This window comes from Schistocerca gregaria, chromosome 11, assembly GCF_023897955.1.
Source record: "Schistocerca gregaria isolate iqSchGreg1 chromosome 11, iqSchGreg1.2, whole genome shotgun sequence".
NCBI lineage: Eukaryota > Metazoa > Arthropoda > Insecta > Orthoptera > Acrididae > Schistocerca > Schistocerca gregaria.
This window is the reverse complement of record NC_064930.1, coordinates 63594054-63738232: the sequence shown is the minus strand read 5'-3', so window position 1 is coordinate 63738232 and position 144179 is coordinate 63594054. Positions and strand designations below refer to the sequence as shown.

The 144179-nt window shown below is 41.2% G+C and overlaps 2 protein-coding genes and 1 non-coding gene across 3 annotated transcripts; 2 read left to right on the top strand and 1 right to left on the bottom strand.

Moving 5' to 3' along the window:
* Positions 1-29976: 29976 nt before the first annotated feature.
* Positions 29977-98610, bottom strand: LOC126295467 (uncharacterized). The gene is made up of 7 exons (XM_049988003.1): positions 98503-98610; positions 92101-92291; positions 79603-79751; positions 65740-65903; positions 54157-54437; positions 45558-45690; positions 29977-30133 (listed from the first exon to the last, which is right to left on the bottom strand). Exons 1-7 carry the CDS (start codon positions 98608-98610, stop codon positions 30083-30085), a joined length of 1077 nt encoding a protein of 358 aa, XP_049843960.1. The 3' UTR covers positions 29977-30082.
* On the top strand, positions 98574-133344 carry LOC126295468 (dephospho-CoA kinase). Its single transcript, XM_049988004.1, has 5 exons — positions 98574-99130; positions 99271-99474; positions 100928-101015; positions 117713-117872; positions 132679-133344. The coding sequence occupies exons 1-5, from the start codon at positions 99019-99021 to the stop codon at positions 132871-132873; spliced, it is 759 nt and encodes a 252-aa protein (XP_049843961.1). The 5' UTR covers positions 98574-99018; the 3' UTR covers positions 132874-133344.
* Positions 116627-116701, top strand: Trnal-caa (transfer RNA leucine (anticodon CAA)). Its single transcript has one exon. It is a non-coding gene; the product is annotated as a tRNA-Leu (tRNA).
* Positions 133345-144179: the final 10835 nt, after the last annotated feature.

Genomic DNA, 144179 nt, shown 5'->3' with positions numbered 1-144179 from the left:
ACAGCGAGCACCACTACTGCCAGCTAACTAAAAGATTCAAACTACGGAAGTCACTAACTACTGATAGGCACAGTTAGCAAATGAAAGATTTTAATAGAGAACAAACAATGTATTTACCTTTATAGTCATAATATATATATATATATATATATATATATATATATATATATATATATATATATATATCAGTTCATGACACCAATTCTTACAAAACTCCGCCATCTCTCTCCCCACATCCACCACTGCTCGCGGCTCACCTCCAACTGCGCAACGCTACGCGCCGCTAACAGCCAACTGCCCAACACTACAATGGCAGACATGAAAGGGAAGCAGTGGTTGGGAAGGGAGTGAAACAGGTTTGTAGCCTATCCCCGATGCTATTCAATCTGTATATTGAGCAAGCAGGGAAACAAAAGAAAAGTTTGGAGTAAGTATTAAATTCCATGGAGAAGAAATAAAAACTTTGAGGTTCGCCGATGACATTGTAATTCTGTCAGAGACAGCAAAGGACTTGGAAGAACAGTTGAACGGAATGTACAGTGTCTTGAAAGGAGGATATAAGATGAACATCAATAAAATCAAAACGAGGATAATGGAATATAGTCGAATTAAGTCGGGTGATGCTGAGGGAATTAGATTAGGAAATGAGACACTTAAAGTAGTAAATGAGTTTTGCTATTTGGGGAGCAAAATAACTGATGATGGTCGAAGTAGAGAGGATATAAAATGTAGACGGGCAATGGCAAGGAAAGTGTTTCTGGAGAGAAATTTGTTAACATTGAGTATAGACTTAAGTGTCAGGAAGTCGTTTCTGAAAGTATTTGTATGGAGTGTAGTCATGTATGGAAGTGAAATGTGGACGATAAATAGCTTAGGCAAGAAGAGAATAGAAGCTTTCGAAATGTGGTGCTACAGAAGAATGTTGAAGATTAGGTGGGTTGAATACATAACTAATGAGCAGGTGTTGAGTAGAATTGGGGAGAAGAGGAGTTTGTGGCACAACTTGACTAGAAGAAGGGATCGGTTGCTAGTACATGTTCTGAGGCATCAAGGGATCACCAATTTAGTATTGGAGGGCAATGTGGAGGGTAAAAATCGTAGAGGGAGACCAAGAGATGAATACAGTAAGCAGATTCAGAAGGACGTAGGTTTCAGTAGGTACTGGGAGATGAAGAGGCTTTCACAGGATAGAGTAGCATGGAGAGCTGCATCAAACCAGTCTCAGGAACTGGAATTCGGGAAAAAAGCTCTTTGATCACCCATTTTCACCAAAACTGCTGTAACCATCATGTACTCAGAAACGAAATGAGAAGTTAACTCTAATATCACAATGTGACTAATGACCTACATGATGTCTCAGAACCAATACTTCAGTGTGTTTGAGGGTCAGATGCAATATTGCTTACTGATAAGCTACCGGACAACTTCAGATACACTGTTGAAGTTCATCAACGATATGTGTAGTTGGTTGACAAAATTAGGATATCTACATCTAGATCTGTACTCTGCCAACCACTGTGAGATGCTTGACAGAGGGTATGTGCCGTTGCACCAGTTATTCGGATTTCTCCGTGTTCTATTCACCTATGGAGTGCAGGAAGAATGAGTGTTTGAATGCCTCTGTGTGTACAGTAATCTTACCCTCGCGATTCCCATTGGTACGATAAGCAGGGGGTTGTAGTATACTCCTACAGTCATAATTTAAAGCCGGTTCTCGAAACGTTGTAAGCACTAGGGGCAGTTCGCATCTTCCAATTGAGTTCCTTCAGTATCTTTGCGACTATCCTGGTCAAAAAAAACTGTGACCATCGATGCTGCCCTTCTTTGGTACAAGTCCCACACATTTGAGCAATATGCTAGGATCGGTCTACAAATGGTTTGTAAGCAGTCTCATTTGTAGACCGACTGTAATTCCTCAGTATTCTTCCAATAAACCAAAGTCAATTACCTGCTTTACTTGCAACTGAACCTATGTGATCATTCCACTTCATATCCCTTCAAAGCGTTACAATTATTTGCGTTGTTGTTGTTGTTGTTGTGGTCTTCAGTCCTGAGACTGGTTTGATGCAGCTCTCCATGCTACTCTATCTAATGCAAGCTTCTTCATCTCCCAGTACCTACTGCAACCTACAGCCTTCTGAATCTGCTTAGTGTATTCATCTCTCGGTCTCCCTCTACGATTTTTACCCTCCACATTGCCCTCCAATCCTAAATTGGTGATCCCTTGATGCCTCAAAACATGTCCTACCAACCGATCCCTTCTTCTGGTCAAGTTGTGCCACAAACTTCTCTTCTCCACAATCCCATTCAATACCTCCTCATTAGTTATGTGATCTAGCCATATAATCTTCAGCATTCTTCTGTAGCACCACATTTCGAAAGCTTCTATTCTCTTCTTGTCCAAACTATTTATTGTCCATGTTTCACTTCCATACATGTCTACACTCCATACAAATACTTTCAGAAACTACTTCCTGACACTAAAATCTATAGTCGATGTTAACAAATTTTCTCTTCTTCAGAAAAGCTTTCCTTGCCATTGCCAGTCTACATTTTATATCCTCTCTACTTCGACCATCATCAGTTATTTTGCTCCCCAAATAGCAAAACTCATTTACTACTTTAAGTGTCTCATTTCCTAATCTAATTCCCTCAGCATCACCCGACTTAATTCGACTACATTCCATTATGCTCTTTTCGCTTTTGTTGATGTTCATCTTATACCCTCATTTCAAGACACTGTACATTCCATTCAACTGCTCTTCCAAGTCCTTTGCTGTCTCTGACAGAATTACGATGTCATCGGCGAACCTCAAAGTTTTGATTTCTTCTCCATGGATTTTAATACCTACTCCGAATTTTTCTTTTGTTTCCTTCACTGCTTGCTCAATATACAGATTGAATAACATCGGGGAGAGGCTACAACCCTGTCTTACTCCCTTCCCAACCACTGCTTCCCTTTCACGTCCCTCGACTCTTATAACTGCCATCTGGTTTCTGTACAAATGGTAAATAGCCTTTCGCTCCCTGTATTTTACCTCTGCTACCTTCAGAACTTGAAAGAAAGTATTCCAATCAACATTGTCAAAAGCTTTCTCTAAGTCTACAAATGCTACAAACGTAGGTTTGCCCTTCCTCAATCTAGCTTCTAAGATAAGTCGTAGGGTCAGTATTGCCCCACGTGTTCCAACATTTCTATGGAATTCAAACTGATCTTCCCCGAGGTCGACTTCTACCAGTTTTTCCATTCGTCTGTAAAGAAATCGAGTTATTATTTTGCAGCCGTGGCTTATTAAACTGATAGTTCCGTAATTTTCACATCTGTCAACACCTGCTTTCTTTGGGATTGGAATTATTATATTCTTCTTGAAGTCTGAGGGTATTTCGCCTGTCTCATACATCTTGCTCACCAGATGGTAGAGTTTTGTCAGGACTGGCTCTCCCAAGGCCGTCAGTAGTTCCAATGGAATGTTGTCTAGTCCGGGGGCCTTGTTTCGACTCAGGTCTTTCAGTGCTTTGTCAAACTGAACACGCAGTATCGTATCTCCCATTTCGTCTTCATCTACATCCTCTTCCATTTCGATAATATTGTCATCAAGTACATCGTCCATGTATAGACCCTCTGTATACTCCTTCCACCTTTCTGCTTTCCCCTCTTTGCTTAGAACTGGGTTTCCATTGGAGCTCTTGATATTCATACAAGTGGCTCTCTTTTCTCCAAACGTATCTTTAATTTTCCTGTAGACTGTATCTATCTTACCCCTATGAGATAAGCCTCTATATCCTTACATTTGCCCTCTAGCCATGCCTGCTTAGCCATTTTGCACTTCCTGTCGATCTCATTTTTGAGACGTTTGTATTCCTTTTTGCCTGCTTCATTTACTGCATTTTTATATTTTCTCCTTTCATCAATTAAATTCAATATTTCTTCTGTTACCCAAGGAGTTCTACTAGCCCTCGTCTTTTTTCCTACTTGGTCCTCTGCTGCCTTCACTACTTCATTCCTCAGGGCTACCCACTCGTCTTCTACTGTATTTCTTTCCCCCATTCCTGTCAATTGTTCCCTTGTGCTGTCCCTGAAACTTTGTACAACCTCTGGTTTAGTCAGTATAGCCAGGTCCCATCTCCTTAAATTCACACATTTTTGCAGTTTCTTCAGTTTTAATCTACAGTTCATAACCAATAGATTGTGGTCAGAGTCCACATCTGCCCCTGGAAGTGTCTTACAATTTAAAACCTGGTTTCTAAATCTCTTCCTTACCATTATATAGTCTATCTGATACCTTTTAGTGTCTACAAGATTCTTCCATGTATACAACCTTCTTTTATGATTATTGAACCAAGTGTGAGCTATGATTAAGTTATGCTGTGTGCAAAATTCGACCAGACGGCTTCCTCCTTCTCTCCCTTTTCCTACTCTCGAATTCCAGTCACCCATGACTATTAAATTTTCGTCTCCCTTCAGTACCTGAATAATTTCTTTTATCTCGTCATACATTTCTTAAATTCCTTCGTCATCTGCAGAGCTAGTTGGCATATAAACTTGTACTACTGTAGTAGGCATGGGCTCCGTGTCTACCTTGGCCACTATAATACGTTCACTATGCTGTTTGTAGTAGCTTACCTGTACTCCTAGTTTTTTTTATTCATTATTAAACTGACTCCTGCATTACCCCTATTTGATTTTGTGTTTATAACCCTGTATCCCCCTGACCAGAAGTCTTGTACCTCCTGCCACCGAACTTCACTAATTCCCACTATATCTAACTTTAACCTATCCATTTCCCTTTTTAAATTTTCTAACCTACCTGCCCAATTAAGGGATTGGACATTCCACGCTCCGATCCGTAGAATGCCAGTTTTCTTTCTCCTGATAACGACATCCTCTTGAGTAGCCCCCGCCCGGAGATCTGAATGGGGACTATTTTACCTCCAGAATATTTTACCCAAGAGGACGCCATCATCATTTAACCATACAGTAAAGCTGCATGCCCTCGGGAAAAATTACGGCTGTAGTTTCCCCTTGCTTTCAGCCGTTCGCAGTACCACAACAGCAAGGCCGTTTTCGTTAGTGTTACAAGGGCAGTTCAGTCAATTATCCAGACTATTGCCCCTGCAACTACTGAAAAGGCTGCTGCCCCTCTTCAGGAACCACACGTTTGTCTGGCCTCTCAACAGTTACTCCTCCTCCTCCTGTCAGTTTTACCATTTATGAAACGTAATGAGAGGTCTTTTTTCCACAAGTTGCCAGATTCATACTTCCAAAAGATAATAAAGACATCAATATCTTCCAGAATTGCAGTGAAAATACCTGTTAAGAATATAATGAGCGGCTCCTTTAATTCGTCTGAAAGAAGGGCTACCTCACGTATCGAATCATCACAAAAGTCAAGACAAGGCCTCTGTCGCCCCCGATTCAGCGTGTACACGTCATAATGACTTCACACAGGGCCCTGCCAAAGTGAACTTAATGTCTTCAAAAAAATGGTTCAAATGGCTCTGAGCACTATGGGACTCAACTGCTGTGGTCATCAGTCCCCTAGAACTTAGAACTGCTTAAATCTAACTAACCTAAGGACATCACACACATCCATGCCCGAGGCTGGATTCGAACCTGCGACCGTAGCATTAATGTCTTCCTCCGCCAATACGGTGCTTTAACACTGGCAATATTTTACGGCAGTTTGTGGGTGTAATAGTGTTTCTGTCAACATAGTTGCTATGTGACTGCAAATCAGACCAATATTGCGGTACGGCTGGACAGTATTGCTGATGTAGCTGGCTGTAGCAAGTGTTCTTCGCCATGATTTGAAAATATTCGTATAGCCGGACCATGTCTATCTCTGTCCTTATCTGTCAATACAGTATGGCTCTCCCTCTCACATTTGCCTCCTCTAACCAACAGTGCTGCAGTTCCATGATTGAATTTGTAGTGTCTGAGCGGAAACAAAATTGTTTTGTTTCTATTCGAAAGTTCTGTACGAACACAAAGACAGCAATACGTAAGTGGACAACAGAAAGACCTATTATGATACATTTATGACCAGAACTAATAATGGATGTAGAAAACAATGAATACTAAAATCTGCAGCAGTGAGGCATACTTTATTATTTGTATTCTTTGCGAGTTTTTTCACATCCGTTTCAGTGTTCATAGCAGCGCCTTCCAAGCTGCCACTATTCTGGTGAACGAAAGAAAAGTATTAACATTAAAAATTGGATTAAAATTGCGTTGATGGTATCCTTGAGTCCTACAAAAGCGTGTCATGCTTCTGGTACCGGTACAAAGAGGCTTGATGATGAACAGCGCATAGTAAAGAGGTAAACACAGTAAATCTCTCTATGAATCGCTGGCAGCTAAAGACCCAAAGGTAATGCCAATCGGGTTGTAACTGGTATACATTCAGCCCGTTTACATAGGGCTCCAAAACCGGATTTCGTAAACCGATCTACCAATACCGTTTCTGGGTGGGTATGTAAACACTTCAAAATCGATTCTGGCAATCCGCTTCTAGTTACCGGTTATCCAATGCCGCAATCGATTTTCGCTTCCAAAGCAACCAGTTTTGAAACTTGCTTGTGTTTTCAAGTTACGTCTTATTTTCAGAAGATTTGGTTATTGTCGACATACTGTGCAGTGAAGGAGAAGCATATTATATTATTCTGAGGATGAAGCTGTCCACCTGTAATATTAAAAACAGAAATGATTATGTTGACTGAATAAGAAACTCGATCAGCTGTTTTGCAGATATCGTATTTAATTGGGCTGGAAAATCCTCTTTAAACTTTAACATGAAAACACGACAGTGAAAAACGATTTCCGATTTTTGGTTTTCGTCTTTCGGAAGATGTGTAGAATGTAAGCGTAGTGATTGTCTCATGTCTGTATTGGCTTAACCAATTCTCGAACCTAATGTTTATACAAGATATTCCAATTTGTGTTTCGATATTCTGGAAAAGGTAATCTTTGTATCCACCATCAGCTCATGAGTTAAATTTTCTGAAGCATTCCGATTACGGTATTTAATACAAGGTAGCATACACAAAGCCCCTCATTTCCACTAGCCCTTTCGTCCATTTTGTGACTATAATGTGGGACGTGTAAACGATTCTGGCCCAGTAGTGTTTTGCCACTAATATTTCCAGGCCACAGTTGGCGGCAATGTTGCCGACATTTGACTTCAATTCGTATGGCAAGCATTGTTGCGGGTAAACATTTCCTAGCTATATCGACGGCCAATAATGCAATTTATCCTGCCTGTGTAAATATAGAGAGGAAAATACTGTCTCATCTAAACAGTTCCAAAAACTTTCATACATTTTAATAGAATGTGTATGAAGATATAGAAACGTTATGATTACGTCGTATCAGCAGTAGCGAGGGGGGGGGGGGGGGGGATCAACTATTCTGCCACCAAGTAATATGGGATTTTTGCTTTTAACTGAAGCATCTTGCTTCTAACTGAAGCATCTTACATTGAAGTGCCAAAGGAATTGGTATAGGCAATATCTTCAAATACAGAGATACGTAAACAGGCAGAAAATAGCACTGCGGTCGGCAACGCCTATATAAGACAAAAAGTGTCTGGCGCTGTTGCAAGATCGGTTGCGGCTGCTACAATGGCAGGTTATCAAGATTTAAGTGAGATAGGTGTTATAGTCGGCACACAGCCGATGGGATGCAGCATCTTCGACGTAGCGATGAAGTGGCAATTTTACCATATGACCATTTCACGAGTGTACCATGAATATCAGGAATCTGGTAATTCATCAAATCTCTCACATCACTGCAGCCGGAAGAAGATCCTGCAAGAATGGGACCTACGACGGCTGAAGAGAATCGTTCAGCTTGACAGACGTGTGACCCTTTCGCAAACTGCTGCAGATGTCAGTGGTGAACCATCAATAAATGTCAGCGTGCAAACCATTCAGTGAAACATATGGGCTTTCGGAGCCAAAGCAACCCTGATGACAGCACGACACAAAGCTTTACGCCTCGCCTGGGCTCATCAAAACCGATATTAGACTGTTGATGACTGGAAACTTGTTGCCTAGTCTGACGGGCCTTGTTTAAAATTGTATCGATGGGATGGACCTGTACGGGTATGGAGAGAACCCCATGACTCAAGGACCCTGTTCAAGATGGTGGAGGCTCTTTAATGGTGTGAGGTATGTGCAGTTGGAGTGATATGGGAGCCCTGATACGTTTAGACACGACTCTGACAGGTGATATGTACGTAAGCATCGTATCTGGTTGCCTACAGCCATTCATGTCCTTTGTGCATTCCAAACGCTTGGGCAATTCCAGCAGGACCATGCGATGCCCTACACATCTATAATTGCCATAGAATGGCTCCAAGAACTCTATTTTCAGTTAAAACACTTCCGCTGGCCACCAAACTCGACAGACATGAACATTATTGAGCATATATGGAATGCCTTGCAACGTGCTGATAAAGGAGTCCTCCACCCTCTGGTTATCTTACGGATTTGTGGACATCCATGCAGGATACATGGTGAGTTTATGTCACACAGTGTTCCAGCACTCCTCATGCTTGCAGGAGGTCCTACACGATATTAGGCAGGTGTGCCAGTTCCTTTGGCTCTTCAGTGTATCTGACGTAAATGGCCATAACTTTTCACTGCACTGGCTTATAAACTAATGCTTATTATACCCCTCCAAAATAACTAGCTCGCCCCCCTCCCCATTTCAAACTCTGAGGGGGTGAGATACGGTTTCTGCCGCCCCCCCCCCCTCCCAAAAAAGAAATTCACTTGGAGTTTTATTTGATCTCTAGACAGAGCCAGTGAATAAACTATGCTGCCGTCAAGAAATCTGGGATCAGTATTTTTCTTGGCAGCTATTTTTGCTTTTTACTGAAGCGTCTTATAGAATATATACATACTCCCTTCTCCCAATTTTTCAGTCTGTGACTCATAATGCGCGTCAAAACCTGTATGCATATGTAACTACACTCCTGGAAATGGAAAAAAGAACACATTGACACCGGTGTGTCAGACCCACCATACTTGCTCTGGACACTGCGAGAGGGCTGTACAAGCAATGATCACACGCACGGCACAGCGGACACACCAGGAACCGCGGTGTTGGCCGTCGAATGGCGCTAGCTGCGCAGCATTTGTGCACCGCCGCCGTCAGTGTCAGCCAGTTTGCCGTGGCATACGGAGCTCCATCGCAGTCTTTAACACTGGTAGCGTGCCGCGACAGCGTGGACGTGAACCGTATGTGCAGTTGACGGACTTTGAGCGAGGGCGTATAGTGGGCATGCGGGAGGCCGGGTGGACGTACCGCCGAATTGCTCAACACGTGGGGCGTGAGGTCTCCACAGTACATCGATGTTGTCGCCAGTGGTCGGCGGGAGGTGCACATGCCCGTCGACCTGGGACCGGACCGTAGCGACGCACGGATGCACGCCAATACCGTAGGATCCTACGCAGTGCCGTAGGGGACCGCACCGCCACTTCCCAGCAAATTAGGGACACTGTTGCTCCTGGGGTATTGGCGAGGACCATTCGCAACCGTCTCCATGAAGCTGGGCTACGGTCCCGCACACCGTTAGGCCGTCTTCCGCTCACGCCCCAATATCGTGCAGCCCGCCTCCAGTGGTGTCGCGACAGGCGTGAATGGAGGGACGAATGTAGACGTGTCGTCTTCAGCGATGAGAGTCGCTTCTGCCTTGGTGCCAATGATGGTCGTATGCGTGTTTGGCGCCGTGCAGGTGAGCGCCACAATCAGGACTGCATACGACCGAGGCACACAGGGCCAACACCCGGCATCATGGTGTGGGGAGCGATCTCCTACACTGGCCGTACACCTCTGGTGATCGTCGAGGGGACACTGAATAGTGCACGGTACATCCAAACCGTCATCCAACCCATCGTTCTACCATTCCTAGAGCGGCAAGGGAACTTGCTGTTCAAACAGGATAATGCACGTCCGCATGTATCCCGTGCCACCCAACGTGCTCTAGAAGGTGTAAGTCAACTACCCTGGCCAGCAAGATCTCCGGATCAGTCCCCCACTGAGCATGTTTGGGACTGGATGAAGCGTCGTCTCACGCGGTCTGCACGTCCAGCACGAATGCTGGTCCAACTGGGGCGCCAGGTGGAAATGGCATGGCAAGCCGTTCCACAGGACTACATCCAGCATCTCTACGATCATCTCCATGGGAGAATAGCAGCCTGCATTGCTGCGAAAGGTGGATATACACTGTACTAGTGCCGACATTGTGCATGCTCTGTTACCTGTGTCTATGTGCCTGTGTTTCTGTCAGTGTGATCATGTGATGTATCTGACCCCAGGAATGTGTCAATAAAGTTTCCCCTTCCTGGGACAATGAATTCACGGTGTTCTTATTTCAATTTCCAGGAGTGTAATTCTGCATAGCACTTTCGAACATTAGTTGACAGTATCGGGCCCTCATGGCCGGCTATGTTGTAAAGGCGAACTACAGACTGGACAGTGCGCTGAGTTAGGGGGAGGGGTTCCAGACTTTAGGTCGAAATCGTGACTGTAAAAAATTGGTTTTGCTGTCATTTTACGCACTTAACAGTTATCCTCTACACCTGTGTAATAATATACTGTTCAAAACAAGCGCCACCACCCTCATTACTGTTCAGTTACCCTTCAATCTAAGTCCATACATGTTTGCAGATCTGCAAAACGTTTTTTAGATCCCGAATGTGACGAGAGGCAGTATTCTAACATGCCCCTTTTCCTTATCTTCCCGACCTCCATGCTTTCACGCCATAGCTACAGCACAATGCATTGTTGCTCTGGTAACGAAGATGTACAGTGTGGCCAGAGATTTTTCTCAAGTTTTCTATATGGAGAGAAAAATAGACACACATTTCATTTGCAGTTCTGAGCTGATATGAATGAACCAATTTGGTGAAAGGTGTGTAATTATTTTATGTTACTTATTTTTCACAAATCTCCTAGCTCAATACAGCTTGTTCTCAGTCATACATTGAAGAATGTTAATATAACTACATTCATGCTCATAAATTAAGGATAATTGCAGAATGTGGTGCCACACAACGTGGCACTACACAAAACTGGCGCTAATAGCATAGGCATATAGGGAACACACACAACACAGATCTGTAAGTCCACAGTATTGGTGAGAAGTTGAGAGAACTGTTCCGAAGCACATGTACTACAAAACGCCACTGTTTACTGTGCATGCACCCCAACATCAATGTGGGATGTACACAGGCTGCACAATGGGTTGGCATACTGTGAATTGTGTGGTCGAGCAGCTGCTGGGATATAGCCTCCCATTATTGCACCTGCGCCTGTCAGAGCTCCTGAAGTGTCGTAGGGGTTTGAAGACGTGCAGCAATACGTCGACCGAGAGCATCCCAGACGTGCTCGATGGGGTTCAGGTCTGGAGAACAGGCAGGCCACTGCATTCGCCTGATATCTTCTGATTCGAGGTACTCCTCCACAGTGGCAGCTCGGTGCGGCCGTGCGTTATCATCCATCAGGAGGAAGGTGGGACCCATTGCACCCCTGAAAAGTCAGACATACTGGTGCCCCGGTACACCTGACCTGTTACAGTTCCTCTATCAAAGACATGAAGGGCTGTACGTATACCAATCATAATCCCACCCCACACCATCAAACCACGACCTCCATACAGGTCCCTTTCAAGGACATTAATGGGATGGAGTCTGGTTCCTGGTTCATGCCATATGAAAATCCGGCGAGAATCACTGCTCTGACTATACCTGGACTCGTCCGTGAACATAACCTGGCACCACTGTTCCAGTGACCATGTACTCTGTTCTTGAGGCGAGGCTTTACGGTCTCTCCTGTGACCAGGGGTCAGTGGAATGCACCTTGCAGGTCTCCGGGCAATTAAACCGTGTCTGTTCCGTCGTATGTAGACTGTGTGTCTGGAGACAACTGTTCCAGTGGCTGCGGTAAGGTCCCGAGCGAGGCTGCCTGCAGTACTCCGTGGCCGTCTGCGGGCACTGATGGTGAGATAACGGTCTTCTTGTGGTGTTGTACACTGTGGATGTCCCTTACTGTAGCCCCTGGACACGTTTCCTGTCTGCTGGAGTCGTTGCCATAATCTGGAGATCACACATTGCGGCACACGGAGGGCCCGTGCTACGACCTGCTGTGTCTGACCAGCCTCCAGTCGCTCTAGTATTCTACCCCTCACAACGTCATCAATGTGTGTCCTTTGAGCCATTTTCAACACACAGTCACCATGAGCAGGTCTGAAAACGTCTGCACACTTACTCTCCGCACCGTACTCTGACAAGCATCAACACACCTCTGCGTATGTGGACTGCTGCCAGCGCCACCGTGCGACGACCACAGGTCAAATTCACCGCATGGTCATACACCGAGGTGATTTAAATCCGCAAACCGCCCACCAGAGCGTTCGTTCACCATATATTAGCATTATCCTTAATTTATGAGCATGAGTGTATATTCCCACACTTGTCAGTAACACTTTTATGGGCAGAGTGGGGGAAGGGAGGGCGTACCTGAAATTGTTTCCAAAATGATGGCAGTTATTTCAGAATACAGTTGAAATGCTTTTGAGTTAAAGGACGCACCAAATCTCAATGGTAAAGCGACAAAACAGTGTCTGGATCTACACTGAAATACTCAGAACTCGATTGAGGTCAGCGCCAAGGATTGAAACAGAAAAAGGGGAAGAAATGTTGCAGGAATAATTAACAACGATCGCTGAATAAGCGTTCCTTACCACTACAACAAAGTAAGTAGAGATTCAGTAAACAAAGGTGTCGATAATCACTACCTAACAATATAACTCGTCAGAAAGCCACAAACAACGAACATATAACACCATACCAAGAACTGAGATGGATTAATTCTTGTAAGCTGCAAGAAAACTAGTATTTGGACGCATGCGTTGAGCTACGTGTTTTGCAAGAAAATCCGTCCATAACCTATCGCAGCTTGTCTTGAAATTAGGCATCATGACAATGTACTCAGATCATCCTTTCATTCCATAGCAAGAGAAAGTCCACTGCTGTTGGAGGATCAGAAAAGAGAGACGTATGTTTCAAAACATTAGTGTATAGCAAGTTGCTATAAAGTTCATAGTTCATGACATGCACAACATTCACATTGCAGTGTCAAAATTTTAATTAATTTGAGTAGCTACAAATATTCCCCGTTTATGTCTCATAGGCATACATAAGACATTCATGATCTGAGACACGTTGCTTTGTTTAAGGGCCACATTTTTCGTAGACAAATCGGCGATAGTAGTCAAGCAATGCACTCAATCAGTCGTGCCAGTTATTGCTTACACTGTGTGATCAAAAGTATCTGGACACCTGGGTGAAAATGACGCACAACTTCGTGGCGCCATCCATCAGTAATGCTGGAATTCGGTATGGTGTTGGCCCACCCTTAGCCTTGATGACAGCTTCCACTCTTTGCAGGCATATGTTGAATCAGGTGCTGGAAGGTTTCTTGGGGAGAGGGACCCCATTCCTAACAGAGTGCTGCACTGAGGAGAGGTATCGATGTCGGTCCGTAAGGCCTGGCATGAAGTCGGCTTTCCAAAACATCCCAAACGTGTTGTATAGGATTCAGGTCAGGACTCTGTGCAGGCCAGTCCATTACAGGGATGTTATTGTCGTGTAACCACTCCGTCACAGGCCGTGCATTATGAACAGGTGTTTGATCGTGTTGAAAGACGCAGTCAACATCCCCGAATTGCTCTTCAACAGCGGCAAGCAAGACGGTGCTTAAAACATCAATGCAGGCCTGTGTTGTGATAGTGCCAAGCAAAACAACTAGGAGTGCAAGCACCATCCATAAAAATCACGACCACACCATAACACCGCTGCCTCCAAATTTTACTGTGGCACTACACACGCTGGCACATGACATTCGCTGGCCTTTTGCCATACCTACACCCTGCCATCGGATCGCCACATTGTGTACCGCGATTCGTCACTCCACACAAAGTTTTTCCTCTGTTCAGTCGTCTAATGTTTACTCTTCTTACACCAAGCGAGGCGTCGTTCGGCATTTACCGGCGTGATGTGTGACTTACGAACAGCCGCTTGATCATGAAATCCGTCTTCCCACCTCTCGCCTAACTGTCATAGTACTAGCAGTGAATCCTGATGCAGTTTGGAATTCGTGTGTGATGGTCTGGATAGATGTCTGCCTATTACACATTATTACCCTGTTCCAGCTGTCGGCAGTCTCTGTCAGTCAACAGATGAGGTCGGTCTGTACGCTTTTGTCTTTTGTGCTGTACGTGTCCCTTCACGTTTCCACTTCACTATCACATTGGAAACAGTGGACCTAGGGATATTTAGGAGTGTTGAAGTCTCGTGTACAGACGTATGACACAAGTGACACCCAATCACCTGGTTACATTCAAAGTCCGTGAGTTCCGCAGAATGCCCCATTCTGCTCTCTCACGATGTCTAATGACTACTGAGGTCGCTGATATGCAGTACCTGGCAGTAGGTGGCAGCACAATGCACCTAACATGAAAAACGTATGTTTTTTTAGGGTGTCCGGATTCTTTTGATCACATAGTGTACATAATGTCTTTCATGCTAGAAGCAGCCCCCAGTTCACTAAAGCATTATCGATAATTTTATCCTGAAGTCTAGTACGCACTACGCACTGATTTATTATTCACATTCATTATCGCAGTTCGTCATCTCTGGCTCCCAGATGTGGTAATGTTGTTGCGGGTTGTTTGTGAAAAACTCTTTTCCTGCCATGTAACTCAAAAGAACCGAAGCGGAAACCGGATTTTTAGGCATATGGATCACTGTTTTACACTGAAGATCCAAAGAAACTGGTACACCTACCTAAAATCGTATAGGTCCTCTGTGAGTACGCAGAAGTGCTGCAACATGATGTGACACGGACTCGACTCATGTCTGAAGTAGTGCTGGAGGGAATCCTGCAGTCCTGTCCATAAATCCGTAAGAGTATGATTGGTTGGAGATCTCCTCCGGACAACACGTTGCAAGGCATTCCAGATATGCGCAACACGTTCATGTCTGCAGAGTTTGGTGACCAGCAGAAGTGTTTAAACTCAGAAGAGTGTTCCTGGACCCATTTTGTAGCAATTCTGGACGTGTGGGGTGTCGCATTGTCGTGCTGGAATTGCCGAAGTCTGTCAGTATGCACAATGGACATGAATGTCGGCATTGAAGGGCCCAGGCGAGACGTAAAGCCTTGTGTCATGCAGGCATCAAAGGTACACGAGTGGGCTGTCGGCCCCGAAAGCTGATTTCGATGATGTTTCATTGATTGGTTCGCATGCTGACACTTGTCAATGGCCCAGCATAGAAATCTGCAGCAACTTGCAGAAGTGTTGTGCTTCTGTCATGTCGAACGATTCTCTTCAGTTGCCGTTGGTCCCATTCTTGCAGGATTTTTTCCGGACGCAGGGATCTCGGAGATTTGATGTTTTACCGGATTCCTGATATTCACGGCACATGCGTGAAATGGTCATATGGGAAAATCGCCGCTTCATCGCTACCTTGGAGATACTGAGTCCCATCGCTCATGCACCGACTATAACACCATGTTCAAACTCACTTAAATCTTGATAACCTGCATTGTAGCAGCAGTAACCGATCTAACAACTGCACAAGGCACTTGTCTTATATAAGCATTGCTGACTGCAGTGCCATATTCTGTCTGTTAACAAATCTCTGTATTTGAATATGCATGTCTATACCAGTTTCTTTGATGCTTCATTGTATATAAATGAGGCAAAGCTACAATCTTTTCTGAAATTAGTTTGTTTGGAAAAAGTTTTCCTATTTGCACACAGAAATTAAGAAAATACTGTTTCGGGATTTGCATTTTTTTTTTTTTTTTTTTTTTTTTTGCTGTGCAACATTTCCCATGTGAGTTCATAAAAAAAGTTTGATATACAGGGTGTCTCATTTATCTTGACTACCCTAAATAATGGTTTGTGCAGATGCAAACCAGCATGATTGCCTTCATTGTAGCTTTGTTTTTTACAAAGATATGAACAGTGGTATGACTTTTTTTTTTAAATGGAAGCCTGTATTTTTTACTCAGTAATTCATTTCCTCTACTAAGACCTATTCAAAAATGTATCACAGTGTACCACTCACTGAAACATAATGTTATTAATTACGTAACACAACATTGACTTTGAGCATGGCATCACAAACTTGTCCACTTGCTGGACTTGTCAGAAACAAATGAAAACCAAGTAAAAACACAACACAAAATTCACTTTGACACTCCTGTACCATTGCCCAGGAGCAAAGCATTCAAAGGTGCTCAAAGTTGTCACCCTGGACACGTATACACTGGAGAAATCATTCTATGAAAGAATTATTTACTGCTTCCAGTGTTGCCTGCTGAAGAGAATTACACGCAAGCACGATACATTCCTGCACGTCCTCTGGAGTTGTTGGAGTATTGCTACAGACAATGTGATTTAATTCATCCCCAAATAAAAAAGTCCAGAGGATTTAAATCGGGAGACCTATCAGACCAAGTAACTGTTCCTCCTTGACCGATTCACCTGGCAGGATACCTTCGGTTCAGAACACAACATGCACGCAAGGCATTACGTGCTGGACATCCATCGTGTTGATGCCGCATAAACATTCTGGTTCTTAGTGCCACTTCAACCAGAAGAGGAGGAAGAATTCATCTGAGGAAGTTGGGATACACTGCGCCATTTAGTCTACCATTGATGAAATAAGGGCCAATAATTGTAGTACCAAGCATCCCCCACCCGACTTTAACTCTCCATTGACGCTGATATCTGACCTGTCTAAGCCATCGTGGGTTGTCGCTGGACCAATAATGGATGTTCCTTGTATTTACCTGTCCTTTGTTTGAGAAGGAACATTCATCGGTAAATAGAACACTGGAGAAGAAGTTTGGTTTGGTGAGGATTTATTGCTGTGCCCACTAACAGAACTTCAAACACTTCTGGAAATTGTTCCCATGCAACTCTTGGTGTAGGTGTGCATGATAAAGATGGAACCGGTGCCATGTAAGAATATAATGTACACTGGTCTTAGAAATGCCAATCTCGTGTTCAAGCTGTCATGGGCTCACATGTGGATTCATAGCAACAGAAGCGAGAACAGTAACTTCAGTAGCTTTGTCTGTGCGAGTACGACGACGATTGCGTTGTCGTCGGTTGAAACTTCCCGTTTTCTGATGCGTTGAGGAAACATCCATCAGGAACTGGGTTCCTGTCGGGATATCGCTCTCTGTACAGTTACGCCGCATTTCGCCTACCTTCAACAACAACAACAATAAAAAAACGTATGTCGACGCAGGTTGTATGAAGGACAGCTTTTACTGTATGCCTACTCTCCACAACAGTATTTAAAAGGACTAAAATACTGTACTAAATGTACCTGTACATAAGAAAACTGTATCTTACATTTCCCATAGATGAGTAGCATTTCTACCTTCTCTTTGTTAGTGTGCATTCTACTCACGCACTCAATGGTCATACGGGAAAACCCCCACTATATCATTACTTCTGAGATGCTGTGTCCCATTGCTCGTGCGCTGACTATAACACTACATTCAAACTCACTTAAATATTGATAACCTGCTTGTAGCAGCAGGAACTGATCTAACAACTGCGACATACGCTTGTTGGCTTATATAGGCATTGCTGGCCACAGCCCCGTATTCTACCTGCTTATATATCTCGCTATTTGGATACACATTCTTATACCAGTTTCTTTGGCACTTCAGTGCAGTACGGTCCTACATTCTTCATGTAACACAGATTCTTGAAACGTTTGTGAATATGCTTTCCGTCTTTAAGCTCCTGCCATTCCTATCTTTTTAGCATCTCTATGAGTCTCTCCCATGACTTAAACAAATGTGCAACCATTTGCCCTACCCATGTTTGCATATGTTCAACATACCCAGTTAGTCCTATTTGCAATGGGCATTACTGTAGGGTTGGGTGCATCAGTGTTTTGTAAGCAATCTTCTCTGTAGAGTTATTATTGCATTTTCCTAGCATCCTATCAATGAACCAAAGACCGCCTACCACCACACAGAATGACAATGTTGATGGTTCTGTGGAAGAGTGTTTTAATGCCGATCAGACATTGGCTGTGTGTACTAACACCTACTGGCCTTTCCTCACCATACTTATCATGTGTTCAATTTTGATTGTTTTTGGCTTCTTAATCTGTATTTTACTGCTTGCCTTGTTTTCATGACATACTGTGACGACTGCATGAGAACTTTCATCTTTTTGTTGTAAATTTCTCCCATTTCTCTACATGAAAACAAAAAAAAAATTATAATACCTTGACAAAGAAAATCCTACACTACACATAAATTAAAAGAGATATAGATAACAATATAAGGCTTTTTTAAAGAATTTTTTTAAAAGAATAAAAATACAACCCTTTTTCTCATCTGGATCTAAAGTGGCTGTGTTTACATAGGCATCATTGAGGAGTATCAGCGAATGGAGTGGCCTGCCTGTTCTCCAGACCTAAACCCCATTTAGCACATCTGGGATGCTCTTGGTCGATGTATCACTGCACATATTCAAAACCCTATGACACTTCAGGAGCTCCGACAGGCACTGGTGCAAGAATGGGCGGCTATACCCCAGCAGCTGCTCGACCACCTGATCCAGAGTACGCCAACCCGTTGTGCGGCCTGTGTATGCGTGCATGGTGATCATATCCCATATTTATGTTGGGTAAATGGGCATAAAACAGTGGTGTTTTGTAGCACACGTTACGGGACAGTTTTCTCAACGTATCACCAATTCAGTGGACTTACAGATCTGTGTTGTTTGTGTTCCCTATGTGCCTATGCTATTAGTGCCAGTTTTTTGTAGTGCCACGTTGTGTGGCACCACATTCTGCAATTATCCTTAATTTATGAGCATGAGTGTATATGGTAACAGGAGGAACAAATCAATATTTGACAGTGGAAGAAGGGATGGGAATGATTACAAATGCTGAGAAGTGTAAATATCTATGAGTAAACATGTCAATGTTGTTGAAGTGGTTTATATTATCCTGACAATACCTTTTACTTGTTGTTCTTAAAGACATGTTGTTAATAATACAATCTTTCATTGTTAAGCTTAATGTTTGAGCAGGATGGCCACTAAAAACTGCAGTGAAAATTTTTAGTGACGTGTTGAGTAAACTTTTCTTGGGTAGAAATTGATCTAAAGCTGTTTCACAAGTTTCTGTTACTCGAGTAGCAGCACTTACTTCAGCCAACAAATTGTGAGATGTTGCAAGGTTCAAAATGGCCTCTCTGCTTTTACTATTTGTGAGGAAATCAATATTGAAGTTGCCGCAGATTATCAACTCAGAATCCATTTTATTTACTTTATTTAGCAATGACTCCATTTTGTCTAAGAAAAGTTCAAAATTTCCAGATGGTGATCGGTAAACTGTAGCAATAACGAGGTTCAACTGAATAATTTTTATTGCTGCCATTTGTTCTAGTTAAGTCAGGTTCGGTAGTAAAATTTATATTTTCCTCTATGTCAATTGCCAGCTCTCCCTGCTTGCTGTTTTTCCTGAGGTAGTAGGAAGAGACAAAATGAATTTTATTTTCATATTCTGAATTAATCCTGGGTTACGACTGTTCAGAAAAGCATAACACTGACATATCTTTTAGTTCACCCCTGAACAGTATGTTAATTTCATTGATATTATTAGGGATTGCATATCATAGTAACATATTTTTGGATCAGTTGTATTGATGACTTTGTAATTGGGAGTCATATTTACGGTACCACCTACCTTTAGTTTAAATGAGGATCACCAGCTGTGTTGTGTTTTCATTCTTATTTCTTGCTGAGATGTGATACATCAATTAGTATGGATTTTGTCATGGAGAATTTGAATCTACCTTTCAAAATGTTCTAGCATGCAAGGTTTTTTTTTTTTTTAGGATTTTTTGTTTATTTTCCGTATTTCACTGTTTTGTATTGTTTTGTTTGGATGTATAATTTCTTAATTTTTTGTTTTTGGTACAGGAGTGCTAGAAATCTTCAGATTGTCACTAAGTGACACACTTGAAAGATTTTTAACTGTACTCGCCTGATGGCAAGATAATCCGCACTGCAAAAGAGACTTTATGATCTGGTATGTGTTGGAATACCCATGGTGCAATTCTTATCACACTTACCATGGCGCGGCAATGTATTACAAGTTTCTGTTACCTCATGTGTGATATATTGGAATGTTTAAAACTTACTCTTAGTAAAAATGGCTACTGGCAAACGTTTTCGTTGTCCAAATCATCCCGACAACTATTGTTATGTGTATGGGAAAGTCAACCCAAAATCTCGAAGAAAACCAATCACAGATTAAAAGAAAGCCAATCATTGGTTTAGTTAAAAAGGCAAATAAACTGTAGTTTGACTGTGATGTTGGTGATCAAGATAAAAATTTTGCACCTCATACTGCCTGCATAACTTGTACAATTGCTGTAACTGAATGGCTGAAATGAAAATGCCGAGCCATGGCATTTGCTGTTTCAATGGTGTACTCTGAGCACAACAACAATTTTTCAGACAATTACTTCTAGCTCACAAATACTACAGTACATTCATGCAAAACTAGACATAGAACGTGTCTCCACAGGTTTACAGGGTGTCTGTGGGGCAGAACCAAGAACCATTATACAGTCAAAGAGTGGCCTATGAGAAAATCTTATGTATCTGGAAAGAAAAATGTGAAAAACACTCCACTGGTTGAGCCGAATAAAATCATTTTGCCTCCTGTTTATGTAAAATTGAGCCTTATGAAAAACTTTGTAAAAGGTATGAATGAAGGAGGTTGGGCCTCCAGTCATTTCAAAGAAAATTAACCGTAATTGAGAGAAGAAAAGCTGAAAGAATGTTTCTTTGTGGGACCACAAATAAGAAAATTGATGAATGATGCCAAAGTCACAAATCAGGAGACAGGAATTAATGACATTGGTTGTGAACGAGTATTGATTTAAATCAATGGAAAAAGTTGAAAATTTGTGCTGCACCAGGATTGAAACCCTGGCCTCCTGCTTGCCAGGCAGATGCTCTGACTACTAAGGCACACGGACACAGTGGTCATTGCAAATGCAAGGAACACCCGTGCACACAACCCCCCCACCTCCCCCCATCAGATACAAAAATTCCCAACTTACTCACACGCTACTAATGAAATGTCCCTTGCCCACTATCCTCAATACTGGATCAAAATGGCATCCATTCGTTTGGACATGTCAGAAACAAAAACACACACACACAAAATCAAGGCAATACAGCCAATGATATCTTTAGTGCAGGTGCACACCAGCCTTAGGAGAATTAGCGAAATGCCATGAGGAATAAGAATAATGGGCAATGGGCACTATATTAGTAACGTCTGCATATGCCTGTCAGAAGGCCTGCTAGGGTAGTCTGTGCAGTTACAATAACCACTGTGGGTGGGCATCTGCCCAGTAACCAGGATATGCTAGTTCGATTCCTGGTACGGTACAAATTTTCAACTTTCAGCATTGGTTGTTCTTTTGTCTCTTGATTCATAGTGGCTGCATGGTAAGAATGGCGTCTGTTTTTTCGGATATGTCTGAAAGAACAGACACCACATATATACACGGTGTACATTTTAATTGAAGACATTGAAACATCCCAAAAACTACACATTGAATCATAAGAAGGTATATTTCCAATTTGTTCGTCTTGGAGGGTGACATCCAATGATACCACACTGAAACCCCCACCCCAACCCGCATGTGGGTGGCGGAGAGTGGGACAGTGGAGTTAGAGGGGGGGGGGGGGGGGGGTGGAGGGGTTGCAGAGGAGCTCCGGGGGGGGGGTGATGTGGGGGGGAGGGGGGGGGGGAGTGATTGGCAACTTTGCTTGGGTTGTTTTGGGGTAGGAGACCAGAAAGCGAGGTCATCGTTCTGCGAAGGAAGTAGGCCGCCCCCTTTCAAAGGAACCATCCCGGCATTTGCCTGGAGTGATTTAGGGAAATCAGGGACAACTTCGAGATCTTCAATAGGAACTCCTGTTTTTTACTGCAGATTACAAATCTAAGGCAAAATCAAGAAACGTTTTGTCTGAAGCATTTTCTTCATTTCACCACAGATGGCGTCGTAATCGGAGGAATAGAAATGGGTACACTTTTGTTAATGGCCCTTGAATATCCAATGGCACGTGGGAGCCCACCTCCAGGGTACGACAAGCCAGCATCTCAGAACTTCTAATTGGAAACCCCATTCGCGACGTTGTGTTCCTCTGACATGTTGAAAAGGGGACTACTCGACATGCCACTGTGGCCATGGTTCAAGGTGCGTGCTACTCTACTTTTTCAATTAGATTAAGTGTCCAAATGTAGTACCGCCAACTTCAATACACTTAGTGATTCACTTTTCAAATGACCGTACACAAGACAGAAGCATATCTGGAGGAATGTCAGAACAGTCATTTCTGATGTAGTCAACCATGTCTTCATGGCCTGTTGGCACTTGCTGGTAATTATTATCTTTTAAATTTCCCCCCCCCCCCCCCCCCCCAGAAAGAAATCCACCGACGTCAAATACAGTGACCTAGTGGGCCAATTAATAGGGCCACCTCCGCCAACCCACCGACTAATGTAACCACGTCCTGTGCTTGAACTGCATAATGCACTGGGCAACCATCATGCTGAAACCATATACATTGTCGAATGCCCAGGGCAACATCCTGCAGTAGCACCCGTTGCTCCTGTTCCAGAAATGCTCAATGTTTGCATCCATTCAATGAGCCTTTGAATGAATGAAAACTTTTGGAGACAGTCTGCAGGGGGAAACCTCATGGGAAAGGGTGGGAAATGAGGTCATCACAAAGAAAATCGATGTCACAAATCTGATTATTGATTTTGTGGAAGAGAACAACTCATATGGTACGGAGATAGGAAAAAGGGTGTCAGACGACTGACTGACATGAGGGATCATTGATGGGAATCACCAGGGACCATTGGACACATGCACATTAATTAGAAGAATAACTATTCCAGAAAATTTGTGAACAGATAGGCACAAATGGAGAATAAACCAATTTTATGTATAATCTTGAGTGACCAGAAAATATAAACACAATAGTGGAGAGGGGAAAAAAATCACATCATCAAAAAATAAGTAATGTAGAGTAATGAAATTTGGAGAATACATTTGCCTAGGTAACACATTTAAGTGATCAACATCTACATCTACTACATCTACATGACTACTCTGCAATTCACATTTAAGTGCTTGGCAGAGGGTTCATCGAACCACAATCATACTATCTCTCTACTATTCCACTCCCGAACAGCGAGCGGGAAAAACGAACACCTAAACCTTTCTGTTCGAGCTCTGATTTCTCTTATTTTATTTTGATGATCATTCCTACCTATGTAGGTTGGGCTCAACAAAATATTTTCGCATTCGGAAGAGAAAGTTGGTGACTGAAATTTCGTAAAAAGCTCTCGCCGCGACGAAAAACGTCTATGCTGTAATGACTTCCATCCCAACTCGTGTATCATATCTGCCACACTCTCTCCTCTATAACGCGATAATACAAAACGAGCTGCCCTTCTTTGCACCCTCTCGATGTCCTCCGTCAATCCCACCTGGTAAGGATCCCACACCGCGCAGCAATATTCTAACAGAGGACGAACGAGTGTAGTGTAAGCTGTCTCTTTAGTGGACTTGTTGCATCTTCTAAGTGTCCTGCCAATGAAACGCAACCTTTGGCTCGCCTTCCCGACAATATTATCTATGTGGTCCTTCCAACTGAAGTTGTTCGTAATTTTAACACCCAGGTACTTAGTTGAATTGACAGCCTTGAGAATTGTACTATTTATCGAGTAATCGAATTCCAACGGATTTCTTTTGGAACTCATGTGGATCATCTCACACTTTTCGTTATTTAGCGTCAACTGCCACCTGACACACCATACAGCAATCTTTTCTAAATCGCTTTGCAGCTGATACTGGTCTTCGGATGACCTTACTAGACGGTAAATTACAGCATCATCTGCGAACAACCTAAGAGAACTGCTCAGATTGTCACCCAGGTCATTTATATAGATCAGGAACAGTAGAGGTCCCAGGACGCTTCCCTGGGGAACACCTGATATCACTTCAGTTTTACTCGATGATTTGCCGTCTATTACTACGAACTGCGACCTTCCTGACAGGAAATCACGAATCCAGTCACACAACTGAGACGATACCCCATAGCTCCGCAGCTTGATTAGAAGTCGCTTGTGAGGAACGGTGTCAAAAGCTTTCGGGAAATCTAGAAATACGGAATCAACTTGAGATCCCCTGTGGATAGCGGCCATTACTTCGTGCAAATAAAGAGCTAGCTGCGTTGCACAAGAGCGATGTTTTCTGAGGCCATGCTGATTACGTGTCAATAGATCGTTCCCTATGAGGTGATTCATAATGTTTGAATACAGTATATGCTCCAAAACCCTGCTGCAAACCGACGTCAATGATACAGGTCTGTAGTTCGATGGATTACTCCTACTACTCTTCTTAAACACTGGTGCGACCTGCGCAATTTTCCAATCTGTAGGTACAGATCTATCGGTGAGCGAGCGGTTGTATATGAGTGCTAAGTAGGGAGCTATAGTATCAGCGTAATCTGAAAGGAACCTAATCGGTATACAATCTGGACCCGAAGACTTGCCCGTATCAAGCGATTTGAGTTGCTTCGCAACCCCTAAGGTATCTACTTCTAAGAAACTCATGCTAGCAGATGTTCGTGTTTCAAATTCTGGAATATTCCATTCGTCTTCCCTGGTGAAGGAATTTCGGAAAACTGCGTTCAATAACTCCGCTTTAGCGGCACAGTCGTCGATAACAGTACCATCGGCACTGTGCAGCGAAGGTATTGACTGCGTCTTGCCGCTTGTGTACTTTACATACGACCAGAATTTCTTCGGATTTTCTACCAAATTTCGAGACAATGTTTCGTTGTGAAGATCACAGGTTAGTGTAAGTGCAACATAAGCCATTGCAAATGTGAAATGCTGGTACATTAATAACCAGTGTAACTGTCAGAATGTTGAATGCAAGCATGTAAATGTACATGCATTGTGTTGTGTTGTACAGATGCTGGATGTCATTTGTGGGATTGTGTTCCATGTCTGTTGCACTTGGTTGGTCAATACAAGGAAGTTTAATGCTGGTTGTGGATCATGGGGTTGTTGTCCAACCACGTCCCACATGTTCTTGATTGGAGACAGATCTGGCGACTGAGAAGAACATGTTGAGTTACAACAGTGGTATGTGGTAGAGTGTTATCCTGTTGGAAACATCCCTGGAATGCTGCTCATGAATGGCACCACAAGAGGGTGAGTCACCAGATTGATGCGGTATAACCGAGGGAGTGCTCCTACTGCCATACGAAATCCCATCCCAGACCATAAACTCAGGTGTAGGTCCAGTGCGTCTAGTACACAGTTAGTTGGCCTCCTCCTAACTGACAAACTGCCATCAATGCCTCTGAGGCAGAACCAGCTTTCATGAGAAAACACAACAAACTTCCACCCTGCCCTGCAAAGAGCTATTTATTGACACCACTGAAGCCACAAATGGTGGTCGTTTGGGGTCAGTAGAGTGCACAATAAGGGCATCTGGCTTGTAACAGTCATTGAAGTAACCAATTTGTAACAGTGTGTTGTGCCACAGTGGTGCCAACTGCCGCTAAAATTGCTGCTGCTGATGCAGTACAATATGCCACAGCCATATGCCGAACACAACTGTCTTCACTCTGGGTAGTGCCATGGCGCTGTCCAGAGCTCAATCTTCTTGTGACCATATATTCTCGTGGTCATCGCTGCCAGCAATTGTGAATGCTGGCTACATTCCTGCCGAGTCTTTCCACAGTTTTATAGAAGCAACCTCCAGCTTCTCGTAGTCCAATTACACAACCTCGTCCAAACTCAATGAGGTGTTGATAATGGCGTCGTGACATCTCTTTCCTCCTCCTTCACTCGCCGGGAGGAGACGCGACTCGTAACGATGTTCGTCCCAGTCGGTATAACGTGGAACAGCACCTGGAACCCTCATAAGAACACAACTCCTCACGTGGTTTAGAAATACTCTGTTATCTGTCTGCAACGGTCTTCTCAGCTTGTGCGAACTGGTAAGCTGCAATTGTTGATTTTTATTTTTAGGTCCGGTTAGTTCCATGATGAAATAAAATCTTGATTCTTGATTTCATCATTACGGTCATTTTTCACATCGTACCTAGCGAGGATGAAATTTTGCTGTCCACTATTCTGTTGCTACGTCAAATTATTAACAACGGTCCGACGTAACTCCAGAGAAAACTTATGTTGGAGTAAATGTTTTTTTAACATGCCGTAATGCTGGTTTAAACTAATCACTTTTCACTGTCCATTATTCATGTACTCACTCAGTCTCTTAAAATGTTTAAAGAGTCAGTCAACTTGCATTAATACACATTGTATTGTCTGTTCAATGAGTTAGGCAACACATAAGATTTATCTTTTGACTCAGATTTTATTGTTCTTTCTGTAATTAATTGTTTGTCCCTACAACAAATGCACACAATTATATCATTCAAGATCAACTTCTGTTCAATTCAGTAATCGTGACACTGACGCAACTTTTGACTAATTGGTGTACTTGTCTTTCTTCGTTTTATTGTGTCCTACTCAAGACTATGAATTGTTTTTCTGTCGTTGATCCATTGCTCTCAAGGTTTTTAACTGTTCACCAGTATGAAGCCTAAGTCTGATAAACCAATATAACTCAACTGCAGTCTAACACTCGTCTTACTACACGGTCGCATTGAGAACGGTAAAGATTAACTTTCATGTCGAATGACTTCAGTCTCTACCTCACAAATTATTGAACTTCCAAAACTGAAACAATCTGATAGTGTTTGCGTCCAGACAACTATCGCAAAAGTACTCAGTGACTCAAGAGCAACTAACTAACTGGACATTTCCATATCTGAGTTGCATTGTAGTGACATTGAAATTCCTTTTTTAAGCGGCTACAACCCTCTTCCATGCTAAATGTTATCTTTGACGGAATTACTTTCTCGGATGGAACCTTCCTTCACATGATTTTGAATTTATTCTAGAGATGTTTGATAAAGAATCTATGATAATCCTTTCCTTTTATCTCCCCTTTTTGTATGCTATTCTCAGTATTTGAATGATACAAGTATTAATCAAAATATTACCAGTGTACATTTTATCGTCAATAGTTGCCGTCACTGTGAAGATGACTCACTTCCCTACACAGTTTAAGTTTCCACAAAGTCTGTTAATTGCAGTTTTCTGTCCTTGGGGCATTACAGTGTTTTCGTTGACTTAAAGCATTCTTTCCTAACATAAAGTCGCCACGTCCAGTCTCCAAGGTAACTAATGCTCACAACTATTACAGCATGTATTTAAAGAAAACCAGATTTGCATGCTCCTACTGAGACACTACTGTAGTCCGAACCTGGTTTGTGCAGGTTGAGAAAAAGACGAGTACTGGACGTTTGCCAGTTCCGAGCGACAGTTGCGGTCCGTGTGTGCGTGTGCTTTGTGCTTAATGTAAGTATGTATCCTGCAAATTATGTCTCTCACTTGCATGTGTAGGATTTGTTAGTTACTACCACCACTATCAACGGCAACTCGCAATAAATGAAATAAGAAAGAACTAAATAAGTCTCTGCGATCGCATTTTATGCTCATATTGGGTACAACACTCACAGCAGAGTGCTCAGAACACTACTGAACGCTCATTGCCTGTCGCAGAATGTGTGACGTGGGTGTGCAGAACGAGTCTCCACTCAACCGCCGTCATTGGTGACTCCAATTATAGTGCCACCCTTATGTGACTGGTGCAAAATCGGAATAGACATCATCTTTCAGATGCAGAAACATGCCTACCAACTTTTCATTTATGTGCACACCCTTTCTTGGTTCTGTGATTTTTATCCTTCAGTGTATGTTGTAAAATTGAGAGAAATAATTATTTAAACAGTGCAAGTCAGCACCACTATAAAGAAAAGTACTTTCTCTGTCACCATTTCCAGCATTCAGGACTGGACTGAGTGAACTGATAATATGTCAAATTTCAGCTTAGTGTGAAAATGTCACTTGACATGATGTGGCTTTTGTTAACATACAATGTGAATATGCCTTTATTCTTCAGCACAGCATATTGCGTGATAAACATTTGTGTCTGCCAAATGGAAAGCGATGTGGGTTGGTATTCTGATCTGGTACAAGCTATTAAGTTTTGCATAATAGTCATGAGTCATCAAGTGTGTGTGTTGATGGAACACGTATGTTGTTGTTGTTGTTGTTGTGGTGGTGGTGGTGGTGGTGGTCTTCAGTCCTGAGACAGGTTTGAAGCAGCTCTCCATGCTACTCTATCCTGTGCAAGCTTCTTCATCTCCCAGTACCTACTGCAACCTACATCCTTCTGAAGCTGCTTAGTGTATTCATCTCTTGGTCTCCCTCTACGATTTTTACCCTCCACACTGCCCTCCAATACTAAATTGGTGATCCGTTGATGCCTCAGAGCATGTCCTACCAACCGATCCCTTCTTCTGGTCAAGTTGTGCCACAAACTTCTCTTCTCCCCAATCCTATTCAATACTTCCTCATTAGTTATGTGATCTACCCATCTAATCTTCAGCATTCTTCTGTAGCACCATATATCAAAAGCTTCTATTCTCTTCTTGTCCAAACTATTTATCGTCCATGTTTCACTTCCATACAAATACTTTCAGAAACAACTTCCTGACACTTAAATCTATACTCGATGTTACCAAATTTCTCTTCTTCAGAAACGCTTTCCTTGCCATTGCCAGTCTACATTTTATATCCTCTCTACTTCGACCATCATCAGTCATTTTGCTTCCCAAAATAGCAAAACTCCTTTACTACTTTAAGTGTCTCATTTCCTAATCCAATTCCCTCAGCATCACCCAACATAATTCAACTACATTCCATTATCCTCGTTTTGCTTTTGTTGATGTTCATCTTATACCCTCCTTTCAAGACACTGTCCATTCTGTTCAACTGCTCTTCCAAGTCCTTTGCTGTCTGACAGAATTACAATGTCATCGGCGAACCTCAAAGTTTCTATTTCTTCTCCATGGAATTTAATACCTACTCTGAATTTTTCTTTTGTTCCCTTAACTGCTTGCTCAATATACAGATTGAATAACATCGAGGAGAGGCTACAACTCTCTCTCACTCCCTTCCCAACCACTGCTTCCCTTTCGTGCTCCTCAACTCTTATAACTGCCGTCTGGTTTCTGTACAAATTATAAATAGCGTTTCGCTCCCTGTATATTACCCCTGCCACCTTCAGAATATGAAAGAGAGTATTCCAGTCAACATTGTCAAAAGCTTACTCCATGTCTACAAATGCTAGAAACGTAGGTTTGCCTTTCTTTAACCTAGCTTCTAAGATAAGCCGTAGGGTCAGTATTGCCTCACGTGTTCCAATATTTCTACAGAATCCAAACTGATCTTCCCCGATGTCGGCTTCTATCATTTTTTCCATTCATCTATACAGAATCTGCGTTAGTAATTTGCAGCCGGGAGTTATTAAACTGATAGTTCAGTAATTTTCACATTTGCCAACAACTGCTTTCTTTGGGATTGGAATTATCATATTCTTCTTGAAGTCTGAGGGTATTTCGCCTGTCTGATACATCTTGCTCACCAGATTGTAGAGTTTCGTCAGCACTGGCTCTTCCATGTATATCTCATAATAAAGCTGATGAAGTCCAGCATTCAGTTGCACACCTGAGCAATTTTCTCGAAAAACTGCATTACATATGATAACTATGCTAGATCTGGTTTACATGTGACAGAAGGGCTAGTCACAACCAAGTCCAATTTCCCGTCATTGCAACCAAAGCACACTAAATGACAAACACAGGCAACACAACAATCCAAAATAAAGAACAATGATGAAGCTTCACATTTCCTTTTCTTCTTTTCTTAGAAATGTATGTATAAAATATACAGTGTCACCTTAATCTGGTATTTTTCTTATTATACTCAGGTACAATTTCTGTTAGCACACCTCTTTCTCATTGAGAACTGTTGGCACGTCTGGGGCATCCACCTGCAACAAAAGAAACAGACATTATCAGCAAAGTGTTTTAAAAAAATGAAGAATATAAATGCTCTTGGCCCAATTCTGAAAACCCCACCACAGAGGGTCTTACAGGTTGGCAAATGAGTCAAGTGATACAGGTTGTTCCAAAAATGATATTTACAGATTTAATCACGTAAATTTTAGAAACGGAGATATGTAGAAAGGTGCAGGTTGCAGTAAGATGTTAACACATACTTAAGTTCCCAGAATGATATGTTCACTCTGCAGCAGAGTGTGCACTGATACGAAACTTCCTGGCAGATTAAAACTGTGTGCCGGACTGAGACTCTACATGGGACCTTTGTCTTTCGCGGGCAAGTGCTCTACCATCTGAGCTACCGAAGCATGACTCGTGCCCCGTCCTCACAGCTTCACTTCCTACCTTCCAAATGTCAAAGAAGCTCTCTTGCGAAACTTGCAGAAGCTGCGAGGATGGGGCATGAGTCGTGCTTGGGTAGCACAGTTGGTAGAGCACTTGCCCATGAAAGGCAAAGGTCCTGAATTCGAGGCTTCGCCAGACACACAGTTTTAATCTGCAAGGAAGTTTCAAACTTAAGTTTTCTCTCTCTCCAGTAGATAGTGTGTGGAATGGCTAACAGAGGCCCAATGTGACACACAGATCCAGTGGAATTTTTGTACACTTTGCAGAAGCACACCATCATCACATCTATCAGGCAGAGATAAACAAGGTTTAAGGAATCTGAAAGTGTCATGAAGAGGATGAGTTCTGGGCATCTGAGCACCAGTTGCAAAGATGCGGAATGGGTGCGACATACATTTATCAGCAGCCCGATGTAACACCTACAACACCTCTCGGTGTTAATAAACCGAAATAGCTTCCAAATTAGCTCCCATGCCCTCGAAATATAAATTCAGAAAAGTCCCAAGCCCCTACACAAGTAGTAATTTACGAAATAGAAACAAGAGACAAATAGAGGGAAATCTATTGTAGAAAAATAATAGAAGAAGAAAAGAATTTTAATCATAAATTTTGGAAGCATGGGAGGGGGGCAGGGGGGGGGGGGGGACGATAGAAATGGTTAAATTATTAGTTATTCTTATATATGAGAAAATCAATATTATAGTCACAGAATGTAGGTCTTGAACACCAAAGATAGCGTTTAGTGAAGTATAAATAGACATACAATCCGATTATGATACTCCAGTCTCTATCCTCTAGTATGTTCGAAGTCAATTAGGAAGTACAGCTTTAGGAAGCAACAATAGTAGCTTTATTAAATCAGGGTGGAAGAATAAATTGCGACGAGATTGTTTTTTGGGAAGCACTAATTTCAATATTAGAGGAACGGGGAGGTGATCAATAATCTCTCTGACTTTAACGTCACTTCGTGTGAAGATTTAAATATTTTACGGAATTAACAATTTTTGAACAGATTCGCACTCTGTATTGTGATAGTGGAAAAGCTTTACTTTACGCGATTAGTAATCATAGTCTGTGACAGTTTATGGAAATTAAACGGGAACAATCTTTTTATCAAAAGTGATAGAACATTGTTTAGTATCTCTGATATTGATGGGATTCCAGATAATGAAATGAAATGTCATGTGACTAGGGCCTTCCGTCAGGTAGACCGTTCGCCTGGTGCAAGTCTTTTGATTTGACGCCACTTCGGCGACTTGCGCTTTGATGGGGATGAAATGATGATGATTAGGACAACACAACACCCAGTCCCTGAGTGGAGAAAATCTCCAACCCAGCCGGGAATCAAACCCGGGCCCTTTGGATTGACAGTCTGTCGCGCTGACCACTCAGCTACTGGGGCGGACATTCCAGATTAGATACTTATTCAAAGAACCCCTCTGAATGTGATCATGTGAATGAACTGATTTGTTAATAATTATTGTTAAATAAAATAACATGTTAATTTGAAACTGACTATTCGTCTGGAACTTTACTTTGATTTAGGTTCATAAATAATTAGGTTACGAGATTTTCACCAAGAATAAACTGCAGACTAGTAACTGAGACAAGTGAACGAGAATCTATTGAAAACACTAGTATTAATTTACTTATGGTTTTTTCCTTCAGAACTGGGCAGACAATACGCGTAGTGACTCACTGGGGTTAATTTAAGAACTAGCCGGGATAAAACAAAACCCCTCAACACCAGTCACTGTATAGATAAATTGACATTCCTACTTTCATGCAAGATACGGAAGTCGGGATAGAAAAATGGGTCACTACACCAACCAAATCACGCCTCAACAGTTGCAGTTACCACCAACCACAGGGCATAGGGTGCTGTATCAAAGACTGAAACTTCACTGCATACAAGGTTCGGGTGTTGCACGCATTTCAACCTGACAGAAGGCCAAAGTGGAAAGAAGTTAAAATTGCAATTTTGAGTCCATCATTGATGACCTGGCCTGTCTGACAAAGGTGATGCTTCCCACATCTTCATTTACATAGATACTCTGCAGGCCACTGTATGGCACATGGCAGTGGGTCCCTTGTACCATTACTTTTCATTTCCTCTCCTGTTCAACTTGCAAATAGAGCAAGGCAAAAACCAGTACCTATATGTCTCTGAACAAGCCCTATCTCTCCGACTTTATCTTCGTGGTTCTCACATGAAATGTATGCTGGCAGCAGTAGAATCATTCCACTGTCAGTCTCAAATGATAGTTCTCTAAATTTTCTCAGTAGTATTCCTCAAAAAGAACTTCACCTTGCTTCCACTGATTTCCATTTGAATTCCTGTAGCATCTCCATAATACTTGTGTGATGCTTCAACCAACCGGTAACAAATCTAGCAGCCCACCTATGAATTGCTTCGATGTCTTCCTTTAATCCGCCCTTGTACAGATCCCAAACAAACGAGCAGTACCTAGGAATAGGTCGTACTAGCATCGTATGTGCAGTCTCCTTTACATATGCACCACACTTTCCCAGAATTCTCCCAATAAACCAAAGTCGACCATTCACTTTCCCCACCACAATCCTCACATGCTCTTTTCGTTTCTTATTGCTTTGCAGTATTACGCCTAGATATTTAATCGACATGAGCGTGTCACGCAGCACACTACTAATGCTGTATTCAAACAGTTTGGGTTTGCTTTTCCTACTCACATGCATTAATTTACATTTTTCTACATTTCGTGTTAGCTACCTCTCATCACATCAACAAGAAATTGTGTCAGAAATGTTCTCGGACAAAGTTTGCTTTCATATGTTCGAGAAGGTAAATTGACACAATGTGAGGATCTGGGGATCTGAGAACCTACACTTCAATACAGGAAGTATGTGTTACAGTCCAAAGATGAACGAATGGTGGGGTCTCCTTCGCCACCGTGTGGTCAGACATTTTTCTTTGCAGAGGTGTCAATAAACTCTAACTGCACATGTTGGAACAGTTTGCATTTCCATGGGTTGACGAACTGCAAGCTGACATCACACTGCAGCATGTTGCCGCCTGGATCGTTTGAAAGGGTCTGGCCGACAAGTTTAACATTACTTGGTTGAAAGAGAAGAACTAGTTTTTTGGCCCATAAAGTCTCCAGATGTAACCCTTTTACACTTTTTTTTTCTTTGGGTTTGTAAAGGATGCTGTCTACCAGATTGGTTGGGGAGCTAGAGGAACTGCGTGCTAGCATCAGAGCAGCAATTGCACACGTTAATAAGGACGTGCTAGGTTGGACATGAGAGGAACTGGAATATTGCTTGGAGAGCCTGCATGCTAAAGATGGCACACACACTGAACTCCATTAAATGGCTACTACAACTTTCAAGTGTCTGAATATAATACTGCAAAAAGCACCTTTCTGCCTGTCCCTGTTTCCCAAATATATATGATCAAAGTTGAATAGATCATTTTGGAACACCCTGTACGTTAATAGGTAGAAGCAATACCTAATTGCTATAAACAGTGTAATTTAAAAATAAGGATCCACTTAATTTTTATTCCATATATTGAGGTGACAAAAGTCATGGGATAGCAATATGCACATATACAGGGTGTTACAAAAAGGTATGGCCAAACTTTCAGGAAACATTCCTCACACACAAAGAAATAAAACATGTTATGTGGACATGTGTCCGGAAACGCTTACTTTCCATGTTAGAGCTCATTTTATTACTTATCTTCAAATCACATTAATCATGCAATGGAAACACACAGCAACAGAACGTACCAGCGTGACTTCAAACACTTTGTTACAGGAGATGTTCAAAATGTCCTCCATTAGCGAGGATACACGCATCCATCCTCTGTCGCATGGAATCCATGATGCACTGATGCAGCCCTGGAGAATGGCGTATTGTATCACAGCCGTCCACAATACGAGCACGAAGAGTCTCTACATTTGGTACCGGGGTTGCGTAGACAAGAGCTTTCAAATGCCCCCATAAATGAAAGTCGAGAGGGTTGAGGTCAGGAGAGCGTGGAGGCCATGGAAATGGTCCGCCTCTACTAATGCGTCGGTCACCGAATCTGTTGTTGAGAAGCGTACGAACACTTCGACTGAAATGTGCAGGAGCTCCATCGTGCATGAACCACATGTTGTGTCGTACTTGTAAAGGCACATGTTCTAGCAGCACAGGTAGAGTATCCCGTATGAAATCATGATAACGTGCTCCATTGAGCGTAGCTGGAAGAACGTGGGGACCAATCGAGACATCACCAACAATGCCTGCCCAAAGGTTCACAGAAAATCTGTGTTGACGACGTGATTGCACAACTGCGTGCGGATTCTCGTCAGCACACATGTTGACTGTGGAAATTTACAATTTGATCACGTCAGAATGAAGCCTCATCCGTAAAGAGAACATTTGCACTGAAATGAGGATTGACACATTGTCGGATGAGCCATTCGCAGAAGTGTACCCGTGGAGGCCAATTAGCTGCTGATAGTGCCTGCACACGCTGTACACGGTACGGAAACAACTGGTTCTCCCGTAGCACTCTCCATACAGTGACGTGGTCAACGTTACCTTGTACGGCAGCAACTTCTCTGACGCTGACATTAGGGTTATCGTCAACTGCACGAAGAATTGCCTCATCCATTGCAGGTGTCCTCGTCGTTCTATGTCTTCCCCAGTCGCGAGTCATAGGCTGGAATGTTCCGTGCTCCCTAAGACGCCGATCAATTGCTTCGAACGTCTTCCTGTCGGGACACCTTCGTTCTGGAAATCTGTCTCGATACAAATGTACTGCGCCACGGCTATTGCCCCGTGCTAATCCATACATCAAATGGGCATCTGCCAACTCCGCATTTGTAAACATTGCACTGACTGCAAAACCAAGTTAGTGATGAACACTAACCTGTTGATGCTACGTACTGATGTGCTTGATGCTAGTACTGTAGAGCAATGAGTCGCATGTCAACACAAGCACCAAAGTCAACATTACCTTCCTTCAATTGGGCCAACTGGCGGTAAATCGGGGAAGTACAGCACATACTGATGAAACTAAAATGAGCTCTAACATGGAAATTAAGCGTTTCCGGACACATGTCGACATTTCTTTTTTTTATTTGTGTGTGAGGAATGTTTCCTGAAAGTTTGGCCTTACCTTTTTGTAACACTCCGTAGAAATGGCGGTAGTATTACACATAAAAGGTATAAAAGGGCAGTGCATTACCTCTCACCACGGACAACGCTGTGGCCGACAGTCTCCACTTAATAACTGAGAGCAGTGTCATTTTCATAGAGTTGTCAGTGCTAACAGATAAGCAGTACTGTGTGAATTTACTACTGACATAAATGTGAGGCATACGACGAACACATCCATTAGAACAGCAAAGCTAAATTTGGCGTTAATGGACTATGAGTTGCTGCATTATACTCAACAAAAGGAGGTCCGAAATGATATTAGGAGGTATCTACATCTACATCTACATCTACATCCATACTCCGCAACCCACCTGACGGTTTGTGGCGGAGGGTACCCTGAGTACCTATATCGGTTCTCCCTTCTATTCCAGTCTCGCATTGTTCGCGGAAAGAAGGATTGTCGGTACGCTTCTGTGTGGGCTCTAATCGCTCTGATTTTATTCTCAAGGTCTCTTCGTGAGATATACATAGGAGGGAGCAATAAATATACTGCTTGACTCTTTGGTGAAGGTATGTTCTCGAAACTTCAACAAAAGCCCGTACCAAGCTACTGGCCGCCTCTCCTGCACAGTCTTCCACTGGAGTTTATCAATCATCTCCGTAACGCTTTCGCGATTACTAAATGATCCTGTAATGAAGCGCGCTGCTCTCCGTTGGATCTACTCTATCTATTCTATCAACCCTATCTGGTACGGATCCCACACTGCTGAGCAGTATTCGAGCAGTGGGCGAACAAGCGTACTGTAACCTACTTCCTTTGTTTTCGGATTGCATTTCCTTAGGATTCTTCCAATGAATCTCAGTCTGGCATCTGCTTTAACAACGATCAACTTTATATGATCATTCCATTTTAAATCACTCCTAATGCTTACTCCCAGATAATTTACAGAATTAACTGCTTCCAGTGGCTGACCTGTTATATTGTAGCTAAATCATAAGGGATCTATCTTTCTATGTATTCACAGCACATTACACTTGTCTACATTGAGATTCAATTGCCATTCCCTGCACCATGCGTCAATTCGTTGCACATCCTCCTGCATTTCAGTACAATTTTCCCTTGTTACAACCTCTTGATATATTACATCATAATCTGCAAAAAGCCTCAGTGAACTTCCGATGTTATCCACAAGGTCATTTATATATACTGTGAAGAGCAACGGTCCTATGACACTCCCCTGCGGCACACCTGGAATCACTTTTACTTTGTAAGACTTCTCTCCATTGAGAATGACATGCTGCGTTCTGTTATCTACGAACTCTTTAATTCAATCACACAATTGGTCTGATAGACCATAAACTCACACTTTGCTCATTAAACGACTGTGGGGAACTGTATCGAACGCTTTGCGGAAGTCAAGAAACACGGCATCTACCTGTGAACCCGTGTCTATGGCCCTCTGAGTCTCGTGGACGAATAGCGCGAGCTGGGTTTCTCACGATTGTCTTTTTCGAAACCCATGCTGATTCCTACAGAGTAGATTTCTAGTCTCCAGAAGAGTCATTATACTCAAACATAATACGTGTTCCAAAATTCTACAACTGATCAACGTTAGAGATATGGGTCTATAGTTCTGCTCGACGTCCCTTCTTGAAAACGGGGATGACCTGTGTCCTTTTCCAATCCTTTGGAACGCTACGATCTCCTAGAGACCTACGGTACACCGCTGGAAGAAGGGGGCAAGTTCCTTCGCGTACTCTGTGTAAAATCGAACTGGTATCCCATCAGGACCAGCGGCCTTTCCTCTTTTGAGCTATTTTAATATTTTCTCTATCCCTCGGTCGTCTATTTCGATATCTACTATTTTGTCATCTTTGTGACAATCTAGACAAGGAACTACAGTGCAGTCTTCCTCTGTGAAACAGCTTTGGAAAAAGACATTTAGTATTTCGGCCTTTAGTCTGTCATCCTCTGTTTCAGTACCATTTTGGTCACAGAGTGTCTGGACATTTTGTTTTGATCCACCTACCGCTTTGACATAAGACCAAAAGCTCTTAGGTTTTTTGTGCCAAGTCAGTACATAGAACTTTACTGTCGAATTCATTGAAAGCCTCTCGCATAGCCCTCCTCATACATTTCTCTTCGCGTAATTTTTGTTTGTCTGCAAGGCTTTGGCTATGTTTATGTTTGCTGTGAAGTTCCCTTTGCTTCTGGAGCAGTTTTCTAACTCGGCTGTTGTACCACAGTGGCTCTTTTCCATCTCTTACGATCTTGCTTGGCACATACTCATCTAACGCATATTGTACGATGGTTTTGAACTTTGTCCACTGATCCTCAACACTATCTGTTCTTGAGACAAAACTTTTGTGTTGAGCCGTCAGGTACTCTGTAATCTGCTTTTTGTCACTTTTGCTAAACAGAAAAATCTTCCTACCTTTTTTAATATTTCTGTTTACAGCTGAAATCATCGATGGCGTAACCGCTTTATGATCGTCGATTCCCTGTTCTGCGTTAACTGTTTCAAATAGTTCGCGCCTGTTTGTCACCAGAAGGTCTAATATGTTATCGACACGAGTCGGTTCTCTGTTTAACTGCTCAAGGTAGTTTTCAGATAGAGCATCCCATGACTTTTGTCATCTGAGTGTAAATTGGATAGGCCTACAAATAGTTTACACACCATTAGGACAAAGATTTCAATTACTGCTGCTAGAATGCTGTTAATTGTGTAAATGACTACCAGAATTTCACACTGACAGCCAGTTGATACCAGATATGAATTTTGTTTCCGATTTGCGACTGAGTGAAGAGGTAAGAAAAGCAGACACTCATGGTTTCAGCAAATTCAGAAAAATGGATGTCTCTGCAAAGGATGAATCACTAGATGATCACTTGTCAGATGAGGACGTTGGATGAAAACGTTACAGGCGCCATCCAAGTAACTCGATTGACAGAGATAATAGGCAACTGTCTAGTGGGTTCCGGGATGCTGTTTGCCATATCAGCCCTGCTGCTTACAACTTTGTAGGCTCTTGTGGGATATGATGAAAATATAATGAATTTTGTGGCTACGCAGCAAGAAAGACAGAGGGTGAAAGTGGCTCATGTGCTCGATTTTTAGAAATGAAACAATGTTTCATCCTGGTGGAAAGGTGAATGGACACAATTTTCACAATGTCTTTGAAGTCCCTGTGAACCATTGCAACATGAGAGTGAAATAAGGTAAATATTTTCTTTTCAAACACAGTTAAAAAAATTTATATCCATTATATGTGGAATAATTGCAAAATATTTATTTTTTATGTTTCATGTTGAGTACTGGAGCAACATGGCCGTTTATACTTGGTCTGAAGCGGACCATCACTCTACCAATTAGAGCGATATATTTAGCCAACAGACAGGAATCGTGAGTAGTTACTGCCATTCTGTTCACATTTCCTGCAACCATTATTACTGTAATTGTAATTTAAAAATAAATGTAAAAATTATGCAAATTTATCTCTTGTAAAAGTTCAGTCTTCACACTGCATCCAGTAGAAAAAGGCAGTCCATCTGGTGACTTACGGAAGACTATGTAACACTGATTTTGACAGCAACACATCTGTTTATTGTGAACATATATTGGTGTAAAGGTAAAAAATAAAGATTTTATTGGTGGAGAGTAGAAATAAACTATGAAGCCTGAGGAATTCAGTTTGAGAGATTTAACCTGTTTTTTGGAAGCCTGAAAAGATTGATGAATGAAATGAAGCGTTTTGTACAGTTATGAAAAATGAAGGAGTACGAGATAATATATTTCTGTACTGCTGATATAGAGAGATCTAATGTATACAAGGATTAAAAGCATTCGAAATATTAAAAGGTTGGTTAAAGGGAAGTCAGAAGTGCTAGACAAGTACTGAATACATAAAAAAAAAGTATGGAAAATGATTTGACAGGAGTTTTATAGTACCTCCAAGTGTAGAGTAAAGGAAAAATTAATCTCTGGTTGAAACGAAACAATCTGGTACTATTAACTTACACTGCTAAGCAAATTGTACTAATATCTGGATACTAAAAACAAATTTCCTTGTCGTAATCAGGGGCTACGAGAGATAATAAATACAGTACAGCTACATATTTACATATGTAGGTACACCATATATTATGATCGCAGTACGTAAGTATGTGGTCCCATAACATGAGGCGTATCACTGCATCACATTGCATGCCTTATTGTAAAATGGAGTCTGTTGTTCATTACTTTTTGGGGACGGAACTGTTAGTGTAATTATATACCTGGACATGTTGGAATAATGGCCTTTTTTTTGCAACTTACCAAAGACTCCCAGAACTTTATTTTACAGCAGAATCCAGCTCCACTCCATTGGCACCGTGATGTCTAGAGCATTTCTGAATCAATCCCTCCCTTAACAAAGAATATGTTGCATGGGATAAGAAGCTCTGGGCCTTACATTCTAGCCTTCTAGATTTCCCAATCGTACACATGTGACTTTTTCTTGTGATGCATCGTAAAACAGGTACCCTATTTACTTGAATCTAAGCCGCACTCGAATCTATGTCGCACCTGAAAATGAGACTCGAAATCAAGTAAAAAACAAATTTTTCCTGAATCTAAGCCGCACCTGAAATTTGAGACTCGAAATTCAAGGGGAGAGTAAAGTTTTAGGCCACACCTCCAAATCGAAACAAAGTTCGTCCATTGTAATACGAGACACAATTCAGGTCAAATGAATGACGATACAGCTACAGTAGTTTGGTTCGAGTCGTAAGCTTAGCAGTTAAGCTTTACCAGGTAGCCATTGCTATGCGTCAGGTGCTCCGTCCGTATTTATACGGGTACCCTTCCTTTCTCACGTGCTTTGCCTGGTTTGCATTAATTGTTTATTTTTCTTTCATCTTATAAGCACCGTTCTCTTCGTTATAGGTGTTTACGCCACTCTAAGCTGAAAATGCATTACTGTACTGTGTCATGCACTGTTTGTTGCATTCAGATAATGAGTGTTTATGGCCTGTCGCCGCTCGCAGCATGGCTTGCTTTTGTGCGTGCTACCGCTGCTGGGGAAAAAGAGAGAGAGAGGAATCATCTCATTAGTGAAACAATGGCAAAAGACTGCTATTTGTTGTTACTTACACTGCTACTTTCTTTGATAATGATCAACAAGAACCAAATAATATACTGTGCATGATAGAAGTTCTGAACGAGAGTTAGAGAAAATTCTTCTCACCAGTAGGAAAAAATTCAGAACGTAGAGTTGGCCATATTGACAAACATCCCAATCAGTCTTGCCAGTCGGGATTTTCGTAGTACATTGGAATGCTGCTACATTCGAAGATGAACAATACGGAATTTGTATTTACTTCGTTGGATAATGTAACAAAATGCAGTGGTCAAAACTCGGGGCAGAGAAAAAAAGCTCGTCTTCCACTTTTTTTTTTATTTATTTACTGATGCTGAGGTTTTGGTGCCAGTATTTACCTTTGTGCCTGGAAAGCATGCCTGTGTAGCACTACATATATTCGACGGCAGAATTTAGTTGTGGCGGCACCTACCAACATTTTTCAGAACTTCCGCTTACTTTGCACTCAATTCTAAGCTGCAGGCGGTTTTTTGGATTACAAAAAACCCGGAAAAAAAGTGCGGCTTACATTAGTGTAAATACGGTAGTCGATCTAGCCCAATATTCTTTTTATCGATATGTATTAACAGGGAAAGTAAAACACGAAGAATAAGTAGTAATCCAGTAGACTCAGTGGCACTGCGTGCTCAGCACCAGCAGTCGTTGTGGTCCAGCGTTGGACTGTTGCTGCTGAAGTACTGGCTATTCACTGGATTTTACTGCCAGTGTTAATACATACCGACAAAACAAATGTCGCACTAGAGCAACACGGACCACTATGTAAAATTTACCTTTAAAAGTCATTTGTTTGTAATGGGCAATGAACTGGCACATTCTGTCAACATTGGGCATCATATAAAAGGCACGATGAGCACTATCTCTTTGAGCTGACTCCACCTACACAATGCAAAAATGCAAATAAATACCTCACTGGGTACTGTGACAGCTGATGGCCAATCTCATATGGAAGAATGTTACATTGCAATGATTGACAATGTTTAATCTCTATCTGGATGGCTTTTTGTGCTGATCTGTAACTGCAGATGAAAACCAGTATCTGCCATTACACTACACTCTGAGGTGACAAAAGTCACGGGATACCACCTACTACTCTATCAGACCTCCTTTTACTCAGTGTAGTTCAGCAACTCGGCGTGGTATGGACACAAGTCATTGAGTTTGCCTTGAAGAAATATTGAGCCATGGCGCCTCTATAGCCATTCATGATTGCGAAAGTGCCACAGGTGCAGCACTTTGTGTACAAACTGACCTCTTGGTTGAAACTTCCTGGCAGATTAAAACTGTGTGCCAGACCGAGACTTGAACTCGGGACCTTTACCTTTCGCGGGCAAGTGCTCTACCATCTGAGCTACCCAAGCACGATTCATGCCCCATCCTCACAGCTTTACTTCTGCCAGTACCTCATCTCCTATCTTCCAAACTTTACAGAAGCTCTACTGCGAACCTTGCACAACTAGCACTTCTGGAAAAAAAAAAAAAAAGGAGGGGGCGTGAGTTGTGCTTGGGTAGCTCAGTTGGTAGAGAACTTGCCCGCGAAAGGCAAATGTCCCGTGTTCGAGTCTCGGCCCGGCACACAGTTGTAATCTGCCAGGAAGTTTCATATCAGCACACACTCCGCTGCAGAGTGAAAATCTCATTCTGGAAACATCCCCCAGACTGCGCAATATCCTTTCTTTACTGAGTGCCAGTTCAGCAAGGCTCGCAGGAGAGCTTCTGTAAAGTTTGGAAGGCAGGAGACGAGATACCCGCAGAAGTAAAGCTGTGAGGACGGGGCGTGAGTCGTGCTTGGGTAGCTCAGTTGGTAGAGCACTTGCCCGCGAAAGGCAAAGGTCCCGAGTTCAAGTCTCGGTCCGGCACACAGTTTTAATCTGCCAGGAAGTTTCATATCAGCACACACTCCGTTTCAGAGTGAAAATCTCATTCTGACCTCTTGGTTATGTCCCATAAATTTTCAATGGGGTTCATGTCAGGCTGTCTGGGTGGCCGGATCATTCACGCCAGCTGTCCAGAATGTTCTTCAAACCAATCATGAAGAATTGTGGCCTTTTTACATGGTACACTGTCATTCATGAAAATTCCATTGCTGTTTGAGAACATGAAGTCTATGAATGACTGCAAATGGTCTCGAAGTGGCTGAACTTAACAGTTTACTGTCAATGATCAGTTCAGTTGGATCAGAGGTCCCAGTCCGTTCCGTGTAAACACAAGCCACACCATTATGGAGCCACCACCAACTTGCACTGCGCCTTGTGACAACTTAGGTCCATGCCTTCATGGTGCCTCTGGCACAATCAAACCTTCCCATTAGCTCTTCCTTTTGGTGTCACCGCCACGCAGGATTAGCCGAATGGTCTAAGGCGCTGCAGTCATGGACTGTGCGGCCGGTCCCTGCAGAGGTTCGAGTCCTCCCTCGGGCATGTGTGTGTGTGTTTGTCCTTAGGATAATTTACGTTAAGTAGAGTGTAAGCTTAGGGACTGATGACCTTAGCAGTTAAGTCCAGTAAGATTTCACACATATTTGAACATTTTTTTGGGGTCATCAGTCTTCTGAATGGTTTGATGCGGCCCACCACGAATTCCTCTCCTGTGCCAACCTCTTTATCTGAGAGTAGCACCTGCAACCTATGTCCTCAATTATTTGCAGGATGTATTCCAATCTCATCTCCCTCTACAGTTTTTGCCCTAAACAGCTCCCTCTAGCACCACAGAAGTCATTCCCTCATGTCTTAACAGAAGATGTCCTATCATCCTGTCCTTTCAGCTCTTACCAACTGAAATTTAGACTCCTCTGACAAAGCCAAAGTTTTCCAGTCATCTAGGGTCGAATTGATACGATCGTGACTCTAGGAGAGGCAGTGCGGGCAATGTCGCACTGTTGGCAAATGCACTCGCGTCGGTCATCTGCTGTCGTAGTCCACTAATGCCAAATTTTGCCACACAGTCCTAACAGATACATGTGTTGTACATTCCACATTATTTCTGCAGTTATTGCACACAGTGCTGCTTGTCTGCTAGCACTGACAACTCTATGCAAACTTTGCTGCACTCGGTCGTTAAGTGAAGGCCGTTGGCCACTGCATTGTCTGCGATGAGAGGTAATGGGTGACATTTTGTGGTTTCGGCACGCTCCTGATGACGTGGACCTCAGAATATGAAATAGAATGTCCCATATGTCCAGCTCCAAATACCATGCCGTGTTCCGTGAGTTAATTCCTGCTGCGCAATCATAATCGCATCAGAAACCTTTTCACAAGAATCACCTGAGTACTGCCCTTTTATTTATTTTTTTTATGTCATAATACTGCCGTCAGTATATGTACTTACTGCTATCACATGGCTTTTGTCACTTCAGTGAAGAGTTGTTTCTGCAGCTGAAACAGTGAGATAAAGCCATTGAAAGTGTGCTGAATAAACTAACTGGTTAGAAAATGAAGATTCTTAATTGTCATAATTCATCTGCAGGTATTACTATAAAAACTGGTGCCATATATGCTTTACTAGACACATTGGTAAAAAATCTGCAAAAAATAAACGAAGTGATAATTGCCGTTGATTAATTTTTTCAGAGTCTGACAAAGCATTTTTCCAGAGGAATTACAATGGAAACTTGCTAGATTACATCTATAGTCAGGAATGAAGACCGTGTACAGAAATTAAGTATACGAGTTTAATCTTTTCATAGTTTCATTTCCTTCAACTTTCTCCTCTACTTCTCTGTACAGTGGAACCTCTGGCCTACATAGCTAGTGTTTGCTTTTAGTTTAGTTTTCATGTGTAAACAAGAAACTGTGCTTGCTGGCTACAGTACAGCACAAGCAAGACGGTGGCTGCACAATGTGTCCTGTGCAGACAGATGGAGTGCTGTGAATTTTAGAGGGCAGGAGGTGAGTTACTAGCGGAAGTGAAGCTGTGAGGGTGGGTCAAGAGTTGTACTCAAACAGATCAGACGGTACAGTACTTGCCCTGTTTTAATCTGCCAGGAAGTTTTGTGTCAGCACAAACTCTGCTGCAGGGTCAAACGTGCCCTGTTTTAATCTGCCAGGAAGATTTGTGTCAGCCCAAACTCTGCTGCAGGGTCAAAATTCATTCTGGAAGTGGAGAAAACTTTGCTATGTTGCCAGTGGGCCCTCTGTTTCTACCACACCCTGTTGCCTACCACAGAGAATGGAAATGCTGGGGTAAATGTCACACTGGGCCATCGTTTCTGCTTCTGACTCTACTAGAAACATTTATGTGCTTGGAAAATGTAATATGTAATACATGTAATGTTTGCTTTATGCCCCTCAAAATCAACAGTACAGTGGGTGAGTACCCTAACTATGCCTGAATTAACACAACAATTGATGCTAAATTCTCTACATGCACTCTGAAGAGCAAAGTGCACGACAGACACAGCTGTGGCAGACTGACACAATTGACTACAGTGGTCACATTGTGCTCCGGTTCCTTCCACTGTGCATCACCACACCGTCTGCATCTTTATGTACACAGCACTAAAAATTAATGATGCAGCAACATATATAACTAATTTTTTACAATACATCTGATTCACAAACAATTCAATACATTTAGTCAATGTGCCACTGTACAAGGTAGCTTTTGTGAACTCTGTAGCCCATTTGGTACACTACAAGACTGTTTTGTAATCTGTAAAACTATAAAAAAAAAATGGTAACTGCAGTAACAACTGCCATTAACTACTATTTCACAAGCTTCAAAAAAGGTCAGATTTCTACTCACGGCTTTGATTTTCTTGCAAACTAGCGATGCAGATGCTTCCGCAGCAGTCTGGCTCTGTTCCTCAGCGGCACGCTTCAGTGGCGGTGCTGTGACAGCCTGGTCCGCATCATCTCCACACTGTGGGCTGTTGTGTCTGCGAGTGAAAAAAAAAAAAAAAAGGGTAACGTATCGACATCAGTGTTGGGAAAGAACTAGATTAGGCACTTCGTGTTACTACTGCCACCACTATAAACTCAAATTTAACTCCAAATTTAACCACGATTGGGTGGGAGGCTGTGGCTGTACTCAAATTTGGAAACTAAAATGTCAGCTCAACCGTGCTAGCAAAAGTATAAATTCAGTGCATTTCGAGGGAACAAGCCCTCATCGTCAGAAATACCTACACATAAGAATCTTCACTGCTGTGCAATACATTTACAAATGCTTCATTTATGCAAAGTCCACACTGAAGAGTCACTGTAAAAAAGGTAAAACACACAGAAGGCAATCAAATTTTGTGGATGCTCCCCTCGTAACAATCTCTTATTTCAACATAGGCTATCAGAATCTTTACTTTAGGAAAAATAAATCAGGGTACGCTGAGCATGAATTTCAGTAGTTACCCAGAGTCAGAAATTCATGTGGACGGCCATTCCACTACCACGAACACATGCAGCACGATTCGACACCTCACATATGAGATCAAAGTCGTCAAACATCCCCTACAGATATGACCCAGAGATGACAAATGCTTTACTTTTAAAACACTCTGAATTAGTGCTTTTGCAATGTTTGTGGTAGAGCCTACATTTTAGCTTTCAAATCTTACACTCACGCTGATCCAAAGCAATATATAACAGTCACCTACCCACCATTATGTACTTAGCAAAATTGCAATCTTAAAATTAACATCTGTGCTCTGTGAACCCCTCACTGCCTAGCAGTCTACACACAACATATACCAGAAAACTGCTGTGTTCTTCCTGCATGAATCTTTCTCTCTAGTGAAAAAACTGTATGTATTGACTTTTTAAGTTTACTGGGCTATGTTGTCAATTTCAAAAACGTTTTATAATCCAAAATATAAGAAAAAATGGGTTTGAGACATTTATGGAAATCTAAAATCTACACACATAAGGCGCAATAGCTAGCATTTCATTGCTTTTTCTACTAATAATTTACTGCACAACGGAACTGGTTTACTCATTCTGTCCAATTGGAAGAGATCTATATCAATACTCCTTCACACAAGCAGTATGCACCATTCACATACAAATTAACTTCTCACACTAGATGAAGGATCTATCTGCTACGGCATTATGGAAATTTGCATCGCTGTTGAACTCCTCACAGAGGTCAGTGCCCAACACTGCTTCATTTGTTTGTCAATAAGGACTGCGACTGTTTCAAAATGTTCCAAACTGCATGAGTAAAGGAGTACTTATGTACGCTGATGGAAAAAAATCACAACACCAAGAAATAATTCGTGTACAGTAATGAAATTTTGTGAATAAATTAGTCCGGGTAACATAATTAAGTGATTAACATTGCACGTTTACAGGTTAATGTAAGAGCAAGAAAAGCCATTACAAATGTGAAATGCTGGTACATTAATACCAGTGTAACTGCCAGAATTTTAAATGCAAGCATGCATGCATTGCGTTGTACAGGTGCCAGATGTCAGTTTGTAAGACGGAGTTTATAATGAATCCCCCCCCCATATATAGTAGAAAGAAACTTCCACATGGGAAAAATATATTAAATACAAAGATTCCAAGACTTACCAAGCGGGAAAGCGCCAGCAGACAGGCACAATAAATAAAACACACACACACAGAATTTCTAGTTTTCGCAACCGATGGTTGCTTCTTCAGGAAAGAGGGAAGGAGAGGGAAAGATGAAAGGATGTGGGTTTTAAGGGAGAGGGTAAGGAGTCATTCCAATCCCGGGAGCGGAAAGACTTACCTTAGGGGGAAAAAAGGACAGGTGTACACTCGCACGCACACACACATATCCATCCGCACATACACAGACACAAGCAGGCATTTGAAGCAAAATTTGGCCTTTACAAATGTCTGCTTGTGTCTGTGTATGTGCGGATGGATGTATGTGTGTGTGTGTGTGTGTGTGTGTGTGAGCGCGCGCGAGAGAGAGAGTGTACACCTGTCCTTTTTTCCCCGCTAAGGTAAGTCTTTCCACTCCCGGGATTGGAATGACTCCTTACCCTCTCCCTTAAAACCCACATCATTTCGTCTTCCCCTCTCCTTCCCTCTTTCCTGACGAAGCAACCGCCAGTTGCGAAAGCTCGAATTTTGTGTGTATGTTTGTGTTTGTTTGTGTGTCTATCAACGTGCCAGCGCTTTTGTTCGGTAAGTCACATCATCTTTGTTTTTAGATATATTTTTCCCACGTGGAATGTTTCCCTCTATAAAGAATCTTACACATGGGAAAAATATATTAAAAACAAAGATTCAAAGACTTACCAAGAGGGAAAGCGCCGGCAGACAGGCACAATGAACAAAACACACACACAGAATTACTAGCTTTCGCAACCGATGGTTGCTTCTTCAGGAAAGAGGGAAGGAGAGGCAAAGATGAAAGGATGTGGGTTTTAAGGGAGAGGGTAAGGAGTCATTCCAATCCCGGGAGGGGAAAGACTTCCCTTAGGGAGGAAAAAAGGACAGGATATACACTAGCACACACACACATATCCATCCGCACATACACAGACACATTATATATATATATATATATATATATATATATATATATATACACACACACACACACACACACACACACACACACACACACACACACACCAGGATTAATCTCGAATCTTGTATGGGTGAACATTATCTCAGCTGTTTCACTACAAGAATTACATATGATTTTGTATACGATGTGTTATGTTTCAGGCTGAAATACGTAACAAGAAATTAATTTGTTACACTCTGTATTTACAGTTAAAATTACTCTTCTTTTAAAACTATTTGAAATTGCAAAATTTCTGGCAGACTTAAAATTCATATTATTAGTTGTACAATTTAACTCTAATTATTAAACTTATTTCTGGATTTATTTATAAAATAATGATATAATTAGGAGGAGATTCTTCTTTGGTAAAGAAAGTTTGTAAACTCTTTTGCTTTGTAAACTCTTTGAAATAATGTGAGTACTGCTGTACTGCAGAATGTAAATAGTAGTGGTGGGCATGCCTCTGATGCCAGTAGACATTTCTAAGTTTGTCAACAACAATGCATTTTTTTTAATGCGGAAAATCTAAAAATGGTGTAATGTTGAAAGATGTGACAAAGAATAATACAGTTAAATCTTCATCAGCTATTTAGTCATCAAGAACCTATAAAATCGAAGTTTCAGCTGCAAGAATGTACCCCCAGACAAGACTTTGAGCCATCTACAACAATGAGATAATAAAGATAAGTAAAAAGTTATTCTTTTGTCTATCTTACACCTCTCGAAGCTTTCAAAGTTTGTGCAAAGACAAAGAATTTTAATAGTGATGTGTGGGAGGGTAAGGTTATAAGTTCCATACCTGTTGCATTTGGTAGATTAATAAAGGGGTGGTTAATGCCGGTTGTGGATGATACTGAAGTTGCCGCTCGATGATGTCCTACACATGCTTGCTGATTTAGCAGGCCAAGGCAACATTCTGTAGAGCATGTTAGGTTACAACAGTGCTATGTGGGCACGTGTTATCCTGTTGGTAAACACCCCCAGGAATGCTGTTTATGAAAGGCAACAACTGATCGAATTACCAGATTGATGAACAAATTTGCAGTCAGTATCGCATGGGAGAATCACAAGAGTGCTCCCGCTGTCATATGAAATCATACCACATACCATAACCCCAGATGTAGGTCCAGTGTTTCTAGCACACATACAGGTTGATTGCAGGTCCTCAACTGGTCTCCTCCTAACCAACACACGCCATCTCTGGCACCGAGGCAGAAACAGTTTTCATCGGAAAACACTACAGCCCTCTATCCTGCCCTCCAAAGAGCTTTCGCTTTGCACCATTGAAGTTGTACCAGGCGTACTGGTATGAAATGAGCGTTTTTTTGTGAAAATGAAACACTAATTTTGAACTGAAAAGTAAAAACATTTCATTCAAAGTACTGACCATTGCTTTCTATTCATTTTGACAAACTTTCTGGCAATTTGTGGACACCACACCAATAGAAATGTTCGTCTTTTGAAGCAAACCAATCAGACATCCAATTTTCGACTTCTTTGTAGGAAACGAAGTGTTCCTCAGGCAATGCTGTCCCATTGATGAAAACAAATTGTATTTGGAAGGGGCCAAGTCTAGTGAATACAGCGGGTGGGGTAGCAGCTCCCAGCCAAGTGTTTCGATTGTATCCTGGACCAGTTTTGCTTTGTGTGCAGGTGCATTGTCGTGTAAAAAAATTACTTTGCCATGTCTTCTGGCCCATTCTGGTCTTTTTTCGATCAATGCATAGTTCAAATTGATCATTTGTTGTCTGTAGCGATTATTATTCACAGTTTCACCGGGTTTTAGAAGCTCTTGATACACCACACCTTTCTGATCCCACCAAACACAGAGCATTGTCTTCTTGCCGAATCGATCTGGTTTTGCAGTCGATGTTGATGGTTGTCCCGGATTAACACACGATTTTTCCCGTTTATGATTCTTAAAAAAAAAAAAAAAATTTTTCATCGCCAGTAACAATTCGACGTAAAATTGATTTTCTTTCATATCTTTGAAGCAAAATTTGACAAATGGTTTTTCGGTTTTCCATCTGTCTTTCGAAATTCATGTGGCATCCATTTTCCACACTGTTAGATCTTTCTCATAGCTTTCAAACAGTCAGAAATTGTTTGTTGTGCAACATTTAGCTTTGCTGCCATTTGCTTCTGACTCAAAGTATCATCTTCATCCACTATTGTTTGCAATTTGGCGTCTTCGAACTTTTTTGGCGGTCTTCCACGTTCTTCATTTCTTACATCAAGATCATTATTTCTGAACCATTGAAACCATCTTTTGCACGTTGCTTCTGATAGAGCACGATCACCATAAGCCTTGACAAGCATTCGACGCGACTCTGAAGCACTTTTTTTTTCAAATGAAAACAGACAATTAATGCTTTCTGCAAATCATCACTTTCTGGTAAAAAATTCGACATTGTTAACACGATGAAAACATATGATGATGTTTGTTCCATGACTTGATGTATAGTAAATATCTTTCACAGATGTCATACCAACCAAACACACACACACACACACACACAAACACACACACACACACAAACACACACACACACATAAAAAAAAAAAAAAAAAAAAAATTGAGGCTCGTTCACAACAAATGTTCATTATTGACACATTTGTATCTTAATGCTCATTTCATACTGGTACACGTGGTAAATGGCAGTGGTTTGGGGTCACTGGAATGCACGCTACAGGGCATCGTCTCAGAGCTGTGCTTGAAGTAACTGATTTGTAACAGTTCATTGTGTGTCACTGTGGTGCCAAGCACTGCTTAAATTGCTGCAGCAGACATAGTACGATGCACCACAGCCACACACCAAACACAATGGCCTTCCCCCTCAGCAGTGCCACATAGCCATCTAGCCTGGTCTTTTCGCAACCCTCAACGTGTCCGATCTCAATGGTAACTAACACTCACGACCATTACATCACGTATTCAAAGTGAACCTGATTTGCCTCATCAGAGTAGCATTAGTGAAGTATCTCTTATGTGACTGGCGTGAAATCTGAACAGGTGTGATCTTTCAAACATAGAAAGATGTCTACCAAGTTTCATTTATATCGCACAACTCCTTATTGGTGTTGGATCTTTTTTTCCTATCAGTATAGATCGTATGCAATGGACAGCATGAGTAGCAACAACACTGAACTGCTAGATGTTGTATCTTACATGCATGGTGTACCAGAAATGTGTCACATTTTTAATTACATTTTTGGAAATACAACTTTTTTTTCAATACTGTTTTATAATATGCTCTAGCAACCTCAAAAGCCAATACACATCTTTTTTTGACAAAAACAAAAAAAATTCATGAGGACAGAATATAACATTACCTTGTTTACCTGTGCTCATATGTCTCTGGTAGCTGTGCCTCTGTAGAATCTGGCTGAAAAGTGATTGTCTAAAGTAGGCTATTTCAAATGATGCTGTCTACAGAAGGTTTATAGTCCAAAACACTAACTGCACTTTGATCTTAAATAACCTACTATTTACGGCTAGATCGAGTCCCATTTATTATAGTTTATGCACAGATAAAGGTAGGCCACATAGTACATTGAGGTCCTATAATGACAATGATGATTTACAAATCTTTAACATAATGCAGCGCGTCAGCAACCGTGAAACGTACAGAAAATAAACAATTTTTTCAGCCTTCAGTTGCAAGGTAATTTTTACTCGTTTACTTAGGTTTCTATTCCAGTAATGGAATCTTCTACAGAACAAAAAGTTAAATTATTTTGAGAGCCAGAAAATCATCTGGCTGGCGTAGCTCCGTCTACGTTCGCCTTAATGGTTTTAATTTTGACAGACATAATCTTATGATCATGCGTCTTTATTGTTTTAATTTTTAATCTGTGACATGGCCAGTGTTTGGCTCTCAAAATAATTTAATTTTTTGTTCTGAAGAAGATTCTATTACTGGAATCAAAACCTAGATAAACGAGTAAAAATTACCTTGCAACTGAAGGCTGAAAAAATTGTTTATTTTCTGTACAATGATGATTGTTCGAGTGCAGTAACGTAAAACTGAAGCAACAAAGTTTACATGTGGCAAACTTTCTTTTAACATACTGACTTATTAATCTCCACTACATACATCACATCTCTGAAATTGAATCCCTTGTGCTCCAGCACCTGGAACAGCTTTCTGTAAGTTATCCAACTTGCTGGCACCCTACTGCCACCTCAGGGCACCACTCTCCAATCCCTATCCTACCCACAGTGTTCTTCCTTGTCCATGCCTCATAACACCTAAACCCTGACTGACCTTTTCAACTTGTAATACCATGTCCCACCCCCCCCCCCCCCTCCCCCCCAAAAAAAAAAAAACCTCCCTACAAACACTCCACCAAAATTCAGAGCCAAAACATTCCTGTAACACTGTTGTTAGCCTTTCCACCAAAACCCTCTGCTCCACAGAAGTTTCAGTCCTATCCGAAGGCCTCACCTTTACCCCTACATCCAAATTTAACCATGCTGGACTTGTCAAAGACCTATTCTCCTCCTCTCGATCCTTGCAGTGGAAACACTTCTTTGCTGAAAATCCCTCCAACCAAAGCCAAGTTAAGTCCAACACTAAACTCTGCCTCTCCCAGTTCATACCAACTTCCACCTCTGAGCCCGCTCCCCGCTTCCACCTAACCACATTCTGGCCAACTTCCAGAAATTCCTTACCTCCAACTTAAACTCACCATCCTTCCCCAGATCCCTCCCTCAGAACACCAACCTTTCGGCAACAGAAAGAATAACCATACACAACCTCAAAACTAATCCTGACTTAATCATCCAACCTGTAGACAAAAGTTCAACAACTGTTGTTATGAATCTCAGTGATTACCTGCTGGAAGGCCTCCACCAATTATGTGACTCCTCCACCTATAAACTCCAATCATAAAGTCCAGCACAGCCTCAAATCCCACTTAAAGTGTTAGAGTGCTTCCCAGAACCTCTCCTCTGAAACCATTTCCACCCTCACCGCTATGACTCCACAGCCCACCTCTCCTACATGCTCCCCAAAATCCACAAACCCAACAAATGTGGACATCCCACTGCCCCTGCAACTACTGAAAAGGCTGCTGCCCCTCTTCGGGAACCACACGTTTGTCTGGCCTCTCAACAGGTACCTCTCCGTTGTGGTTGCACCTACGGTACGGCTATCTGTATCGCTGAGGCACGCAAGCCTCCCCACCAATGGCAAGGTCCATGGTGTGGCTACAACGTCCAAAACATTTCCGCTGTGCATGGGCTGTCGAACTAGTTGCTCGAGACGGATTTTGGAAAACATGTTTACAAGTATTTTACAAGACTGCCTGTCCATACCACCCGCAAAGAATCTATAGACACCCTAGTCTATATTCGGTGCGTTAAAGTCACCTCCAACTAATATTGCACGGTCTGGGTATTTCCATGCCTTCTCTGCATTATACAGGGTGTGTTAGAATTAATGACACCTGAAAGCACACAATACCAGAAGCAAGAAAGTCCTGCAAAATGCACACCCTAAGAGCCACGAGCCCCTCCGCAACCCGTAATAAATCTCCTCCACTGCCTTCCACTGGCAGTAATGACTCGAGGCACTGTTGACATGCCAATCACATCTGCCACTATCATACATCACTCCTCATACTGCCTAGTAGATAGCAGAGGGCCAGTCAAAACAGACAAAGGTCTAACTTGTGAGTGGTGTTCAATGAAAAGTTTGAACCTGAATGGCCAGGTGGGAATCTCAACCACTGTTTTCCAAATTCTGGATCTAGTGTCTCACCACCGCCTTTGTCACTTCAATCTGTCTATAAGCTGCAGGCATTACATGTGGGCATAATAAAGTGTGTATATGGAGTACAACCTAAAGAGGACACTTACCCGTCTTTGTGTTCATCCTTTTTCTGGCTTTTCTTGAATACCACCCTCTTCACGCCTACTTGCCGAGGCACGAATTTGGCCTCGTACTTCCGAGAGGTCGGTACTGACAACGGGGCACCCGGTGTCTGCGAATGCTGAAGTGATGGAGGCACGGGACCAGATGTAGGTGGATTCCTTGTAGCGGGTGCAGCACGGAGGACACCAGGGTGTGATGCAACTATCCGCCTCTCCCGGACCCCCGCACGTATCCATTCCTCATCCGGTAACTGTGGGCCGAAGGGCTGCAATTGCATAAAGAATTTTGTCACATCATATATCCATCCAGTCTGGCATGTGAACCTACATTTAACAGAAAAAACAGCTTTACCAAAGAATGGGACCAAAACAATACAGGTAGAGATGCTTTACATATAGCACCAATGCAAAAATAAAAACTTTTTAAATGCTGAATTCTTGGCACAATCAATAGATATTTTACAAAAATAACAGGTTTCAACAAAAATCGGGAATACTGGTTGTGATAAGAAGCAGCAGCAACCTTAAATTTTACACGTATATAGCTATGAGGTCAACGTACATACACAACATCTGCTAATGATGGTTACGCCTATGAAATATCTGATGATGGCATCAAGGAATTAACATTTTCAAAATTTTATGTCAGTCATGGTTTCTGTCTGCTGTAACATGGTAGACCAAGACACACTATAGTGAAGTGACTAATACTGTAGTTAACCCTTTAACAGCTGTGGATGAGTTAATCTGACATGCCCCCCAGCTGCTGAAGATGTGTCTAAATGGAGTCCCTGGGCTTTCCTGACATACTATTGATGTGTTTATGAATCAGCTTCCACCAACCTCTCACTGCTCCGGACAAGTTACTTCCATATCTCAATGAACAAAAAAGTTTTGAGTATTTGCCATAAAACATATGCCCCTCTTTGTTGTTATCATTTACAAAAAAAATGCAGTTCAGTACCTCGAACAATTTATGAAATATGACGACTGTTATGACAACCCTACTTGTGATGTACAGGATCCGACACGGGCAATTGGGCTCTGCCATCCATCAGATATAAAAGTCAATAAATAGATAACGAAATGAGATATCATTCCCCTCTCAATTTTAAATAAAATTTCGACACCTTATCTACATTTCATACACTGCAATGTATAGCTAAACTCAACCATACCCAAAATTTATGCAATGTGTTTTTACCTCTGCAAACACTTTAAAATTTCAAGCAAAATTTTACTTAATTTGATGCAGCACAGTAACTATGATGGATAACAAAAATAAATTCAGTCTTTTATCATAGGAAGGTATCAGACTGTAAGGTGCCCAAAAAATCAAATTTTTTCACCAAATAGTTTTCTTACAATTGAATGATAAGTATTTCACAGTGACTGGAATGGTGTCTCTCAGCACAGACACCAGCATCTGGATGGCAGTACAGCTATAGCAAAAGCCACACTCAGAGCACAAGGCAGAGAGCACATCTATAGCAGCAAAAGAGTTAATAGACAACCTGATCCACACTTTATTTTGTTTACAAATATGGAAGTTTATTTTTTTTTTTTTTTGTCCACTCACACGTTAGTTGCTGTTAAAATGTTAGCGATGACTGCAAGTTATATAATGTTTTATCAGATAAGTAAAATTTCATAACAAAAGGCACGTAAATGTACTATTTACTGTTTTACATGTAACTTGTGATGATGTCTCATACACCAATGAAAACTACATATATTATGATGCAACACAAATCCATAAACATTATGAAAATGTGTGTGTATGCTTTCCACATCTCCTACTAAACCACTTGACCAATTTCAATCAAATTTGGTACACACATATCGCCTCCTAACGGGTAACAATTGCTGTGAGGGTAAGCACCTACCTATCACAGTTAAGTAGCCATTACATCATAAACAATGAGAAGTGAGAAAAACTGCTACGGCAGGCATGAAATTTAAATTTATTACTTCTGTGCTACTACCTCATTTGCAACACACATTTCATACAATATCCACATATGTGGCTGAATGTACCTACACAAAAACATTATCGTATGACACATATTTCAAGAGATACGATGTCATAAACACTAAGGTGCATGAAAAAATGCTACATCATACCTGAAGTTTTAATATGAGGGTCATTCTGACAGTAAATGCCTCCCATTTTTTTGTCGTGACTTTGGATGTTCGCACAAGATGTTGTTGGTGTAGTGCTAATGCTTGAACCTTCCTCTTTCATTTGCAGATGGTTCTGTTGTTTTGTGGCAGTTGGCGTCAGCAAAGGGGTATTCCAAAATGGAGTCTGATATGGGTGCGCGTATAGAAGAGCAATGTGTGATTGAATTTCTCACTGCTGAAGAAATTGCACCGACTGAAATCAAACGACGTTGCTAAAGGTGTACGGAGACAATAGACACGGACAATGTGAGGTCATGGGTACGGCATTTTCAGGATGATGAAAAGGCCGACCGCAGAGCTGCCATCCCTCGCAGTGAAGAGCATCTTGATCAACTCATTCCTGCTGATTGGCGGATAACGAGGCAAAGTGATGTGCACAGTCTTCTTGGTGTGGTTCTTTTGGATGTCCTGGAGCCTGGAGAAGTTGTCAATTCAGCATGCTGCAAGATGACACTGACTAAGCTGAAAGTGCAAATTTCCATGGTAAGGCCAGAGAAGAAGACCAACTTTCACCTGCAGCACGATAACGCCAGCCCCCACACCAGTTTCGTGACCACGCAACTCATTGCAAAATTCAGGTGGATTGTCTTACCACATTTACCCTACAGTCCTGATTCAGTGCCTTCAGACTTCCACCTCTTTGGTCCTCTGAAAGATGGACTACATGGTGAATATTTTCACTGCTCGGATGCTGTTGTCAAAGCTGAAGGAAGTGGTTAGCCTCAGCTGGTTCCAATTTTACAAGCGCATCGTACAGGCTCTGGTTCATCGTTGGCAAAATTGCGTAACGAATGCTGGTTACCGTGTGAAAAAATGACAGTCTGTAGCTGAAATATTGCTCTATTTAGCTGTGCTGTTGTGTGACTTTATATCCCCTGTAGTTTTTATGAATGAAAGTAAGAGGCATTACTTTTGGAACGCACCTTGTACATTTGTTATTTACTAATAAGACACTACTACAGTTAGGACAACTTTAGGAAATCCCTGATACCTGGTGTCGCTTTTGACAGCTTTCAACTGCAAAGTTCGAATGGGTGTAGGTGGAAACAATTGACGTCTATAAAGCTACGAAGAGGCATTGTCATAGAGAAGTTTATAAAATGGGATTGAAATCCCAAAGAGCAGCTGTACTTACACATCTGTAAGTTCTATGTATTCCTTTGTATGACAGTTTCACAATTTCCAGTTGTTTTCACGAATACATAGAAATGAAATTTTTTCGATATTACACTTTAAACACAGTGTTCGTTTTGTTTCCATTTCGAATAGAAAACTGGCAAAATAAATATCCATGCAAGGCCGGCTTTTCAAGCAAGTATCACTATAAATGAGCAAACAACAATTATTTCGTGTGCCGGACCGAGACTCGAAATCGGAACCTTTGCCTTTCGTGCTTGGGTAGCTCAGCTGGTAGAGCAGTGGCCCGCGAAAGGCAAAGGTCCCGAGTTCGAGTCTCGGTCCGGCACACAGTTTTAATCTGCCAGGAAGTTTCATATCAGCGCACACTGCGCTGTAGAGTTAAAATTTCATTCTAGAATAATTATTTCATTAATTAAGATGTAATGTTGGATTATTATTAAAGTCATGTATATTTTGAAATGAACTGTAAATTTTATACTTTATGTTATTCTGGCTAATCAATTTATGTCTTCATATCATTATCTTCACCACATTGTTACTGATCTGAAGTTAAACTTATCACTTTCTCAAAATTGTAAGTTTCATGATATACATGCAAATTTTGATTACTGTGAATGTGTAAATACTAGGGTGTCTGAACATCTTTCGGAGACGATTTTTTATCTGCATTCAGTCAATTTTAGTGTCAGTTAACGGTGTATGGTGAAAAGTTGTTTTGATGCAGTGTTAAAATGCATATAACCAGTCTCTCTTATTTGTTAAGGAGTGTGAATGAGATATGTACATGAATACATGGTTCCTTCTATCTGCAATGAAGTACTGGTGACCTTGATGACAAAGGAATCACAACTTAACCCATTAGCGCCCGAACTGTGTTTTTGCTTGGAAAAGCAGCATTTAAAATGAAAAAGAAATATTTACTTTTTTAGTTTTATTATAATCTACTGTGCTATATGTGTACCGCTAAGCACTGTTGAGAGCAGAACATATGTTTACATGAAACGGTTACAAATTTTGTATTAAAAGAAACAAATTTCATATGAGTACAAATTAAAAATAATAAACAAAAAACAACAAATTACTTGGTATGATGAGAAGCAAAAAAATTCAACACACAGTCCCAAGTGCCACATTACATTTCTTGTGCCGAGTACATGCTTTCAGTCTTATAAGTACAGCCTTGCAGGTTATTCCAAGACACCATCTTCTTTTGAACTCCCGCATTTTCACAATCAGGTGCTTCATTCCACCACACCAGAAATTGTCTTTAATAGTACTGGAGTTCAGGGTTCCTCCATGTCCTTTTGGTGGCACAGAATACTTCCTGTATACCTGCAGTTTTTCTCTTTTGAAAATTTATATGATAAATAAAATAGAAAGAAACTTCCACATGGGAAAAATATATTAAAAACAAAGATTCCAAGACTTCCCAAGCGGGAAAGTGCCGGTAGACAGGCACAATAAAATAACACACACACAAAATTACGAGCTTTCGGAACCCACGGTTGCTTCGTCAGGAAAGAGGGAAGGAGAAGGAAAGATGAAAGGATGTGTGTTTTAAGGGAGAGGGTAAGGAGCCATTCCAATCCCGGGAGCAGAAAGACTTACCTTAGGGGAAAAAAAGGATAGGTATATACTCGCACGCACGCACGCACACACGCACACACACACACACACACACACACACACACACACACACACACACACACACACACACACATATACAGACACAAACAGAATAATTATATTAGAGCAATTTGTATGCTCACACAATACTAATCGACACCAGTAAAGCTGTAGCTCAATGCATCACTCCCTCAAAGCAAAATACTATTTCTTTAGATTTCTAAAATTCATGAACCTGTTCTCCTTTACTGTGATGTGGTACATTTCTGAAATTTAATCGCTGTGTGTTATGCTTACGTTACTGGCCTTAGTCACATAGCCTGAGCTACAATCTCTGATGTTATATGAGAGTTCATAATGTTGATTTTGATTATGTTAATAATGATGATGATAATAACAATAATAATAATATCAATAATAATCAAAGTGCTAAAATTATAAGTCACTTTTCTTATTGATGAAAGAATCCATTTTTTAGATTTCACAATCTGAATTGAAAATTTGCCTGCTGAAGAAAGTAATTGAATTTCGAGTTGAAGAGTGTTCAAAATAAGTGTTGCTGCGCATTATTGCATTGAAAGGCCCCATATTCTACAATTAGGTTTGCTCAATGCTTGAACAGGTATCACAAGAGTGATGTTCTTTCAAGTTGAGCAGTTCGATTAGCAAATATTACTGCGAAAGAGAAGTTTGCTTGTCTGTTAATACCCTACCATACAGAACAACATGAAAGCTGTTGTCAGTGATTTATTTTGTGAACCTGTACTCACCTGAGATAAATGCTAGAAGGTTCTATTTTATTTAATGAACGTAATTTCAAAACTAAAGGTCCAATTTTGACAGTTGACCATAATTTTCCGTGGCTACAAATGATTACAATTGCTAAATGAATCTATGATCAAATAGCTTCCCCCCCCCCCCTCCCCATCCTTAGGTGGGCCAATCAGGACCAACAGCCCACTGTGTCATCCTCTGACATACGGTGTCATGCAGACGTGATATGGAGTCAGTTTTATAGACCTGGAGCCACTGTTCCTCATTCAAGTAGCTCTTTAATTGCTATTGTGAGGCTGAGTAGACCCCATTTTTAAGTCCTCTCACCAAGAAAAAAAATATCCTTGGCAGTACTGGGAATCGAACCCGGGCCTTCCACATGTGGTAGCCGGCCACACCAATGACTCAGCTATGAAGGCGGACCATGTTCAAATAGCACTTTCTAATTTATATTCTTCTGTATAAAATAACAGGAAAACTGATCTAGAAAATATAAAGAAAGAAGAAAGAAAAATAATTAGAAAAATTTTGGGACCAAGATGGACCGAGAATGGATATAGATTACAGAAAACATCAAAAATTGAAGAATATTCTAACATAGAGATAGACATGAGGAAAAGACGCCTTAAATTCTATGGCCACATAATGAGACTTCCTGAACACAGATTAACAAAAAGAATTGTAAAATATGTAGATTCTCTTGTTAATGGAGGAGAATGGATCCAAAAAGTTAAAAAAGATTTGGAATTAGCAAAAATTACTAAAGAAGAAATAGCTGCAAGGAACAATTTTAGAATAAAAGTTGAAAAGTGGGAGGTTAAACCAGAGACAAAAGCACCGAGAACCGGAACAAAATGGAGCGAAGAAAGAAGAACACAATTTTCACAAACAATGAAAAACTGGTGGGCAAATAAAAAGAACCAGAAGACCAAGAAGAACGGAAAGTGAACCAGCTTTACTTAGCGTCTTCCACATGGGAGCTTTACGACTAATAATAATAATAATAATGTACTTTGAAGACAAAACCTGTGGTCCATTTGTTTAAATGCATTAGATACACAATCATGGTCATAAACCCCACAAAAGCCAACTTATATTAATAGGAGTGTTATAAGTTATGCATAAATCTTTTTTCATTCTTCAAATATAAATTACCACCATGAAATTTATTGTTTCCTGTGCATTTAGGCTGAAGCATACATAAAACAAAAAATTCAGTACTTATAATGTTATTATGTGATCATTGCAATCACTGGGGTACGATTGGGCAAAGAGAATTGTAAAAGTTTGCACTGGTATGACTCCTTAACAATGACTTTGGGACTCTCTGCATTCAAGTGCACACCGCTGGAAGAGAAGGAAGGAATTTTGGCCACTAGATGCATCAGCAGCAGGTTTGAGCCATGGGGTGGGCTCGTAAATGGCAGGCAGTAACCGTACGAATTTGCAAGGTGCAACTTCACAGTGTGCAAGTTTCTCACAAGTGAGACACTCGCAGGTTGTAGTGGACAGAGAACAAAATTCAGACAACACTTTACGCCACTGCACAATATTAATGAGCTGCTGCAAACTTCGCTCATGGAGCATTTCTGCACTACTGTCGTTGCCGACCAGTCTCTGCACGAGATTACAATGTTTGACGATGCCGACATCATGAGACAGAGTGATCAGTAATTTAAACTGAAAATACCAGTGACTTTTGAAAACAGTATTTTACCGACTATATAGTGTTACGCACAAGTGTTAATTGTGTGTGGTACACTACATTACTGACACTATTACCTGGAATAGGTTCTAAATTCCAGGATTCTTGTTTGCGTGATAAAGCATACAAGGAATGTGTGACAAAATTTAATTGAATTATATCAAATATTGTTCCTTTGGAAAGTTCATGGGAAAATGTAAATTAACTAATAGCCAGTCTGCACAGTTAACAACACTTCTTTTATTTGAAAATAATTATTTTAATTAATTTAATTTTAGTGCCAGCACAACACAAGTTAAATACTGAAAGAAATCTGAACTTCCATAGCTGGGAATTTACTTTGCTGCACCAATTAATTCACCAAAAATAAATCTGCATTGGTAAGTGTTATAAAGTGCTGTGACGCCTATGTAGTAAGGTCATTTTAATGTTATAGTAATTACAATGTCCACAGCTTGTGGTCTCGGGGTAATGTTCTTGCTTCCCAAGCACGGAGTCCTGGATTTGATAACCAGTGGGTTCACAGATGTTCACCTGCCCTGAGATGACTGGGTTTTGTGCTGTCTTCATCATCACAATTCATCTCCATTACAGTCGGAGGAAGGCAACGGCAAACCATCTCCATTACAACCTTGCTTAGTACGGTGGTGTGGGGTCTCCCGCATTGTTCCCCTATAATCTGTCAAGAAGCACGAGACTTCATTTCCAGTAATTACATTTCACACTGTATTGCATTGTATTAAGAATGTTCTGACAAAATTATTGAGATTAGTGATTCACCCATCCTAAATTCACTAATTGTAGAGCATACTTGCATTTACCTAATTGAGATGTATGTTCATACACCACTGCTGTAATCAATCAGTTTTACAGTGAAGATTCTCCAACTGGACTGGCAACAGTATTATTTCCAAATTATTCAAGTTAATTTCAAGCAACTTAATTATTTAGCCAGTGAAAATATTTATTTGTGTGATAGGTCAATACCAACTTAAATCCTTTTATTCATTATTAATGGCATCCCAAAAACATTGCTGTACTTGAGTGAGTTGCTACTGCCATTTTGATTTGGCAGTATTCAGAAGCGACAGCCTTGCTTCTGAGATCCTTAGGTATGCTACCACACCATCAAGTGACTTAACTGATGGGTGTCGGGCTTTATAGCTGTTTATATTGCAGTATCTCCAAAAGCTAATGCGCAATAAAACAGACAGCAAAAAACATTGTATGACAAATGAGTACTTCAAATGATATTTGGCATCTGTAGATTAAGGGGGAGCAGGATATAATGTCCCATCAACAATGGTGTCATTAAGAGACCACATGTTTGGAAGGAGTACACGAGAAGAATTCAGTCCTGTCCTCTTGTAAGAAACCACCGCACCATTTTCCTTTAGTTACATAAGTCAAACCATGGAAGCCTTAAATCTGGCCAGCCATACATACACTGCAGACCATTACAGCTGCAATAATTAAGTATACATTACAAAAGAAAATTTGTAATTGTGCCTGTAGTTAACATGATGTACCTGCACAGTTACCATGGAAAATGGGTTGACGTCAGACATAGTATGCGTGTACTGATGTAATTCGTATTATACACATTCAGAGGATAGTCAACTGATAGATTGGGCAGTCAATAAACTATGATTAGAGAATAATTATTGTAAAAAGAATTTCAGGGAATCTGATGTCCCTGTTTCAGAAGTTTTAAATAATTCATACTGAAATCAGTTAAAATGCTGTTCTAAATATATTGAACTAACAATCTGCCCTGACTTTGCAAAAGTAGGCATTAACAAGGAAAAATCCCATCACACCTCCCTCAGATTTAGTGATAAAATGGCCCAGTGAAGAGCCTATCAAAAACTGAACACAGATCAAGCATGGTACCTTGAAGAAGGTGTACTGAACAATGAAAAAAATAGAAAAAGTGAATGGTCCAAAATCATTTTCAGCTAAATACCTAGGAATTACAATTCAAACAACATCAATTGGAAGGAACACAAAGAAAATGTTGTGGGGAAGGCCAACTGAAAACCGTATTTTATTGCCAGGACACTTAGAAAATGTAACATCTACTAAAGGGACTCCCTACACTATGCTTGTCCGTCCTCTTTAAGAATACTGTGTGTGGTTTCAGTTGCTTGAGACTGCAGTCGTGTGTGTGTGTGTGTGTGTGTGTGTGTGTGTGTGTGTGTGTGTAAGTGTCTAAGTCTATTGTTGTTGAAGGCCTTAACGGCCGAAAGCTTTACTTATTGGTGACAGTCTTTTTGTTGTGTCTATCTGAAACTCAGCATCTCTGCTATATAGTGGGTAGCAACTTTCCTTTTCACAATACTGTTACAGTCCATGTTGGATTTTCCACTGTTTGATAACTGATTTGAAACATTACCTTATTTTCTACCTACAACTACCAGAAGGACCTCTGGATCTATGAGAAAAATTCTTCAAAACTATGAGAAAGATGATAATATTAGGAAAAGTGCATAAGCTCAGATATGTGGTGTTTCATCGAGCCCCTCAGCCACCTGTTGCCAATGAATTAATAAATGCTGATAAGAGTACAAGAAAACCTCAGCGCATTTGAAACTTCCTAGCAGAAACAACTGTGTTCCGGACCAGGACTTGAACCTGCAACTTTCCTTCCAGCACTGCTACTCTTGCAAGGTTGCAGGAGAACTTCTGTGAAGTTTGGAATGTAGGAGATAGGGTACTGGCAGAAGTAAAGCTGTGAGAGTGGGTTGTGAGTCGTGCTCAGATAGCTCAGTAGGTAGAGCACTTGCCCATAAAAGGAAAAGGCTCCAGGTTTGAGATCTGATCCGGCAAACAGTTTTAGTCCAGCAGAAGTTTCAAATTCATGCACACACTATTGGTTACTGAAAATTCACTTGCAGTGAACTACTTTTTCTGAGTAACTGTTCTGATGGAAAATCACATGGTGTACCACAAGATAAAGACTTTTATCTTCATTTTCACAACTCTGTGCCTGCCATTAAAGGAGGAAAAATTGCACAAAGGAAAATCAGGGGTGGAATAGCAATAACATGAAAAGATTGCTACTCAACACACAGAGGAGCCATTCAATCACTGACAGGCTCAATGAAGAACACTGTTAAACATTTGAGCTTTTGAACAAGAAAGTCCTTCTTACAGAATAAAAAACAGACACACATTCACACAAGCACACACCACACACACGTGGTCACTGTCTCCAGGCCCTGGAGACCGACTGCAGTGTATGACTTGTGAATGTGTGTGCTTTTTCTTCTTTGGAAGAAGGACTTTTCTGTCTGAAAGCTTCAATCTATAACAGTTTTCTTCATTTTGAGCCTGTCTGCGACTCAACATGTCCTCTGTGTCATTAAAGGAAACCTTTTTCAGAAGGTCTTGGGATCCTGTTGTGCCTGGAACTTCACACTAGTTGGCCTTACTCCACAATGAGCAAGAGAAAAAAAAAAAATCAATGATAACAGCACCTTTGCATATTGAAGGACCCATGCACCTACCTTTTTTTTTTTTTTTTTTTTTTTTTTTTTTCCAGCCACAGCAACATCTGGCAGCAGTACCTGTGCTCCTGACAGTGTGGCATGTGACATCTCAATAGGAGGAGGAGGTACTCTCGAAACCTTTTTTTTCTCCCTAAGATCTGTTTTTTGAAACAACTTAGGTGTATGCATCTGGGAGATGTCTTAGGCTGCTACCAATATTTTGACAGGTGAACCCCCTGTCATTTTCAAGGCACAAACACAATGAGAGAGCACTGTGGGAAGACATTTAAACCCTTGGCAAGTGGGGCTATGCTGAGCACGAACTACAACACAGACTGCACACTGTTAAAGAGACTGTCTGCCTTCTATCATGAACGAAAGAGTCCAGAAAATGCTGTAATACAAGTACAATTTTGTGATCCAGACAATAAAAGGATCTGTCAGGATCACACAATAAACCAACAGGATACTTTTTCTCAATTAGCTGTGATAGCATATCCATTCTTGGGGAATTGTATCACTTTCTCTGCAAGGAAATCTTTACGAAAATGAAACCAGGAGGCAGTTAAACATGTTCTACTCATTTAAATGATTTAGTATTATGTTTTACATTACTTTCTGAAACATCTTTGAAGAGACGGTTTTTACCTGAATTATTGCTTGCGATGGCACAATAGGATTTGGTACGAGAGTGCGTGGATCACAGGTGTAGGCTGCACCGGCCCACACGCAGGGCACCTGAGGAGTATGGACATTTAATGTTTTGCTCGCAGCAGCCGGGTCATTATGTGTGTCTGTCTGCTGTGCCGAACCTGCAATTTGAAAGCAACAACCGATAACACACTTGAGGGTTCTTCAATACTTAAAAAAACATTAAAGCATGGCAACACTGTGTGGACTTTGGCACAACAACAAAGTGTTTGAAATAACTTTTGCATCACCTGCGTATCTAAAAATATGTGTAGGCTTACAAGATTTTCAGTCTACTGCCGTTGTCGTCGTCGTCTTCAATCCTGAGGCTGGTTAGATGCAGCTCTCCATGCTAATCTATCCTGTGCAAGCTCCTTCATCTCCCAGTACCTACTGCAGCCTACATCCTTCTGAATTGGCTCAGTGTTTTCATCTCTTGGCCATCCTCTATGATTTTTACCCTCCACGCTGCCCTCCAATATTAAATTGGGAATCCCTTGATGCCTCAGAACATGTCCTACCAACTGACTGATTCTCCCCAAATACCTCTTCTCCCCAATTCTGTTCACTACCTCCTCATTAGTTATGTGATATACCCACCTAATATTCAGCATTCTTCTGTAACACCACATTTCAAAAGCTTCTATTCTCTTCTTATCTAAACTATTTATTGTACATGTTTCACTTCCATACATGGTTATGCTCCATGTAAACACCTTCAGAAAAGATTTCCTGAAACTTAAATCTAAACTCGATGTTAACAAATTTCTCTTCTTCAGAAACGCTTTCCTTGCCATTGCCAGTCTACATTTTATATCCTCTCTACTTCGACCATCATCAGTTTTTTTGCTCCCCAAATAGCAAAACTCATTTACTACTTTAAGTGTCTCATTTCCTAATCTAATTCCCTCAGCATCGCCCGACTTAATTTGACAATATTCCATTATCCTCGTTTTGCTTTTGTTGATGTTCATCTTATATCCTCCTTTCAAGACACTGTCCATTCCGTTCAACTGCTATTCCGCGGCCTTTGCTGTCTCTGACATAATTACAATGTCATCGGCAAACCTCAAAGTTTTTATTTCTTGTCCATGGATTTTAATACCTACTCCCAGTTTTTCTTTTGTTTCCTTCACTGATTGCTCAATATACAGATTGAATGACATTGGGGAGAGACGACAACCCTGTCTCACTCCCTTCCCAACCACTGCTTCCCTTTCATGGCCAGTAAATGCAAGAGCACATCTAAAAGAGGTAACACATTAATACGTTTATTTAAACTATGTATGAATAATAACTGAGCTACACATAACTTATGTATATCGTAGGTTCTCGTGTGGGGCTGAGTTATGTGCAAATGACGGCTTCCCCCCCCCCCCCCCCCCCCCCCTCACTCCACATCTAGTTCTGTAGGACAAAACTGAGGAGCAAATTTCCAATGTCGTGGAATAAATGAAACAGTAAGTTTACTGTTACCAGTCACTGTTTATTTGTTTCCACGACGCGTTTCGAAGGTTTAAACCTCCATCATCAGGTGGATATACATCAGTTAATATGGCATTTGTGTGTTTGTGTTGTGTTACGATTTCTTTGGAGGAAGTTGTGACACTGTCTAGTGGAGAAAATAAAACAGTATTTCAGAACTAGGTCTGTTTTGACAAAAATTGGACTTGAAAAAAATTGTACATTTGATGGCAAGTCCTAGATACAAGTCCAATTTTTGTCAAAACAGACCTAGTTCTGAAATATAGTTTTGTTTTCTCCACTAGACAGTGTCACAACTTCCTCCAAAGAAATCGTAACACAACACAAACACACAAATGCCATATTAACTGATGTATATCCACCTGATGATGGAGGTTTAAACCTTCGAAACGCGTCGTGGAAACAAATAAACAGTGACTGGTAACAGCAAACTTATTGTTTCATTTAATGTCAATAACAGTCACGGTAAAGCCTAACCTAAAAATGTTCGCATTTAAAGTTGAAAAAAGATGCCTAGCATTCTAAATCTTTTGATTAATGCACCAAGTACCTCACAGAGAAAAGAGAATATGGCATTTTCAGTTGTTAAACCACTTCTAAAACCGAACTGTACATTTGATGGCAATTTATGAGAAATAAAATGATCAATTATCCTTACACACACACCCTTTTCAATAACTTAAGCAAACACTGGTGGCATATAAATAGGTCTACAATTGTCTACATTATCCATTTCTCCCGTTTTATAAAGTGGTTTCACAACTGAGTACTGTAATCATTCAGGAAACTGACCATTCCTGAAAGGAAAAATTACAAATAAGGCTAAATACAGGGCTAACGGGTGCAGCACAGTACTTTAATATTCTGCTAGGCACTCCATCATATCTATGAGGGTCCTTAGTCTTCAGTGATTTAAATGTCGACTCAATCTCCCCTTTGTCAGTATCACAAAGGAGTATTTCATACATCAGTGTCGGAAAGGCATTTAGTGAGAGAGTTATATGATACCCTGAAAAAATTAAGTTTTTATTTAATTCATCAGCAATGCTCAGAAAATGATGGTTAAATAATGTACATATACCTGACTTAACAGTAACAGAAATATTTTTACTACGTACTGACTTTATATTGTCACCCTTGTGCTGCTAACCGGACACTTCCTTCACAACCGACCATATGGTTTTAATCTTAACCTGTGAATTAGCTATTCTATTTGTGTACCGCATACTCTTTGTCTTCTTAATAACATTTTTCAGCACTTTACAATATTGTTTGTAGTGGGCTACTGTAAGCTGATTGTGACTTCTTCCAACATTTTGATATAATTCCCGCTTTGTTCTACATGATATCCTTATCCCACTAGTTAGCCACCCAGGCTGTCCATTACTGCTATTACCCCATTTAGAATGTTCTAATGGAGAGCTATTTTCAAAGAGCATGAGAACTGTGTTAAGGTAAGCATTATATTTGTCGCCTATGTTATCGGCACTATAAACGTCCTGTCACTACTGTTCTTTAATGAGTTTTAAAAAAACCCTATTGCTGTTGGAGTAGCTTTTCTACATAGTTTGTAATTATATGTGTTATTTCCTTGAGTACAGAAACCTTTTAGTGTTAAAACTTGTACATCATGGTCTGAAAGGCCATTCACCATTTTACTAACAGAATGCCCATCTAGTAATGAAAAAGAATAAAAATATTGTCTATGGCTGTGCTACTGCTCCCCTGCACCCTGGTTGGAAAAAACACAATCTGCATTAGATCATATGAATTTAGGAGATCTTCCAACATCTTTTTTCTTGCACAATCATATACAAAATTAATACTGACGTCACCACATATAGCCCACCCGGCTAGCCATGGGGTCTAACTCACTGCTTCCCCAGAGGGAAGGCATTCCTACCCCGGGCATGAATCCGCCTGGCAAAATAGTGTCAAGATCCGGTGTGCCGGCCAGCCTGCGGACGGTTTTTAAGGCTGTTTTCCATCTGCCTCTGTGAATGTGGGCTGTTTCCCCTTGTTCTGCCTCAGTTACACGATGTCGATGATTGCTGCGCAAACACTGTGTCCATGTACATGAACACCATAATTACTCTATCACACAAACATTTGGGGTTACACTCATCTGGGGGGGGGGGGGGGGGCAACTGGGGCCGAACCGCACAATAGCCCTGGGTTTGGTGTGGGGTGGGTGGACTGCTGGAGCCTGTTGTGGGGTTGTGAACCACTGAGGTCTACAGCGGGAACAAAGCCTCTGCGTCGTTTGTAGGTCCCCAGTTCAATTGTACATGCATACATATGTACATACATACATATATTAAAAACAAAGATTCCATGACTTACCAAGCGCGAAAGTGCTGGTAGATAGGCACAATAAAAAAATACACACACAAAATTTCGAGCTTTCGCAACCCACGGTTGCTTTGTCAGGAAAGAGGGAAGGGGAGGTAAAGATGAAAGGATGTGGGTTTTAAGGGAGAGGGTAAGGAGTCATTCCAATCCCGGGAGCAGAAAGACTTACTTTAGGGGGAAAAAAGGATAGGTATACACTCGTGCGCACACACACACATATCCATCCACACATATACAGACACAAGCAGACGTTTGTGTGTGTGTGTGTGTGTGTGTGTGTGTGTGTGTGTGTGTGTGTGTGTGTGTGTGTGAGAGAGAGAGAGAGAGAGAGAGAGAGAGAGAGAGAGAGATATGTGTGGATGGATATATGTGTGTGTGTGCGAGAGTGTATACCTATCCTTTTTTCCCCCTAAGGTAAGTCTTTCCGCTCCCGCGATTGGAATGATTCCTTACCCTCTCCCTTAAAACCCACATCCTTTCATCTTTACCTCCCCTTCCCTCTTTCCTGACGAAGCAACCGTGGGTTGCGAAAGCTCGAAATTTTGTGTATTTTTTTATTGTGCCTATCTACCGGCGCTTTTCCGCTTGGTAAGTCATGGAATCTTTGTTTTTAACATATTTTTCCCATGTGGAATGTTTCTTTCTATTTTATACATACATACATACATACATACATACATAGGTACATATGCACATACATACATACACCACATATAACTAACTTTTAGTACTTCCTATAAAGTGAACCAAGAACCCTCTGAGGCTTGAGTAGAAATGCTCTGAAGTCAGATTCAGGGGACCTATACAAAACAAAAATTAGAAGTACAGCTTGATTTGTCCTTGATTGTAACAAATAGTCTTGAATTCTAATTCACATGCAAAAGTCTATGAATACTAATAATACTTAGTAACACTGAGCTGCTCCAATATCATATTCCTCGTTGCAATCTACTACACCAATGTTTATAAGTCTGTAGATGCACTCGATCTGTGGAGTGAACTCTGAATTGTGGTTGCTTAAAGGGATGTACTGAAGAATCAGAACTACTTGCAGAGAGGCGACATCACTTTAGTGTCCTCTGGTGAATTGTACGAGACACACACCTCGTCGGAGATACCGAGTGATGGAATGATGGTCTCACCCACTGATCAGTCCAGAACAAAAGCAGGGCTATTGTACATATAGGGATATGACGAGACACTGAGCACTTCATACAGCACGCAACAAGCAACTGCCGGTGGGCCAGCCAACCTTAAATCTGTGCGAGTGGTGCTGACCACGTGGCATACGTACTCCGTCTCTTGAGGCCAAGAGTGGCGGCTGTTGTAGTGAGGAGCTGCATCCGTGAGTCACTATAGATATCCACTGTAGGAGTCATTACTAAACCAGGGAACCTTACACATTGACCATCTTTGAGTTTCTTTCTACCTATTGGGCTGAGATCAGTGCTCAGACATTGATTTTGTAAAGCAGTAGACCGTACTTACCAAAAACACTAAAAAGAGAAAAGACTGAAAATTTCCAAGTGCTGTCACGTACACGGTTCTCAAAAAAATTATCAAACTTTCATTATGTTGTGATACTTTCTGTGCCTCTATTATACACACTTAAGATGCAGAAATTAAACATGTTCATTTGGTTGTACAGGAATGAAAAATGAACAAAACAAAACCAGAAATGAATGCTTCATTGTAGCAAACAGAAAAAGTATTCCGAAAAGGAAAAAATGACACTTGGATGAAAATAAAACTATACACTTGTCGCATTTCAGTACTCTGAATTCCCACCTCTGAATCGTATCAAAGCAACACACCTGCGGATTACATTACGGAGGATGGCTCCCTGTTCAACCGATAATGCTGCCGTCAGCTCCTGGAGTGTGCAGAATTGCTGTGGTCGATTCTGGATACGCCTACCAAGTCGATACCACAAATACTCAATGTAACCGAGGCCTGGGTTACAAGCAAGTCTGTTTGATACACAAATTCTAGCAGCTTTTAGGAACTCCCTGATGACGCTAGTGGAACACACAGTGGCTCCATCATACAGTAATGTGAAATGTTGCCAATATTGATGACGGTGATGTTTTTAGGTGAGGCGCTCTCAACATCACAGTCATCAGTGCCCCGATGAAAAGTCAACATGCCAATCTCACGGGTGGGGACAAAGGCTGTCCCCGCATGCAGAGCAGTTCATAAAGCATTAAAGTCTGCCTTGCTTCCCCACCAATTTAGGGATGAGGCCTGACAGTTCACAAACTGTTATCAGTCTTCTAACACTGGGATCAGTATCGGTGAAGACGTTGGGCCGATCACCATCGAGACTTAGGGTTGCCATGATATCAGTATATAACACACACATTGCCAAAATATGCTGAACTGAAAGTGGCGCACCATAAGCGTCACTGAGGAAGCCACATTTTAAATTATGATGCGCAGCCTGGTAAGCAAAACCTCCATCCAGCAGTACGTGAAGTCTGCCGTGCTTGTGTCGTCGATTTGAGCGACTGCAGTTTGTTTTCTGTCAACTTGGCTTCAGAAAACATCGCTCTTGTGCAACGCAGCTAGCTCTTTATTCGCACGAAGTAATGGCCACTATCGACAGGGGATCTCAAGTTGATTCCGTATTTCTAGATTTCCGGAAAGCTTTTGACACCGTTCCTCATAAGCGACTTCTAATCAAGCTGCGGAGCTATGGGGTATAGTCTCAGTTGTGCGACTGGATTCGTGATTTCCTGTCAGGAATGTCGCAGTTCGTAGTAATAGACGGCAAATCATGGAGTAAAATTGAAGTGATATCAGGTGTTCCCCAGGGAAGCGTCCTGGGACCTCTACTGTTCCTGATCTATATAAATGACCTGGGTGACAATCTGAGCAGTTCTCTTAGGTTGTTCGCAGATGATGCTGTAATTTACCGTCTAGTAAGGTCATCCAAAGACCAGTATCAGTTGCAAAGCGATGTAGAAAAGATTGCTGTATGGTGTGGCAGGTAGCAGTTGACGCTAAATGCAAAGGGTGAGGTGATCCACACGAGTTCCAAAAGGAATCCGTTGGAATTAGATTACTCGATAAATAGTACAATTCTCGAGGCTGTCAATACAACTAAGTACCTGGGTGTTAAAATTATGAACAACTTCAGTTGGAAAGACCACATAGATAATATTGTGGGGAAGGCGAGCCAAAGGTTGCGTTTCATTGGCAGGACACTTAGAAGATGCAACAAGTCCACTAAAGAGGCAGCTTACACTACACTCGTTCGTCCTCTGTTAGAATATTGCTGCACGGTGTGGGATCCTTACCAGGTGGGATTGACAGAGGACATCGAAAGGGTGCAAAAAAGGGCAGCTCGTTTTGTATTGTCACGTTATAGGGGAGAGAGTGTGGCAGATATGATACACGAGTTGGGAAGGAAGTCATTACAGCATAGACGTTTTTCGTCGCGGCGAGACCTTTTTACGAAATTCCAGTCACCAACTTTCTCTTCAGAACGCGAAAATATTTTGTTGAGCCCAACCTACATAGGTAGGAATGATCATCAAAATAAAATAAGAGAAATCAGAGCTCGAACAGAAAGGTTTAGGTGCTCGTTTTTCCCGCGCGCTGTTCGGGAGTGGAATGGTAGGGATATAGTATGATTGTGGTTCGATGAACCCTCTGCCAAGCACTTAAATGTGAATTGCAGAGTAATCATGTAGATGTAGATGTAGAACTTCACCCATTCAGTCTCCCACTGACGCATGGTGTGTCTGTCAGAAAATGAGATGACAGCATGGAATGGGATGGGACAATGGCAGACAACACCATTCTGACATGCTTCCTTGGCTTGCTTCTGACATGGCTTTGTTGGCCATGTTGTTTCCCTGTATCCTGATCTGACCAGGTACTCAGCAAAAGGTCACCTTCTTGGTGTTGCAGCTGCTGTAAGGAGTCACGGATAAGCTGAATCAACTGTTCTACTGCTGCCAATATGTTTTGCGATGGGTAGTATACGGTTCTCCAGAACTTCTGCAATGTAACGCACAGCTGCCGATCACCCCAGAATTACTATGAGGTCACTTTTACGATTCCAGAATATTTCTCACCAAACTACCACTATCCACAACTGTAAGCAACTGTCTCCTGTACATTGCAGGGCAAATTACATTCACCTTGCTGTCCCCAGTGTCAGATATGCTAACTGATATGCTCTTGTGCCAACAGCACATGGCCTCTTCAGTGATGGGGTTTCAACTGTGGAATTGTAAAGAGCCTCCAGGAATGGAGCCGATCTTCCCTTAGTCTATTTTGGACAGTTCGTGCATTAATTAGTGCACCGCATAGGTCCCTAGCCGTGCTATGTCGGTTTCTGAGGGCCTGTAGTTGAACAAACTGGTCCTCACCTAGCGTTGTTTTCCATTTTCATCCTGACCCATGTCAGTATTTGACTGTGTGTTGTTGTTGATACCTCTATCACCACCTGTACATTACTGGTTGAGGCAGCCCGCCCCCTCCAGCTGCAAGCATCCTTTCTGCAAGAGGGTTAGTGCACCAATGATTTATTCTCGTGGTGAATGCCATCCCACATCTGGCGCTCTAACTTGCCACTATGACACCTCACGCAGCACTGACTTGCGGCGATGTACGTCCCGGATCACTGCTGTTTGAAGGTGCAGTCAGCACAATAACTGCTGCGATTGGTGAGTATGCACTTGATATCAACATTCAATTGCATCAGTGGCCACAATGGATAAACAAACAACCCTGCAAAGCACCACAGATTTGAAACACAGTGTGGTCACTATTTTTTTGTAAGCAGTTTACAAACCATAAAACAATTTGAGCTTTAACACAACCATTCATAATATTATCATCTTCAAACCATGAGGCCGGACATTCAGTTCCCACTAGAAGCTGCTTTTTTCACTTGACACTGCAAAATACTAACACAAATTCTTTACAGGAGAAGAATGGAAAAACTGGTAGAAGCCAACCTCAGGGAAGAGCAGTGTGGATTCTGGAGAAATGTAGGAAATGTAGGCAATACTGACCCAACAAATTATCTTAAAATGTAGGTTAAGGAAAAGTATCTTCGACAATGTTGACTGGAATATTCTCTTTGAAATACTGAAGGTGGCAGGGGGTAAAATACAGGGAGTGAAAGGCTATTGACAACTTGTACAGACGACAGTTATAAGAGTTGAAGGGTATGAAAGGGAGGCAGCCGTTGAAAAGGAAGAGACGCAGTGTTGGAAACCTGTTGCCAATGTTATTTCAATATGTACATTGAGTATGCCGTACAGGAAACCAAAGAAAAATTTGGAGTAGGAATTCAATTTCAGAGAGAAGAAATAAAAACATAGAGGTTTGCCAATAACACTGTAATTCTGTCAGAGACAACAAGGAATTTGCAAGAGCAGTTGAACAGGGTGGACAGTATCTTGAAAGGAGAATAAAAGATGAACATCAACAAAAGCAAAATGAGGATAATGGAATGTAGTCGAATTAGGTCGGGTGATGCTGAGGGAATTAGATTAGGAAATGAGACACTTAAAGTAGTAAAGGAGGTTTGCTATTTGGGGAGCAAAATAACTGATGGTGGTCGAAGTAGAGAGGATATAAAATGTAGAATGGCAATGGCAAGAAAAGCATTTCTGAAGAAGAGAAATTTATTAACATCAAATATAGTTTTACGTTTTTAGGGAGTATTTTCTGAAGGTATGGAAGTGAAACATGGATGGTGAACACTTTAGATAAAAAGAGAATAGAAGTTTTCAAAATGTGTTGCTACAGAAGAATGCTGAATATAAGATGGGTTGATCACATAACTGATGGGTAATTACTGAACAGAACTGGGGAGACAAGAAATGTGTGGTTCAGCTTGACCAAAAGGAGGGGTCGGTTGATAGGACACATTATGAGACATCAAGGGACAACCAATTTAGTATTGGAGAGAAGTGTGTAGGATAAAAATTGTAGAAGGAGACTGAGAGGTGAATATAGTAAACAGATTTAGAAAGATGTAGCATGCAGTAGGTACTCAGAGATGAAGAGGCTTGCACAGGCTGGAGTAGCACCAAGAGCTGCATCAAACCACCCTTCGGACTGACGACCACACCAACAAAACAAAATGAACATTTGTAAGCAAGCTGACATCATATCTTTTTAAAATAAAACTTTTACTTTCTAGTTACTAACTGGTCGACAATGTGATTATTGGTAAAGCCTGTGGCCGGTTCAGGTAGAGTGTGGTCCTCCGATCCACCACAACACGAGGAGGGGGAAGGGTGGTAAGTCCCTCGTTCCTGCTGCCCTTTACACATGGGAGAGCTCTCTGCTGCCCATATTTGACAGCAGGGTGAATGGACCTGGGATCATCCTGACAGAACTGGAAGAGTAAAAAGCCGTGCCTCCACCTGGGATTGAAGCAGGCACCCTCAGATCCAGAGTGTTGTGCTCTACCCATTAGGGCCCCATGGCCCGAGTGATTGATAATAAATTAAAATATGGCGAATCAATATGACATATCAAGCTGTGAAAAGGTTACTGTTTTATTTCTAGATAAAATTATTTAATTGGATAGATAAAATATCTACGCACCAAGCAGTGGTAGAATATACACATAAAAGACTGTTGTAATTGGCAAGTTTTCGGAGCCACTGTCTCCTCCTTCAGGCAGAAGGGTTGAAGGAGAAGGAAGAAGGGTAAAGGAAAAGGACTGGAGAGGTGTAGAAAATGGGATAGATTTCAGGAAAGTCACCCAGGACCGCAGGTCAGGGAAAACTTAACATACTTACCACCCTTCTTTCTACCCCTTCAATCTTTCTGCCTAAAGCAGGAGCCTCTGGCTCTGAAAGCTTGCCAATCACAACAACCTTTTATGTGTATGTTCTGCTGCCGACTAGTGAACAGATTTTTTATCTATCCAATTAAATAATAATGATGTAAATAAAATAGAAAGAAACTTCCACATGGGAAAAATATATTAAAAACAAAGATTCCAAGACTTACCAAGCGGGAAAGCGCCGGCTTGTGTCTGTGTATGTGCGGATGGATATGTGTGTGTGTGTGTGTGTGTGTGTGTGTGTGTGTGTGTGTGTGTGCGTGTGTGTGTGCGCGCGAGTGTACACCTGTCCTTTTTTTCCCCTAAGGGAAGTCTTTCCGCTCCCGGGATTGGAATGACTCCTTACCCTCTCCCTTAAAACCCACATCCTTTCATTTTTCCCTCTCCTTCCCTCTTTCCTGACGAAGCAACTGCCAGTTGCGAAAGCTCGTAATTCTGTGTGTGTGTTTGTGTGTTTTGTTCATGTGCCTGTCTGCCGGCGCTTTCCCGCTTGGTAAGTCTTGGAATCTTTGTTTTTAATACAATTAAATAATAATTTTGTCAATAATTGATTGTTTTTGTTGTTATGTTTTATTTCTAGAGATTATGAATAAGCATAGTACAGTATTGTTTCTTCATTTAACAGTAAAGCACTTCTTACTTTTCTACCAACTTTTAACTAGTTACCAACGTACCTATACAAGATGTTACTTTTATTAAAAAAATTATGATCAAGTATTTCTTAATAATATTTTAATTTTATAATAAATATAAGAAAGAGTAGTTGCTTCTAACAAGAATTGAATAGGCAATCAACTGGTGATGTGAAGACTAGAATGTGTGAGAAAAAAGTATAAAAACTGCTTTGCGAGCAGGTGTCTCAGCCCGAGTAAGAAATGATATGCACCGTGGCAAATATGACGTAATGTTCGTGCAGCACCAACAGGTTATCATTTATATATACAAATTCTTCTTTGATGTGTTCACGAACTCGTAATGTATGAACTGGGCATTCCTAGAGAGTGCAGTGTGATGGTACAGAATTCATCTGAATTAAATTCGGAAATTTTCTCATAAACATTAGAGGAGTGAAATTTTCTGTTCACTTGTCGTCCACAAATGAGCAAGTTAGTATAAAAGTAATTTTATTATAATTTTAATAATAAATAAATCAGAAAAGAGTAGCCCAAAGAAAGAAAGCTTTATATATTATTTGTTTGAGGTACTTGTTGGGCAATATGCACCAGATGGAATCTGACAACAGAAATCCTTACTTCACAGTAGATGCTGCATGTGGATACCAAGGCCACACAGAGTGAAAATGAGGACTTCAAGAGTAGTGCACCCCTACGCACTTCAATAGCTTCCACATTAACCTAAAGCTGCTGAAAAATGAATGAATGAACAGATCTCTTGAAGAACTCTCACTGAATCACTATCCATGTGGACTTCAGTGTTGAAAATGTTAGAAAGTGAAGCCGCAGCAATCGGAGAAGTAGTAGTTAAACTCTGATGTAAATTACAAAGTGGTTGTTTTTGAAAACCTGGCTGGAGAAGAGACTTATTGAAAAGCAAAAACAATCACTTTAATTTCGACTCCAATACTGGCACAGTCGCCTTTCAGCAGCTCTGGCAATGAGCAGTTGCCAGACTGGAAAATACATGGGAGATTTGCATCAGTTTGTCAGAGAATACAAAAATTACAAATAATATGCATGCTGGTCTCTGACACAATTCTCTGACGATGGAACTTCCTGGCAGATTAAAACTGTGTGCCAGACCGAGACTCTAACTCGGGACCTCTGCCTTTCGCGGGTAAGTGCTCTACCAACTGAGCTACCCAAGCACGACTCACACCTCATGCTCACAGCTTTTCATATCAGTGCACACTCTGCTGCAGAGAGAAAATCTCATTCTGGAAACATCCCCCTGGCTGTGGCTAAGCCATGTCTCCACAATATCCTTTCTTTCAGGAGTGCTAGTTCTGCGAGGTTCGCAGGAGAGCTTCTGTTAAGTTTGGAAGGTAGGAGACGAGGTACTGGCAGAAGTAAAGCTGTGAGGACGGGGTGTGAGTCGTGCTTGGATAGCTCAGTCGGTAGAGCACTTGCCCACAAAAGACAAAGGTCCCAAATTCGAGTCTCGGTCTGGCACACAGTTTTAATCTGCCAGGAACTTTCATATCAGCGCACACTCTGCTACAGAGCGAAAATCTAATTCTTCTCTGACAATGGTGGCTGCTTATTGCTAAAATTGTAATGGTTCGAAAAGTACTAATATCTTCTTAGTTCCTGCTTAGTGCTGATTTGAGGCAGACATTTATGCTCTGCTAATGCGCAGGTCAGAAATGTATCATTTTCACTGTTTTCTTTAATTCTGGTCGGAGTTAAATTGAAAGAACTTTTTACAGGCCATGAAAATAATATTTGTTTGCTGAGGATATAAATGTTACAGATTTTTGCATAATTAGTGGCAACATAGGTTAGTCAGAGCAAATACCAGAAGTGGGATTTATTTTTTATTTTGAATGTCTGAAATGTGGTCGAGTGCAGTGGCAAATTAGTCCTCAAGATGCGTATTTTATTTTTGTCTGGAATTTGTAAACATCTAAACCTTAGGTCACAGAGGTGTTCAGTAAAATCATCTGGGCTGGTGCACTGGTGACTAACATAAATAAAAAAACAAATCTTTAATTGTCTTCAAAAGGAAGAGCTATGGCATTCTTTACTGAAATAGCTCCTACTGAATCACTGTTACCAGGAATTGTACCAAAAGCACAGATCGCCCATAATTAATTTTTTAAATTGCTAAAGGAAAAGCTTCCATATTTAAGGTCAGTAATAGTTGAATTACCTTAAACTACAGTCTTCAGTTGAAATAGCAACTATATTTCGTGAACCCAAACAACACATTACTGTAAGGGGCAATCAAAAAAATTTCAGCTTGAGGGTGTTGCTGCAGCGTAGGTTGTGGTATTCATGCACAGATTAAAAGGCTTGAACATGATAGAATAGCATGGTGACCTGCAGCAAACAAGTCTTTGGATTGAAAACAACAACAACAACAACAACAACACACTTTCTTTTTTGCTTCCCTCTCTGCACCCAATGAGTCCAGGAACCTGTTTCAATTAAAACATTTAAGTGCAAATTTAATAAATAACAATTAGCACTGGCGACTACAGCTACCTCCATACTGTTTGAGCCTCTTCGCTACATCTCGCCTCCGCTGCGCCAGTTTTTCTCTCGTCTCCGCCACTGTTTCGAACTCTGGAGCATAACAGACATGTAGCAGACCTCCATAGAAATTCCGGTTGTCCATCTGTCGCTTGCCATACCTGCCACACACAATAAGACTAAAACAATCAGCAAATTATGAGAAATATTTTGTGTAGGTGGTGTCAGACAACTTTCATGAATTTTACTTACTCAAACCACCTAAAGTTCATAAAATTTATTGAACAGTGTACTCCACAGTTGCAATGAGTTCTAGTTTTGAAGTGTTCCATTGGAGTATGTTATAAGAAACAAGTATCTGTATTGCATTCATTGCACATGTCCAAAACGCTTTGAAACTGGATTAAAAAAAAAAAAAAAAAAAAAAAAAAAAAAAAAAACCCAAGCAAACAGACAGTGAAATGTCAAGATAGCCATTTTAATACCTCAAGTTTTCTACAATATCCTGCCCACTTGAGTACAATGCACAGAATGTTCATTAAACATGTGAAACTCTGAGAAAAGTCCTCCTTTGGGATGGTATTCAACTAGTGTGTCACATTGACTCAGATGTCTTTTGCTGTCAAAGCAGTGGCGCTTCATCCGAATTTCTGCACATTGTCAGTTTGCAGCAGGTTCATATTGATTACACTATCTCGCATCACCCGTAATGATATTTTCCAGAAAACAACTGCCCACATTTTGCACTTAACCAAGTTTTGGTAGGTGTACTCACACTGTTTTTCTTTGGGAGTCAAAGTGTGTGGGGCAAACATTGCATACGCCCCTCTCTTCTTCAGAACATTTTGAAGAATATCTTTAACACTTGATTTAGAGATGCGGCTCCACTGTGGTGATGATGTTTGGTTTATTGGACTCTCAACTGCGCCATCATCAGTGCCCATACACTGCCCCAATTCTTTTCACAGTCCAATCTAACCACTGTCATGAATGATGATGATGATGATGACGACAACACAAACACCCAGTCCCTCCGCACAGAAAATCCCCAATCCGGTCGGGAGTCAAACCCAGGACCCCGTGATCCAGAGGCAGCAGCACTTGCCCCTAGACCACAAGCTGTGAACTTGCTCCATTGTGATTTGAGACAACACCACTGACACAACACAGCCACATGTCCACTAGTTAACACTAGCTGCTCACAAACGAGTGGTCAAATGCACACATACTGTTTACAGTTGTTACTTCAAGCTGTCTCCATAGTTATGGTTCTGATGTCGCTTACATACCCGGAATGAAATCAGTCTCGGAATTTTCGAGCAGACAGTGTACATTGCAATGCATATCAAAATAGAAGATTCCAAATGAGTAATCATTGCAACCGTGGAATATACAGTCGGACAGGTTTTGTGGCCCAATGGTGGTATGAATTCAACCAAAACAGATTATCTGTATAAAATAATAAGTACAGCTGTGTATTATAATTACGATGCTGTTCCTAACATCCACAAAATTACCATCATCATTATTAATGGCAGTCGTAAAGGTAACCACTCACTGAATAGTTGAATTGTAGCTCTCACACACACACACACACACACACACACACACACACACACAAAACCTACATTGTCTTGTCTGACTGGGTAGTTGGCCAAAACAGTGTATGTTGTTTGTATGCGTTTTTTGTTGGTTAACACTAAAAGACGACATTGTCTGAGAGCTCTGTTACGTTCATACAGGGTGTTTCAAAAATGACCGGTATATTTGAAACGGCAATAAAAACTAAACAAGCAGCGATAGAAATACACCGCTTGTTGCAATATGCTTGGGACAACAGTACATTTTCAGGCAGACAAACTTTCGAAATTACAGTAGTTACAAATTTCAACAACAGATGGCACTGCAAGTGATGTGAAAGATATAGAAGACAATGCAGTCTATGGGTGCGCCATTCTGTACGTCTTCTTTTTGCTGTAAGCGTGTGCTGTTCACAACGTGCAAGTGTGCTGTGGACAACATGGTTTACTCCTTAGAACAGAGGACTTTTCTGGTGTTGGAATTCCACCGCCAAGAACACAGTGTTGTTGCAACAAGACGAAGTTTTCAATGGAGGTTTAATGTAACCAAAGGACCAAAAAGCGATACAATAAAGGATCTGTTTGAAAAATTTCAACGGACTGGGAACGTGACGGATGAACGTGCTGGAAAGGTAGGGCGACCGCGTACGGCAACCACAGAGGGCAACGCGCAGCTAGTGCAGCAGGTGATCCAACAGCGGCCTCGGGTTTCCGTTCGCCGTGTTGCAGCTGCGGTCCAAATGACGCTAACGTCCACGTATCGTCTCATGCGCCAGAGTTTACACCTCTATCCATACAAAATTCAAACGCAGCAACCCCTCAGTGCCACTACCATTGCTGCACGAGAGACATTCACTAACGATACAGTGCACAGGATTGATGACGGCGATATGCATGTGGGCAGCATTTGGTTTACTGACGAAGCTTATTTTTACCTGGACGGCTTCGTCAATAAACAGAACTGGTGCATATGGGGAACCGAAAAGCCCCATATTGCAGTCCCATCGTCTCTGCATCCTCAAAAAGTACTGGTCTGGGCTGCCATTTCTTCCAAAGGAATCATTGGCCCATTTTTCAGATCCGAAACGATTACTGCATCATGCTATCTGGACATCCTTCGTGAATTTGTGGCGGTACAAACTGCCTTAGACGACACTGCGAACACCTCGTGGTTTATGCAAGATGGTGCCCGGCCACATCGCACGGCCGACGTCTTTAATTTCCTGAATGAATATTTCGATGATCGTGTGATTGCTTTGGGCTATCCGAAACATACAGGAGGCGGCGTGGATTGGCCTCCCTATTTGCCAGACATGAACCCCTGTGACTTCTTTCTGTGGGGGACACTTGAAAGACCAGGTGTACCGCCAGAATCCAGAAACAATTGAATAACTGAAGCAGTACATCTCATCTGCATGTGAAGCCATTCCGCCAGACACGTTGTCAAAGGTTTCGGGTAATTTCAGTCAGAGACTACGCCATATTATTGCTACGCATGGTGGATATGTGGAAAATATCGTACTATAGAGTTTCCTAGACCGCAGCGCCATCTGTTGTTGACAATTGTAACTACTGAAATTTCGAAAGTTTGTCCGCCTGAAAATGTACTGTTGTCCCAAGCATATTGCAACAAACGATGTATTTCTATCGCTGTTCGTTTAGTTTGGATTGCCGTTTCAAATATACCGGTCATTTTTGAAACACCCTGTACATGGTAAGGGCTAAGTGCCTAAACTATCATGTGACTGGTTACCTTCACACATTTTCCAGTATCTCATTATTAATATAACCACATCATACTCATCAATAATCATATCCCAAACCTCATACAAATTTAAAATATACAATAAATTTGAGGTGGAAACAACATAGCAAATTGGCAACAGCACTACATCTCAGGCACCTATGTGGCTATGAGTGCCTCAAATGAATCCTTCACTGTCACAGTCTTCATCATTTCGAAATTTTCTAGTAGATTAAAACTATTTGTTGGACCAGGACTTGAACCTGGGACCTTAGTGCTTTCCAGGCAAGTGCTCTACCAACTTTTATTTATTCATTTATTTATTTACATTTTCTTTGCGTGGACCCATCGTAATGATGGCTTTTGCAAACGTCAGACTTAATACTATGGTTATATTTATACTTATAAAATACACTATAGTCTGTAGCTGTTGCTTCTTATGTCTATTTTCTCCATTTATCACATTACAACTGATATGCTAATGCCTGATGTTACAATCACTGTCTTAAAGTTCATTGAAAGAATATAAACATTTTTCTATTAGAAAAGATTTTAATTTTGTTTTAAAAACATTTCCTGTGTACATTCTTAGAGAGTTTGGTAGCTTGTTATACCAAATCAAACCACTGATATATGGACTTCTTTCAGTCATTTTTAACATTGTTCTGTTACGGAAATAGTTACACTTTGTTCTAGCGTTGCGATTGCGTACATCACTGCCCTTGAGAGCTTCTGTTGGTTGTAGCTTCTGTTCGTTGATCTATGAAAAATACAACTACTTTGAAGATGTACAGAGAATATATTGTCAGATATTTGTGCTGCACAAACACTTCACGACATGAATATCTATGTCCCATCCCATGTATAAGTCTTATTGCTCTTTTCTGTAGTAGTAGTATTCTTTTTAAATGTACATTAGCTGCACAGCCCCATAGTTCAATTCCACAGTTGAGAAAGGGGTAAAGTGTTCCATAATATACTAATTTCAGTGCTGGGCTAGGAACTATCTTTGTGAACTGGCTGAGGAGATATATGGCACAACTGACTTTTCCACATACGAAATTAATGTGGTATGTCCACCGCAAATTTTCATCGACATATACACCTAGGAATTTACAGTTAGCATTTTCTGTTGCAGAGATATTACACACACTATTTATATTGTTGTGATGAGAACTGCCTGTTTTAAATGTCAGTAGTTAAGATTTGGTGACATTCACCTCGAGTCCCTGATCATTGAAGTATTTTGTTACTTCTGTTACACCACTAGTAGCAAGAGATTCTAGCTCTTTAGATTCGCTCCCACAGAATAAGATTGACGTGTCATCTGCATAGCTTACAATATGGAAATTAATGGGTTGTGCAATGTCGTTAAAATATATAAGGAAGAGAAAGGGTCCAAGGATTGAGCCCTGTGGGTACACCTTGTAATAGAGGTTCACTGGTGGACTGGGAGTCCTTGATTTTATTATCTAGTTTGTATGACAATTTAGTGCTTTGCTTACGATTCAACAGGTACGTGGTTATAAGATTCATGGCTTGATCCCCAATACTAAAGATTTTAGCTTTTCAAGAAGTACCCTATCGTATACCATATCAAATGGTCTTGTCAGGTCCAAAAATATACCTGCAGTCTGCATCTTCTGGCCCAACAAACAGTAAACTTCATGGATGAACTGTGTAACTGCTCCGGTTGTACTTAGCTCCTTTCTTAAGCCATGCTGCGAATGTACAAGAAGTTTCTGTTTTTTGAAAAAGGCACTTAGTTGAGAAAGGATAATGCTTTTGATTATCTTACTGAAAGTGGGAATTAATGATATTGGTCTATAGTTGGAGACTTCTTCCTTACTTCCCTTTTCATACACTGGTTTCACTACACTCATTTTTAGAACCATTGGATACATGTTTTCTACAATGCTGCAATTAATCAGGTGAGTAAGAGTTTTAGAAATTTCTTTTAAGCGTGCTTAAGTAACTGAGCTACCCAGGCACAACCTTCGGTCCGTCCTTACAGCTCGTCAACCCCTACCTTCCAAACTTCACGGGAGCTCTTTTGCATATCCTACTGGAGCAGCAGTCCTGGAAGAAAGGCTATATTGTAATAACACACGAGGTTTTTGTTTTAATCCCCACTCTTTCACATTGCTAGACAACACAAAATTGAGCAATTTTTACAAAGCGGAACAGCTCACTTGCTGACGGGTGGCAGAGAGGCCAAACATTCATGAGAATTGCTCTATTTCAAGTTGCCCAGTAGCAGGTATTGGTTACTCCTAGCATTACCAATGGGAGGTTACTTGATGTCACCCATTTGTACATACTGTAATCTAGTCACGTACCTCATATTTTAAATTTTTGCAGAAAGTATTTGTAGCTTTCAATATAAACTTCTACCAGCATCTTCAATTGAATAGTGGAAACTCCAGGCCAGAATATGAACAATATAAGGAAAAGACAGATTGCCACTTACCATAAAGATCACATGTAACCTGCAAACATGCGCAACGAAAAGGTACTTATACATTGGCTTTCAGCTAAAAGCTTCATCAGGAAAAGAAACACATACACATTTATTCACATTAGCAAGCGCACCTCACGCACACAACTGCCATCTCCGGCAGCTCGGACCGGAATGCAACTGTCACACAGAACAGAAGCAGCAATCTGGAGGAGGCAGGGAAGGGGAAGTGAAAATTTGTAAGTAAAAATGAATATTCAATAAATTAATAACTTGTATTTCAGTCCGTTTCGTTTCGGTACATCCACTGCGGCATACGGCACGCGCGGCTAACAATCGTACAGCACTGCGGAGAGACTTTTTGAACACCCCGTACCTACCAGCTGCATTAAATCCAGAAAATTACCCCAGTCAACGTAAGATGTGCCTTTTTTCATATGATGTGTGCCGCGAATGGAAATGGGTGATTGCAGGCATTCTCAGTGTACTCCAGTGATGAAATCTTCTCGGGTGTTCAGTCAAATGGTAGCGTTGTCTTTTCATAACATTTAGATGAGTTTCGTACCCAACATCCTCAACTGAACTGGTGGCATGCTATATTCCACGTACCTATATAGCTGCTCGACCGCTCTACACTTCTGCAGGTGTGCCAATGACACGCCTCCGGAGGGCGGTGCCATGTCGGCAGTGGAGGAAAGCCACGCAACCGGTAGTGGAGGATTCTGGCCCTAGCATGGGTGTCGGGTCCCGGTTGCCGTACAATCTGTCTGCAGATGCCACTGTCTGGCCTGGTCTGAAAGTATGCCACTCATGGCATACTTTCTCAGCTGCAGAATCCTGTGCTGCTCTAAGCTGTAATCTGCTATCGCCATTTACTAGATTGTTGAGCATACTTATTTCCATTTCCTCTTTGATAACTGAGTCCCAGAAATGGTTAGCACTGCGTAGCTTCTTCATACTTTCTTTTTTTTCCAAATTTGAAGGCATGTCTCTCACTGATGCTACATTCTGCTACTGCGAACTTACTTGTTTGTACTATTCCTACATTGTTGACTGGAATACTCTCTTTCAAATTCTAAAGGTGGCAGGGGTAAAATACAGGAAAGGCTATTTACAATTTGTCAGAAACCAGATGGCAGATATGAGAGTCGAGGGGCACGAAAGGGAAGCAGTGGTTGGAAAGGGAGTGAGACAGGGTTGTAGCCTCTGTTATTCAATCTTAATATTCAGCAAGCAGTAAAGGAAACTAAACAAAAATTCGGAGTAGGTATTAAAATCCATGGAGAAGAAATAAAAACTTTGAGGTTCGCCGATGATGATGATAATGATGATTGGTTTGTCGGGCACTCAACTGCGTGGTTATCAGCGCCCATACAAATTCCCAATCGTTGCGCAGCCCAATCTTGCCACTTTAATGAATGATGATGAAATGATGAGAACAACACAAACACCCAGTCATCTCGAGGCAGGTGAAAATCCCTGACCCTTCCAGGAATCGAACCTGGGACCCCGTTCTCGGGAAGCGAGAACACGACCTCGACACCATGAGCTGAGGACTAGAGGTCCGCCGATGACATTGTAATTCTGTCAGAGGCAGCAAAGGACTTGCAAGAGCAGTTGAACGGAATGGACAGTGTCTTGAAAGGAGGGTATAAGATGAACATCAACAAAAGCGAAACGAGGATAATGGAAGGTAGTCGAATTAAGTCAGGTGATGCTGAGGGAATTAGATTAGGAAATGAGACACTTAAAGTAGTAAAGGAGTTTTGCTATTTAGGAAGTAAAGTAACTGATGATGGTCGAAGTAGAGAGGATATAAAATGTAGACTGGCAATGGCAAGGAAAGCGTTTCTGAAGAAGAGAAATTTGTTAACATCGAATATAGATTTAAGTGTCAGGAAGTCATTTCTGAAAATATTTGTTTGGAGTGTAGCCATGTATGGAAGTGAAACATGGACGATAACTAGTTTGGACAAGAAGAGAATAGAAGCTTTCGAAATGTGGTGCTACAGAAGAATACTGAAGATAAGGTGGATAGATCACGTAACTAATGAGGAGGTATTGAATAGGATTGGGGAGAAGAGAAGTTTGTGGCACAACTTGACTAGAAGAAGGGATCGGTTGGTAGGACATGTTTTGAGGCATCAAGGGATCACAAATTTAGCATTGGAGGGCAGTGTGGAGGGTAAAAATCGTAGACCAAGAGATGAATACACTAAGCAGATTCAGAAGGATGTAGGTTGTAGTAGGTACTGGGAGATGAAGCAGCTTGCACAGGATAGAGTAGCATGGAGAGCTGCATCAAACCAGTCTCAGGACTGAAGACCACAACAACAACAACATTCCTACATTCCTGATGTCCTCCATATGGCGCTGTCAGATACATCGATACTGCAGATCTGATCTCTGGTCGAGCCAAGTATGTCCTCAACTTTTCATGTTACGTGGAAAACTGTCTTTATTTGGTGCTTTTTAAAAATATTCCTGCGTTTCAGCTGTTCGTGGCCCAGCATACAGCATGAACGCCACACGTTTTACTTTTTCTTCTTCTGCTTTGCCCTTCAACTCCTGCAGTAAGGTCTTCATGTCACAGATGGACATGGCTCTTTGTACTAAGGTATTTAGTATTGAGTTATGCTGCACTGGATGATGGCAACTCCGAGCATTAAGGTATAGGTCTGTGTGCTTCTTCCTGTAGACCGAGTGATACAAAGATGACACCTCTGTAGTGTGGCCGCATGGCGGTCTTCAGAGACAACGGACACTCGACCTGGCAAATTAACAGGGTCTTCTCAACTAGAGCCAGGAACTGGGAAGTGGGTAAAGAGGAGAACGCGCCAGCCAAGTTCCTAGCTTTTCTTCCCTTTGTTGGAAATATCTCCTTCAAGATAGTGAGGATTCTTAATAACTTTAATGTAAAAGTGGTTTTTCGGTCACCATCTAAGATTTCGGATTTGCTGGGATTGGTGAATGATGATTTGTTACTGTGAAAGGCGGGAATTTACAAAATACCTTGTCAATGTGGTATGGCCTATATAGGACAGACAACGCGTACAGTGAAAGAGCGTTGTACAGAACATCTACGTTGCACTCGCCTACTGCAACCCAGTAAGTCTACAGTTGCCGAACAATGTATTTCTAAATTTCTAACGGAGATTCAATGGAGCGCGGCAAAACTTCGATTTTGGCCACAGCAACAACCTTTTGGGCCTCCATTATCAAAGAATCCATTGAAATACGCATTGTTGGAAATCTAATGAACCGTGACAGCGGTTACCAATTGAATAACGCATGGAATCCCACCATCTCCGAAATTTGCTCGAGAAGAAGATGCCAAAAGACTTCGATAGCTGTGGCCAGCAGTAATACCGACGGCTGTTGAATATTGCAGTTCTACCAGCGAGGGCGCTGTCGCTGGGGAGTGTGGCCCTCCTGTCTCTACGACTGCAACGCACGCGCGGCAGTACTATGAGCACACTATATAAGACTGAGCAGAGAACGTCTTCGTCAGCCCTCGTTCGGCCCACCTGAAGATGGCTGGCAGTTCTCCAGCTGAAATATCCTCCAATGAAGTTTACGATCACCGGCTGAAGCCTGAAATCTTTTTGAACCTGTCAGCATCAAGTTTACCATAGAGGTAGAAGAGGATTAATGCCTACGCTACTCGGAAAATTTGATCGAGACAAATCTGGACAATACATTGGGACACACAGTCTACAGGGGGGTGATAGGGTCCACAGCTGCGATGCATTTTTTGTATGATTTCTTGAAGCATTTAAAAAAGACTCTTTCTGTTTGTCTCTTAGTGTGTGAGGGATGAGCTCTGCATGGAGTTTCCATTTCCCTAAATCTTCATGTAAAATCACAATTCAAATTACTTACATGGCAGTCTCCTTTCAATAACTGCCTTCCCATCATTATGTGCTGTAGATGGGTGACCAGCTACTGCACAGTCTTGCACTGAATCTGCCTTCGTGAAACCTTTAGTGCCACTCGAGAACATGACTTCTTGGAGGTACCTTACGGGTAATGTAACTAATGATGATAAACAGAAGGTCAAAATTCTAAATGTAGCTTTCAAAAACTCGTTTATGATAGAGGACTGCAGCACCATTCCCCCTTTCAGTTATCAAGCAAACGCAAGGATGGCTGACATAGTGTTTAGTGTATCTGGGATTGATAAGATCCTTATACGCCAGGGAGGCATCTGGCCCTGACGGTATCCCCCTAAGATTTTATGTTGACTATGCTACAAATATAGCACCATTCTTATTCAACACCTATCAGAGATCATTGGAACAGCGGAAAGTTCCAAGGGACTGGAAGAAGGCCCAGGTGATGGCAATCTATAAGAAGGGTAGAAAATCGGATTCGCATAATTACCAGCCAATTTCACTGACATAGATTTGTTGTAGAATCATGGAACATATTTTGTGTTCAGACATAATGACCTTTCTACACTCTGAGAAGCTCATCTGCAGAAGCCAGCACAGTTTTAGGAAGCAGCGGTCACGTGAGACACAGCTGGCCCTCTTTGTGCATGAAATAAAACAGGTGCTAGATACCGGCTCCCAGGTTGGTGCCATATTTCTCGACTTTCGAAAGGCATTAGACTCAGTTTCGCACTGTCGCTGGCTACAAAAAGTGCGCGCTTACGGTCTATCCGATGACGTATGCAGTTGGATACAAAGTTTTCTAACTGACAGGGAGCAGTATTTCGTACTGAATGAGGTGACTTCAACAGAAACAAGCGTAACTTCAGGTGTGCCCCAGGGCAGTGTAATAGGTCTGCTTTTTACAATTTACACAAACGATCTGGTTGATGGTACTGACAGCGGCATTAGACTGTTTGCCGATGATGCTGTAGTCAACAGAAAAGTAGTATCTCACGAAAGTGATGAACAAATCAATGAGGATTTGCAGAAAATAAATGTGTGGTGTAATGACTGGCAGTTATCTCTCAATATTAGCAAGTGTAACCTACTGTGTATAACAAGGCGAAAATCTTAATGTACGAGTACAAAATAAATGCCCGGTCTTTGGAAGCGGTAACATCCATGAAGTATCTGGGTGTGACTATTCGAAATGATCTCAAATGGAATGATCAGATAACACAAGTAATGAGCAAGGCAACTCTAAATTGTGGTTTATTGTTAGAATCCTGAAGCAACACAGTCCTTCAACAAAGGAAATAGCTTACAATATGTTAGTTCGTCCACTCTTGGAGTATTGTTCGTCTGTATGAGACCCTTACTAGTTGGGTCTGATTCAAGAGATTGAGAAGATCCGAAGAAGAGCGGCAAGATTCGTGACTGGTACATTTAGCCATCACGAGTGCGTTACAAATCTCATAGAAAGTTTGAAGTGGGACATACTTGCAGACAGACGATGCGCTAAACAGAAGGGGCTGCTCACTAAATTCTAAAATCCGATCTTCGCTGACAATGTAGAGCACATATTATTACCACCAACTTTCAAATTGCACAATTATAACCATTTAAAGATAAGGGAAATTAGAGCTTGTACTTAGGAGAAAGTACAAACTGGATCAGACTAGGAAAAGGAGCAAGACAAGGATGCTATCGCCTACTCTTTTCAACCCCTACTTGGAAAATATGATGGACCAATGCTCATTAGATGACAAAGGAGTAAAAATTGGAGGAAGAAGAGTAGGGTGTTTGAGGTTTGCTGATGACATGTTCCTTCTAGCCGCAGGGGAAAAAGAATTACAGGATTTGGTGGACACCATTGCAACTAACGGAAAAAAAAATGGAATGAAAATTAGCACAAATAAAACAAAAGTATTGGCACAAGGAGGAAATAAGGAAATAAAAATTATGCTGAATGGAGAAATACTAGAACAGCTGCAAAATTTTAAGTATCTTGCAAGCAGGATAGACACCGATTGGAAGTGCACCACAGAAATTAAAACAAGGATAGCAATGGCAAAAGAGGCGTTTTATAAGAAAAGGAGAATTTTCTGTAGCAGTCTGGACAGAGAACTCAGGAAGAGACTCGTAAAATGTCTTGTATGGAGTGTTCTATATGGTGCTGAAACATGGACTATGAGGAAAAATGACAGAGGAAGGTTGGAGGCTTTTGAGATCTGGACATGGCAGAGGATGGAAAGAATAAGTTGGATGGACAGAGTAAAAAATGAAGAGGTACTGAGAAGTGTGGGAGAGAAAAGACAGTTACTAGATGCAATAAAGAGAAGAAAAAGAAATTGGATTGGGCATATATTAAGAAAGAATAACGTACTGATAAAAACTGTTTTAGAAGGTTATGTGGAAGGGAAAAGGAAGCGAGGAAGGAAGAGATTCCAGATACTGGATGACATGATGGACGGTACAACATACAGCAACCTTAATAAGGAAGCAATGGATCACAGAAAATGGAGAGGCAAAGGACCTGCTAATACAGCAGATAACATGATGATGACTTATGCATTCAGACAGTCGTTTTTCCCTTGTGTGATCCATGAGTGGAACAGACCGGGGGGAATATAACTTCGGCGCAAATTGTGCCCTCCGCCACACACCACTCGGTGGCTAACAGAGTATATATGTAGTTGTAGATGTAGGAAGTCATTTCAAGTAAGCAACCATACCAGTTAATATAAAAATACCATTTTTAATTTTCAGTACTACAAAGTCTGAAATAAAAAAAACCTGTTCTGTAACTTTTCTGACAAAGGAAGTAATAACACTTTTTCCGCCCACACATACCTTGCTGACACAACACGCACGTACTGGACGTGGAAGGTGTCAGTGAAGAGCTCGTCGTCCTCGCGAGGTGACGGCGCGATGGCAGCGACGTCCCCATAACGCTGGCACAGCTTTTTCACCTCGTCCCTGAGGCCAAGGGCGGGCACACCGAAGATCAGCAGGTGTGCCGACTCGGACGACACCGTGTAAACCTACAGGACCGATCTGACAGCACCGCTCACGTGTCAAGGAGAAGTACAGCAATAACTGGTTCCGCACTGCGCGTGCATCTCAAATTGTATCTCTGCATTTCAGGCTAAAAACTCAACAGCAATTGCAACAATCTGTGATCCACAAAATGTCTGTGCAATATCCTCGACATCAATATGTTGTAGAATCTTAGAACACACTCTGACTTCGAACATAATGCGGTATCTTGAACAGTATGACCTCCTCAATGACAAACAGCATGGATTTAAAAAACATCAATCATGTGAAATCCAACTCTCACGAATATTAATAGTAAAATCAGGCTTTTAGCAAATAATGCAGTTATCTATAATGAAGTACTGTCTGAAAGAAGCTGCATAAATATTCTATCAGAAGTTGAGAAGATTTCAGCACGGTGCAAAGATTGGAAAATTGCTCTTAATGTACAGAAATGTAAAATTTTGCACTTCACAAAATGCAAAAATGGTGTACCCTTTGTAATATCAATGAGTTGTCTTTGGAATCAGCCAACTCACGCAAATCCTGGGTGTTGAATCGGATATGGAATGGAATGATCACATAGGCTCAGCCATGGTTAAAGCAGGTGGTAGACTTCAGTTTATTGGTAGAATACTGGGTAAGGGCAATCAGTCTACAAAGGAGGCTGCTTACAAATCAGTCATGTAACTGGTTGTAGAACATTGCTCGAGTGTGTGGGACCTGTACCAAATAGGAATAACAGCGGATACTGAATGTACACATATGAGGGGAGTAAAAATGGTCACAGGTTTGTTTAATCCATGAGAGAGTTTCACACAGGTACTGAAGGAACTGAAATAAAAGGCTCTTGAAGATGGACATACACTATGTGATCAAAAGTATCCAGACATCCCTCAAAAAAATACATTTTTCATATTAGGTGCATTGTGCTGACACCTACTGCCAGGTACTCCATATCAGCTACCTCAGCAGCCATCAGACATAGTGAGAGAGCAGAATGGAGTGCACCGCGGAACTCGCGGACTTCGAATGTGGTCAGGTGATTAGGTGTGAATTGTCATACGTCTGTACGCAAGATCTCCATGCTCCCAAACATCCCTGGGTCCACTGTTTGCAATGTGATAGTGAAGTGTAAACGTGAAAGGATATGTACAGCACAAAAGCGTACAGGCCAACTTCATCTGTTGGCTGACAGAGACTGCCGACAGTTGAAGAGGGTCAGATATCTATCCAGACCATCACACAGGAATTCCAAACTGCATCAGGAGTCACTGCAGGTACTATGACAGTTAGGCGGGAGGTGAGAAAACTTGGATTTCATGGTCGAGTGACTGCACGTTGGTAAATGCCAAACGACGCCTTGCTTGGTGTAAGGAGCATAAACAATGGACAATTGAACAGTGGAAAAATGTTGTGTGGAGTGACGAATCACGGTACACAATGTGGCGATCCGATGGACAGGGTGTGGATATGGCAAATGCCCGGTGAGCATCATCTGCCAGGGTGTGTAGTGCCAACAGTAAAATTTGGAGGTGATGGTGTTGTGGTATAATTGTGTTTTTCATGGAGGGGGCTTCTATCCCTTGTTGTTTCGCAGGACACTATCACAGCACAGGCCTACATTGCTGTTTTAAGCACCTTCTTGCTTCCCCCTGTTGTAGAGCGGTTCGGGGATGGCGACTGCATCTTTCAACACAATCGAGCACCTGTTCATAAAGCAAAGTCTGTGGCAGAATGGTTACACGACAATAACATCCCTGTAATGGACTGGCCAGCACAGAGTCCGGACCCGAGTCCTACAGGACATCTTTGGGATGTTTTGGGACACAGACTTTGTACCAGGCCTCACTGACTGACATGGATACCTCTCCTCAATGCAGCACTCCGTGAAGAATGGGCTGCCATTCCCCAAGAAACCTTCCAGCATCTGGCTGAACGTATGCCTGCAAGAGTGGAAGCTGTCATCAAGGCTAAGGGTGGGCCAATACCATATTGAATTCCAGGATTACCGATGGAGGGCGCCACGAACTTGTAAGTGAATTTCAGCCATGTGACCGGATACTTTTGATCACATAGTGTAAACTATACCAAGAAAATTTATTAGCAAAGTTTCAAGAACCAGCTTTAAATGATGACTCTAGGGATATACAACAACACTTATGTATCAGTCACATAGGGATTGTAAGAATACGATAAGAATAATTACAGCACACACAGAGACATTCAAACAATCATTCTTCCGAGGCTTCATACATGGATGGAATGGGAACAAGCCTTAATAACTGGTACAATGTGATGTACCCTCTGCCATGAACTTCACAGTGGTTTCCAGAGTGTAAATGTAGATGCAGATGACCCTTTATCACACTAGCTCTCAGGGGACCTACTAAATATCTAAATATTCCCTTTATTTTCTATCAATCACAGTACTGTTTCAGCTAGGGAGTCATACTCAAACATAAGGAAACATACTAAGGGGGCAAGAGCCTTAGAATTCTAAATTTACAAATGTAATAGTCTGAAATACTCACATGACTAATTTACAGATAAATGTAGAGACTGACAGAGGCTGATCTTAACCCTCTGTTGGATGACTTTTTTTAGGAAAATAATTTCAGTAATAAAAAATCTCTGGGGGAACTGTGTGGCACACAAAATACAGGGGTTTGAACTTAAATAGTGGCAACTATTTATTCACAACTGATACAAAAGAGTTACATGTTTGCACCTGACAAAATGACAAGGTTCTCAATTCTGGGCATATATGAACTTGGCTATATACATAATGAAGTTTGTAGTACAGAATACTCAGAGCACGAGTTGTTCTTGCACCTGGCCAGTTGTTATGATACCTTGACTCATTCAACATCCCTCAAAGTTCTCCACCAGGACGATACCTACTGACCACAATAAGTTCGTCAACACACAGGTTGTTTTGAACACCAGAGATGGCTTTATATAACAGGTACAATCCTACTGGAGGTGGTATGCTGTTGCCTTCCTCCTACCTCATAATAACAAATATTGCTACATGTAAAAGTAATGTGAGTGACAGAAAAAACATCCAAGGACCAGCTGAAGTTGGAATCTTAAACTTTACCACCTAGGCACTGAACGTGGTCAACAAATGAATCTTCTACTTATTAGGCAAAAATGGAAATAGTGCAAAACAAATAAATACATCATTAACTTAATGTGGCATGTAAATCAATGAATCCCCTGTTTATGTCAACTTCAACACGTGATGTAGTGTGTCAGATAAGTGTCGAAGTTTCGCCATAGTTAAAGCTTAAATAAAAACCTCTTAAATTTTGGAAATTTTACAACAAAAAGAAATGATTATTTACCAGAAAGATTGGGCGAGGAAAGATGGTCAAGCAAAAACTGTCACTTTCAGAACATGTAAAAAATGGCCAGACATACATTCAAAATAACAACTATAATTGAAAGCAACTACTTACTACAATAACACAAAAAGGAACAAGAAAGATCCATCTCATTTGGTTTTCTGTCAGTAGCAGTGCAGAGGATAGTAATGATAGCATTCTGAAGTCTTTCATTATTGAAATCAAGTGGCATGTTATCACTGGCAGTACACAGCATTAGCTCTCACACCACGATTAATATCTTAGGTGACTAGATTCATTAAAAAAATAGTACTATTTTCTCCTATATGGCTGACAGTAAATAAATTACAACTTCAGCACTCTAAAATTGTAAATATTCTTCTTGTGTGACTGATAAGCAGTTGCTGAACTTTTATTATGCCATCTGTTATTACTGGTTTCTTCACCTTATAATTAAAGTGTGTTTTATCCCAGATGTGCTTCGCTTTTCTTTATAAAGTATCCTACGTCTTTATTCTGCAAACTGGATACATATATTTTTGGTTGTTTTAGATTAAATACAATATTTTTTGTTTATGAAATTGGTGTGCATTTTACTTGCAGTGTTTCTGCTTCTTGTTTATATATTCTGCAAACCATTGCTTCATCCCTCTTTGTTGGCAGAGATTAATGTCAAAAGATTTTGTGTCACATACTCACTAGACAGTTTTTCCCTTTCTGCACTCTTTATTATGCCACATTTGTATTACTTACTCTTCACCTTAGTTTTGGAGATCCAACTGAAGTAGCGTGTGTTCTCACTCAGCACAGTGTTTATGTCTGTTCATTTGTTTTTGTTTGGATTGTGAGCACTGCCACCTTTGAAATACTTTTTTTTTTTAATAGGCCTATATAATTTGTTTGTTTGTGTGTGGGAGATTGAGGGGGGGGGGGGGGAGGGGAGATTGGGGATGGGAAGAGGGAGGAGGGCTGGGGAGGGAGTTACTGCAAATTAATGAAAAAACACACACACACACACACACACACAGACAGACAGACACAGACGCGCACACACACACACACATGAAAAGTGAGGTGAAGCGTAAATAATGTAAATGCAGACAATAAAAAAAGTTGAAAGGCAAAAACTGGCAAGTTTGTACATGAAATGCAGTCTTTCGGCATCAATGTCAGGTAACAGAGGTAAGAAGCAGTAGTTTGAAGAATATGTAAATAAACGGCATAAATACAGTAAGTTTTTAATCTAAAGCAATCCAAAATGTAGACACATATGCACCAATTTGAAAAATACCAGAGAAGATGCTTTATAAATAGAAGTGAAATGTGTCTGCTGTGAAACTCTCGTTAAACCACAGTAAACTGCAGCCAGAGAATAATAACGGATTCCAAGATCTGCTTTTTTTCACAACCACCTAACATACGCAGTGTTTCTATGGGACAATTCCTCTGAAGCGAAAATAATTTTTAACTGCCACAAAATGCCATTACATGCATTGCTGGAGTAATAAACCACGTCATGTGGGGAATACTGTAAAGAGCTTTAAGTACTGACAGCTGCAACACTGTTTATTCTTAGCTGCTTGGTGCATACCAAGGAAAACCATAAAAGCTGTGGAACGCACGAGAATACACATAAGTATGACATACGCCAAGGGGGATGATTAACATCCAAGTTACAAGCCCTAAAAAAACCGAAGTAGTTACACATACATAAGGATACAGTTATTTAATATGTTACCAACTACAGCACACAATCTATCACTGACTGTCTTCAGAAACATTACAAAGATGTGGTTTGAACAAGAACCTTCTATATGTAATAACAGTTATCTCACCTACTAAAATTGCTCCACTATCTGACCACTATATTATTTGAGCATTCCTTAAAATGCTTATTGTGTCATACTGTTGTGTTTTATTTTCTTAATGTATCTGTACTTAATGATTAACATGTGTTCAGAATACCTCCTTTATACTTGTGAAAGTGTTTTTCTTGACATGTGTATTATGTCATACATACTGATCCTTCTTTATTCATTCTGCATGACGCATTCATATTTAACCTTTATTACATGTGTCAAGTATAAACCATTCATATTCCTTTTAACATATTCAAAATATATTACTATGCAATGTGTGTAAAAGGGCATACTCCATCAAAGGGCAACAACTCCGTGGAAAATTCTTAAAAATGGATGAATAAACCTGTGGATAACATGAGCTGGGAAATAATATTCCTTTCTCTTTTTTTCTTAGTGAATACAGACTGTAGGTCAGTGCTCATACTGAATGTTTGTTTTAGTAATTGCTGTTCTCTTGTTGCTATTTCTATCAGAGCAATGTCATACTGAACTCGAAGTTCAGCAGTATATATGTACATTTTACCGGTTATTGGTATCATTCTGACATTCCTGCCCCCACAACTCGGAAACAGATGCTGTGAGTACAAACTTAAGACGTCCAAGAAAAAGTCGATGAAAAGCACGGTTCCAGTGCAATATTTTACGCTGCGTAACTTTTACCAACATTTTGGCAACTAACGCCATAATCAACGCATGTTACTTTTACACACGGAATGAAAACATGATTAAAGACTTCATGAGTCGCGGTGTAGTTTAGAAGTCCATTTTTACAATTGTTAGTTGGATTCTTTCCCTTCATCGTCCGCTAAAAAAACTGCGATCGACAATGACTAAAACACTTCTCGTACAGTATGTGTATATAAAGAAATATTTCTGCATGAGCCAATGAAAATTAATCAAGGTATTTCAACGGAAACGACAATAACAACAAAATGTCAACAAACAACAATTACAATAACAAACGTCATTTAGCTTTTTCATAGGATACACATTGCTTCTTCTACCTTGACGGCTGTGAATTTCCTTCCTTGCCTGTACTTTGGCCTAGTCATGCACAATTCTTGTTGCTCATGATGCGGCAATTTTCCCACGCTCCACGACTTCGCCGCCATTGTTTCTATCAGCTGATTGACAAATTAATGCATACACTGATACTCGAAAGATGGGACAGTAGCAGCCTAGCCAACTTGAAAACATTATTAGTAATAACCATTTTCTTCCCTCTGGCAAGGCTTCGGTCAATTACCACAGGCTTAAATTAGTAATAGAGTTGTTCCAGTTCTAAACTGCGGCCAGTGTGAATTCCTCGAAAGACGAAATCGATTTTTGGCTTGTCAGACCGAGGAGTTTCCCATTCAAAATATCTGCCGACCTCACGCTTATGGCGTAACTAGGGTGTGATTGATGTTTGTGCACTGCTAGTCGTCTGCGTGAAACGAAAAAGAGGACTTCATGAAAAACTTGAGTACGCCGGTAGCGAGCATATATCTACTGTAACAAGTTTTAAGCTATCATCTAAAATGTTTATTGTAGGTCTGACCGGCGGCATTGCTACTGGCAAATCGACAGTGGCTCAAGTTTTCGTTGAACATGGTATTCCTGTGATAGATGCTGATGTCATGGCACGAAAAGGTGTTGATAATGTTCTTTTAGTATCGAAACTTAAATTTATGCATCACATATTTAGCATTTAAATAATTATGTATTACCTTTGAATGGATCTTTTCTTCAGTGACAGTTCGTTGTTACTGTGCCTTTTTTCTATTATGTAGTCGTGGAGCCGGGAAGAAAAGCGTGGCACAAGATTAAAGCTGTTTTTGGAAGTGAAGTCTTTCACCCAGATGGCACACTGAATCGTGAAGCACTAGGTGAAGTCATTTTTGAGAATGTGGAAAAGAGGAGACAGTTGAATGAAATCACTCATCCAGAAATTCACAAGGAAATGTTTTGGGCTGCAGTTAAATGTTTATTTCAAGGTATGTACATTTGTTTGCTACATTTAGCTACCCACTTGCTGTGTTCAAATCTTTGGTTGAATTGGATATACTGCCTACCTGTTGATTTGTTTTTCTTGCACACTTGCATATTTCAGCACATTATGTGTTATCTCCACAACTTTGATGTTACAGTGTTCACAACTAAGAAGCATGGTGCAGAAGCTAAGGCAGTGGTTCTGTAGTACTTAAGATGAAGTGAATTTCAAATCTTGTGCCACTGAATCTGATTTAGCGTTTTGGTTGTTTCTTTAAACCGTTTCAGGCAGGTTTGGTCATATTTTCTTCAAGGTCATGGCATATTTCCTTCCTCATTCATGCCCAGCTGAGAAAAGATGACCATCAGTGAGGCATCAAACTCTTTATTTCCTTTTTCAAGTATTCATTTCTTAACATCTTGTCCATGGCCCACTTGTTAATAATTTTGTAGCTTGGCATAGTTAGCCCTACTGTATGTACATATGAGATTCTCCAGGAACTTTAATAGTTTGGACGAGTCTAAATCAGAAGGTATTATTACTGTTTTGCTTTCAAATCTTATTAATTAAAAAATAAACTGTTTCTTTAGTTGCCCTGAAATGGGCAAGGATTTAGGTCAAATGTCAATGTTACTCTGTGTACCTGGTGGACTTCGGCATAACTTCTGGTGGTCACTTTCTGTTTATACTCTAATCGTAATCTATTCAGCCATTGATTGCTAAGAAGGCAGTAGCTACAGGTATATAAGAATTGAAAGAACACATTTCTAGATGAACTGGACACCATAGTTCCACAAATTTATAGAATGTGTGACTACAGAGACAGATTTAGAATTGCAGAACATATTCTGAGCTCAGAAATAGCTCCATATACATTTTGCCGAGATGCTGTCTCAGTGAAATTGGTCTTTAAGGAGAGGTTTGTTGTTAAAGTTCAATATGTTGCACCCTGGCAAATCAGATACTTCGGAGGAAATGTTGGTGATGGGAAAGTCAGATAATTTTGAACTGATGTAGTGTGTTTCTGACATCTGTTATATATGTTTTACAACTGTATGACAGAGCTTTTTTTTCACTTATGCATATTAGCGTTTTTGGAATATGACATTGTGGCTATCGTATGATAGTGGTACCCCTGAAATCTTGGTTGCAGTAACAGATTGAGCTGTAGCATAGCGTAAAGTCTATGTTGGAAAATGGTGATTCGGTTGTGAAGTGGCTGTGAAATAAAGGATGTGGAAACACGTCAATTTGTAGTGTAGCTCAATGTCTGCAACTGCACTATATTTCATGCAGTTTTCATTAAAAAGTAAAACTACAAGGTAAACTTTGAAAAACTAAATTATCCAATGGAAAATTCTGAGTAGTTTGGTGCACGTTGTGTGTGAGTATTGCACATAAGCTAAGAAAATACAAGGGGTCCATTGTGTAACTTTTGCCTGATGTTGGTGTTGCAGGTCACCAGTTCATTGTGCTGGACCTCCCGCTCCTATTTGAGGCTGGCACCATGATTGACTACCTGCACAAGATTATCGTCGTTACCTGGTGAGAGCTGTACTCGTATGCTGGCACCCTTAAGCAAAGAAGCCACTAGTACCTGCAGATGTAGCCCTTACCGACTGCCAGTGCTTAATTTGTACTTCCCCTTTTGCTGCCACGAATAATGACTTGAATTTTTTTCTACGTATGATCCTGTCCCTTTATTTTGCACTCTCCTCCACTTCTGATGGATCTTTTTCTGCTTGGTGCTTTTTATTACATGAACATTAAATGCAGGGGGGTTGCAGTCAACTGTAATGTCATAGCTATCGGAAGCAGTAACTATGCTCATTGACCTGGTGTATCCTTACTGACAAATATTGTCAAATTTGCAAATTAACTGTACCTAAAGGAATTGCTATGTTACATCATTCCAATTCCTTTGTGATGTGCAATCTTCTGCTCTAAACACATTTTGCAAGTAAATAACTTTCAAACCGGAGCAATAGCTAAACTATTGTAACTGCTAATACAGTGCTTTGCATTATTTGCAAAGTGGCACAATGTAAGCACATAACCAGTACTGTGTAGTAAACATGAGTCAAGAGGAACATTCAACAAGAGTTGTTGGCTTTGACCACCGATATAATGTTAATGACTGCTGTAATGTCACGTTTTTGTGCACACTTTGACAGTTTTGTTGATAATTAGTGAGTTCACTGAATGTTTGTTGCTGTTATTGTTGCTGCTGTAGTCTTCAGTCCTGAAACTGCTTTGATGCAGCTCTCCATGCTACTCTATCCTGTGCAAGCTTCTTCATCTACTGCAACCTACATCTTTCTCAATCTGCTTAGTGTATTTATCTCTTCGTCTCCCTCTACAGCCGCCACACAGAACTGCACTCCGCTCCACTCCATTTGCATTATTACTCTCCACGCTGTCCTCCAATGCTAAATTTGTGATCCCGTGATGCCTCAGAACATGTCCTACCAACCGGTCCCTTCTTCTTGTCAAGTTCTGACACAAACTCCTCTTCTCCCCAATTCTATTCACTACCTCCTCATTAGTTATGTAATTTACCCATATAATCTTCAGCATTCTTCTGTAGCACAATATTTCTAAAGCTTCTATTCTCTTTTTGTCCAAACTATTTATCATCCACATTTCACTTTCATACATGGCTACACTCCATACAAATACTTTCAGAAACGACTTCCTGGCACTTAAATCTATACTCGATGTTAACAAATTTCTCTTCTTCAGAAACTCTTTCCTTGGCATTGTCAGTTTACATTTTATATCCTCTCTACTTCGACAACCATCAGTTATTTTGCTCCCCAAATAGCAAAACTCCTTTACTGCTTTAAGTGTCTCATTTCCGAATCTAATTCCCTGAGCATCACCCAGCTTAATTCGACTACAGTCCATTATCCTCGTTTTGCTTTTGTAGATGTTCATCTTATACCCTTCTTTCAAGACACTGTCTATTCCATTCAACTGATCTTCCAAGTCCTCTTGCTGTCTCTGACAGAATTACGAAGTCATCGGCGAACCTCAAAGTTTTTATTTCTTCCCCATGGATTTTAATACCTACTCCAAAATTGTCTTCTGTTTTCTTTACTGCTTGCTCAATGTACAGATTGAATAACAGTGAGGAGATGCTACAACCCTGTCTCACTCCCTTCCCAACCACTGCTTCCCTTTCATGCCTCTCAACTCTTATAACTGCCATCTGGTTTCTGTGCAAACTGTAAATAGCCTTTCGCTCCCTGTATTTTACCCCTGTCACCTTTAGAATTTGAAAGACAGTATTCCAATCTACAAATGCTAGAAACATAGGTTTTCCTTTCCTTAATCTTTCTTCTAAGATAAGTCGTAGAGTTGGTATTGCCTCACGTGTTCCAGTATTTCTACGGAATCCAAACTGATCTTCCCTGAGTTCGGCTTCTACCAGTTTTCCATTCGTCTGTAAAGAATTCGCATTAGTATTTTGCAGCAGTGACTTATTAAACTGATAGTTTGGTAATTTTCACATCTCTCAACACCTGCTTTCTTTGGGATTGGAATTATTATATTCTTCTTGAAGTCTGAGGGTATTTCGGCTGTTTCATACATCTTCCTCATCAGATGGTAGAGTTTTGTCAGGATTGCCTCTCTCGAGGCCGTCAGTAGTTCTAGTGGCACATTGTCTACTCCCGGGGCACCTTTTTCGACTCAGGTCTTTCAGTACTCTGTGAGACTCTTCACACAGTATCATATCTCCCATTTCATGTTCATCTACATCCTCTTCCATTTCCATAATATTGTCCTCAAGTACATCACGCTTGTCCAGGCTCTTTCCACTTTTCTGCTTTTCCTTTTTTGCTTAGAACTGGGTTTCCATCTGAGCTCTTGATATTCATACAAGTGACTCTCTTTTCTCCAAAGGTCTCTTTAATTTTCCTGTAGGCAGTATCTATCTTGCCCCCTAGTGAGATAAGCCTCCACAGCCTTACATTTGTCCTCTAGCCATCCCTGCTTAGCCATTTTGCACACCCTGTTGATCTTATTTTTGAGACATTTGTATTCCTTTTTGCCTGCTTCATTTAATGCATTTTTCTATTTTCTCCTTTCATCAATTTAATTCAATATTTCTTCTGTTACCCAAGGATTTCTACTACCCCTCGTCTTTTTACCTACTTGATCCTCTGCTGCCTACACTACTTCATCCCTCAGAGCTACCCATTCTTCTACTGTATTTCTTTCCCCCATTTGTGACAATTATTCCCTTACGCTCTCCCTGAAACTCAGTACAACCTCTGGTTTAGTAAGTTTATCCAGGTTCCATCTCCTTAAATTCCTACCTTTTTGCAGTGAATGTAAAAGCAAAAAAATGTGGCTGTGGTGATGGACTGATCTTTAGCTTAGCCTGAGGTCTAGGTTAGATTGGTAGGTAAGTTTGTTTGTGGCTTGGTGAAGCCACCAAATGTGAAACTTAAGAAACCTGGTTGTGATTACAGACTTACCTGTAGTTTAGCCTGCTCGAAAAAATCGCCACTGATGTGACATTATAGTCTCCATGTTGTTTACAGCATTTGTTGCATGTTTCCTACATGACCAGTCAAAGCCGACAGCCGAATATTCCAATTTATGTGTTAACTTCAGGGGATCAACAAATCCTGAGAAATTAAGGCACGACTAAAGAGGATAAAGTGCAGTTATGGTGTTGGCAGCTCATCTCCAGCATGTTCTTGTGGGCAGTTTAGTTTCTGTTGGTCGTAGCCAATCAAGTGATAATATGCGGTAAGTTAGCCAGTGAAAGTCGTTGAGTGTATTGACTTGTTTTGGTGGGACATATGAATTGATTACTTTTGTTTTCGACATGGACTATGAGATTGGTGATTATTGGTCAGGTTGTTATGTGCAATGATGTTGATTACTGGCTGTCTTATTTATTTCTTGTACTGCCTGGTTCTTGGAGTTTGATAGGATTTCATGGAATATTGTTTCATTTTCCAGTGTTAAAGTTTGGTTGTGAGTTGCCATAGCCAACAAATGCAACTGAAGAAAAATGGGCTGTGGTTATGGACCAGTCTGTAGACCAGCCGAGTGATCATTTTCAAAACTTTGTGAGGTATTTTCAGAATGTCCCTATTTCTGAGAAGGTGGTTAGGCAGGTACAGTTTAAATTTTATGAAGTGTTCTGTTTTATATGACAGTATTCCATTATGCTGCCATGTAACTTCATATATGCCTAAAGTCTAGATCAGGGCAAGCGGCAGTACTTATCTACTGCTCATATGTTGGGAATGCATCAGATTGTGTAGTTAGTGGCTAGTGAGATGATTCTGTGACATAACCAAGGAGAGGCAAGAACAGAGGCAATGTATTTCTACCACCAAAAATGAAGCCAATGTCATGTTTGTGTTTTTCATTGTATTTGCGAGTTTTGAGAGAAATATTTTGTGATTATTGCCACATGTATTATAAAGTGGACTGATTTAAGTAGTTTAGTTCTGCATGGCAACATCAGCCATTGTTGCATGTTTCATGAATTAATTGCAGACATGAAAATATATCAAATGTAGTGGTAAAATGACTCTTAAAGAGTCAAAAGTTTGTGTGGATGGAGTTATCTTGAAGTGCAGCAAAAGCTGCAACTTTGAGTAGAGGATCAGAGTTTTTTAATTAAATCGTGGGAGAAGTTAGGTGAATCAATGTTTGTTATTAATAGTTGCACATTCAATATGATGTTAAACATTGATCTACCCACCTGCTCCCATGATTTAATTGAAAAACATTGATCCACTTAACTCAGTATGCTCATGCATGTAGACACATTCTACACCCAAGTGATTTATCGCTAATGGGTCTACAGAACACGAATGAAATAAATAAATAAATAAATAAATAAAATAAAAATAGATTGTGTAGCAACACAGACGAAAGAAATATTTCACTGCTTTTTCAAATATATCATGGACTGTGTTGCTGTCCTTGGTGTGCAGGCACAAGCACTGTTGAAACAGCTGCGACTCAAACAAAGAGCAATTAAATTTATATTCCTCATTTACAACAATGTGTTACCATTTCTTCCAAAAATGCTTCAAAACACGTCTGGGTGCCTACTGCTCTCTCATTGGATGCATAACATAAAAAGCTGACACACCTTCATTTGTTCCCATTATTCTTCACTGCAAGTGCTGACAACATTCCTACATGAAACATGTAAGCACGACACTGGCCCCATTCTTTTACTTCCATATACTCGACATCACGATGACGTTTCTCATTGTTTCCCTGATGCGGTCTAATCATATGCACGGAGACCTGCCTTATTTGCTTCCCACCGTTCACTGTGCAAACAGTTAACTGCAGCAAGCAACGGAAAAGCTGCTGACACGGTAAGTGCAAACAAAAGTATTTCTGCTTCTCATTATTTCAAACCTTCATTACTACAGTTCATCAAAGAACTGACAACTGAACAATACAGAGAAATACTGTGCCTGATACAAACAAAATACTCTGCCCTACAAATACACACTGAGCCCACAGTTTCATGAGCACGATGTATTAATAAAATTTTTAAAAATATGGAAGTATATATTATTAATATTAAAACATCCAAATAAAATTTCAATTGTTAATTTACAAAGTGGTATAAATTTTTCATAGTGCTTCTGTGTGACTTCGCTTGTCTGAATATTTGAAACTAGAGTACAATGTTTTGTGAATTACTAATGAATTACATAATGGTTTACAATTTTACACACTTTTTATGGAAATTTACATATAAATCCATTCCAAATTTAGTATTGACATTTTCATAAGGGCATTGTCTTTCTTCAGATTTCAGTCTATATGATTTTTAGGTATATATTTTTATTCAAAAGCAGTTGAAAGTATTTGTGTCTGTGATTTACATGCAACTATTTATGAAATGTAAAATGTTATGAACACTGAAGTTAATACAAACTAATATAAATATACAGAAAACATTAAATTCGTGCTCAATTCAGTGAAATGGAACGTATGGTTGTAAAATTACATAGATGTGAGAAAAATACACTTTGATCTCGCTGTTCACTAACCGCTTTTTAACTAGTCTTCAGTTACAATCCCTTAGCAGCAGGTACATTACAGTTTTCATCTGCCATTTCATAATAGATCTCTATCTCTATTATTACCTGCTTCCAGATCTGAAGTCACCAATGAACCCATGTGTGGTGGTGCTAGACTCAATGGCAAGCAATTTGAATCCTGATTGTAGAAGACATTTCCACCACCAATATTTAACTGGCATGAGGAGCAGAAATGGTGTCAGAAAGTTCCTGATATCCAGATCTCGATGTCCTGGACTAAATCGCTAATCTGTCTGCATTGGTTCACAATGTAAGGTTGTGTGACACAGTCAGTGTTGATCCATCTGTTGAACAGGGATAAGAGGGGTGCCTCTTCCTGCTATTTGAGTGGAGTGGTTTGTGTGTTGGGTTTCAAAATTCCCCTTCTCTCATCATTACGCAACACATCACACACATTTATTTAGTTAATGTATGGCATTTAAGTAAATTATAATATTGAATTACATTACGCTGTTGCTAAAAACTTAATACTTAATTACAGGCAAATATCTAGTCCTTGTATATGACTGAAATTGAGGCAGACATCAGGAATTCCTCAGAACAGCCTATATATGTTCTGGCACTGCAATATCCCCCAGTGCCTTAGTGTGCTGCATTTGATTGCTGGTGAAGACAACATACCTCATTTAAAAAGCAAATCTGCGCATCTTCCATGCTTCATTCTCAGTTGAGATTGTGCGGGATTGATCAAACCCAGCGCCTGTCTCAATGACACTTTGTAATAACTGGCATAGTTGTGGGACATTTTGGAGCCATTTTCTCCTCTAGGAATTGATGTTAACCCGAATGAGAATGTTTACAAATGCAAGATGTCTTGAACAAAGTCATTTGATTTTGAGATCACAGATTTCGGGATGTACCCATAGTGTAGGGATGGCTAAGATCTTAATGTGTTCCCAGATCAATGCTTCTTTCCTTCACAGATTTGGGAATGATGACTCATCACAGGTAGCCACATGGTGGGAGTAGCCATAATTGTTTCAAAAATAACACACGTAGTATTATTAAGTTGGACATGAGTTTTGTTTCTGTGAGTGCTGTTAAACTGTGCTGGTGCTCAATGCTCTGCTGCAGAACGTATCGAGCTCAGTGCAGAAGTATGCAGAGTTGTTGCTGAAGATCTATACTTGGTTCCACAAAGTTTTTCAACAAGACTATTTCTTGTCCTCGGCTGAGTAGCATCTTTTGCTAGATGCAATTTAACCCTCAAGCAGACAACCCAATTTTCGTAACATGAGCATGTGTGCTATGTAATTTGTACGCATGTAAAGAATAGCTGTCTTCATTATGAAGGTAAACATGTACAAGCAAAATCATAGTTTAATCTTAGTTAAATTTTGGTAAAAGCAACTTATAATATATGAGCTAAATCAATTTTTAACTGAACAGTTAGAAAATAAACTTTCCTTGTATCATTTTGTTGCCATGTACAAATGTTACCTCACATTAATGACCCATTCGGCCCTTTATACAGTGCAGTTGCATCGGTTCCCACCCATTCATTTACTGATTGTCTTGTAGACAACTGCCTCATTGTGGGTTTAGCTAGCTCGGATCTGCGGCACTTTGTCGTTGCGTGGATTGTAAATTTTTTCTCGTCTGGCTTGCCGTTAATTTTATATTACTGCTGCTCATTTGAACTTGTGACAACACACTTTACCAGTGTGTTTGCTGAGGCAATGGTGAGGGAATAGGCATGGGCACACAATTGTGAAAAAACAATTGGACAGTGCAAGACAAATAACATTGTGGTTGGCGCACATAATAAATAGGTGTACCAACTCGAGGGTTTAAAGACTAAGTTTTATTTATTGCGTCAACCAGATATAATGGCTCGTTATTGTAGTTCAGGCATGTCATCAGTATAGATATCCGTAGCTGTTATTAAGATGGAAGCAAGTCACTTCTTTCTTAGCAGCTTTAGGTCTAAGCCTCTATTTTTGGAAGTTATCTGCCAGTACAGAAAAATCTATTAAAAACAAAGATTCCAAGACTTACCAAGCGGGAAAGCGCCGGCAGACAGGCACATGAACAAAACACACAAACACACACACAGAATTACGAGCTTTCGCAACTGGCAGTTGCTTCGTCAGGAAGGAAGGAAGGAGAGGGAAAAATGAAAGGATGTGGGTTTTAAGGGAGAGGGTAAGGAGTCATTCCAATCCCGGGAGCGGAAAGACTTCCCTTAGGGGAAAAAAAGGACAGGTGTACACGCGCGCGCGCACACACACACACACACACACACACACACACACACACACACACACACACACACACACACACACACACACATCCATCTGCACATGGCTGTGTATGTGCAGATGGATGTGTGTGTGTGTGTGTGTGTGTGTGTGTGTGTGTGTGTGTGTGTGTGTGTGTGTGTGTGTGTGTGTGCGTGCGCGCGAGTGTACACCTGTCCTTTTTTTCCCCTAAGGGAAGTCTTTCCGCTCCCGGGATTGGAATGACTCCTTACCCTCTCCCTTAAAACCCACATCCTTTCATTTTTCCCTCTCCTTCCTTCCTTCCTGACGAAGCCGCTGCCAGTTGCGAAAGCTCGTAATTCTGTGTGTGTGTTTGTGTGTTTTGTTCATGTGCCTGTCTGCCGGCGCTTTCCCGCTTGGTAAGTCTTGGAATCTTTGTTTTTAATATATTTTTCCCATGTGGAAGTACAGAAAAATCATATGTCAGGATTTTGTCCACAGTTTCAAAAAGTGACTTTTTGCTGTTGCCATCAGAACCAAATTTCTTACATGATGCATCTGCCATATTGGGACTGTAAATGCTGAAGAGCAGTAGGGCTAATACCAAGCAACCAGGTAAGCCATTTTGGAGGAATTTCTGGCTTCTGATTGTTACCCACAATGACATGGAATCCTCTTTTACCAATCGTGTTGTCAGTAAGCTTTGTAACCTTTGATGTAGGGTTATACACCACTGGCCATTAAAATTGCTACACCATAAAGATGATGTGCTACAGATGCAAAATTTAACCGACAGGAAGAAGATGCTGTGATATGCAAATGATTAGCTTTTCAGAGCATTCACACAACGTTGGTGCCGGTGGCGACACCTACAACGTGCTGACATGAGGAAAGTATCCAACCGATTTCTCATACACAAACAGCAGTTGACCGACGTTGCCTGGTGAAACGTTTATTTTGATGCCTCGTTTAAGGAAGAGAAATGCGTACCTTCATGTATCAGACTTTGATAAAGGTCAGATTGTAGCCTATCCCGATTGCGGTTTATCGTATCGCGACATTGCTGCTAGCATTGGTTGAGATCCAATGACTGTTAGCAGAATATGGAACGGTGGGTTCAGGAGGGTAATACGGAATGCCGTGCTGGATCCCAACGGCCTCGTATCACTAGCAGTCGACATTGCTGCTAGCATTGGTTGAGATCCAATGACTGTTAGCAGAATATGGAACGGTGGGTTGAGGAGGGTAATACGGAATGCCGTGCTGGATCCCAACGGCCTCGTATCACTAGCAGTCGAGATGACAGGCATCTTATCCGCACGGCTGTAACGGATCGTGCAGCCACGTCTCGATCCCTGAGTCAACAGATGGGGACGTTTGCAAGACAACAACCATCTGCACAAACAGTTCGACGACATTTGCAGCAACACGGACTATCAGCTCGGAGACTGTGGCTGCGGCTATCCTTGACGCTGCATCAGAGAAAGGAGTGCCTGCGATGGTGTAGACGAACGTGTGTGCACGAATGGCAAAACATCGTTCTTTCAGATGAATCCAGGTTCTGTTTACAGCATCACAACGGTCGCATCCGTGTTTGGCGACATCGCAGTGAATGTACATTGGAAGCGTGTATTCGTCATCGCCATACTGGCGTATCACCCGGCGTGACAGTATGGCATGCCATTGGTTACACGTCTTGGTCGCCTCTTGTTCGCATTGACAGAACTTCCAACAGTGGATGTTACATTTCAGATGTGTTAGACCTGTGGCTCTACCATTATTCAATCCCTGCAAAACCCTACGTTTCAGCAGGATAATGCACAACTGTATGCTGCAGGTCCTGTACGGGCCTTTCTGGATACAGAAAATGTTTAACTGCTGCCCTGACCAGCACATTATCCATATCTCTCACCAACTGAAAACGTCTGGTCAATGGTAGCTGAGCAACTGGCTCGTCACAATACGCCAGTCACTACTCTTGACGAACAGTGTTATCGTGTTGAAACTGCATGGGCAGCTGTACCTGTACACGGCATCCAAGCTCTGTTTGACTCAATGGCCAAGCGTATCAAGGCTGTTATTACGGCCAGATGTGTTTGTTGTAGGTACTGATTTCTCAGGATCTATGCACTCAAATTGCGTGAAAATGTAATCACATGTCAGTTCTAGTATAATAGATTTGTCCAATAAGTGCCCGTTTATCATCTGCATTTCTTCTTGGTGTAGAAATTTTAATGACCAGTAGTGTATTAATCAGTTTATAGAGTAGGCCTTGTCTCCAGGCAGGTAAATCAATGAAAGCCACATATTTTTTTCATCTTTTTCCGAAAGTGCTCTTCAGTATGTGATGTAAGATGCAGCTTCAGTTGGCTCATTTTGTAAGGATCACAATATATGTAATGTGACAAATCCTGTTAAGCAGTCGTCACTCCAGAGGTTTACTCGCATATATCACACTGAACAGTGCACTGGGATAGCACCTTCGTGGACTATCTCCACGTTTACCCGGCTTCAGGAGAGCAATTATCTGGGGATGTATAAGTTACTGTAATGTTCTGTCTCTAAAAGTGAGATGAAGAATTTTGGTGACCTTGTCTTCACATATTTATCAGGTTTGCTGAGAAACATGGAGGATATACCGGGTGATCAAAAAGGCAGTATAAATTTGAAAACTGACACACATGTTTGGAATGACGGGATTTTATTAGAACCAAAAAATGTCTGACAGATGGCGCTTCATCTGATCAGAATAGCAATAATTTGCATAATAAAGGAAAGCAAAGCAAAGATGATGTTCTGAACAGGAAATGCTCAATATGTCCACCATCATTCCTCAACAATAGCTGTAGTAGAGGAATAATGTTGTGAACAGCACTGTAAAGCATGTCCGGAGTTATGGTGAGGCATTGGTGTAGGATGTTGTCTTTGCATCCCTAGATATGTCGGTCAATCACTATACACTTGACTTCAGGTAACCCCAAAGCCAATAATTGCACGGACTGACGTCTGCGGAAATGGGAGGCCAAGCGTGATGAAAGTGATGGCTGAGCACACGATCGTCACCAAACGAAGCACACAAGAGATCTTTCATGCCTCTAGCAATATGGGGTGGAGGGCCATCCTGCATGAACATCGTGCATTCCAGCAGGTGTTTATCAGCCAGGCTGGGGATGATGCGATTCTGTAACATATCGGCGTATCTCTCACCTGTCACGGTAGCAGTTTTAAAACCAGAATCACACATTTCCTCAAAGGAAAAAGGCCAAGTAACGTTAGATGTGGTAAATCCAACCCATACCGTGACTTTCTCGTCATGCAATGGAGTTTCCATGACAGTTCTAGGATTTTCGGTAGGCCAAATTTTGCAGTTATGGGTGTTGACAGACCCTCGCAGCATGAAATGAGCTTCGTCAGTCCACAACATGTTACTCAACCAATCGTCATCTTCCGCCATCTTTTGAAATGCCCTCCGCTTCACTAAATCGCCTGGTAACAGTTCATGATGCCGATGGATTTTGTACGGATAGCATCGGAGGGTACGCCTCAGTGCCAACCAGACAGTAGTGTACGGAATGCCGGTGCGACGTGAGACTGCACGAGCGCTGGCTTCCCCGTGCAGAGACAAACCCGCTACAGTCTCCATTTCTTCCTGAACTGTCTCAGCAGCATTACGCCTTGTGCTCGGTCGGCCACTAAGGGGTCTATCGTCTAAACAACCCGTGGCTTCCAACTTCGAAATCATTCTCGCCACAGCTGCATTTGTCAACGGACCTTTACCCGTTCGAATTCCCTTCCTATGACGATAGGATCGTAGCGCTGAACTAGCACATTCCCCATTCTGATAATACAGCTTCACTAAAAGCGCCTTTTCAGGTAATGTCAACATGCTTTGACTGCTGGCGCATCTGACTCTCTCCCTCATTTCAGCTCCTTTTATACGCGATTGTCATGCGCAGTCACTGAAGTTTTGCTGTGCAGCGCCATCTGCCGAACATTTTGTGAAGAAAGAATATATATATATATATATATATATATATATATATATATATATATATATATATATATATATATATCCCATGGGAAAAATATATTAAAAATAAAGATTCCAAGACTTACCAAGCGGGAAAGCGCCGGCAGACAGGCACATGAACAAAACACACAAACACACACACAGAATTACAAGCTTTCGCAACTGGCAGTTGCTTCGTCAGGAAGGAAGGAAGGCTCTCCTTCCTTCCTTCCTGACGAAGCAACTGCCAGTTGCGAAAGCTTGTAATTCTGTGTGTGTGTTTGTGTGTTTTGTTCATGTGCCTATATATATATATATATATATATATATATATATATATATATATATATATATATATATAAAATAGAAAGAAACTTCCACATGGGAAAAATATATTAAAAACAAAGATTCCAAAACTTACCAAGCGGGAAAGTGCCGGCAGACAGGCACATGAACAAAACACACAAACACACACACAGAATTACGAGCTTTCGCAACTGGCAGTTGCTTCGTCAGGAAAGAGGGAAGGAGAGGGAAAAATGAAAGGATGTGGGTTTTAAGGGAGAGGGTAAGGAGTCATTCCAATCCCGGGAGCGGAAAGGCTTCGCTTAGGGGCAAAAAAAGGACAGGTGTACACTCGCGCTCGCGCGCGCGCACACACACACACACACACACACACACACACACACACACACACACACACACACACACACACACACACACACATATCCATCCGCACATACACAGACACAAGCAGACATATCTCTGCTTGTGTCTGTGTATGTGCGGATGGATATGTGTGTGTGTGTGCGCGAGTGTACACCTGTCCTTTTTTTCCCCTAAGGGAAGCCTTTCCGCTCCCGGGATTGGAATGACTCCTTACCCTCTCCCTTAAAACCCACATCCTTTCATTTTTCCCTCTCCTTCCCTCTTTCCTGACGAAGCAACTGCCAGTTGCGAAAGCTCGTAATTCTGTGTGTGTGTTTGTGTGTTTTGTTCATGTGCCTGTCTGCCGGCGCTTTCCCGCTTGGTAAGTCTTGGAATCTTTGTTAAACCCCATGTCATTCCAAGCATGTGTGTCGATTTTTACCTCTCTATCTACATTATTTTGTGGTTTATTAAATTTTCAAATTTTTATTGGCTTTTTGATCACCTGGTACTTGCAACACATAGACACTATAGACAATTCTCACGCTTGTAAAAGAAAGGTGTCATTGTGTTTGGAGGTACCACACAGGGTTTCCCACCCAAGCAAGAAACAAGAGTTTTCATTCCATATTATACACTGTGGTGCCAAAAGTCATGTGATACCATCTAATATTGTGCCAGACCTCCTTTTGCTGGTGTCATGCAGCATCTCAACATGGCATGGGCTCAACAAGTCATTGGAAGTACCCTGCAGAAATAATGAGCCATGCTGCCTGTAAATCTGTCCATAATTGCAAAAGTGTTGCTGGTGCAGGATGCTGGTGCAGGATGTTTTGCACAAACTTAAGTCTCGACTGTTCCGTAAATTTTCAGTGGGATTCGTGTTGGGCGATCTAGGTGCTCAAATTGTTCTTTCGAATTATCCAGCATGTTCTTCAAACAAATACGAACAGTTGTAACCTGGTGACATGACATCGTTGTTTGGGAATATGAAGTCCATGAATGGCTGAAAATGATCTTGCAAGTAGCTGAACACCCAGAGGACCCAGTCCAATCCACATAAATACAGACCACATATATTGATAAAAATATGGTCTTTATTGAGATTGAAATGAATGTGACAATGAAGTTATCTGGTCGAGTATAACAAGTGTAGGTGAAACCAATTTAATTGTTGGGTGTTGCCACAGGCCATCCTATTTCACTGTGACAGTTCGAAAGTCGTAAAGCCGTTCAGTGAAAGTCTACAGTCAGTAGAGTGTAAGTACCCAGATCATGCAGTACTATTTGGAGGGGAGTTGAACCTACCAAATGCATACTGGGATATCTATTGATAAATTGCAGGGAGTACAGACAGTTGTGTGAAATACTATTGAAAATATTTTCTGAAAACTATGTTGAGCAGCTTGGCAGCCCACACACAGTGGAAATACTTCAGACTTTGTAGCAGAAAATAGGCCAGCTGTTATTGACAATTTCAGTATAGAAGTGGGGCTTAGAAATCGTCTCATTACAGCAACTATGGTTACAAAAGTTAATAAATGAGCCAAGAAGGCTGGGAGAGTGTTAGTGCTAGATAAGCAGTTGTTAGCCTCTCATGTAGAAAGTGAATTGGTCATGTAGATCCTGTTAGATGGACCTAGAGGAATTATGGGCAAAGTTCAAGCAGGTTGTAAATCATGGCCTGGGGAGTTATGTGCAGAGTAAGTGGATAAAGGATGGAGAAGACCCACCAAGGTTTAATAATGAAATTCGGAAGATTAAAAGGGAATGCACAAATGACGCCAAGCAAAAGTTAGTAGAGCTTTGTGCGTCTGTGAAAAGATCTATGCGCAAAGTATACAACAACCATCACTATCATACCTTAGCAAAAGATCTGGCAGGGAACGTGACAAAATTCTAGTCTTATGTGAAATCGCGAAGCGGGTCTAAGACTTCCATCCAGTCACTTGTCGACCAGTCTGGTGTGGCAGTTGAAGATAGCAAAATGAAAGCCAAAAGATTAAATTTCACATTCAAGAAGTCATTCACATGGGAGAATCGTACAAACATACCATTGTTTGACCATCAAACAGCCTTCCATGTGGATAGTATAGTAATAAGCATCCTTGTTGCATTTATTGTGTATCTCTCACCCAGCACAAAGTCCCAAGTGACTGGAAAAAAGTGCAGCTGACTCCTGTATATAAGAAAGGTAAAAGGATGGACCCGTAAAATTACAGACCCATATCCCTAACTTTGGTTTGCTGCTGAATCCTTGAACTTATTCTCAGTTCAAATATAATGAACTTTCTTGAGACTGAGAATGTTACATCCATGAATCAGCATGGTTTTAGAAAGCATTTCTCATGCAAAATTCGGCTTGCCCTCTTCTCACATCATATACTGTGAACTGTAGATGAAGGCCAACAGTTAGATTGCAAATTTCTAGATTTCCTGAAAGTATTTGACATTGTGACACAGTGCAGGTTGTTATAAAGGTATTATGGGGCGAGTTCAGATATGAGAGTCGAGTAAAGACTTCTTACGTAATAGAACAAAGTTTTTTGTCCTTGATGGTGGGAGATCATCAGAGGTGAGGATATCGTCAGGATTGCCCCAGGGAAGTGTGATAGGACCGCCGTAGTTCTCTATGAAAGGTAGCTAGCTCTGAATGTGAGAACAAGTAAGTTAATGCAGATGAGTAGGAAAAACAACCCCTTAATGTTTGGATACAGCATTAGTAGTTACCTGCTTGACATAGTCAAGTTGTTTAAATAGCTTAGTGTAACACTGAAAAGTGATATGAAATGGAGCGAGCACATGAGGGTTGTGGTAAGGAAGGCGAATTTTATGAAAGGAGTAAAGGAGACAGCATATAGGACGACTCACACCCCATCCTCACAGCTTTACTTCTGCCAGTACCTCGTCTCCTAAGGAAGGCGAATTTTATGAAAGGAGTAAAGGAGACAGCATATAGGACGACTCACACCCCATCCTCACAGCTTTACTTCTGCCAGTACCTCGTCTCCTAGCTTCCAAACTTCTCATTCTCATTCTGGAAACATTCCCCAGGCTGTGGCTAAGCCGTGTCTCCGCAATATCGTTTCTTTCAGGACTGCTAGTTCTGCGTGGTTCGCAGGAGAGCTTCTGTAGAGTTTGGAAGGTAGGAGACGAGGTACTGGCAGAAGTAAAGCTGTGAGGACGGGGCGTGAGTCGTGCTCGGGTAGCTCAGTTGGTAGAGCACTTGCCCGCAAATGGCAAAGGTCCCGAGTTCGAGTCTCGGTCCGGCAAACAGTTTTAATCTGCCAGGAAGTTTCATATCAGCGCACACTCCGCTGCAGAGTGACAGTCTCATTCATCATATAGGACGCTGGTGGACCTACCCTCGAATACGGCTCGAGTGTTTGAGTGTTTGAGATCTGCACCAGGTCAAATTGAAGGAAGAAATCGAAGCAATTCAGAGACAGGCTGCTAGATTTCTTACCAGTTGGTTCGAGCAACAGGCAAGTATTACAGACATGCTACAGGAACTTAAATGGGATTCGCTGAAGGCAAGGCAATGTTCTACTCTGTAGGAATCAACATGGATTCCGGAAACAGCAATCGTGTGAGACCCAACTCACTTTATTTGTTCGTAAGACCCAGAAAATATTAGATGCAGGCTCTCATGTAGATGCCATTTTCCTTGACTTCTGGAAGGCGTTCGATACAGTTCCGCACTGTCACCCGATAAACAAAGTAAGAGCCTACGGAATATCAGATCAACTGTGTGGGCGGATTGAAGAGTTTTTAGCAAACAGAACACAGCATGTTGTTCTCAATGGAGAGACATCTACAGACATTAAAGTAATCTCTGGTGTGCCACAGGGGAGAGTTAGGGGACCATTGCTTTTCACAATATATATAAATGACCTAGTAGATAGTGTCAGAAGTTGACATCAGCAACTTGTGTGACGAAAACTCTGTCCTTGATATAGCCCCAGAAAAAAAAAGGTCAAGGGGCATAATGTTTGGTGAGTGGGGTGGCCAGTGTGTTGGACCGGTCCGACATCCTGCTCTCCAGACATTACGCCCCTTCACTTTTTTCTTTCTGGGGCTATGTCAAGGACAGAGTTTTCGTCACACAAGTTGCTGATGTCAACAAACTAAAGGCTAGGATACAAGCTGCTGTAACACTGAACTGAATTCTCAGTGTACCCACTCGTGCTAAAATGCAAATTATCAGAACTCCACAGATATTTTGCATAAAACTTTGCTCCCGATGTCTCGACAGCGTGTAAGGCAGCTGACTGTTGTTTTCAGTGAGGAGGACCTGCAGCTGCAGCGCCTGATGGAGCGCGGACAGATGTCGGAGGCGCGGGCCAAGCGCCGCATCGCTGCCCAGATGCCGCTCGAGGACAAGTGCCGGCGTGCACACTTTGTCGTCGACAACTCCGGCTCCGAGAGGGACACACGTGAAGAGGTACGTTGTTTACGTGCGTAAACAGCTGTGGTTGCCACCAATCCCCTTCCTAACGTATGCGCGCATGCACAGAATGGGGAAAAAAACTACAGGAAAAGATCCCTGATAGGTGGGCCGAAGTATGAATTGAACTTTGAGTTAGGGAGGACACTGGACTAAGATAGTGCATTCAGCTGTGCTAGTCACAATGCCAGTGTGGTATACTGGGTAACACATGTGCCCAGTAAGCAGAGGACCTGGGTTTAAACCCCATCCGTGGCACAAGTTTTAATTCATTACTTCAGCTTCTATCCTTATTGAAAATGAAACTCCCTATGTCTCCAGGAAAATGTGACTCCATCAGATTAATAGATCCCTGAGAGTATAAGGAGCAGAGGAGCAAGTCATACAGCCAGAAATGTGTTCTGAGGGAGAGAGACCGACCTGAAGGCTGAGATGAAAGATCTTTGACGGTGTAGATTTCAGTGATTAAAAGCACATGGGAGAACACAGCAGGTAAGTGGGAATGTTGTGCCTGTTCTGGTGTCTTGGCTCCACTCTCAAGAGGTGAGTGCAGCACCACCACACACATCCACAGTACCCTTCGCACTGCCGAAGGCACGTCTTCCAGCAGGGGAGGTGGGGCTACTTATAGGAAGGGCAGATACGCCTTGCCTGTGGATGATCGCGCCCACAGTGGTCACCAGAAATTCCCGCCCATACGTCGATGCCGAGCTGGTGCTGCCACCGAATGGTGGGCATTCTCTGTAGCCCACAGGTGGAGTTTTCAGCGTCTCCGTGACGCGTACCTGAGGCGTCAGGTCAGAGGGGTGTTCTGAACACAGTTTCGACACAAAGCAGCTCAATAGGCTGTGGAGTGGAAGGGGTAGGCTAGCAATAGAACAGTGCACCACCATTGACTAGACACTCATTTATTGAACACACAAGTCAGGTATTACCCAAAAGGAACACTCAGTACAAATTACAAAATAATATTCTTTTCCTTTAAGTCACTCAAACATTTAAATAAGCAAATAGCAATAATTTAACTGAAAGCCTTTTAAGAAAGCAAGACTAGAAAATTTGAATGATGAGTTAAAATCATATTTAAATGCGCTCTGACCGAGCACATATTTTAAAACGAAATACTTCCTTTAAGGGACCAGCCATCGAAATTAATTACATTATCCTCAACAACCACATTACATCCAAGACATTTAAGATTAAACGGTAATATATAACATCTGAGAGCTGCAGTCCCAAGTTTTAAGCCGCACGTTTCAGATGGACTGCACTGCATCAGTACAATACAAGTCCCTCAGAGAATCTCCCCACACAGGAAGTTATTGCCGCAATCGACAAAATATCAACAAAATTCCATGTACTGACCTAAAACAAACTAAAAGCTCTCTTAAGTTTGGTACAGTTAATTTCCTTTCAACATGACATATGTCACAAGTCTAGCCCTAGGACGGCACCAACACCCCGCAATTAAGCACGCGAAAATCCAATAACAGAGAGCCGGCTCTCCAATAGCGGAACATTTAGCCACGCACAGTGTGCTGGTTTGCGGGATGCTCATCTCGCCCTTAACCTCAACACCAGTTCAAATACTAGTCAGCCTACAATCTTGAACCACCATACACATTCCTTCAGTTACTGCATAGAAAGCCAATGTGATAGACAAACAGATCAGCACATGATAAAAGCTTAAGCAGTTTCCTTACTAGACAAGCCTTATGAAGAGTAGCCGCAGTTTTTTTTAAACCGTGAGTACACCCACAATCAAAAGACAAACAATGCCAATCGTAAGGACAGTAGCACATAAGCAAGTGGCAATGGTAACTTCTGCTTAGATTGGCTACAAATAAGCTCGTGATTTAACACACCAGGGAACAGTCTTTACAACACAACCATCAGTACAATAGCAAATTACTCACACGTGTACTCCACCACGATTTCGATTCGCAAAGCCATAGACAAAATGTGGAGAACGTATCACCTAGACCGACATAATGGTGCTCCCTCAGTTACCCCAAGTAACTGACTCCCTTAGTTGCACAGCAAACAACCAGACCAATTCTCTTCTCCGAAAGCAGTCACCGCAACTCTCGGGAACCACTGGGACATCCAGTGCAAAAATCGTTACTCCTTCACACAAACGACAGGACGCCCGCTTCCCCCTGCTTGCTACGGCGCCTTCCGTTCAGAGCCGACTTGCATATCTCCATGCGATAGGTCCGGTCCCACACTCACTGCATCAACCCGACAACTGTCTTCCACCACGACACGGAGCACACCCCCCCCCACCAAGGACCTCGCCTCGCTACTCCTCGCGTAGGCCCCAGAGGGCACTGCTTACCGCTCTGACCGTGGCAGGAAAGATAAACCACCAGAGTGGCACTATCAATATGAGCTGCCACTGCTCAGTACCATTGAGTTAGACAACCTGTGACCATTTGTGCTACCCTTCTCTGTGTACATTCAATATACCCTGGTAGTCATATTTGGTATGGATTCCAGATACATGCAATATTCTAGGATGGGAAGCCCAAGACTGATTGTTTTTTGCAGCATTCTACTGAGGAACTGAAGTCTACCACCTGCTTTACCTGTTACTGAGCCCAATGTCTACAAATTGTTACGTGCTGATACCTGTTAACTTGACTCATTGATATGATTTTTCGTTTTGTGAAGTGCAAGATTTTAAATTTCTCAATGTTCAAAGCGAGTTGTCAATCTTTGCACCACTTTGAGATCTTATCAGTATCAGCTGAATATTGTTATGTCTTTTTTCAGACATTATTCATGAACTGCACCATCCGTAAAAAGTCTGAAGTTACTGTTAATGTCGTCTACTAGGTCATTAATACTAAAACCACCAGATTTTTCGAACCCTCTAAAGCCACTGTAGTGACAAAAATATCCCATCTCTAGTTACCGCATGTACAGCTTGTTCTTAGACGTTTTCTTCTGGGCAATAACTATTTCATTACTAATTAGCCACAATAATCATTTGTTGTTTTGTTGTCATTCCAAACAGTTATGCTAGGTACTTAAAATCTGTTTTAAAATATTTTCAAGTAACAAAGTAAAAATTCAATATATCTTTCATTTTTTTCCTGTTAAATGCAGAAATACTTAAATATTGTTCATGGTATCATGAAGAAATCTTGATTTTTTTTTTTTTTTACAAAAATAGAGCCAATTCACAAAGTTTATAGTAGAAAATGATGTTTCCTATACATAAGCATAAACACACAATGTACAATCAGTATGTTATCATATCCTAATGTAGGTCTATACTTTGATATACATTGTCTAAAGGTAAACACTACAGTCTGTGTAAGTAAAAAATTCCTTTTAGATTCCTGTTGTCTGTAGACTGATATTTAGAATATGCACCAACATAGGAAACTGTAAGAACACAGTCCTTGCAAACTGTTTTGTCAAACACTGTACGTTTACATGAATTTTTGTCTTTGCGAGATTTGCATACCTGGCTGTCAATGCGGCATCCACCTCTGTCTGATAATTCACTGTCAGTAGTAGAGATCTGACTCTAGCTTCTCATATTCTGATTTTGACGTTTGTTCCTTCTCTGTAGATTTCCCAAGCATTGATGCCTGCTAAGTCTATTAAAAATATGAACAGGTAATTTTCTTCCATCAGCTTTCACTGAGTACTTGCAGGCCATCTGCTCAGCATCATCTGCTCCATACTTTCATTGTAACAGGTCACTGTGTCAGCCTCTGACTTTGTCCCCAGTTCTAATTTGTACCGCTGGATGCGAGGAACTGACAGTCCTCACATTCTTTCCACATTTTCCTCCATGCACTGCGAGGATTGTAACATCGATTTTGATCCTCGTGAGCCTCCTTCATCCACTCGGCCACTTTCCTTCTAATTTTGTTTATTTTAACAAGAGAAGCTCCTTTGCTTTGTTTTCAGATGTTGTACTAGTGAAAGTGAGGTGAAGAAGTTGTCATACCCAACATTCCTTCCTTTATGTAGATATTTCACTATAAATTCACTGAGATGGTCACTACCATGATGAATTTCATCTTTACCAAGATGTGTAAAAACATTTCGCATATAGTATATATGGTTCTCAGGCAAGATGTCGGATGTCATAGTGAAAACTCCACAATATTTTGTCAGCGCAACTGGCCAACATCTTCAGGTGCGACAAACACTGCTAAAGCAGGACCAGGGCACCCTATTTATGTCAGTTTTAGGCAGGAAGTGCACATGCGTGGAGGCGCGAAATTCGATGGCCAATAGTGACGATATAAACTGATAGCTGGAAGGACAGTAACGCCACCTACAGGATGAAGAACCAAATACTTCGGCGCACGGGTGGAGGCTGCCGCCGCTGCTCTGCGCTGCCATCGGTCGCCGCAGCGACCTCTGTCGGAAGCCGCAAGCAAAAATGAGCGTCCACGTAGGCACCTTGATTATCCTCCCGTTGTCAACAGAATATATACGTTGCTGGTGAATTGTCGTGCGTCTTATGACCAATAGTATTCCTCTCTGCTTCCAAGCTGTACTAAGCTGAAAGCCCGGGTCTCTGTTTACAAGATTCGTCGAACTACGTATTTCCACTGCTTCCTTAATAACACTGTCCCAGTATGAACTTGTCGATGCAAGAATTTTTGTATGTTGATAATTCATAGAATGGTCTGTACTGAGACAACGCTCGACCACTGCAGACTTTTCTGGTTGCTCCAGACGAGTGTAGCGTCGGTGTTCAGTGCATCTCTCTTCCACAGTGCGACAAGTTTGTCCGATGTACGACATGCCGCAGCTACAAGGAATCTCGTAAACACCGGGTCTTCTTAGGCCAAGACTGTCCCTAGATGAGCCCAAGAGAGCTCTGAGTTTTGCTGGCAGACAAAAAACACATTTAACTTTATGCCTCTTCAATAATCTTCCTATTCTGATGTATGGCAAGATGACCATTCCCCTACGTTCTTCGCCTTCTTCCACTTCCTCACGTTGGGTAACCCGCTTCGGTTGTAAGGCACGGCAAATCTCCCGTTTGGAGTATCCATTTTGTTGGAAAATGGTACACAGATGGAGTAGTTCATTGGATAAGCTGTCCGAGTCTGATATGGCTCGTGCTCTGTGGACCAACGTCCTCAGTACGACACTTCGTTGCGAAGGATGGTGACAGCTGGTGGCCTCTAAGTATAAGTCCGTGTGCGTTGGGTTACGGTACACTGCGTGACCTAATGTGCCATCTTCTTTTCTCCGTACCAACACGTCCAGGAATGGAAGTTCGCCGTTTTTCTCCATCTCCATCGTGAACTTCTTGCCTAAAACTGGCATAAATATGGGGCCCTGGTCCTGCCTTAGCAGTGTGTTTGTCGCACCTGAAGATGTCAGCCAGTTGCGCCGACGAAATATTCTGGAGTTTTCACTATGACATCTGACGTCTCGCCCGAGAACCATATATACAACATGTCCATCGGGAAAGCCTCAAGTAACACATTTCGAATATTCTTTGAACCTTTCTTTATTGACGGCTATTTGGTGCTGCTACCCATCCTTGAGAGTTTTGAAGCCCTGAACTGAGTGAAGTGTCACTACACTTTGACAGTAACAACTGCTCATCACCACTGATATATGGACCAGAATATTCATGCTTTGACAGTTTGCTATGAATTCCTCCTATATATCTTATATAAGAACAAAATTGTCCCTTGTTATTTACTATGGCCGTGTCGACTTCAAATCGAACCTGAGGAACCTCTTCATTTTCCTGAAAAACAGTGTTACAATACAGCTTTGTAAAACTTAATTCCCCACCTCTATGATCAAAGATGCTCCACTTTATTCCTTTGGATCCAGTGCCACCCCTAACATACAGACTAGCGATAAATGCATCAAACTCTTGTAATGGTAACAACTATTCTTTGCTGCTCAACATTCTTCACAGCTCTTTCTGAATGTGTTTGAGAACAAGTTTCTCAGTAAACAAATGCCAGGCACTCAATACAGAATCACTGAAAACTCACCTTCTTGTGTACGGAGACGGACCAGAATTCTCCCAAAGGATATTTTGCTGTATCAGTTTCCAGGAGCTCAAATATTAGGGAGTATTACTTCCCTCTTTGTTCCATCAGATGCCTGTGCCTCTGCTCTGGCAGACAAGTTACTGAGAAAGCATTCTTTACCTGAATTACACCACATTTTAGAAGGTGCATCGCTGTGAAAGATGCCACTCTTACAATTTCATATCTATGTTACGGCTACAGAGACAGTAATATCTGCCAACAGTGAGTCATAATAAGCAGCACTTAGTTTATTCATAGAGACAAAAATGTCTTGTCGGTGATTTTAGGTGTTGTCGTGGTCTTCAGTTCAGAGACTGGTTTGATGCAGCTCTCCATGCTACTCTATCTTGTGCAAGCTTCATCATCTCCAAGTACCTACTGCAACCTACATCCTTCTGAATTTGCCTAGTGTATTCATCTCTTGGTCTCCCTCTACGATTTTCACCCTCCATGCTGCCCTCCAATACTAAATTGGTAATCCCTTGATGCCTCAGAACATGTCCTACCAACCAATCCCTTCTTCTAGTTAAGTTGTGCCACAAACTTCTCTTCTCCCCAATCCTATTCAATACCTCCTCATTAGTTATATGATCTACCAATTTAATCTTCAGCATTCTTCTGTAGCACCACATTTCAAAAGCTTCTATTCCCTTCTTGTCTTAACTAGTTATCTTCCATGTTTCACTCCTATACATGGCTACACTCCATATAAATACTTTCAGAAAAGACTTCCTGACACCTAAATCTATACTCGATGTTAACAAATTTCTCTTCTTCAGAAACGCTTTTCTTGCCATTGCTACCTTACATTTTATATCTCCTCTACTTCAACCATCATCAGTTATTTTGCTCCCCAATTAGCAAAACTCATCTACTAGTTTGTCTCATTTACTAATCTAATTCCCTCTGATGTAATTTGACTACATTCAGTTATCCTTGTTGTGCTTTTGTTGATGTTCATCTTATATCCTCCTTTCAAGACACTGTCCACTCCATTCAACTGCTCTTCCAAGTACTTTCTTGTCTCTGACAGAATTACAATGTCATCGGCAAACATCTAAGTTTTTATTTCTTCTCCATGGATTTTAATTCTTACTTCGAATTTTTCTTTTGTTTCCTTTACTGCTTGCTCAATATACAGATTGTATAACGCTGGGTATAGGCTGCAACCCTGTCTCACTCCCTTCCCAACCACTTCTTCCCTTTCATTCCCCTCGAGTCTCGTAACCGCCATCTGATTTCTGTGTACAAATTGTAAATAGGCTTTCACTCCCTGTATTTTACCCCTGCCACCTTCAGAATTTGAAAGAGTATTCCAGTCAACATTGTCAAAAGCCTCCTCTAAGTTTACAAATGCTAGAAATGTAGGTTTGCCTTTCCTTGATCTATCTTCTAAGATAAGTCATTGGGTCAGTATTGTCTCACGTGTTCCAACATTCCTATGGAATCCAAACTGATCCCCCCCCCCCCCCTCCGAGGTCGGCTTCTACTAGTTTTTCCATTCGTCTGTAAAGAATTTGTGTTAGTATTTTGCAGCCATGACTTATTAAACAGATAGTTTGGTAATTTTCACACCTGTCAGCACCTGCTTTCTTTGGGATTGTAATTATTATATTCTTCTTGAAGTCTGAAGGTATTTCGCCTATCTCATACATCTTGCTCACCAGATGGAAGAGTTTTGTCAAGGCTGGCTCTCCCAAGGCTATCAGTAATTCTAATGGAATGTTGTCTACTCCTGGGGCTTTGTTTCGACTAGGCTAAGAAATATTAAATGTCGTGAACCTTCATTCACCTCTCAAAACAATTAGGTGAGGAGGGAGACGTTAAAATTTTGCTGTGGTTCAAAACAGTCCTGTTGGCAGTTCTAGTGTTGATGTGGAACATGCATGGCAAGGGTTCCAATATACATCAGTAGGGCACACCCAAAGTTACTAGCACATCTCTCAAAATTCTCCATCCATGATAACATGTAAGATCCTCCCTTCCAAGAAATTGTCAATGAAGTCACAAATTTTGCTGAATGCCCCGTATACTCGTATGTCCGATAATAAGTGTAGGTGTGGTAGTAGACCGAATGATTTTTGGAATTTAAGAAATGCTATGTTTACGTGACTACATTGATTTGTGGCTTTCAAGATGCAGTGGGGAAAGTGCATGTTAGGTTTCACATGATTGATGATTTTTCAGAATCTGTGTTGGTTGGCATGGAGGTGGTCATTCTGTTTCAGATACTTCATTACATTTGAGCTCAGAATATGTTCTAAGATTCAACAAGTAATGGATGTCAAATATATCGGATCACTTCTGCTGCCCATCTTGTAAGGCAGGTGTCTTTGTGCTTTCATCCAACCACTTGGCATGGTTCTGTGTTAAAGGAATCTACAGTAATTTACGGTTAAAAAAGGGCAAACTTAGATGCGAATTTGGTATGCAAACTTAGATGCGAATTTGGTATGCAAACTTAGATGCGAATTTGGTATAGAATCTGATAGTGATTCCTGTAGGCCCTGGAGCTTTGTTCATTTTTAACAGTTTTAGCTGTTTCTCAACACCACTGGCACTAATATTTATATCCCCTATCTTTGTGTTGGTGTGAGAATTAAATTGGGGCAATACTTCTGTATTTTATATTGTAAAGAAGCATTTGAAAATGGAATTCAGCAGTTTTACTTTGCTACGCTCAATTTCAGTGTACATTACTAACCTAGATCATGGAAGGTGAATGAGCAGATGACGATTTAGAGGGTGGATATGCAACTACTCACAGAAGTCGGTCGTGGATTGTAACTATCATCTGGCAGCAAAACTCAGTAGATATTCTAATGCATTAACACAGAGTAGATTTATGCTAGAAGTAAAATTATTTCCAGTTTTGGCCACCAGGGGCAAATCTGGCACTGTGAATGCAAGAAAGATGTTTAGAAATGTTTCCATATATAATGGTTAGGAATGGAACGTGGACAGAAAAACTCAAACAAATGAATCATAATGTCATAATGTTGGTGTCATTATTAACTATTGTTACATAGTTTGTTCAATATCAGCATCAGAGAAGATGGTGAGATCCCGTACAGTGCAAATTGTGCATATGGTGACTAAAACTGGAAGCAATTTTTTTTTCCAGCAGAAATTGGTTCTGCATTAACGCTTAAGAATATCTACCAAGTTTTGCTGCCACACTATGATTACAGCCCACATTGGGGCTCTGTGAGTAGGTGCACTTCATTTATAACCACATGATATTTATCATGGTCCACTTTCTTGATGGAGACATTGGAGTGTTATGTGAATATCTGTAATGATATGTTTATTTTTCCTTCCCTTAACGTTTGTCTAGTCTAGACTTTAAGTTTGGTGTCCATAATATTATTTTTTTCTTATCTTTATTTCATTTTGCTACTATCACTCGTAACTTCTAGATGGCTACCTATAAACTAATCTACATGTAGTTTACCTACGTGCTTTCTTTATTGTGACAGAAAAGAGCAACAGATTTTCTTTATTTCAAATTTTGTTGACGCATTTTGCAGTTATCTTAATACCCACTGCTATTAGTACTGTTACAACAACGTATAATGCCATTACAATAATAAGCAATACAACTGTTATAATTATAAAAATTCCGTGTTACTACTACTGCGACCACCATCTATCTTTTCAGCAACAACTACTGAAAATTATGTTACTAACACCACTACTAATACTTCTACTGCAGTTTCATGTGGTTATGTTAGCACAGTTCACCCTCAAAAAACATTTAAATAGCATAAAGGCTCCAATACAAGATCAATCAGTTTGTCAGTAACTTCACTTTTGTCAAACATTTGACTGTAAATGGTGCTTTTGGACATGTTTGTCAGGCATAAATAGTATTTGATGTGTTGTGAGAAATTTCGTTTGATGGAATGTTCGACAAATGGCAGGCATTGTTTGTGCCAATGTTTCACTGTATTTGTCTAGTGAAAATAGTTTTATTACAGTTTTTCTCCCTGTACCTTGAAATTCCACAGCTGTTGAAACTACGATCAAAGATAAAAACAGAGTAGTACTGGTAACTACCAGAACTGTATAGGTGTTCATCATTCCCAGCCAAATGTTATACAGGAAGAGGTAATGAACAAAATCAGTATTCTACACGTAACATACAAGCAGGAGTGCATGGAAACAAAAAAAACGAAGTGCTCCAGTTCTTCCACAAACAATGTGGCCTCTGTTCCCATTTTGTATTTTAATGAACTGTCATTAGTGAACTGGGTTATTAACAGTTTCACTGTCCATCTGCAGATAGTTGGTATAATCACCATGTTCGGAATGTAACATTTCCATAAACACGTTTTCATGTGTGTATTTCTCTTTCCTTTTAAGCCATTCCCTGGACCACTATCTTGTTTTGTTCTTCTTCTTCAAACACAGTGCCTAAGTCAGAGTAAGGACTAAACACACACACACACACACACACACACACACACACACACACAAAATCTCTCTCTCTCTCTCTCTCTCTCTCTCTCTCTCACTACTTCTACTAGTATTGGAATGTATGTAGTTTCTCTCTATGGTCAGTGGTGCCCTGTTGGGTCCAGCAATATTTTGCTGCTTTCAGACAATATGGCAATGGATTAGAGTGAATAATTTATATTTAAATGAGTCTTGTCAGCCATCTTTGGTAAACTTATGGCTGCCTCCCTTCATTTTCATATTAAGGGGAGTTAGAATAAAAAAATCTGTTCTCTCATTGTAAAATCGGCAATTTTCCGAATAAAATGGTATATATATCATTTATAAACTCACACAGGACGATTTTTCTTTCTTTCTTTTTTTTTTTTTTTTTTTTAAATATAATGTACACTGGTTGAAAATGTTAAAATTTTTATGTGCATTACTTCAAGATCCAATAAAATCATTTTTTTAAATATAGAAGGCTGTGGATTGTTGTGCTATAAAAGTTAAATTACATGTTTGTATTGGTAGTGCTGTCGAAAACATTATCGTTTCATAGTAAAAACACATGCTGTGTGTCAAAGTGCTAACGTTTTTCTGGGGAAAAGTGGTGAATTGATTGGTAAATCTCTCAAAGAGTACATTATGATGCCAAAATTAAGTGTTTTTAAGAAATGTGGGTTTGACGGTAATAGATCTTCAAATAAAGGGAAACACTGTGTTCAACATGTGGAATGAAGTGCAGGCAAACTCGTCAGTATCTAGAGAGACACTCATTAGTGCTTCGAAGATTAAAATAAAACATTATGATGCACAGTCTTCTCTAAACGAAAGTGATGTAAATGGTAGGTTATGTTATATTCTGATAGACTTAAACATCCTAACAAGGGTGTTAGGTGAATGTGTGTGTTGTAAATTATGTGGAGGACCTGTTAGTTTACATGAAGACAGTGAGGTATCAGATGGGCTAGCCAGGAAACTTATCATTAATTGTGCCAGTTGTAAATATACCCATTCATTTTGGAATTTTGATAAGTGTAAAGATAGTTATTTTGAACTAAATGTTAGGTAGTTTTATGGATTGAGAGCTATTGGAAAAGGACACACTGCAGCAGAAGCAATGTGTGTCGTGATGAATATGCCACACCCATCTTGTAAAATCGACAAGTATTCAGGATGTATTGGAGCTACTGTGGAATCTGTTGCATGTGAGTCAATGAAGGGGGTGCTGCAAACGAAGCTGTTGAAATAAATGATGGTATGAGTGACATACCAGTAGCTATTGACGGCACTTGGGGCAGATGCATGGCAACAGTTCTAAGAATTCTGTCGCTATGGCGAACAGCGTGGATACGGCAAAGGTAACAGATTCCCAGATTCTGACCAAACATTGTTATAAACGTAAATCAGGGAATGAAGAAGGGCATATCTTTGACAGAAATTATGAAGAAACAGGTGGTGGTATGGAGGCCTCTGCAGCTTTTGATATTTTTAGACAAATCTGTGAACGAAAGGGGAGTGTGTTACACTAAGTTCTTAGGTGATGGAGACTCAAAAGCATATAACAGTGTAGTAGCCATTCAGCCTTACGGTGAGAAGATTATCACAAAACTGGAATGTGCTGGTCATGTCCAGAAGAGGATGGGCACCAGGTTGAGGACGTTGAAACAAAGTTTGATATAAGAAAGTTTCTGATGATGGTAAAGCCGCAAGAGGCAGGCTTACAGACAAAATGATGAACTACAGCCACATTATGGGATGGCCATTAGAAATAATAATGAAGATTTGTTGAAAGTGAAGCAGGCAGTATGGGTTACTTTCTTCCATAGACTGTCAACTGATGAACAACCAGTGCACCACCTTTGCCCTCCTGGACCTGATTCATGGTGCATGTACTGGAATCCCCAGTACTCAAACAGTTCATACAGCCATAAACATTCCATCCCAGAAACAGTCATGGATATCGTAAAACCTATTTACAGAGTTCTGGCAAGTCCTAAATTACTGAAGAAGTGTCTGCACGGTCAGACTCAAAATCTCAATGAGTCGGTCAATAATCTTATATGAACTTGCTTACCAAAAACTTTTTTGTTGGAAATCAAGACACTAAAGTGGGTGGTCAGTGATGCTGTTATTGATTTTAATGATGGCAACATTGGTAGGGTGAAAGTGCTAGAGCATATGGGAATTAATTCTGGAGCAAACTGCATCAGAGAACTTGAATGGATGGGCAAGGTTTGCATTAATAAAGCAGAGTATGCAGCACAGTTGGCCACTAAGGAGTGCAGAAAGAAGAAAAAAACTTGGAAAAAGATCAAGAGGATGATGTACTGTATGGTGCAGGGTGCTTTTGAGTGACTAAAAATAAAAAATCAAGCATATATTAAGTGAGTTACAGTCTTTTGAAACTTTAGAAGCCGTTCCTGAAAATTTACATTCTCTGTTGCGTTTTTCCCTAAAACTCAGAAACCACTTCGAGTAGAGTATTCAAGTTTTCGGGTCTACTGAACTAAAAGAACATAATGTTGTGTTTAGTCAAAATTATTTAGGAAATGTAAAAAAAAAATACCCCTAATTTTAACCGTGTAGTTAAAAAATACACAGTGGCTGAAATGCAATTATTGTAGTTCAGTAGACTCGAGACATACAGTTTAATGTCCTTTAAAAGTTTTATGTGTATGGCTACAGTGGTTCCTGAAATACAGGGAAGCCAAGTCACTAAATTTAACATTGTCAGGATGGAGCATTCCAACTCCCTTTAAGGGCTGAGCGATTGTAGACCTGTTAGGATTTGTTGTAATTCTCAAGGATAGTGTTGGGATCTTGCTTACCTCTGCCACAATATCTGTCGGTTGTAGTTACACGTTGCTTTTTGTGAGACAGCATGAGTAACAAGATTTTAGGTAATGAAGTCCTCTTTTGGAAGGAGAATCAGCATTGGTCGTATTTTTTTTTTGTTTTATTATCCGCAAAATCGATTTTCAGTCACTTAGTGACCATCCTGAGTGCTAGAAGTTAAAAATTTCACATAACGATCAGAGAGTATAAAACATAAAATCACAACTACACCTGCATATGAACGTAACAGTTGGTAGGAACATTCCTGTAAGATACAGCTAAAGTTGTTAGGCACTGGTATTAACAAGCTTAGAGCGATCACATAAACTGGGGCCGCTGTTTACATGCAGCTGTTCAGCAGACCTCGGTGTGTCAGGGCTTGGAACGCCCTCTATGTGACGTGTCTCACGTGAAAACTTAATATTACTGATTTTGCGAGATATTAACACAAAATAACTCTTGTGCATTTGTGAATTATGAAGTAATTCAAATTTAAAATGTACGTAAAAAAACATAGCAGACGAAGGGGAAAGGAAACATCTAAAATACATTGGCGTATTTTTTTTTTTTTTTAACCAACTTACAAAACATAAAACAGATTGATAATAAGTTGTCAGAGTGCAGGACAAGTAAAAGAGAAAAAGACAAGGAAAAACAATAATATATGAATAACATGAAATGAGGTATAACACAGGTTTTCATGTTATTCATATATTATTCTTTTTCTCTTTTACTTGTCCTGCACCCTGACAACTTATTATCGATCTGTTCGATCTGTTTTATGTTTTGTAAGTTTTCTTTTTTTTAAAAAAAAAAAAAAAAAACAATATGCCAATGTACTTTAAATATTTCCTTTCCCCTTCGTCTGCTATGTTTTTTTTTTTTTTTAAACGTACGTTTTAAATTTGAATTACTTCATGATTCACAAATGCACAAGAGTTATTTTGTGTTAATATCTCGCAAAACCAGTAATGTTAAGTTTTCACGTGACACACGTCACATAGAGGGCGTTCCAAACCTGTCACAGAGAGATCTGCTGAACAGGTGCACGTAAACAGCGGCTCCAGTTTATGTGATCGCTCTAAGCTTGTTAATACCAGTGCCTAACAATTTTAGTTGTATCTTACAGGAATGTTCCTACCAACTGTTACGTTCATACGCAGGTGTAGTTGTGATTTTCTGTTTTATACTCTGTGATCGTTATGTGAAATTTTTAACTTCTAGCACTCAGGATGGTCACTAAGTGACCAAAAATCGATTTTGCGGATAATAGAACAAAAAAAATACGACGAATGCTGATTCTCCTTCCAGTTCTATCCACTAGTTGGTCGTGGTGCACAGAACACGCCATGGAGTCGCCAATCAATGAAGTCCTCTTTTTCTCTGTTTATGTGATAAACAGTTTTATGTCTTAAAGCCCGCATAGCAGCCCTCGCTTTACCTTCAACTAGGGGACATTACCACAGGGGACGTCCGACTTTTTCTGCCAGGTGGTGCGCATCATAAACACGCTGCGCGCGTCGCGTGCCCACTGGCGCCTGCGCCTGCTGCTCATCCTCGGGGCAACGGCGGGTGTCGCGGGCGCCGCCCTCGCCGCCTGGTGGTGGTGGTTCGCTGCGGGCACGGCGCACCGCGGAGGTCGCTCTGCCGGCCGTCCCGGTATCCTGGAGCCGCTCAGGAGGTAGTGAGGAGCACAGTACGGGAGTTCGCCACGTCGGGGTGCGGCAGTCTGGAGGCACTCCGATCGCTCCTTTCGGGAGGACTGATAGGGTAAAACGCCTCCCGAGTGCCATTCTGTGAGGTAGTTTGGACTTGTGCCAGTGTCTGCTGCAGAGTTTTGGGAGGTGTTACTCGTAGTCGTATGGGTTTCGTTCCGTAAACCTTGCTATTAGGGCGCGCGTGTGTGGGAGCGACAGTGATTCTTAGAGAAACACCAGTTTGTGTCACTTCTGACTCCTTAGGTCATCCGTACATCCACTCTTACAGTGTGTATTTGTTGCGACTGTACGTGTTTATGCTTTAAGTTGTACAGAACCCACTACTCTGCATTGTATTATTCTGCTCATTTATTGTGGAAATCGAGGCAGGCACATAATTGAGATAATTGTTCTTGTAAACAACAGACAGTGTATCTAAATAAACAATGTTTGTTTCCATACTTGTCTTTCACTCGATTGGTAATGGAGAAGGATAAAGTGGCAACGAGTAGGATTGGGAAGAACCAATTTCACAGAGGTTGTCGACACAGCTCAGTGTGAGAACGATTTAACTGCCGTTGATTTGAGAAAAAGTTCAGCTGGTATCTGCTTTCAGAATCCTGGATACTTTTCTCCCTAAAAGTTTTGTGGCATATTTCTGAATACAGCAGTGGATACTCCCTGTTCAAAATTAGTACATATAGTGAACAGAGGAGGTGCTGAGTTATAGATAGCACATACAAAGTTCACAGAACTGCTTGGACAATTTCATGACTGTTCAATTTTTAAATAGTATGTGTGACAAAGGAATTCCTAAATCTTTTGGTACAAGCTGCCATTTTCTCTTATTTTTATCACAATAACAAACAATGGAATATCCAGTATGGAATAATGACAATAGGAAAAGGACAGATTGTTACTCAACATGAAGTGGAGATGTCGAGTTGTGGACAGGTTGTGCCTATCTGCAACTCAACACCTCCCCTATATGGTCATTAGTAATTTGTCCTATTGATAATATTGTCATTATGTTGTCATAATAATTGTTCCTCCCTGTGTAATTGTGAGTCGACAAAATGTTTTTGCTCGCAGCGGAAGTTAGTGATCAAAATTTCATGTAAAGATCTCATCATAAATAAAAGTGGCTTTCTCTTAATCACTCAAACTTAAGTGTGATATCGTATTTTGTGATAATACAAAATGAGCTGCCCTTGTCTGAATTTTTTTGATGTCATATGTCAATTCTATCTTATAAGGATTTCATACTGCACAGTAAAACTCCAAAAGAGGTCAGACGAGTGTAGTGTAGTGTAGGGAGCCTCTTTAGTAGATTTCTTGCCCCTTCTAATTGTTGTGCCAATAAAACTGTCTTTGGTTCGCATTCCCAACAGCAATTTCTATGATAGTTAGAATTTTTGTAATTGTAATACCTAGGTATTTAGTTACGATGTAAATAAAACAGAAAGAAACTTCCAGATGGGAAAAATATATTAAAAACAAAGATTCCAAGACTTACCAAGCGGGAAAGCGCCGGCAGACAGGCACAGGAACAAAACACACAAACACACACACAGAATTACGAGCTTTCGCAACTGGCAGTTGCTTCGTCAGGAAAGAGGGAAGGAGAGGGAAAAATGAAAGGATGTGGGTTTTAAGGGAGAGGGTAAGGAGTCATTCCAATCCCGGGAGCGGAAAGACTTCCCTTAGGGGAAAAAAAGGACAGGTGTACACTCGCACACACACACACACACATATCCATCCGCACATACACAGGCACAAGCAGACATATTTAAAGGCAAAGAGTTAAGGGCAGAGATGTCAGTCGAGGCGGAAGTACAGAGGCAAAGAAGTTGTTGAAAGACAGGTGAGGTATGAGCGGCGGCAACTTGAAATTAGCGGAGGTTGAGGCCTGGCGGATATCGAGAAGAGAGGATATACTGAAGGGCGAGTTCCCATCTCCGGAGTTCGGATAGGTTGGTGTTGGTGGGAAGTATCCAGATAACTCGGACGGTGTAACACTGTGCCAAGATGTGCTGGCCGTGCATCAAGGCATGTTTAGCCACAGGGTGATCCTCTTTACCAACAAACACTGTCTGCCTGTGTCCATTCATGCGAATGGACAGTTTGTTGCTGGTCATTCCCACATAGAAAGCGTCACAGTGCAGGCAGGTCAGTTGGTAAATCACGTGGGTGCTTTCACATGTGGCTCTCCCTTTGATCGTGTACACCTTCTGGGTTACAGGACTGGAGTAGGTGGTGGTGGGAGGGTGCATAGGACAGGTTTTACACCGGGGGCGGTTGCAAGGGTAGGAGCCAGAGGGTAGGGGAGGTGGTTTGATGATTTCATAGGGATGAACCAAGAGGTTACGAAGGTGTACACGATCAAAGGGAGAGCCACATGTGAAAGCACCCACGTGATTTACCAACTGACCTGCCTGCACTGTGATGCTTTCTATGTGGGAATGACCAGCAACAAACTGTCCATTCGCATGAATGGACACAGGCAGACAGTGTTTGTTGGTAATGAGGATCACCCTGTGGCTAAACATGCCTTGATGCACGGCCAGTACATCTTGGCACAGTGTTACACCGTCCGAGTTATCTGGATACTTCCCACCAACACCAACCTATCCGAACTCCGGAGATGGGAACTCGCCCTTCAGTATATCCTCTCTTCTCGATATCCGCCAGGCCTCAACCTCCGCTAATTTCAAGTTGCCGCCGCTCATACCTCACCTGTCTTTCAACAACTTCTTTGCCTCTGTACTTCCGCCTCGACTGACATCTCTGCCCTTAACTCTTTGCCTTTAAATATGTCTGCTTGTGCCTGTGTATGTGCGGATGGATATGTGTGTGTGTGTGTGTGTGTGTGTGTGTGCGAGTGTACACCTGTCCTTTTTTTCCCCTAAGGGAAGTCTTTCCGCTCCCGGGATTGGAATGACTCCTTACCCTCTCCCTTAAAACCCACATCCTTTCATTTTTCCCTCTCCTTCCCTCTTTCCTGACGAAGCAACTGCCAGTTGCGAAAGCTCGTAATTCTGTGTGTGTGTTTGTGTGTTTTGTTCCTGTGCCTGTCTGCCGGCGCTTTCCCGCTTGGTAAGTCTTGGAATCTTTGTTTTTAATATAGGTATTTAGTTAAATTGACAATCTTTAAATTTGTGTGATTTATTATGTAACAAAAATTTAATGGATTTTTTAAGTACTGGTGTGGACAATTTCTCACTTTTCATTGCTTAGGGTCAACTGCTACTATAAGCTCCATGCAGATATCTAATCTAAATTTTGCAATTTGTTTTGATGTTCTGATGACTTTTTTAGACGATAAATGACAGCATTAAAGGTGCCTGCTCAATTTGTCTCCTGAATTGTTTATATAGATTAAGAACAGTAGAGAGCCTATACCAAATCCTTGGGAACATCAGATATTAGTTCCGTTTCACTCAGTCCCTTCCCATTAAGTACTACGAAATGTGACCTTTCCAGTAGGAAATCTTGAATCCAGTTGCACAGCTGAATCCTTACCACACAATTTTATTAGAAGCTGCTTGTGAGTAAAAAATGTCATAAGCCTTTTGGAAAACTAGAAGTAGGGAATCAACTTGGGATCCCCCGTTGATAGCGCTCATTATGACGTATGATGAAAGAGGCAGTGGGTTTCACAAAAACCATGTTTTCTGAATCCAATGTGCTTTTGTCAATAGAGTATGCACTTAGATGTATTTCATTATACTGGAATACAGTAATACCCCAAATTATCAGTGATACGGGTCTGTAGTGAGCAGATTGCTCAATACATCCTCTGTTTGGCTAATTTTATTTGGTAGATTTAATTCACTAAGTGAGCCTGCCATCAGTTTCTTTTGACTAAAACTGCAAGCACCAAAACCTGAAATCAGCTTGCTGTTCTGAAAGCCCTGTTTAGTCAAACGGAATACTCGTAGTGTGTGTACGCATAAATTTTTTGGACCACAGTCCTTTGTGGGGGCTGTGTGTGCCTACTTCGATGTCGCAGATGCCAATCTGTGGTTAATTTAGATAACACACAGATATTTTTGCACTCCACACATATCTGACTTGTTGAAGAGTGTGCCTGCTAACAAGGACAGCACTGTCTACAATCTACACCTACACTCTAGAAATCACTGTGAAGCACACAAGCACACGGCATATGGTACTTTTTATTGTACTGTACATGATTTCCTTTGTAAGGGCTGAGTGTGGAAAGAATGACTGACTGCCCGTATGCCTCTGTACAACCTGTTGTTGTAGTCTGATTTTATATGCACTGGGATAGATTTGCAGGGGGCTGAAGACTATTCATAGTATCTGTCCCAAAAGACAGTTCTTCAAGCTGTCTAAATAAGTTTGTGCTAAACATACTCACAGGGGGACTGCGTGAACTTCCCCTCACCAATTTGATTTGTATTGACAATGGGTGAAGGAGATATCTAGGACTTTAACATATCTAAACAGAAAGGTACAACCATCAACCATTTTTTAGAAAATTTAGTTTGAAAGTTGTGGGCGTGCTCGTGTCGTATTGTTTTTAGGACCACTGTTGTTAACAGAATCTGCAGCGAGTAAGCGCTTTGTTTCATAAGTGTGAGGTCTCTTTATCAAGTCTCCTTGCTCCCTACCCCAACAAAGGATTTATTATGACTATGCAAAGAATCAATATTTAATAATTCATTTACTCTTTTCCTAATCTTTGACATGAAAAAAGGAGAAGTAGTTTTTTCTTAACCCTTTAGTTGTCGCAAACAGAAATATTGTTAAGAAACAGTATTAAATTTCTTAAATTAGACATATGTGGTCATGTAAACAATTTTACGTTCATTGTTTCAAAATAAGTATGTTACTTGTAAGTGTAACTGGCCACAAAATACATGCAAGTGCTACAATCCAAATACTACAATGTTGTTTCTGTGGCTGAAAAATGGTTGCATTTCACCCTATTGCATGTGAAATGTTTTAAAACAATTCCTTTTTGCTATGAAACACAGAGCAGTCCCACATTTAATGGTCAACTGTCCCTGAGTACAAAGGGTTCATCTTCAGTTTTGGCCTGTACTCTGGCCACTGACCAATGATATCATATATCATTCACTGGGGGCAAGAACTCCTGTTTATTTCATTTCCTCTTCTAGATGCCAACCGGCTACTCGAATCCAGGATTCATCTTCCCAGATAATGTAAGTCCATTTCCAGGTAAGATTTGACTAATGCATTTGTTTAATAACTCACCTTTGACTTCCTCTTTCCATTTATAAGCAGTTTTCATTGCACAGTAACAGTATCACAAAATTGAATCCGACTGCCACACCAGTAACTGATGCTCTCATAATCTTGCAAGATGTCTGCTAAAGATGCACGCTGCTCTCAAATATTTCACAAGCGATAACAGAATACTGCTGTGTCTGAGAGCTTAAACTTTGCTTGCAAGCATCACTTCCCATACGAGGATGAGACCTGAAATATGTTTCAAAACTCGGTGTGCAATTGTGATGTTGCTTCAGAGCAACATTGCCATAAAGGGTTAAAGAAATTGGAAATGAGAGGATACATGATAACATTCAATCAAATCAGTATATTCATTTTATTTATATTGTATCTACATTTGTGAAAAGTATAATGTTCACCTATGCAGCACTGCAGAAATATGGACAATACTGATCATATAATCATGCAAAACAATAGTTATTGCAACATACAACAGATGTAATGAATGCTGAATTGTGTGTATTGATTTTTTTTCCAACGTGTGTATTTTAAAACAAACTTGGTTTACAATCGTAAGTGGATCCCAGTTGTCACACAGTATCGAAGCGTAACACCAAATATTGGTGCAGGTAACGGACAAAGTATGGAGACTGAGCACTTATTAGACTGAACACTAACTCAATCGGGTGCTGATTCTGTGTATGCTAGTGGCCCAACAAAGTGTACAGCATAATCACACCTGTAATTTTCAAGCTCATTTTTCTCAAAAAAAAAAGTTGAGAGTTGTATCTTCCTGTTTATGTGTGTTAAGGCCCCAGTCGTGCCATTAACACCCTGTTAATACAAATTAAATCGGCGAGGGTAAGTTTGTACAGTCCCCTTGTCAGCTGTCCTTAGAGCGTCTTCCAGTTAAGGTTCAACAGTGTTTTTGTTACTCTCTCCCATCAGTTATGATCCCGTGTGCACTTGCACCACCCTTCTTTGTATATGCTAGACGCCACATCTCCTGTCAGTCCTGCCTGATACTGTTCCAACACACTTCAGCAGTATTCCAGCGTGTGACATCCAAGCGTTTTGTGTGCACTCTTCCTGTCTTCTAAGACAAGCTGCAGTTACCCACTACCCTACCAATTAATCACATCGACTTTCCCTTTCTTTCCCTTCTTCCCTTTCTTTCCCCTCTCTCCTCCATGATGAAGGAACATTTATTCCGAAAGTTAGGAACTTAAATTTTCGGTTGTTTTTTGTGTTTCTATCGGCTGTACTGAGCTGAGGTAAGTACTGGCCAGCCCCTCTATCTCTTTGTTAGTAATTGTTTCACATCTTTATATGAGATTTTCCATTAATCAATTAATCACATCCCTCATTTTCCTTTACCTAATGCTCAGTCGGTATCATTTTCCACTTCTCACATCTACACATTGTTGCTCCCAAATATTTACATGGTACGACTCATTAATCTTTTCAGATTTCATGCCCAGTTTTGTCCCTGACTGTTGGGGCCACACTACTCCTTGGGCTTAGCCATTAGTGTTAGCTGAACCGGCCTGATCCAAAGCTACTAGTTCACCTCTAAGTTTGTTCACTGTCCCATGACGTTTCAGGCTCACAGCCTAATAACATCGACATCTTATATTTCGTTTGGCAACAGTTTGGCCATCATCAGATGAGGTTACACAAGGGATTTCTCATGCATGTCACTGCCTTTATACCAGAATTTCACAGAGTGGTGCACACATGTAGGGGACTGCTCTCTGTCAAACATTCCTCTACCTGTGGTGCTCAGGCACTTCCGCAGAAGTGATAATGTGTACACACCCTCTGCGGAATTAAAATTAAGTTGTCAAAATAACAATTTCATCACTGGACATAAGGTGTAAAATTTTGCATTTCTGGAGGTATCTGAGAAAATCACCAGATCCTGATCCATATCGAGTAGAAAGCCACTGTAACAATTAACAATATCTTCTGCTAAACTTATTTCCACTGATTTCTTGATAACTGAATCCCAGAAGGATCTTGTTGTAGCCAAGATTTCTGTGGCAGAGCAATCTGTAGAATGTCTTGTGGACATAAAATGTTGGGTTGAGGCTGACTTACTGGACTGCAAACGGTGAGTGTGGTGATAATATTGTTCACTGTACTTTGAGCTGACCTGCTGATCATCACAAACACAGGGGCATTACCAAAAATAGTACACGCAGGGATCTTTTAGAAGCTGTTTATAAATTATTTGCACAAAAGTAACCTTTATTTGTGAAAAACGTAAATAACTTGCAGAAATATTTGATGCACCACTGAATGCAGTAGGTTTATATCTTCAGGGTTTATTTGCAAATGTTCAGTGTAGTTACCTTTCGTAACCCAGCAGATGTCCTGCTTTCCTGTCAAATCCCGTGAAGCCAGTCTCGATGAATGGCGGCAACAGTTTGTGTTATCTGTTGTCGCAGCCCATTCCCTGGAAGCGGAGGAGCAGACATGAGTCCACTGGGGTTAATGACTACGGTGTCCAGGATATTGTTTCACCACATCCAATCCGAGTCAGCCAGTTCCTACAGAGACATGTGACAACTTCATGATAATGTGATGGTGTGCCATCCTGCTCGAAAATAAATTCTGTGCCCAAATCCTTTTGTAATTGAGGCATTAGATAGTGTTCAAGTCTACCCAGGTAGGATATAACAATTACACTGACTCAGCAAAAAAGAAAGGACTGTAAATCTTGTTGCAGCTTACGCTGCAAAAAGCTAGGACTTACTCTCAAAGCTTACAACAGTTTCAAGTTTTAGGGTTTGAATAACAGGAATTTCCATAATACCTTCCATACTGTGAGAATAGGCATATTCAGTTCTAACCTGGCACATCTTTGATTTATCCAGACTACAAATGTGAGGCTGTCAAATTTGTTAAACTGCTGCATCAGAGACTGCTGACCGACCCTGATCTGCCTTCCTATATGATAAGTAGCAAGTTTTTGGTGAAACTATTTTACCAGTTAATGGCAGTTTATGTTTGACATGGTGGCTTGAGATATTTCATTCTGAATTGTGTCAGAACTGTAGTAGTGGATTTGGCTTCATGAAACTGTAAACAACACTGTGTGCACACTGCACTCTATGGTGACTGTGGGACTAACGTATTCGTACGTGCCACCTAATGGGAAAATCGGGAACTAACAGTGTTAGGCCGGAATAAAATTTGACTGCATTCAGTGCTGTATCAAACACAATTGTAAATTGAAACTTCCTGGCAGATTAAAACTGTGTGTCGGACCGAGACTCGAACTTGGGACCTTTGCCTTTAGTGGGCAAGTTTCATATTAGCACACACTCTGCTGCAGAGTGAAAATCTCATTCTGGAAACAGCCTCCAGGCTGTGGCTAAGCCATGTCTCCGCAGTATCCTTTCTTTCAGGAGTGCTAGTTCTGCAAGGTTCGCAGGAGAACTTCTGTGAAGTTTGGAAGGTAGGAGACGAGGTACTGGCAGAAGTAAAGCTGTGAGGACGGGGCGTGAGTCGTGCTTGGGTAGCTCAGATGGTAGAGCACTTGCCCGTGAAAGGCAAAGGTCCCGAGTTCGAGTCTCAGTCCGGCACGCAGTTTTAATCTGTTAGGAAGTTTCATATCAATGCACACTTCGCTGCAGAGTGAAAATCTCATTCTGATAATTGTAAATTATTTATTATTTTCACAATCACAGGTTACTTTTGTATAACTAATTTATAAATATAAGATATTTGCTTGCCTTTGGAACTCCACTTCACATCTCGACAATTTTCTTCATTATGTGAAATTTTGCCATTCCTCACCCTCCACTACCATCGTAGTAGCATTCTTGCTTCAGGCGCACAGTGTCTCAGGTTCGATTCCCGGTGGGGTCAGGGGTTTCTCCTGCCTCGAGATGACTGGGTGCTGTTGTCATCATCATCATCATCATCATTCATCCCCATTACGGTCGGAGGAAGGCAATTGCAAACCACCTCCGCTAGGACCTTGCCTAGTACAGCGGTGCGGGTCTCCCGCATCGTCCCCTATGCTCCTCGGAGTATCGGACCTCATCATCATCACCATCATCACCACCACCACCACCACCACCACCACTACCATTGTTTTTATATGTTCCTATTACATCCTATCACTTTAGAATCTTATCCTCATCTCTTTAGACATTTCATCACCATGACAGAGTGCAGTGGTGTGAACCCACTCGTATCACATTCAGTATTTTTTTTCCGTACTACTTGTGGAATTTTTCTGTGGAGACACAGTCATGAGCCTTTTAATTAGTCTGATGCAGCCCCCCTTGATTTCATCTCCTGTGCTCTTCATCTCAAGAGTACCCCCTCACGCCCAACATCCTCTATTATTTGTTGGGTGTATTCCAGTCTCCCTCTTCCCCTACAGTTTTTACCATCTGCAGCTCCCTCTGGTATCATGCAACTTAATTCCCAAGTCTTAACACATGTCCTTTCTCCCTGTCCCTTCTTCCAGTCAGTGTTTTTCACATTTACTTTCTTTGCTGATTCTTTGGAGAACTGTTCATTTCGTATCTTGTCTGAATGTGTATCTTCCACATTATCTTGCATTTATGGCAACTTTAAATTAGTAAGGATGAGGCTAGTTAGTTTATCTGTTGTGTTTTCAAATGTACCGCATGCTGGTAACGCGTAGGTCTATATGAATCACTAGAAAGCGCTGTTTACTATATACACTGATCAGCCAGAACATTGACTACTTTCCAAATAGGCGGTATGTCCACCTATGGTACAGATAACTGTGGCAACGCGTTGTGACACGGAAACCGTGAGGCCTCGGTAGATCACCGGAGGGAGTTGACACCACATCTGCAAACAGAAGTCACTTAATTCCCGTAAGTTCTGGGGAGGGAGGTGATGGGCTCTTACGTCACATTCAATCACACCCCACATGTGTATGATCAGGTTCGGGTCTTGCATCTTTGGGGGCCAGCCCGTTAATTGAACTTGCCACAGTGTTCCTCGAACCACTGCATCGCACTCGTGGCCTTGTGACATGGTGCATTATCTTGCTGAAAAATGCCCATGCCATCTGGAAACAAGATTGTCTTGAAGGGGTGTATTTTGTCTGCAACCGGTGTACAATACTCCTTGGCCATCATGGTGCCTTAGATGAGGTCCATTGGACCTATGGATGCCCACATGAATATTCCCCAGAGATTAATGGAGCTGTGAGCTTGTCTCCATGTTGCAGTACAGGTATCGAGCAGCTGTTGCCCTGGAAGATGATTGATCCACCCTCTCCCTATCAGTATGATGAAGAAGGTATCAGGATTCTTCAGACCATGCAACACTCTGCCACTGTGCCAATGTCCAGTGCTGAAGGTGATGTGCCCGTGTCAGTCATGGATACCGATGTTGTGGTGTTAACATTGGCACATGCACGGCTCATCGGCTGCCGGGACTCTTATACTCTGCCCAGTATTAAAGTCTGACGTTAGTTCCGCCCTGTCCTGTTTTATCGTTCTGCCTGGCCTACAATGTCTGACATATGTATGAGGATTGGCCACCCAGTCCCATAACATAAATGTGGTTTCACCTTGGTTTCACCAAGTGTTGAAGACACGTACTGCACCACTCCTCAAACACGTGGCAGGACGTGCAGTTCCTGAAATACTCGTGCCTAGCCTCTGGCCCATCAGAATCTGTCTTCGCTCAAACTGAGACTGCATGGCTTCCCCATTCCACACATGAACAGCACACTCACTGATACTACATGCACCAAGTGTGTCACTGGCTAACTGTCATTTCTCAGCAGCTGAAGCTGGTGTTACCTGGACAGGTTTAGATAGGTAGTAGGTCAGTGCTAATAATAGTCTGCCTGATCAGTGTAAATTGCTTTGATGTTCTTGTCTTTTAATTTAAACAAACATACAACATGCAGTATCTCAAAGTATGTTCTTGTGGGTTGACACTTTCTTTTGCCGACCACTCCCTTATACCGTGTACCTATTATGTTTAAATTGTTTGGAATTTCCCTACTCTATGAAGTAACTATCCTGTACAGTACGGAACTGTCGCCTAATAATCATTGTGATGCCCTC

Bases quoted from the DNA above. Each gene is read 5' to 3' on its own strand.
- LOC126295468 (XM_049988004.1), top strand. From the start codon at position 99,019: ATGTTTATTGTAGGTCTGACCGGCGGCATTGCTACTGGCAAATCGACA. The intron at 101,016-117,712 runs GTGAGAGCTGTA...TGTTGTTTTCAG, and splicing joins AAGATTATCGTCGTTACCTG to TGAGGAGGACCTGCAGCTGC. The intron at 117,873-132,678 runs GTACGTTGTTTA...TTTTTCTGCCAG, and splicing joins AGAGGGACACACGTGAAGAG to GTGGTGCGCATCATAAACAC.
- LOC126295467 (XM_049988003.1), bottom strand. From the start codon at position 98,610: ATGGCGGCGAAGTCGTGGAGCGTGGGAAAATTGCCGCATCATGAGCAA. The intron at 92,292-98,502 runs GTAGAAGAAGCA...TCGGTCCTGTAG, and splicing joins GGAAATTCACAGCCGTCAAG to GTTTACACGGTGTCGTCCGA. The intron at 65,904-79,602 runs GTAGCTGTAGTC...TTCAAATTGCAG, and splicing joins GAGGCTCAAACAGTATGGAG to GTTCGGCACAGCAGACAGAC.